Source organism: Oncorhynchus masou, chromosome 24 (assembly GCF_036934945.1).
Source record: "Oncorhynchus masou masou isolate Uvic2021 chromosome 24, UVic_Omas_1.1, whole genome shotgun sequence".
Lineage (NCBI taxonomy): Eukaryota > Metazoa > Chordata > Actinopteri > Salmoniformes > Salmonidae > Oncorhynchus > Oncorhynchus masou.
In genome coordinates this window covers 53693682-53823358 of record NC_088235.1, presented here as the reverse complement: position 1 = coordinate 53823358, position 129677 = coordinate 53693682, and the positions used below count along the sequence as shown (strand labels likewise).

Sequence of the window (129677 nt, the reverse complement as noted above, 5' to 3'; positions counted from 1 at the left end):
TCACCTGAATTCTAATCACCTGTTCACACACCTGTATGTCATTATCACACACTATTTAATTAAAAACTATCATACACGGGAGGATCTTCTACCTACAGTATTTGGCTACTATTTATACACTTTTTATAAAAATGACATCACTTTTTTTAATAAAAGGACATCAAATAGCCTAACAATAAGGGGGGGGGGGGGGAATGTTGTATTGTGGATATTTATTGCCACTATTTATTGTTGAACTCAGCGGGTTTTGTCGGGCTAATAACCTACACAAATAGGCTTCAAATTTTTTCACCATGACCTGTAAGGTCCTGTAAGGTCCAGGTTGCGAGCCCGACTGTATTGCGCTGCACAACATTTTAACTACACCAGCGACAAAGGACTGTTGATATGCAACCACTCAACTCAAACGCGGGTTCACCATGTATGAACGAAATCTCAAACGGCATTTTTGTTCAAATCTGCCAATATATTAGCTGTCCAGTATCCAGACGACCCCACAGCGTGTTATACAGTTTATCTGCCCATAAGGTCTTGAGGCCGGCAATTAAGGAGAACTGCTGTATTTTAAGCACAACTCCCTTCTGCCCAATTTCCCTGATGTTGCCACGGTAATCAAGCTGTTTTTTTTCATCCCTGTAACTGTGGCTTACTTGGAGAGATTGATTTCTAAGCTAAAACTCATACAGAACTACCATAATAAGCATTAGGCTCTCGGGCTGCGCTTTAAAATACCAGTATATGCTCCACTCTTTGCACTGGCATAGCCTGAACCACAGGCATTTGTTCACTGATAGCCCCTCATACTTTCAATCAGTTTATATTTTTGAGTAAGCTTTCATACATACAATTTGATTTCATGTGGCACAAACAAAAACACATTCTCAGTCTAAAACACAAGTCAGGACACAGCCTCTCTAATCGCATGTGATTGCAGGTCCTCTGACTTGGAAAATGTGTTGTGTTTGTATGTTGGTAGAGTTTTTCTTGTATGTATCCTCTCATGCATTTTTAGGGTCCCTAACGACTTAAAACAATTTTTTTACAATGGTAACAGTGGTAAGGCTTCACTCCGCAGGGTATTCTCTCCTGCTCATTCAGGCCACTTAACCAGGTAGAACTCTTTGAATAGTGGGAACAATGGTAGGGTTTTTCTTGTATGTGTGACCTTGTGCATTTTCATCCTCCCTAACCAGGTAAAAGTAATTCCTTACAGTGAGCAGGGGTAAGGCTTTTCTCCGGAGTGTATGCCTTTATGTATTTTCAGGCTCCCTAATGTTGTAAACCTATTTCTACACTGAGAGCAGTGGTTGGTCTTATCCCCTCCTATGTGTGTCCTGTCATGTCCATTTAGGGCTCTTAACCGGATGAAACTATTTCCATACTGGGAACATTGGAAAGGCTTTTCTCCTTTGTGTATGTCCTATCATGCTCTTTTAGGTTCCATATCTTAGTAAAACTCTTTCCACAGTGGGAGCAGTGGTGTGGTTTTGCTGGTTTGGATGTCTCTGGGTCTGGATCCTTTGAAGGACTCCTCCCACTGTCAGAGCAAGAGCCTGGTCTCTCTCCTACTGAACACAAACAGAGTATTTAGATAACCAGAGATACCTGAATAAAACCTCTGTCACACACCCTGACCTTAGTTATCGCTGTCTTCTTTATTATTTTTGGTTAGGTCAGGGTGTGAAAGGGTGGGTATGCAAGTTTTGTATTGTCTAAGGGTTTTGTAAGTCTAGGGGTTTAGTAGGTCTAGGTATTTGTATGTCTATGGTGGCCTGATTATGGTTCCCAATCAGATGCAGCTGTTTATCATTGTCTCTGATTGGGGACCACATTTAGGTAGCCATTTCCCTTGGGTATTTGTGGGTTCTTGTTCTATGTTTAGTTGTCTGCACTATCCATATTAGCATCACGTATCATTTTGTTAGTTTGTTCAGTGATTCGTGCTTTGTTAAAGAGGAATGTACGGATACCACGCTGCACCTTGGTCTCCTCCTTACAATGGTCGTGACAACCTCCACATAATAAAACCTTTTGTATGAGGTTTAATATAGAACTAGATCCCTCAATCACCTGAAGTCAGTTTTCACAACATTTAAAAAAACTTGGAGGCCGTCAAAATTATAATAAATATAGCTGCAAGCAGCAATGACCTGGGGTCCAAGCATTTTTGCCTGTTTCGCCCTCTCAAATATTATAAGTCATCATAATCACAAGCGCCATAATTGCAAGTGGCAAAGTTGGAGAAAAATAGCATGTTAAGGGGAAGAAATGTTGGGTTCTTTATAATATAAGTGTTTATGATGCATTATGATTTTTTCCTATGTTTGAGGAATGGGAAGAGTGGTTTCTGCCAGAAATAAGATTTCTAAACAACCAGTGTTATTCTTCTTCATATTGGTGAATATAAGATCACCTGAGTTAATAACGATTATATTAGTGTAATCATAATGACGTTGGTTTATTACTGTACTATACTCCCGTTACCTTGTTTATACAATTATTTTTAATTATCAGTTCTCTTGCGGTTTCTTTTGGACAGCATATTACTTGATATGATTATAAATAAATCACATCCCACTGGGCTCAGATGTCAATTCAACATCTATTCCACATTGGTTCAATGTAATTTCATTGAAATTAAAAATGTAATAGAAATTAAAAATCTATGACAATTTACTCATTCACATTTTAGTAATTAAAAGTGAAGAATGATTGAACTACAGTCAAAAGTCATTCAAAGGGTTGGTTGAAATTGTCACGGCAGATTTCCTCCTCTTCCTCTGAAGAGGAGAGGCGAGAAGGATCGGAGGACCAATAAGCAGCATGGTAGGTGTCCATGGTTTTTACTAAGAAAAACTAAACATGAACACAAATACAAAACAATAAAGTGAACTGGCAGCGAATCAGTCCCGTGGGGCACAAACACTGACACAGGAAACAATCACCCACAAAATACCCAAAGAACATGGCTGCCTAAATATGGTTCCCAATCAGAGACAACGATAAACACATGCCTCTGATTGAGAACCAATCTAGGCAAGCATAGACTTACAAACACCTAGAATGAACACAACTCCATAAATCTACAAAAAAACCTAGACAGTACAAACACCCTAGATGAGACTAAAACCATACATCACCCTGGCCTAACCAAAATAATAAAGAAAACAAAGATAGCCAATACCAGGGCGTGACAGAAATATAGAAACATGTTTATTAATGACAAATGTGAAATGTTACGGCACGTACACACACAGCCCCTATGGCAACTGACTGATTCTGAGACAATAACACAACAGGATCCAAACATTAAACCTCCATGCAAACAGAGGAAAAAATTCCATCTGAACGTTCTAGGGCTCGATTCAATCAAATTAACATTGGTCAACACCAGCATGCATAGCGGTTGTTTTGTCGCTGTCGGAACTGCGTTCAAATCTACAAGCAGATCCTTGTGTTGCCTTATCACCTACACTGCCATTGGATGCAACGCTACCACACAACTGTATATCCAATACATCCCATGCAGCCATGTCAGAAGTTTCTGCACACGAGTTACAAGTACAGACACTTGAATGCGTGACGTTCTAATGTAGGCTATAGACCTTACTCTAAATTCGACTAATAGGATTTAATCCCCTGATCCCAATTAATATAACTACTATGCAATAGCCGACACTATATTCGTTTTGATCTTTAAGGAAAACAACCCACTGGGCACAGACATAAATTCAACGTCTATTCCACGATGGTTTAACGTAATTTCATTGAATGGATGTGGAAACAACGTTGATTCAGCCAGTGCCCAGTGGGGAGGAAGGGAGAGGTTTGTGACACAAGCACAACTGCGGGTTAACGCTCGATCTGAATGAATCGAGCCCCTAATTTATTTTAGAAAGAAGATAAAAAGGGCTGGTGACACACTAACACACACTTCCACACTATTCACATACACTGCTGCTCCTCTGTTTATGATCTATCCTGATTGCTTTGAAACTTTTACCCCGACCTACATGTAGATATTACCTCAATTACCTCGTACCTCTGCACAATGACTCGGTACCAGTACTCCTTGTATACCTGGATCTCACAGCTAGCTAGCTGCAATCTATGTCACTATCGGCTTTCGTCGATTCCGGAGCAAACATCAATTATTCTGGAGCTAGTCAGCTGAAGAGTTCCATCATTCACTCCTGGGCTACAATCACCTATCCGGACCCGTTTTACTGCCTGCGCGGAGCCCCACCAGGCCTTCACAACTGGGCTGCCGACGTAATCTACCCGAAGGAGTTATCCGGCTGGCTCCTCCGTCGCGACGTTACCTGAACGCCCATCTGCGGCCCGCTAACCGTTCGCTGTTTTATCGGCTGCTATCTGAATAGACAATCGGACAATTTATTTATTTATTTTTATTATTATTATTTATTTATTTTTCTTCTTGGGCCTCTATAACTATAACTATAGTTTTTTTGTTGTTGTGTGATTTGGATTAATCCCCTCTACCACACGGAACCCCACTAATCTACTGACGGAACGCAAGAGGAGGCTAATAACAGACCTCCATCCTATGCTAGCTTGCTACCGATGGCCTGGCTTGCTGTCTAAATCACCGTGACCCCCAAACAACCTCTCTACTCACTGGACCCTTTTGATCACTTGACTAAGCATGCCTCTCCTTAATGTCAATATGCCTTGTCCATTGCTGTTCTGGTTAGTGTTTATTGGTTTATGTCACTGTAGAGCCTCTAGTCCTGCTCACTATACCTCATCCAACCTATTAGTTCCACAACCCACACATGCAATGACATCTCCTGGTTTCAATGATGTTTCTAGAGACAATATCTCTTTCTTCATCACTCAATACCTAGGTTTACCTCTACTGTATTCACATCCTACCATACCTTTGTCTGTACATTATACCTTGATGCTATTTTATCGCCCCCAGAAGCCTCCTTTTACTCTCTGTTCCAGACGTTCTAGACGACCAATTCTTATTGCTTTTAGCCGTACCCTTATTTTACTCTTCCACTGTTCCTCTGGTGATGTAGAGGTAAATCCAGGCCCTACAGTGCCTAGCTCAACTCCTATTCCCCAGGCGCTATCTTTTGACGACTTCTGTAACCGTAATAGCCTTGGTTTCATGCAGGTTAACATTAGAAGCATCCTCCCTAAGTTTGTTCTATTCACTGCTTTAGCACACTCTACCAACCCGGATGTTCTAGCTGTGTCTGAATCCTGGTTTAGGAAGACCACCAAAAATTCTGAAATTTTAATCCCAAACTACAACATTTTCAGACAAGATAGAACTGCCAAAGGGGGCGGTGTTGCAATCTACTGCAAAGATAGCCTGCAGAGTTTTAGTAAGAGTTTCTTCTTACTAAAAGCAATAGCCAAATCGGCATATTCTGGGGGAATGCGCACGGTGGAAACCTGGTCTGGACTCTCCACCGTTGTGGTACCGATGGAAACTCCTATACACCTATCTGAACACTCGTCTGACCACCCCTTAAGAGCCCCCTGTTTCCAGGAAATAAGAGGATTGTGAATAGCTAGCCAGGGAACCACCAACACCACCGGAAACCCAGGTGAATCGATAAGGTAGAAACTGATCTTCTCCCTATGATTCCCCTGCATTACCATGTTCAGCGGAATCGTGGCCTCCCTGACCAGCCCTGACCCTAACGGTCGGCTATCTAAGGAGTGCACGGGGACAGGTGGGTCTATCTGCACTAACGGAATACCCAATTTACGGGCGAGGCCGCGATCCATAAAACTCCCAGCTGCGCCTGAATCGACTAGCGCCTTATGCTGAAGAGCGGGGAAAAACGCAGGGAAAAAAATCAACAAAAACATGTGACCAACAGGGAGCTCTGAGTGAGTATGGTGCTTACTCACCTGGGGTGGCCGAGGAGTGCTCTGCCGACCAGCTCGACTCCCAGAGGAACTCCTCCAGCACCGGTCCGAAGTGTGTCCTCTCCGTCCACAATAGGAACAGGAGGAGCCTCCTCCTCTGGTCCCCCTAGATGCATCTCCTCCCAACTCCATCGGAGTGGGAGTGGGAGAGCTGGAAGGTGGAATTAACAGGACCCCTTCTGAACGCCAGCGGGCAGCTAGCAGGTTGTCCAATCGAATAGACATGTCTATTAGTTCATCCAGGGAGAGAGTGGTGTCCCTTCAAGCTAGCTCCCGGCGGACGTCCTCCCGGAGACTACACCGGTAATGGTCCATCAGGGCCCTGTCATTCCACCCAGAACCAGCAGCTAGGGTCCTGAACTCCAACGCGAAGTCCTGCGCACTCCTCATCTCCTGTCTGAGATGAAACAGTCGCTCTCCCGCCGCTTTGCCCTCTGGTGGGTGGTCGAACACAGCTCGAAAACGGCGGGTGAACTCCAGGTAGTTGTCCCGAGCCGAGTCCGGACTGTTCCAGACAGCGTTGGCCCAGTCCAGGGCCCTACCCGTTAAACAGGAGACGAGGAGGCTCACACTCTCCTCACCCGAGAGAGCCGGACGCACAGTAGCCAGGTAGAGCTCTAGCTGGAGCAAAAATCCCTGGCACCCAGCCGCCGCTCCATCGTACTTATTCGGGGGGGAGAGACGCAGTGCGCTGGACCCAGAGGACGACGTAGGTGGAGTAGGTGGTGTCGGCTGTGGGGGAGCTGGGGGAGACGTCGGTAGACCACTCCTCTCCCATCGTTCCATCCTCTCCATCATCAGGTCCATCGCTGTACCGATCCGATGGAGGACAGCTGTGTAGTGATGGACGCGCTCTTCCATAGTGGGGAGAGGGGTGGTCGCTGCTCCTGCTGATTCCATTTTGGTGGTGCGGGCTTCTGTTACGATAAACTAGGAGTGGTGGGTGGAATCAGGCGTAGAGAGCAGGGTTCAGTCGTTTGTCAATTTATTTCACCGGTGCAACAAAACTGGCCACTGGCGTGTACAAGTTCTCAGTCCAAAACAACAGGACAAAATAGTCCGGAGAATAAAGACATGAACAAAAATAACACCATCCAAATAGAGTAACAAGAAACAAGCCCGCACAAATACCCAGCAGGCCTAGTGCCCTTAAATAACCTACACACAAACCCTAACATAAAACAGGTGTACCCAATTACCCAATAATCAAAACAAACGGAAAGGGAATCGATGGCAGCTAATAGGCCGGCGACGACGACCGCCGAGCACCGCCCGAAGAGGAAGAGGCACCGTCTTCGGTGAGGTTCGTGACAGACATGATGTCAGCTGGTCCTTTTGTGGCAGGTCTCAAATGCAGTGGAAATGTTTTTTTGGGGGATTCAGTTCATTTGCATTGCAAAGTGGGACTTTGCAATTAATTGCAATTCATCTGATCACTCTTCATAACATTCTGGAGTATATGCAAATTGCCATCATACAAACTGAGGCATCAGACTTTGTGAAATGTAATATTTGTGTCATTCTCAAAACTTTTGGCCACGACTGTACACCTGTTGTATTCGGCACATGTGGGACTGTGGGTGCAGTGTCTAAGTCTTTCGAAAAATAATGTGTGCGGCGCTATAGGTTGTTTTCTTCTTCCAATGAATGAGAGGCTATACGTTATTGGCTTTTGAAACATGGACATGGAGATGGTGATTGGACATGGTTGACAGCCTAACGTGAGTAGTAAACTGAGCTACAGAGAACCCAGTTGCGGGTGGGTTACGCGCTACAAGTAAAGCTTTAAATGTACAGTACCAGTCAAAGTTTGGACACACATACTCATTCAAGGGTTTTTCATTATTTTTACTATTTTCTACATTGTAGAATAATAGTGAAGACATCAAAACTATGAAATAACACATTTGGAATCATGTAGTAACCAAAAAAAGTGTATATTTTAGATTCTTCAAAGTAGCCACATAGCCACATAGTGTAATCGCAGTGCTGTCCTGCTACAACGCAGCTGGGGAGGATGTCCCCCCATTTATCATCTACCCCAAGTGTTTCCCTGGTGGCCACTACACACTAGGAAGCCCCCCCCCCCCAAGCTTTTTCTGGATGGTGAAACAGTGACTACATTGACGGGGACCTGTTCAGGAAGTGGTTTCAGCACTTCATTCAGCATGCAGTGAGGGAGCGCCCTCTCCTTCTCCTCTTGGACACAAGAGCCACATGGACCCAGAGGTGCTCGCGGCTTCCACCACACTGCACCCATGTCCTGCAGCCCCTGGACGTGGCATACTTTGGCCCTTTAAATGCTGAGAAAATACTTATTTTCCACCATAATTTGCAAATAAATTCATTAAAAATCCTACAATGTGATTTTCTGGATTTTTTTTTCTCATTTTGTCTGTCATAGTTGAAGTTTACCTATGATTACAGGCCTCTCTCATCTTTTTAAGTGGGAGAATTTGCACAAATAGTGGCTGACTAAATACTTTTTTGCCCCACTGTATATATTCTGCTCCGGCCTCTACCATTAGCCCAAATCAAATCCCATTTTATTTACAGGTTAGTCGAGGTAATTTGTAAAGTGATAATAAACAGCGAGTAGCAGCATTGTAAAAGTCAGGATGCTCTCGATGGTGCAGCTCTATAACCTTTTGAGTATCTGGGGACCCATGCCAAATCTTTTCAGTCTCCTGAAGGGGGAAAAGGTGTTGTCGTGCTCTCTTGACAACTGTCTTGGTTTGTTTGGACCATGATTGTTCGTCATTGATTTGCACACCAAGGAAATTGAAACTCTCGATTTTCTCCACTTCAGCCCTGTCGATGTCAATGGGGGCCTGTTTGGCCCGCCCTTTCCTATAGTCCACAATCAGCTATTTTGTCCTGCTCACATTGAGGGAGAGACTATTGTCCTGGCACCACACTGCCTGGTCTCTGACCTCACTATAGGCTGTCTCATCATTGTCGGGGATCAGGCCTACCGTTGTTCTGTTGTCAGCAAACTTAATGATGGTGTTCGAGTCGAGCTTGGCCACACAGTCGTGGGTGAACTGGGGACTACGAACACACCACTGAGGGGCCCCAGTGTTGAGGATCAGCGAGGCAGATGTGTTGTTGTTTTTAGTTGGTGTGGAGCAGTAACAGAGTCAGAGGATCAGGTGCAAAAATAGGTGATATTTTTTTATTATATTTATCACTGCGCATGTGATGAGAAAACTGGATTTAGCACAAATCTGTATTATTTACAAAATATATGTGGAAGAAATTTACATGAAAACCAATAAAGGAACTTGGCCAATAACAAAATGTCTAAGGCAAAGGACTAAGGCAAAATGCCCATAAACACACATCCAATATATGGCAGAGCTATAGTAACATCCTGTTATCTAGACAAGCAGCTCTCCAAGAATGAGCACGGGCATGCTTAAAGGAGCTTCCCTAACCTGCAATAAATCATTCATACATTTAAAAGGCCAATCAAACAGTAACAAAATGGGCACCCCGACACTAATTTGGTAAACAGCTCAGCTGATGGATGGGGCTGTCACGCCCTGACCTTAGTTATCTTTGTTTTCGTTATTATTTTGGTTAGGTCAGGGTGTGACAAGGGTGATATATGTGTTTTAACCTGTCTAGGGTATTTGTATGTTTATGAAAATTCATAGACAGAGCTATGGATGCTATGACTGACCATCCATATGATAGAAATGATAGTTTTAACCATGTTTTGAAGCTATGCAGTGTTTGATAAGTGATAATGCCCGAGAAACCAGTGTTTGGAGGATACATTTGCACGGGAATCTTTCAAACACCGGCTTCGAAGGGCATTATCACTTATATGCAACAGTTACCAACTTATTCAAATAATGATTGACATATTTTACTTAAACTTTATTTTTATTAATTTATTCATACTATTTCATCCTTCCACAAGACATAGTCCTGACACAAATCTAGGGTTGCTGGAGAAGCGACCCTGTCGTTCAGTCTTTTTGTTCTGTATCTATAGACGCAACCCAGTTATTCGTTCTAATGTTCCATTGCCATTCTGTCTGGCAACATTCTTATCCCTTGCTTGCTAGCTAGCCAACTATGGCTAACTTACGGTCACCTCAAAAATTGCAGCCAGAATAACCAAAGTAGCTGCATTTGTTAGTTGTTTTCTATGTTAAATGTATTTTTGTATACATCCATAACAGTGATCTTATGATGTGCACCTTTGCCTGGTGGAGAAAATGTGCTCTCTCGTCAGGACACTGTTCAGACAAAATAATGGCAATCCAATACATTCACTTGAGCTGATTTTAATAAATGAAAACATGCATTCTCCTTGTTTATCCACCACAACTGACATAGCTATAACTACTTACTGTATGTCACATTTATGTCTGTGCTACTACCTGTGCTGCCTTGCTGCAGCCTTTTGGATATTGATGGTGCTGCCGTGTTCTCTTTGTTTTCAGCCAGGATGTTGCCCCAGTGTTTTTTGTCTGTCAGTGAGTGACGCCAGTAGCTATGGAGCAAACCTTCACACCGATGCCCACTCACTGACATAATCCCCCTCGCTTCTAAACCAGCATTGGCCAGTTTCTGGACTTCGTGGTCCTGATGATGTGATTTCTGTATGTAGTTATTCCCGCCTCCCTGCAGATCTTGGGTAGAAGTGCGAGAGTGGCGTATCTGAGAGAGAGAGAGAGAATGCGTTGTTAAATTGTTTTCCAGTAGCCTAATTACGGGTGTAACTTAGAAATAACACAAACACGCTATGAACAACATACCTTAGACTGTTCTCATTTGTTTTTACGAGGAATGAGTTGGGCTTTAGTTTAGTTTTTCTCTTTGACCCAGATATAACTGCAGGTTGAAGAACACTTTCTGGACCAGACCCCTTGGTGTAACAGGATTCAGAGCCTGGGAGTTTTGGAGCTGGACCATGTCCTTATCGTTGATAGGAGGGTGGCTGTTTGTGATATCTTTTCCTTGCCTTCTTAGCTGTTTGATGTTGCCCAGAAATACATGATTCATGTTGGTAAATTCGGTGTCCTTCATAAGGCACCAGCTGCGACCGATGGGTGGGTCATTTAGAAACCGGATGAGCCCACTATGGAATGCCAGGTAGCTACTTATGTTGTACTGCTCCCTTTTCCCATTTCGTACATTTCCATAAAACAGTCAGAGAAGGATGTTAACTCTTCTTAAGTGACAGTTTTGAAGTCAACGCACAGCCCAGTTTGTATTCTTAACTGTGTTTTTTTGTTGTCGCTGTTTTTCTCAAGGTCATTCAATACAGTATCCCCCAAACCTGTGTATATCGCCATCTCTTTTGTCCATTTATTCATAGTCATGCCGTCAAAAATATCAAAAGAAATGTTCCACTCATCCATTTGAGTTTTCGCAACAAAGTAGCGATTTAGCCAGTCAACTGAAAATAAGTTTTGTATGTTGCTATGACAAGCAGCTCAATATGCTGTAGTGTCGTTCGGACACATTCACCCTATATGGGACAGCGGAGATCACAATTCAATACTGAAACAATATTGAAAAGGTCGGAGAGAAAGACAGCAGGTTTTATACTAATCTCTGCTGGTGAAAACCAAATGCTCTTCTAAAAGAAATAGGAGATAATGTCTAGATGATTTTTATAGTGGAGATCAAGTTTATACATTTCCTGGCAGGGTTGATGAGACAGTGGATTGCGCAGTGATATGGAGCAGAGTAAATAGGCATTTCAACTTCATATATTTAGTCAGTGGTAACTTATGAAATAGACACCATTTGGAATGCGGTTTTAACCAATCAGCATTCAGGATTAGATCCACGAGTTCTATAATTACAATTACATTCTTAAAAAAACAATGGAGAAAAAAAGCTTTTGGGTTCCGATGGGGTACGACAGTTGCATTAAGCTCATGAGGTATTCACAAGTTATATTCTTCAAAAATCTGTGGGTATATATCAACCTCTTAAGGATCGGAACCTTCATCTCAATTTCTGCCTAAAATGCCATACCCAAATTCAACTGCCTGTAGATCAGGAACTGAAGAAAGGATATGCATATTCTTGATAATATTTGAAAGGAAACACTTTGAACTTTGTGGAAATGTGAAATGAATGTAGGAGAATATAACACATTAGATCTGATAAAATATAAAACATACAAAAAAACATGCGTTTTATTTGTATTTTTTGTTGTGGCATTGTCTTTGAAATCCAAAAGAAAGGCCATACATTGACCTAGAAAGCTGGGTGTAATTTAGATGTCCACAAGAGGGCAGCAGTGTGTGTCCAAAGCTCTACATAAAATTGTGTATCATGTTTCCCATGTGTCCCTCACGAGTTTGCCTAAATGTACCCAAGTGGCCAAAGTACATAACTACAGAGAACCTACAAAAAAGCTATGATATTAAAACATTTACGTTTAAACGCTCCCAGGAATGTCATACATGATGGATCATTATCTTCCCGACATAAAAGGTGCTAACCTTCACACCTCTAGATGGCCGGGTGGGGGGTGGGTGTGGAGCCAGAAACAGCAGAGGGGTCAGACTGGAGAAGCCAGTTCCTACATTTGAATGAGTGGGGGACGGAGGACTAAAATGTGGTGTCTTTGAAGTTGGCTCCCACAGGTCATCTTACTCTCTACCATTACTGAGGATTTTTTTAAATGGTTAAAACTCAAATTTACTATTAAACTTATTTAACCTTTATTTTAGAAGGGCGTGAGCAATACATCAATACATTAAATAGACAAAACATATCTATAAACATATATATATATATATACAGTTCAAGTACGAAGTTTACTTAGCCAAATACATTTAAACTCAGTTTTTCACAATTTCTGACATTTAATCCTAGTTAAAATTCCCTGTCTTAGGTCAGTTAGGATCACCAATTTATTTGAAGAATGTGTAATGTCAGAAGAATGAGGGAATTGCCCTGGCCCCGTAGACCCCGGGCCAGACCGCTGCACCTGCGGTAGATGAGCAGTTCGGGCACGAGGAGGAGCTGTGGAGAGACGTGAGAATCTAGCGTGCCTTCCATCGTCAGAAGGAACCAGAGTCCCCTGTGTTTCCATCCTGGGCACCTCGTCTAGCTCTCTACCAGGAATCTCCTACTCCGCCTGCCCTGCAAGAAACTGAGCCCCCGGTTTAAGGGGCCGTTCAATGTTCTCCGGAGGGTCAACAGCTAGGTGACATACAGGTTACAACTACCCAGTCACTATCGCGTCTCCCTTCTCAGGCTGGTGGTTCCTGGTCCCCTAGCTGATACTGTCCCCCACGACACACCCCCACCCCCCTGGACATCGAGGGGGGTCCGGCATACGCTGTCAGATCCTTCCTGGACTCCCGATGTCGTGGGGGCCGGCTCTAGTATCTGGTGGACTGGGAGGGGTATGGCCCAGAGGAGCGGTGTTGAGTTGCGGTGGTGGACATTCTGGACCCCAACATCATTTGTGATTTCCAACTTCGCCACCCGGAGCGACCCACTCCTCGTCCTTGGGGTCGTCCCTCTGGCCGGTTTCGTCCTGCAGCTGGAGCCTCGCGTCAGAGGCACATCTTCTCCTGCTCCTCCCCTCCGGTGTACGACGTCGCCAGAATACTAACCACCGATCCTGGGATTATCATTATACACACCTGGCACTCATCACTCGCACACCTGTTAATGATTATGATTCACACCTGGACTTCATTACCTTCATCATTCCCTCCCCTTCATATGTCACTCCCTTATGTTTTCTCACCAGTTAGTATTGTTCTTTTGTACCGGTGTGTAGTCTTATGTAAATGTCTCGTTACTGGTTTTGTTGTTTTATTAAACGTTTCACCTGCACCTGCTTCCTGACTCACAGCTCCATTATTGCAGTGGGATGTTCTCATCTTCATGTTAGCTCAAACCCTGATTTAATGGGAATGTTAGCTAATGTCCTGGGAATGTTCCCAGTTTGCTGGTAAATAGCCAAGGGTTTCGATTCCATCCGTATCATGAATGTTCATAGCTATAGCGCTATCGAAATGTTTGAGCCGACATATGCAGCATTTACTGCAGCCTCCACGAACATTGCCTTTAAATTTTAATCGCGCTGTAACATTGAACTTCCATGATCATCACAGAATCATTTTCATGGAAGTACTGCAGCCAAACATGATCTATTTACTGACTAACAACTGGAATACATTTCCTCAAATGTGGATGGCAGGAGGAGGCATGATCAGGCAGGAACATTGTAGCCAATGAGAGGGCAGATACAGTTCCGATATATCATATATTTTCTCAATCTAAGCATTACTAAACTTCTGTTTGATCAAATAAGCTTCAAATTAGCAATGTTTACCAAGTTCGACACTTTCATTGACCTCTATAAAAAAATCCCGACTTCCTCTGGTTCAAGAGATTGAACAAGATCTTAAGCACTTACAAAATCACAACATATTGTACAAATTGGAATTCGTAACATATTATACCAATTCAGGTTTATTATTAAGAATTTTGGGGGGCAGGATGTAACATGTTATATGAAATGGATGACGTTGTACACAATTGTGCACAATTTTGGGGGACCAGTTTTGACTCGTGAGCGCCACATTCAATACTACTGGCCAAATTATACAAAACCTTAACGCATTTTCAACGCTGTATTTTTGTGCAATAGATTTTGGGGCGGAGTCAAGCCTCTTTCATCGCCTCTTCTTCGATGGCGCAGCTCATTGTCTTCCTGCATGTGGCGTCACTCCCTTCCCTCACCCGGCAGGCGTATTCGTCGCGCTAGCTGCCGTAAGACAATGTGCACAGCTAGCTCAACAATTAATAGCTATTCCCTGAGCAAGATAATGCTATTATGTGCTCATAGATACAAGACAATAAGTCAGCCACACAAAACTAATAGAGTAAACAGATCAGAGCTCCCTGAGGAAATATCAGGCACTTCACAGTAGCTTTGTAGGCTCACTGACAATTATCTGGTGTAGGAGAGTGGAATGTTTACAGGGGTTATGAGACAGGTCAGTTTGAAATGATAGAATGCTCTGTGTAGTAGACTGTGTGGTGTAGTAGACTGACTCACAAGTGTGTTGGCTGATGTTTCGTTGGCCTTTTCACACTCATTTTGGAATCACACAAAGAAGGCATTGTTGATGCTGTCATGTTATTACCATGAACTGCAGTTTAATAAGATGAAATTGACTGTGGTCAACATTAGATAAATTGACTGTGAAAATGAACATAAGCCTGCTGCTTTCAGCAGCCTCTCTATGGAAAATGATAGTTTATTATCCACTTCCAACACTTCCTTAAAGCATTATACATACTTTTCCTTGCAATTCTTGTGAGCCATTTGCTGTCTGGAGTGAAGACCTTTAGAGTTTTCCCTTGTTGATGTAAAATGGCAACTAGATATCTGAAAATCACCACCTAACGTGACATCAAGTTTCCTTTTCCAGTGTTTGGAAACGGCATAGCTGTCACCATGGCGATAATGATTTCTCACCTAGATTCTTAGAAGTAAAGGTGCCTGGAAGAACCTTTTGGGTTGCCACACCAGCAGAAACCTTCCTGTATAAAAAAGGTATGTGACGAGAGGTGTTACATTTTGAAGCTTTTGAATATCCTGTATATTGTAGAGATAGCCTATCAGATTGGAGATGTAGCTTATTGGTGGTGTGGCTTTGAGATAGTTATTTCTGGTCACACGTTAGGTTAAATGTCATTCTTGTTCATGATGTTAAGTTTATTCACTGTGTTCCTTCAGTATTTACATATATTACATATTCTAATTTCACATGAACCATTGCCGATTACATACAGTAATAATGTGGTAACTATTCCAACTTTTGGGATTTGCATAGACTATTGAGGAATTCAAACACCCCTGTCAGTCTCATTCATGCCCCAAAGCTGTCAGTGTTCAACCTTAACATGTGATGACAATACAACAGAGCAGATTAACAGGAATGACATTTACTCTAACGGTGGCCAAATAAAGATACTGTATATATATATATATATACAGTTGAAGTCGGAAGTTTACATACACATTAGCCAAATACATTTAAACTCAGTTTTTTCACAATTCCTGACATTTAATCCTAGTAAAGAATTCCCTGTCTTAGGTCAGTTTGGATCACCACTTCATTGTAAGAATTTGACATTTCAGAATAATAGTAGAGAGAATGATTTATTTCAGCTTTTATTTCTTTCATCACATTCCCAGTGCGTCAGAAGTTTACATACACTCAATTAGTATTTGGTAGCACTGTCTTTAAATTGTTTGACTTGGGTCAAATGTTTTGGGTAGCCTTCCACAATCTTCCCACAATAAGTTGGATACATTTTGGCCCATTCCTCCTGACAGAGCTGGTGTAACTGAGTCAAGTATGTAGGCCTCCTTGCTCGCACACACTTTTTCAGTTCTTCCCACACATTTTCTGTAGGATTGAGGTCAGGGCTTTGTGATGACTACTCCAATACCTTAACTTTGTTGTCCTTAAGAACTTTTGCTAAAACTTTGAAGTATGCTTGGGGTCATTGTCCATTTGGAAGACCCATTTCCGACCAAGCTTTAACTTCCTGACTGATGTCTTGAGATGTTGCTTCAATATATCCACATCATATTCCATCCTCATGATGCCATCTATTTTGTGAAGTGCGCCAGTCCCTCCTGCAGCAAGCACCCCCACAACATGATGCTGTCACGCCCGTGCTTCACAGTTTGTTCTTCGGCTTGCAAGCCTCAACCTTTTTCCTCCAAACATAACGATGGTCATTATGGCCAAACAGTTCTATTTTTGTTTCATCAGACCAGATAACATTTCTCCAAAAACTCAGATCTTTGTCTGGCTTTTTTATGGCGATTTTGGAGCAGTGGCTTTTTCCTTACTAAGGGGCCTTTCAGGTTATGTCGATATAGGACTTGTTTTACTGTGGATATAGATACTTTTGTACCTGTTTCCTCCAGCATCTTCACAAGGACCTTTGCTGTTGTTCTGGAATTGATTTGCACTTTTCCCTCTGTATGTTCATCTCTAAAAGACAGAACGTATCTCCTTCCTGCGTGGTATGATGGTTGTGTGGTCCTATGGTGATTACACTTGCATATTATTGTTTGTACAGATGAAAGTGGTACCTTCATGCATTTAAAAATTGCTCCCAAGGATGAACCAGACTTGTGGAGGTCTACAATTTTATTTTCTGAGGTCTTTGCTGATTTCTATTGATTTTCTCATGATGTCAAGCAAAGAGGCACGAGTTTGAAGGTAGACCTTGAAATACATCCACAGGTACACCTCCAATTGACTCAAATGATGTCAATTAGCCTATCAGAAGCTTCTAAAGCCATAACATAATTTTCTGAAATTTTCCAAGCTGTTTAAAGGCACAGTCAACTTAGTGTATGTAAACGTCTGATCCACTGGTATTGTGATACAGTGAATTATAAGTGGAATAATCTGTCTGTAAACAATTGCTGGAAAAATGACTTGAGTCATGCATAAAGTAGATGTCCTAACCAACCTCTCAAAACTACAGTTTGTTAATTAATAAGACATTTGTGGAGTGGTTGAAAAACAAGTTTTTATGACTCCAACTTAAGTGTATGCAAACGTCCGACTTCAAATGTATGACTAGCAATGTTTCCTTGAGGAACTCCGCTGTTCCTCGAGTTACCACAAATTCTAAGAGCGTAGAGTGCATCTATGAGGTGATTGAGTGAGTGTGTGTCCATATCTCTTACTCATCTATCAAAAGGGTTTCTTGATGAACAGTAAACTATTTCACACCTGATGAAACTGCATCAGACATGAACCCCAGCTCCCAACCAAATCTTTCTGTTATGAATCATCCCCATGGTTACCATAATGATTCAAGGCATTGGCAGCAGGGGGTGTGGTTTAAGGTGAGTGCTTTGTGGAAAGGAAATGGGCCAGAGACCAATAATGGAAGGCTCTCCTGCTTTCCATTTACAGCCATTAACAATGCTGGCCATTCAGTCTTTAACTCAGAGACGCAGCAACATTCATTCGTCTTTGCCTGTGGTAATGAGGTCACCAAGAGTGAAAGGTTAAAAGTCACGTGCTGAAAATATAAGACCTTAAGAACAATGGAATGAAAACGAGAGGCTAATTGGCCACACATTTGCCTGGAGCAATGGAATAACTCATTCAATGGGAAACCATAGAGAATAAATATATTTTAAATAGATAAGACATGAAAAAGTATTTTATAAAATCATGTAAAGTTCAGGTGTATAACAGCACATCTGTCAGAAAAGCTACAGTGACTTGCGAAAGTATTCACACCCTTGGCATTTTACTATTTTGATGCCTTACAACCTGGAATTCAAATTTTGGGGGGGGTTGTTTGATTTACACAACATGCATACCACTTTGAAGATGGAAAATATTTTTTAATTGTGAAACAAACAAGAAATAAGACAAAAAGACAGAAAACTTGAGCATGAATAACTATTCAGCCCCCCCAAAGTCAATACTTTGTAGAGCCACCTTTTGCAGCAATTACAGCTGCATGTCTCTTGGGGCATGTTTCTATAAGCTTGGCACACCTTGCCACTGAGATTTTTGCCCATTCTTCAAGGCAAAACAGCTTCAGCTCCTTCAAGTTGGATGGGTTCCACTGATGTACAGCAATCTTTAAGTCATACCACATATTCTCAATTGGATTGAGGTTTGGGCTTTGACTAGGCCATTCCAAGACTTTTAAATGTTTACCCTTAAACCATTCAAGTGTTGCTTTAGCAGTTTGCTTAGGGTCATTGTCCTGCTGGAAGGTGAACCTCCATCCCAGTCTTAAATCTCTGGAAGACTGAAACAGGTTTCCCCTCAAGAATTTTACAGGATTTAGCGCCATCCATCATTCCTTCAATTCTGACCAGTTTCCCAGTCCTTGCCAATGAACAACATCCCCACAACTGATGCTGCCACCACCGTGCTTCACTGTGGGATGTGTTCTTGGGGTGATGAGAGGTGTTGGGTTCATACCAAAAATAGCGTTTCCGTTGATGCCCAAAAAGCTTAACTTTAGCCTAATCTGACCAGAGTAACTTCTTCCATATGTTTGGGGAGTCTCCCACATGAACACCAAACATGTTTGCTTATTTTTTCTTTAAGCAATGGCTTTTTTCTGGCCACTCTTCTGTAAAGACATGGTCTGTTGAGTGTATGGTTTAAAGTGGTCCTATGGACAGATACTCCAATCTTCGCTGTGGAGCTTTGCAGCTCCTTAAGGGTTATCTTTGGTCTCTTTGTAGCTGATTAATGCCCTCCTTGCCTGGTCTGTGCGTTTTGGTGGATGGCCCTCTCTTGACAGTTTTTTTGTGGCGCAATATTCTTTCGTTATTTAAATAATTTATTTAATGGTGCTCTGTGGGATGTTCAAAGTTTCAGGATTTTTTTTAATAACCCAACCCTGATCTGTACTTCTCAACAACTTTGTCCCTGACCTGTTTGGAGAGCTCCTTGGTCTTCATGGTGCCACTTGCTTGGTGGTGCCCCTTGCTTAGTGGTGATGCAGACTCTGGGGCCTTTCAGATCAGGTGTATATATACTGAGATCATGTGGCAGATCATGTGACACTTAGATTGCACACAGGTGGACTTTATTTAATCAATTTTGTGACTTCTGAAGGTAATTAGTTCCACCATATCTTATTTAGGGGCTTCATAGCAAAGGGGGTGAATATGCATATGCACACATCACTTTTCATTTTAAAAAAGTATTTATATTTTTGAAGCAAGTTATTTTTTCCATTTCACTTCACCAATTTAAACTATTTTGTGTATATCGATTACATTAAATCCAAATAAAAATGAATTTAAATTACAAGTTGTAATGCAACAAAATAGGAAAAACGTCAATGGGGATTTGTCATGATCGTTTAATGAATAAATGGACCAAGGCACAGCGTGCATAGAGTTCCACATGTTTAATTATTGAAACTCACCAAAACAATACAGAAACAAATGAAACGTGAAGTAATGGACTGCTCACAGGCACTACACAAAAACAAGATCCCACAAAGCACAATGGGGAAATTGCTGCCTAAATATGATCCCCAATCAGAGACAACAATAATCAGCTGTCTCTGATTGGGAACCATACCAGGCCAACATAGAAATACAAACAACCTAGATAGGAACACCCCCCTTAGTCACACCCCGACCTAACCAAAAGAGAGAATAACAAGGCTCACTATGGTCGGGGCGTGACAGGGATGAATACTGCAAGGCACTGTATAAAGAGGTAAATAGAACTGGCCTCAGTCTCAGTGCTTTGGCTGTTTGAGGTAATCATGATCTGTTGTAATCGGTCTTCTCTCTCCTGAAGGACAGTGTGTGTGTGACAGGTGAGGAGAAATTACTGCACCTGTCGGTCAATAAGGAGTGTGTTCCAGGAGCGAAGGAGCGAGGCTCTGTCCACCCAAGGTAGCACACACATCACACACCGAAGCCAACTGCACAACAGGTACCATCTCACAACCTTGACACACTAACCAGACTGGACACGTCGTGTACGCAAGTGTTGCAAAATAAATGTACACATACATGTTATTCAATCATTGCACCCACTCTACTTGCGATCGACAGTGAGCGTCTGCGTGGCCAGGTGCTAAAATAGAACTTGATTCTATTTGTTATGCTTAACGCGCTGTATGTCCTGCCTCTCAAATCTCCTCATTGGTTTTTAGGAGCATAGGAGCATATACCCGTGGTTGATTGAAGATGAACTGACATCCACACTCCAGTCTTTTGCAGTAATGCACTGTAAAGTTGGTTAACAACCACCATATTAAGTCCAAAGAAGAAAAAGAGGATGACAAGAAACTAATTTGGTTTAATGTATTATCTGTGGATTAATTGTCAGAGGACCTTGTGCATTTCAGGTAAAATAACAACCCAATTTTTATATCCCAGGACAAATTAGCTAGCAACAGCAAGTTAGCTAGCTAAATTGCCATAAATATTTAATGTTTTTAGACCTTTCCCCAAATTAATATAATTGGTTCAGAGTTTGTTTTGATATTTCAACCTGCGTGTCCTGATTGTGTCTGGTATGGGGTTACAAAATCAACATGTATGTGATGGCGCGCACAGTCGCACGCACACAAGCGGTTTGGTCAGCATGTGACACACCCCACTGGGCACAGATGTCAATTCAAAGTTGATTCAACCAGATTGTGCCCAGTGGGACAGCCCGCTCAGAATATTGATCACTTGGTTGATAAAGATGAGCAAAAGTACCCTTCATTGGCTTGTATGTCAATTGCTCTGCCTCTGACTGCAAGGCACTACAGAGGGTAGTGCGTACCGCCCAGTACATCACTGGGGCTAAGCTGCCTGCTATCCAGGACCTCCACACCAGATGGTGTCAGAGGAAGGCCCTAAAAATTGTCAAAGACCCCAGCCACCCCAATTCATAGACTGTTCTCTCTACTACCGCATGGCAAGCGGTACCGGAGTGCCAAGTCTAGGACAAAAAGGCTTCTCAACAGTTTTTACCCCCAAGCCATAAGACTCCTGAACAGGTAATCAAATGGCTACCCAGAGTCACTTTAAGCATATCTACATTTACATACTACCTCAATCAGCCTGACTAACCGGTGTCTGTATGTAGCCAAGCTACTTTTATAGTCTCACTACTGTATATAGCCTGTCTTTTTACTGTTGTTTTATTTCTTTACCTATCTATTGTTCACCTAATACCTTTTTTTGCACTATTGGTTAGAGTCTGTAAGTAAGCATTTCACTGTTATATTCAAAGCACGTGACAAACTTTGATTTGATTTGAAGTGACTGTATAACCTCAATAATTCAAATACTGAGCTATATTGTATGCTCATAAAAAGTGGGAAATTGTATCATTTTATACTAATACAAGTAATATTTTGTTTCCCAAAAAGGTAGAGGTCAAAATTATTGACACCCCTGTTTTCAATACCTTTTAATACCTCACCTTGTGAGGAAAACAGCACTGAGCCTTTACATTTTTTTTAATGAGTTGGAAAACATGTTGGGGGGGGGGGATCTTAAACCATTCCTCCATAAAGAATCCTTCCAGATCCTTGATGGGAGTGTGTAAGAGAGAGAAAGTTTAATTTAATTAATTTATTTAACATTTATTTAACAAGTCAAGTTAGTTAAGAACAAATTCTTATTTACAATGACGACCTACCACGGCCAAACCCTAACCCGCCTCCAGCACTGAAATGCAGTTCCTTAGACAGCTGCGCCACTCGGGAGCCCTGAGATAAAGAGTTGATGGACAGTATCTAAGCAAATTGATGTGTCAAAACATGCCATTTTCATCAGCAGGTTTTTCTTTATGTTTTAGATATACTGTTCAATTCAAGATACAATGCACTGAGAAGTTTAATGATCCACCAGGCATTTCTTTTCACACCAAAACCCTGACATCTCACTGAACCCAAAATGGAGTTCAATTTAGGAGTTATTTTCAAGTGGGGTAATTTCCCATGAATATGCATGATAGCATTGGCACTTCCCTAAGCATCAGGTGGAAGTTTCTCTAGTGTGAGGACTCTCCTCTCCCGCTGAATCTAGTCTTAATTGAGTCTTAATGTCAAGAGATATGGCTGTTAGTCAAGGACTGTTTCATTGTGTGCAGAGCGGAAAGGCCATGTAAGTGCTTTTGTTTTACCCTTCATTTTCGCCATGCCTCCCCTTAAATGGATTTACAGATTACCGGGGAGATGGGAGAGCAGAAAGAAATAGTTCATTATTTCCATCCACTTAGCTTTGGGGACGTGGCATGTTTCCATCAGAAATTGGTCCTGTCACTCCAATGGTATTTTAGTTCCTTTGTGGCCACTGTGGTTTTGCAGCGCTCTGTGTCTCGGCTCAGTGTCGGCCTAGTATTTGTCATGACAACCATTTATCCATTGCAAAAGCAGTGATGCTAATTAAAGCAATTACGGGGTGAAACAAAATTGTGCATGTGACTATGCCTCTGTCTGTGAGAGAAAGAAAGATTGAGTGTGGTGTGTGTAGGTGCTCGTGTGTGTGCCAATGTGTGTGCTTATGTAGCTGTGACTTATATTTCATTTCCCTGCCTACTTGTAGAGGTAGTGTAGCCTGTATGGTCAGTATAGTGCACCATAACGTAACTACATATTATATAATGAGCCTAAGCCCAACGCTCTGGCTAAATTCCCAATCTGGCATACCAACATGGCACCTAATCATCCCCAGCTTCCAATTGGCTCATTCATCCCCCTCCTCTCTCCTGTAACTACCCACCATGGCGTGGCTGTAAATTAAAATGTGTTCTCAGTCAACTTACCTGGTAAAATAAGGGCTAAATAAATACAAAATAAAATGAACAATCAAATTCAAGGCTGTATTTGTTGAAATGGATATTTTAATTGTAAAAACTCTGAACTGACTACATTCTTATTTAAACATGGTTGCACCCTGCATGTGTTCTTTCTATAGAAACCATAATTAGATTAGCTGGTACACAATTACTACTCCTCTGAACCGTGGAACGTGATGTACAGTGTAAGAGTCCTAAACAGAAGCCAGGGTGGTTTGATTTAAGTGCATTTTTCTTCTAAATCAATTAATATGTTGCATTAGCCTCATATCTCTGTCGTACAGAGAGCTTGTTGCCAGGCTGCTGCTGATAATACTGAGGTCCAGTACAGCTACTCATTAGGAGAAACATGCCCTCATCTAATGTCACATCCTGGGTGACAGCTAGGCATGCACTGACAAACAGGCACAACAACTACAATACAATACAGCGCACACATACACACACACACACACACACACACACACACACACACACACACACACACACACACACACACACACACACACACACACACACACACACACAGAACATCTAGACAATGATTAGTGTTTTTTGATCTGCCCCATAATGCATTTTACGTAATCACTACATAATTCACATAGGCTTCCAAATGAACTAAATAATACCTGCAAACTACGCTAAAACACCTCCAACAATCTAGGTGTTAAAGTGCCCTATAGAATCCTATAGAATCCTGTGCATCTTGGTACTGGACTTCCTGGCGGGCCGCCCCCAGGTGGTGAGGGTAGGTAACAACATCTCCACCCCGCTGATCCTCAACACTGGCGCCCCAAACGGTGTGTTCTTAGCCCTCTCCTGTACTCCCTTTTCACCCATAACTGCGTGGCCATGCACGCCTCCAACTCAATCAACAAGTTCGCGGACGACACTACAGTGGTAGGCTTGATAATCAACAACGACGAGACGGCCTACAGGGAGGAGGTGAGGGCCCTCGGAGTGTGGTGTCAGGAAAATAACATCACACTCAACATCAACAAAGCAAAGGAGATGATTGTGGACTTCAGGAAACAGCAGAGGGAGCACCCCCCTATCCACATCGACGGGACAGTAGTGGAGAGGGTAGTAAGTTTTAAGTTCCTCGTACACATCACAGACGAACTGAATTGGTCCACCCACACAGACAGCGTTGTGAAGAAGGCACAGCAGCGCCTCTTCAACCTGGCGTGTCACCAAAAGCACTCACAAACTTCTACAGATGCACAATCAAGAACATCCTGTCGGGCTGTATCACCGCCTGGTATGGCAACTACTCCGCCCACAACCGTAAGGCTCTCCAGATGGTAGTGAGGTCTGCACAGCACATCATCGGGGGCAAACTACCTGCCCTCCAAGGACACCGACACCATCCGATGTCACAGGAAGGCCATGAAGATCATCAAGGACAACAACCACCCGAGCCACTGCCTGTTCACCCCGCTATCATCCAGAAGGCGAGGTCAGTACAGGAGCATCAAAGTAGGGACCGAGAGACTGAAAAACAGCTTCTATCTCAAGGCCATCAGACTGTTAAACAGCCACCACTAACATTGAGTGGCTGCTGCCAACATACTGACTCAACTCCAGCCACTTTAATAATGGAAATTGATGGAAATTGATTTTAAAAATGTATCACTAGCCACTTTAAACAATGCCACTTAATATAATGTTTACATATCCTACATTACTAATCTCATATGTATATACTGTACTCTATATCTTCTACTGCATCTTGCCATCTTTATGTAATACATGTATCACTATCCACTTTAACTATGCCACCTTATGTTTATATACCCTACATTACTCATCTCATATGTATATACTGTACTCTATCTACTGCATCTTGCCTATGCCGTTCTGTACCATCACTCATTCATATATCTTTATGCACATAGTCTTTATCCCTTTACACTTGTGTGTATACGGTAGTAGTTGTGGAATTGTTAGGTTAGATTACTCGTTGGTTATTACTGCATTGTCGAAACTAGAAGCACAAGCATTTCGCTACACTCGCATTAACATCTGCTAACCATGTGTATGTGACAAATAAAATTTGATTTGATTTGTTACACTGTTACAGCACCAAGCTCTTCATGTTCCAGCTGTATGAGTAAACCTTTTGTCCCTGGGTAATCTGATGTTCATTTACAGAGTCTTTTGCATGGCGGTTTGTGGAGGAACTGGGTTTGTTAAGCCTAATGGTCCTTGTATTGATTGGCTTGTGTATCCTTCCCCATCTCAGCCAGGGAGTGAGCGATGGGATCCTTATTCAACATCTCCAGACACAACCCAGGCCTTAGTTTTATTGGCCTCCTCATGGATAATGTATGGTGTATTTGAAGTGACATTATATCCCTCTGTGTTTGTGTCCACAAGGGGAGGATGCATCTTTAAATGAAATATTGGATAGATTGTACAGTGTTTGCACAAACAGAAATTGGACTGAATGTAGCCAATACAGTTCATTGTCAGTTTCTTTTCTTTTTGCTTGTATTTCTGGACAATGCAGTGTCTATTAAATGAACTCCAAAAGTCTAAGCCTTTAGGGGGCGGGGTTCTACTACCCTAACATATTGCATTTTTTAAGATGGTCATGCCATGGATCATTGAGCTATTATTATTTGATAAAATATTACATTTGGCCTTTACTACTACTATAGACCACAGAAAAGCATTGCATAACATATTAATATTTTTTTTTTAAGAGTAAAAAAAGAAATAATAAGGAATAAGGTTTTTAATTGTCTGTCCTATATTTAAGAGAAAAAAGAAAGCTCAAAAACATGTTTTAGTTTTTTGGACACATATTTAAACCCTTTTTTTGTTGGCACAAAGCTTCCTCCATACTTCCATTCAGTCTCATCTTTCCATAGTGAGGTCTTATTAGTTAGTAGCCCAAACCGTTGGCTTTTCGGGACGTCTCCTGGTCGGACAAACAGCGCAGAAGTCTGACTTAGGCGGATGTGGTGGGTCGAGACGAAGCCCATGCAAAACAAAAAACAGATATAGCTAGCTTAAATTTACGGATTTTGATAGGGATTTTTGTGTTGTGTTATTTAGATTGACACACACGGGTGCGTCAATAGACACTTAAGGATTTAAATTGAGGAGCCAATATGAAAGGCTTAAAAATTGCAGACTGGGAGGTTGGTAAGAATCCTCTACACAGCCTGAAATGTAGCACTATAAATCACTTGAAAACCATGGCCAAAATACCTTTGTTTGATAGGTAAAATGTTTACAGCGGTGTTCAATAGCAAGAAGAACAAAAAAGTGCAAAGTAATATACACTGGGTGTACAAAACATTAGGAACACTTTTGTAATATTGAGTTGCACTCTGTTTTGCCCTCAGAACAACCTCAATTCGTCAGGGCATGCTTTACAATTTCTTGAAATCAATAAGAGATCATAGCTTTCACCTATATTCACCTGGTCAGTCTGCGTCATGGAAAGAGCAAATATTCCTAATGTTTTGTCCTAATGTTTTGTATAAAGACACTATATACACTGAGTGTACAAAACATGCTCTTTCTATGACATGACCAGACTGACTAGGTGAATCCAGGTGAAAGCTATGATCTCTTCCAATTCATTCAGTGCAGATGAAGGGGAGAAGACAAGTTAAAAAAATATTTTTAAGTCTTGAGACAATAGAGACATGGATTGTGCATGTGTGCCATTCAGAGCGTGAATGGGCAAGAAAAAATATTTAACTGCCAGGCGCACCGGTTTGAGCATGTCAAGAATTGCAACGCTGCTGTTTTTTTCATGCTCAACATTTCACTGTGTATCACGAATGGTACACTACCCAAAGTACATCCAGCCAACTTGACATACCTGGAATCAACAGGGGCCAGCATCCCTGTCGAACGCTTTCAACACCTTGTAGAGTCCATGCCCCAACGAATGAAATACGTTCTGAGGGCAAAAGGCAGTGCAACTCAATATTAGGATGGAGTTCCTAATGTTTTTCACACTCGGTGTACATTGGAGAGCTTATAGTGTTTGCTAGCATCCAGTGCTAGCCCGTGACATGGTCAGGTAGGCCCTGAGTCACAGAGAGACAGATTGACCAGCTAAGAGCCTCTTCTGTTAGTGCACCTTCTGTCTCTCATTTCCATCAGACCCACAGACAGATGGACAGAGGGTGGTGTCTGAAAGGTAAACCACAATGAGGCCATGTAGAATCTGAGAAACCCAGGGGACATCATGCCATTGAAAAAAACACAGGTGCACACACACACACACACACACACACACACACACACACACACACACACACACACACACACACACACACACACACACACACACACACACACACACACACACACAAACCTACAGTAACGTGTCGAGTAGAACACTGTTTGTAATATGTTTACTCCTTCTTGGGGGCTGCCTTATTGGCCTTGGCTGCCTTGGGCTTGGCGGCTTTGGGTTTCGCTGCCTTTTTGGGCTCCCGAGTGGCGCAGCGGTCTAAGGCACTGCATCTCATTGCAAGAGGTGTCACTGCAGTCCCTGGTTCGATCCAGGCTGCATCACATCCGGCCGTGATTGGGAGTCCCATAGGGTGACACATGATTGGCCCAGCATCGTCCGCGTTTGGCCGGCGTAAGCCGTCATTGTAAATAAGAATTTGTTCTTAACTGACTTGCCTGGTTAAATCATTATTTTTTCAATTTTTTCAACGCAAGAGCTTTCAAGGCGTGTGTGAAAAGAAAGTAGTGACAGCTCCAGGCATGACAATGGAGAAAGAAACAAACAAGCTGAAAAGGTAGTCAATAATATTGAAACCATTGAAACGGACGTTAAAGAACTTAAAAAAGAAAACATGTTTCTGAGAGAAGCCTTACTTGAAATACAGACTATGCGAGAAAATCTGGTACTTCCCGCTATTAAAATCTCTCTGGGCTAGATGGGATGCTACCGTCCCACCTGACCAACATCCAGTGAAAGTGCAGGGTACCAAATTCAAACAACAGAAATCTCATAATTAAAATTCCTCAAACATACAAGTATTATACACCATTTTAAAGATAAACTACTTGTTAATCCAACCACAGTGTCCGATTTCAAAAAGGCTTTACGGCGAAAGCATACATTGCGAATATCTGAGGACAGCGCCTCGTCACAAAAACATAGAGCCATTTTCCAGCCAAAGAGAGGAGTCGCAAAAAGCAGAAATAGAGATAAAATGAATCACTAAACTTTGATGATCTTCATCAGATGGCACACATCTCCTTAATGCAACTGCTGTGTCAGATTTCAAAAAAGCTTTACGGCAAAAGCACACCATGCGATTATCTGAGTACATCGCTCAGCCACAGATACCATAGAAACAAGCCATGCAGATACCAGCCATGTTGTGGAGTCAACAAAAGTCAGAAATAGCATTATAAATATTCACTTACATTTGATGATCTTCATGGGAATTCACTCCCAGAAATCCCAGTTCCACAATAAATGTTTGTTTTGTTCGAAAACGTTCATCTTCATGTCCAATACCTCCTTTTTGTTTGTGCGTTTAGTTCACCAATCCAAATGCACAAGGTGCGGGCACTAAGTCCAGAAGAAAAGTCAAAAAAGTTCCATTACAGTTCGTAGAAACATGTCAAACGATGTATATAATCAATCTTTAGGATGTTTTTATCATAAATCATCAATAATGTTTCAACCCGACAATTCCCTTGTTTTTAGAAAGGAAAGGGAACGGAGCTCGTGCTCACGGCCGTGCGCGTTAAACAACTCAAGCTTTCAGCCAGACCACTGGTTGAAACAGCTCTTCGTTCTCCTTTGACAGTAGAAGCCTGCAACAATGTTCTAAGGACTGTTGACATCTAATGGAAGCCTTAGGAAGTGCAATCTGACCCCATTTACACTGTATATTGGATAGGCAATCACTTGAAAACTACAAACCTCAGATTTCCCACTTCCTGGTTGGATTTTTCTCAGGTTTGAGCCTGCCATATGAGTTCTGTTATACTCACAAACATCATTCAAACTGTTTTAGAAACTTGTGTTTTCTATCCAAATCTTCTAATAATATGCATATATTAGCTTCTGGGCCTGAGTAGCAGGCAGTTTACTCTGGGCACGCTTTTCATCCGGATGTGATAAATACTGCCCCTATCCCAAAAAAGTTTTAAAGAGAATGAAGGTGAAGATCCAGAGTGTGGGGAAAGATTTTCTGGTTAACGCTCTACAGAGCGATGATACTGTTGACAGATGATACTGTTGACAAAATCAAACTCGAACGTGTACATCATTTCGGACAGAGAGGACAGCGATACGAGCACCTAATCATTGCCACATTTGCATTCTTTAAGGATAAAATAATGGTTAAAAGCCTGGGCAAAAGACTTGAAGCCACAAAAAAAGGCATGAATGATCTGTTCTCGAAGGAAATTGCAGAACAGAGCAAATTTCTGTACCCACCCCTCAAAGTGAATCGATTGAAAGTGAAACGTGTAGCTCTCATAATCGATAAACTGTACATTGATAACCAACTGTTCCGAGAAACCAAGACTACTCCATGGCTATTCTAAATGACACAAAGTTCACATAGAGAAGTCGAAAAATGGAACACCTAACACTATCTATCGTAGGGATTGTAATAAAAAAAGGAAAATAATAAAATACAACATGTGATAAAGTAATTAACTACAAATACACAATACCATTCAAGATAGGGAATGTTGTAAAATAATTTTTATTCACTTTCTATTTAGAGTATTTATAATTAGATTAAAGACAGCATTAGAAGAAAGGACAATTATTGAAATGATACATCTTCAAATGTAAGGAACTGGAACACAAAAGTACTCAAAAGCCCGAAATTAGGTATGAATCAACATGGTAGAGATTAAAAACAAAGCAAACAGACTGCATAGAAGGCACATGTGAGTATGTGGGGGTGCATATATGGGGAGAGTCTGGTTGTGGTGGAAGATGGGGTGTGTGTTTTTGTGATTGGAAAAGTGTGTTGAGTTAATTAAGAGAGTGAAAAAAGGAAAATGGTTGCAAATGCTAAAGCCCATGTGTTGTCTGCGAGCAGGAGTTGTGACAGAGAGAGTTTTCAATTTTGTGCAGATATGGGATACACATTTCAAAATAAATAACATATATAGTATATTTATTTATTGCTCTATCATGATGGAACGATGCCTATCCCTATAACGTAGACACCCACCTGAGCGACTCACTCACTAAGGAGAAGTCCTTATCTGTTTTATAGGCCCACTGCAAGTAGCTTATACGCAGCCAAGAAAGAAAGATAAATGCAGTCAGAGACCCACTAAAGCAGCACTGCCCCCTCAAGAGTCTGAGCTTGCCTGGCAGGGTTGGTACAACAAAACCAAAGCCCCCGGGTGGGTGAGCATAATATACAAGGAATTTCTCAAAGCTGGTAATGAGAACCTTGATGACCTTGTACCTAAATAGTGGGAATTCTGGTGGAGACCCTCACCCAGGTACTGGAAGTTCTGGCAACATTAGCTGCAGTAACCCATGGGGAGACTCGGTCACACTCGGTCAATCAGAGAGGGTGCAAATTATCTTGGCCCTGTTGGCCCAAAATAATCAAAAGATCTGACTGCTCAGATGCTTGGGAAAATGGTCACAACAGGGGACCAGCATGTGTGTGTTTCAGGGGAAAGGGGTGTAAAATGGCGCGGGAGGAGAAGGCTGACGTTCTACGTATCCCGAACTGATTGTGTCTTTTTGTTTGTTTATTTGCATTGTTAGTAATTTACCGTCTCTTATGACCAAAAATAACTTCTGGACATCAGGACTGCGATTACTCACCACGGACTGGCAGAATCCTTTTTGTGCTTTAACTTCTGACGAAGTCAGATAAGTTGTAGACCACACCATCTACCTAGAGAGTTTTCATCTGTATTTTTCGTAGCTGTTTACATACCACCACAGACAGAGGATGGCAGTAAGACAGCATTGAATGAGCTGTATTCCGACATAAGCAACCAAGAAAACGCTCACCCAGATGCGGCGTTCCTCGTAGCTGGGGATTTTAGCGCAGGGAAACTTAAATCCGTTTTACCAAATTTCTATCAGCATGTTAAAAGTGCAGCCAGAGGGAAAAAAAACTCTGGACCACCTTTACTCCACACACAGAGACGCATACAAAGCTCTCCCTCGCCCTCCATTTGGCAAATCTGAACATAATTATATTCTCCTGATTCCTGCTTACAAGCTAAAATTAAAGCAGGAAGCACCAGTGACTAGATCAATAAAAAAATATGTCAGATGAAGCAGATGCTAAGCGACAGGACTGTTTTGCTAGCACAGACTGGAATATGTTCCGGGATTCCTCGGATGTCATTGAGAAGTACACCATATCAGTCATTGGCTTCATCAATAAGTGCATCGATGACGTCGTTCCCAAAGTGACCGTACGTACATAACCCATGGATTACAGGCAACGTCCGCACTGAGATAAAGGGTAGAGCTACCACTTTCAAGGAGCGGGACTCTAACCCGGAAGCTTGTACGAAATCCCGCTATGCCCTCATAACAAGCTCAAACAGGTGCCATTAATACAGGTAACGAGTGGAGGACAGAGGAACCTCTTAAAGAAGAAGTTACAGGTCTGTGAGAGCCAGAAATCTTGCTTGTTTGTAGGTATTGTCGGATATTATTAATCCTAATGAGACAGTTTTTTTTCCATGGATGGTAGATTGGAGAGAATATAATACAAGTACTGGAAACAATAGAACACTATGAAACATCTGGGAAACCAAACGTTTCTGTAAACCAGGCCTGGTATTCATTGCTGACTTTGAAAAGGCTTTTTGTTAAAGTACGACTGGGTTTATATATAATATGTATAGTAACCCTATGTGTTACATAGTAGATAATGGCTACTTCTCAGAAATTATTAAACTGTCAAGAGGAGGAAAACACCAGTCTCAACGTCGACAGTGAAGAGCCGACTCCGTAACGTTGGCCTTCTATGCAGAGTTCCTCTGTCCAGTCTCTGTGTTATTTTGTCCATTTTAATATTTTCTTTTCATTGGCCAGTCTGAGATGGCTTTTTCTTTTCAACTCTGCCTAGAAGTCCAGCATCCCAGAGTCGTCTCTTCACGTTGAGACTGGTGTTTTGCGGGACCTATTTAATAAAGTTGCCAGTTGAGGACTTGTGAGGCTTCTGTTTCTCAAACTCGACACAAAATGTACTTGTCCTCTTGCTCAGTTGTGCACCAGGGCCTCCCACTCCTCTTTCTATTCTGGTTACAGCCAGTTTGCGCTGTTCTGTGAAGGGAGTAGTACAAGATCTTCAGTTTCTTGGCAATTTCTCGCATAGAAATTCATTTCTCAAAACAAGAATAGACTAACGAGTTTCAGAAGAAAGTCCTTTGTTTCAGGCCATTTTGAGCCTGTAATCAAATCCATAAAAAAGCTTTTGGCCATTTTGGGGTAATTACATAGACACCGTCTAGTATATACAGTTGAATTCGGAAGTTTACATACACCTCAGCCAAATACATTTAAACTCAGTTTTTCACAATTCATGACATTTAATCCAAGTAAGAATTCCCTGTTTTAGGTCAGTGTAACGGTTTTCTTCCTGGGAAGGAGAGAAGGACCAAAATGCAGCGTGGTTATTTATAAACATTTTTAATGAAAGATGAAAAAGTGAACACTATACAAAATAAGAAAACGTGGAAAAACCGAAACAGTCCTAGCTTGTGCAAAACACAGAGACAGGAACAATCACCCACCAGATACCTAAAGAATATGGCTGCCTAAATATGGTTCCCAATCAGAGACAATGATAAACACCTGCCTCTGATTGAGAACCACCCCAGGCAACCATAGACTTACCTAGAACACTCAACTGAACACAACCCCATAGACTACAAAACCCCTAGACAAAACAAGACACATAAATCACCCATGTCACACCCTGGCCTAACCAACATATTAAAGAAAACACAGAATACTAAGGCCAGGGCGTGACAGTCGGTTAGGATCACCACTTTATTTTAAGAATGTGAAATGTCAGAATAATAGTAGAGAAAATTATTTATTTCAGCTTTTATTTCATTCATCACATTCCCAGTGGTTCAGAAGTTTACATACAGTCAATTAGTATTTGGTATTATTGCCTATAAATTGTTTATCTTGGGTCAAATGTTTCGGGTAGCCTTCCACAAGCTTCCCACAATAAGTTGGGTGAATTTTGGCCATTTCCTCCTGACAGAGCTGGTGTAACTGAGTCATGTTTGCAGGCCTCCTTGCTCGCACATGCTTTTTCAGTTCTGCCCACAAATCGTCTATAGGATTGAGGTCAGGGCCATGTGATGGCCACTCCAATACCTTGACTTTGTTGTCCTTAAGCCATTTTGCCACAACTTTGGAAGTATGCTTGGGGTCATTGTTCATTTCGAAGACCCATTTGCGACCAAGCTTTAACTTCCTGACTGATGTCTTGAGATGTTGCTTCAATATATCCACGTAATTTTCCATCCTGAAGAAGCCATCTATTTTGTGAAGTGCACCAGTCTCTCCTGCAGCAAAGCACCCCCACAACATGATGCTGCCACCCCCGTGCTTCACGGTTGGGATGGTGTTCTTTGGCTTGCAAGCCCTCCCCCCTTTTCCTCCTAACTTAATAAACAGTTCTATTTTTGTTTCATCAGACCAGAGGACATTTCTCCAAAAAGTTAGATATTTTTTCCCATGTGCAGTTGCAAACTGTAGTCTGGCTTTTTTATGGTGGTTTTGTAGCAGTGGCTTCTTCCTTGTTGAGCGGCCTTTCAGGTTATGTCGATATAGGACTGTTTTACTGTGGATATAGATACTTTTGTACCAGTTTCCTCCAGCATCTTCACAAGGTCCTTTGATGTTGTTCTGGGATTGATTTGTACCTTTTGCACCAATAAAACATTTTCTCTAGGCGACAGAACGCGTCTCCTTCCTGAGCGGTATGATGGCTGCGTGGTCCCATGGTGTTTATACTTGCATACTATTGTTTGTACAGGTGAACATGGTACCTTCAGGCATTTGGAAATTGCTCCCAATGATGAAGCAGACTTGTGCAGGTCTACAATTTGATTTCTGAGGTCTTTGCTGATTTCTATTGATTTTCTCATGATGTCAAGCAAAGAGGCACTGAGTTTGAAGGTAGGCCTTGAAATACATCCACAGGTACACCTCCTGTTGACTCAAATGATGTCAACTAGCCTATCAGAAGCTTCTAAAGTCATGACATCATTTTCTGTAATTTTCCAAGCTGTTTAAAGGCACAGTAAAGTTAGTGTATGTAAACTTCTGACCCACTGGAATTGTGATACAGTGAATTATAAGTGAAATAATATGTCTGTAAATAATTGTTGGAAAATGACTTGTGTCATTCACAAAATAGACGTCCTAATCAAGTTGCCAAAACTTTGTTATCAACAAATTTGTGGAGTGGTTGAAAAACAAGTTTAAATGACTCCAACTTAAGTATATGTAAACTTCAGACTTTAACTGTAGGCCCTGGATGGCAAGAAGCTTGGCCCCGGTGATGTACTGGGCCGTATGCACCGTCCTCTGTAGCGCCTTATGGTTGGATGCCAAGTTGCCATACCAGGCGGTGATGCATCCGGTTAGGATGCTCTTGATGGTGCAGCTGTAGAACTTTTTGAGGATCTGGGGACCAATGTCAAATCTATTCCGTCTCCTGAAGGGGAAAAGGCCCTCTTCACAACTGTCTTGGTGTGTTTGGACCATTATAGCTTGTTGGTAATGTGGACACCAAGGAACTTGAATCTCTCAACCAGCTCCACTACAGCTTCGTCGATGTGAATGGGGTCGTGTTTGGCCCTCCCTCTCCTGTAGTCCACGGTCAGCTCCTTTGTCTTGCTCACGTTGTGGGAGAGGTTGTTGTCCAGGCGGTGTGCCACACTGCCAGGTCTCTGTCCTCCTCCCTATAGGCTGTCTCATCGTTTTCGGTGATCAGGCCTTCCACTGTTTTGTCGTCAGCAAACGTAATGATGGTGTTGGTGTCATGCTTGGCTAGGCAGTCGTGGGTGAACATGGACTACAGTAGGGGACTAATCACGCACCCCTCGGGGGTCCCCATGTTGAGGATCAGCGTGACAGATGTGTTGTTGTCTACCCATACCCCCTGGCCCGTAAGGAAGTTCAGGATCCAGTTGCAGAGGGAGCTTTTGAGGTTTTACCTCATTCTCGCTAGCTGGGTAGCTAACATTTCCTAGCTAGATAGATAGGACAGAGGTGCATTTCAAATGTTAGCTATCTAGCTAGCTACTTAGCTAGCTGAGCAGTGTGCTGAATCAATCAGCAGAACAAAGTGAAACAAATTGCATGGAGAATTTACCCTCTCCTCTGTCAACATATTTTATCATGTGAACAACTTTTATTTTGTGCAATCTCTTCTACCTGGCCTTGAAACACTTCTTATAGCCACATCCATCATGAGTCTTCATGACACCCTGTCACACGATGTCAGTGTCAACGCAACATTCTGGGCTGAGCTGCTTCAACAAACATGAAACTCACGCACCGCCTATTATGTTGTATATTTCATTTTGTTTGTTTACAGTTGGACTCGGACAGTCTGCCTGTTCTGTCAGCGGTGTTGGCAATAGGCCTAATCACGGGCTCATTTGCCAAGGAACATGTGTGGTGTTTCTTGGTCACATTTATCCTGTGTTATGTGATAAATGATGTAACGTGATTGCACAAATTTTATTTTAAATATATTTGGGTGTTTTTGCTATATTTTGCTGGAAAGTGTTGGCCCAGTAAATTTTACTCATGCCCACCCCCACACAATGTTTATTGAGCTTTGTATTGTTTTTTTTATTAAAATCAAATAGCTATTTCATATAACGGAGTAATGGATTTGATTGATGGATTCAGTCTTTTAAGGAGAAACAAAAAAGTGACAATTTGTGTTACAAAATGGTCAAATATTTGCTATTTAAGACCTGCAAAACAGTATGTACTGACCTCTGCGTTTGTCAACATTGGTTTGCAGATGCCTGGTGTGCCTAGTTTGTGACTTACAGTTTTCTTTGCCGCAGGAGGAAATAAGGATGCTTACCTTGCCTGGCTAAATAAATCATTGTCTCACCACTGTAAAAAAGCAGGTGTGTGGGAGGGAGTCTGCAGGGAGAATGGAAACACTGATTACTGGAGAAGATAATGTTATATAAAAACACATCTCATTAGTAGGATCTATGTCTTTTTCCATGAGGATACCAGGCCAGTCTCTGGGGAGGATACGACTGTATAGGTATTCCCTTGCATGCCAAACCTTTATCTGGCATGTTAGTAACTGTAATTGACACAGCTTTACTCTAAGTGATAGAAAACATGTGTAATGCTGTAATGTAAAAAAACAAAGAAATAAGAAAATGAAAGCAGTCCAAGATGACTCATGTCTGGTTTCGCTGTTTCCAGTTTCAGATACACCTTTGAGATGAGGCCACTGTACCTGAGAGAAATACTGGTACAGATATCATGGAATCCTTAAATGGAGAATGATGACACACATTTTGGCTTGCCCTTATTCAAGATTGTGTCTGTGAATTGTAATGAGAGAAGTAATAATAAGATAATGTGCTGTTTGGTATTGGTTCATTTCCAAATATCCCCAAACATACTCAGCAGATAATGCTTTCTCTTTGAGAAAATATACTTTTTCAGGGGCAGTCATAATGTGAGATGTTGCCTTTTATAAAGCAGTGTAGGATGTAATAGATCTACAGCATTTTGTGTACAACACAGCTCTGGAATAATATTACGGATATAGTGAAAAACATTGCGTTGACTGTTGTTTTGAAGCTCCTCAAATCATCTCCATTATCCTGTTGATTACAGTGCAAGGCCAAAGGAGCACCAATGTCTGATCTCCCACTGTTATAAAGAGTCACGGACCTACAAAGATCTGCTCTATTGATGGGTAGATCACAATGGTGCCAGACACGATCCTTGCAAGAACATGTAATGAAAACAACCAAATGTTCATAAATGCTTGTGTGAAAAGACAAGGTTTTATGCTACATGGTATTGTGTTATAGACTCACAGACCTGTACCCTGGTTTGCTTTGGGTCCAGACCTCCAACCAATGCCCCATTTAGAGACCTGAATGGCATGTTCTGGTTCATTTCACACAGAAGAAGATAGCCTCAGACACGTCATACAGCCATCAGAGAAAAAGGAACATATCACGTCTGAATCTGGGAGCCAAATCCCAGACACACATTCACAAATTCTCTCCACTCACATTTGCACCACAATATTTAGAAACAACTTGGGTATCAGATTGGCTCAATGTAAAACTCCCAAATTTGATTATATGTTTTCTTTGTTTCATTTTGCTTCTCAACACAGTCTTTGTTACAGTATAATAGTGTCTGTGAACCAGCTGCCCACATAGAGACTACAGCACATTAATACCACCATACAGCAGTAAAATATGTTGTCCATTCAAGTATAGGCTACAGTCTATATCGTTGTGTATGAAATAAATAATTGAGGCACCATTTTTTCTATGCCCAACGCTACAAAGTCTACAGCATATATAGCCAATGTTTATGCCTGGTGCTGTACTTGGACACGTGTATTTTTATGCACACTACACAGTCTAATAACACAAGAAATTATACACAAAGTTATTTGAGGAGCACAATATAGGGCTAGTTGCTGTAGGTGTTTCTATTCAGGACTTTCCTTGTCTGCCGCGCTAGTGTGCTTTCTGACCAGAGAAGGAATTCTCCAGGGTCCTGAAAGAGTCCTCGTGCGCTCGAAAGTGCGAACATTCCTCTCTTTCAAAACGCACCAGAGCGGAGAGAGAGAGGAGGGAGACACACCCGCCGGAGCCGATTGGTGGAAACGTCACGAATAGAGGACCCGAACAGAGGGGCTGATAAATGATAGATGAAGGAGGAGAGAGAGCTGAGGATGCAGGTTTGGTACACAATCATCCATCGAATCGTCTCGTAGCATCGCCCACGTCAAAGAGACTCTAAAACCTGAACGACGGTCCAACTTCCACTAGCCCTCCGCTGCGGAGGAGATGTATTCCCAAAAGGACTGAATCATACATCTCTTCAAAGGAGCATCCCGCACACAGAATTCACTTCGACAGGCACCTTGATACAAGCTAGAAATGATGATTGGATCTCTCACATATGGGACAGCAGTTGTATTGATATTACTAAAAGCACTGTTTCTTGCGACACATGCCACAGAGGAAGGGATCTTCACAAATCATCTCTTGGTTCAGTTGCATGAAGGTGCACATGATGAAGCGCACCAACTTGCAACAGAGCACGGGTTTCATAGTGCCCGGAAGGTAAGGCACGTTAGGCTACAATGTTGCAGAAAATGTGCATAATGTAGGCTAATGATGGGTTGTCGATTCGATATTCCCATCAAGCCAATAATTTGCATTGATGAACATGTCCAGTGTTTTTGTCACTCAACTCCAATTTTTTTTAAATGCTCATGTTTTTTTATTTTATTTATACTGCATAGAATATTTTTAAAAATCCTATTTTGGCTATGGTTTTGCAACATAAATACTTGATATGACTTCAGTTAAAACATTTAAATATGTAGCCTGTTATTTGAAGTATGCCTTTGCCTATTTGTTTTGTTTTTCAGATGACCTTCAATTAAGTTTATCTGTATAAATTATTTTGTTACATAATATCTAGGCCAATGTCGCCTCATTAAGCCTTAGGCTACATTAACATAAATATAAAGTCAGCCTTAATTTCTGCTAAATTCTAACATTTTGCCATCTATTTTTTATCCCCCAGTAATTTTGGAAATGAGAAATGTGGGGTGAATAGACTACGTGAATCAAGGCAAGCTAATAGCACAGTGTTAAAATTAAGTGCTTTGTACAACAAAACTAGTGGCAACTGAGCTGCCACAAACTTGAAGGAGACGAAACTTGAACTTGACTGGAGTATTGAAACACATCCTGAGATGTTTTGAAACATTACATGGAACATAACACCACTAAATAAAGTATTGTGCAACACCTTCCCAGGGACTGGGAGAACTAACAGAAAAGATTGATAACAATATGTTTGAGTTTCTAGTCCTGTTCCGTGCATAATTAGATACTTTCTCTTTTGGTGTTTCTCTTTCCTCTCTCTAAAGCTTCTAAACACCATTATGACATTTTGAATCATGTCCAGTGCAGAATTAGATCCCCTTTTTCTGAAATGTCTTTATGTTTAACATTGTTTTATGTATTTGATCATTTGCCATTATTTACCGTTTGGCAGGCATTGTCAAGCACAGTGTTCAAACCACCAGCAGTAACTGGAGGTTGAACTGCAAGAATTGAAGATTCTGCACGAGCCTCTTCCGGTGACAATCATGAATGAGGGAATGGATGCTGGAGCCTAGTGGTTAAAAGCATTGGGACAGGGACCGAAAGGTGACCAAAAGTCACCATTGGGCTGATGGTGAAATCCCTGAGCGGTGTCCTTCCTCTCTGGCAATTGAGTTAGGAAGGACGCCTGTATATTTGCAGCAGATGGGTGTATTTATACACCAACCAAAGTGTATTTAATAACTTCACCATGCTCAAAGGAATATTCAATGTCTGCATTTTATTTTTACCCATATATCAATAGGTGCCCTTCTTTGCGAGACATTGGAAAAACTCCTTGGTCTATGTGACTGAATCTGTGTTTGAAACTCACTGCTCAACTGAGGGACCTTACAGATAATTCAATGTGTGGAGGACAGAGATGAGGTAGTCATTACAAAATCATGGAATGAGTCCTTGCAACTTATAGTGTGACTTGTTTAGCAAATATTTACTTCTGAACTTGTTTAGGCTTGCCATAACAGGGGTTGAATACTTATTGACTCAAGACATTTCTAAAAAACTAATTCCACTTTGACATTATGGGGTATTGTGTGTAGGCCAGTGACACAAAATCGAAATGTAATACATTTTATATTCAGGCTGTAACACAACAAAATGTGGAAAAAGGCAAGAGGTGTGAATAGTTTCTGAAGGCACTGAATGCTTCATCCTCTTTATTCAAGATTAATCAACTGAATTCTCAATGTAGAAAATTGACACCATTTTATCAGAAATCAACAGATTGCTTTCTCTGCGGATGTGGCAGTTGATCACCCATCTATTTATCCAACCACGTATTAAACAGCCCTGTGAATGCAGGCCTTGTCTGAAGAGGGAAAATTATCCCCCTGACTGTACTGCCTTGTCAGAATAAGAGTGTAAGTGCAATTAGCTGGAGAGCAAGGCACAGAGGCGTAGCCTTTAAATCGAGGGTATTGTGGTGTTGAGAATTAAGATGTTCACCTCAGCATTCAAATAACGGCTACTCGTGATTTAATGTTTAATTTGACATGGATAATTAGATATTGAATGCGTTTTGTTTTGACTGAGGTTTAATGGCAGCATCTCTGAGTTGTACTGTAGACACTATCATACAGTAGGCTGCCCTCATCCATCCACTCCTTCACTGCTTCACACATACACCGCCTCTGGATTATGTCATCTCCAGCATATTTGTATCCATATCTGTGCAGTTACAATGATCTCTAATTAATGCGTAATTAATTTAGCAAGACTGGAAACACATACTGGTGCATACACTTCAAAACAAAAATACAATGCATACACGCGCACACACACACACACACACACACACACACACACACACACACACACACACACACACACACACACACACACACACACACACACACACACACACACACACACACACACACACACACCTCTGTATTAAGCCAATTCCCTAATGTATACTTTAAACAAGATGGTGCCGACAGACACGGTCGCCCTGTTTCAAGCTACTAACTTTGCAGTATGTTTTTTTTCAGTGTTATTTCTTACATTATCCGCTCAGAACGTTTCTTGTATTACAGTTTTTTCCAACTGCTTACACACGTTTTCAAAACTGCCTCCTTTTTTCAAAACTCTACACAAAATTCCCATTACTGCACACACAAAATGCAAGATTCCCACATCTCCTTCAAAATGTAACACTGCATTCAAAATGCCATAAACACATGTCAGAATAAAGCATTTGCATCAAATGGCAAACATTGCTTTCATAATAGTACATTTTTGGATATACCATGTAAACACTGTTGTTCTAAATCTTAAGCTCTTGGTCTTTCATAGGCTTATATTTACATTTCAATACAATGTTCTACAGTGAAAGTAATCTGCTGAGAGGGGTAACAAGTACACTGTAAACACCAATGCAATGTAGAAACAGAAAATATTTACTAGGCCAAACATTACTGTTGTATACAGTAGCATACAACAAAACAATAAACATATGTAAACCAAAAGTATATTCTTTAGAATACAGTAAAGAACACAATTGTGTGTGTGGGGTCCCGGGGGGACAGTCCAGGAATTGGTAGGGGGGGGGGGGCAGTCACCAGTGCTAAACTACGCTTAATCTCTTCTCTGGCCTGGGTCTGGCCATAATACTTCGTCCACATCACAAGATACGTTTTCTCTTGCCAAACATCGAGGGAAGTATCTCCTAGCATGGCGTATCCAACCTTGGACAGAGGCAACCTCTATGTCTCCACATGCGTCCTCCATTGCCTGGAGAAGCGGCTTGTGGGAATAGGGTTGGCGATCAGCGCCAGGCTGAGAAGAAGTCCTCTATGGGATTTAGAAAAGGTGAATATGGGGGTAGGTACAAAACTACAAATTGTGAATGGGTGGCAAACCAGAACAGCCCGGTGAAAACTAACATTGTCTCATAAAACCACAAATCTAGCAGGCTCCTGATCTAGATCAGGGAAAAGCGTTGTGATAAATTGCATCCAGAAAAGTGAGCATATGGCCGGTGTTGTACGGACCCAGTGTGGCATTGTGATGGAGGACCCCGTTTTGAGTGATGGCAGCACACATAATCATATTACCCCCACACTGTCCAGGGACATTGGTAATTGCCCTCTGTCCTATTACATTTCTTCCGAGGCGCCTGGTTTTGGTGAGATTGAAGCCAACCTCATCCACATAAATAAATTCATGGCGAATTACATGGGCATCCAGCTCCAATACTCTCTGTAACAGACAAAAGTATGTACAGATGAGTAAATATGGTATGTCTGAAGTACTGGAAGTAGTGTTGCATACATACCTCTACAAAGTCATGTCGCATATTCTTGACTCTGTCAGAGTTTCTCTCAAATGGCACGTTGTAAAGTTGTTTCATCGTCACTCGTGCCGTTGGAGGATGCGTTGTATGGTCGACAGGCTTACAGCATTGATGTTGTTAAATATGGTGTCATTATTCGAGATATGCTCTCTTATCTCTCGAATCCTAATTGCATTGTTGGCCTAAACCATATTTATAATTGTAGTCTCTTGTACATCTGTAAACAAGTGTCCTCGTCCTCCATGATGTCTTTGCCTTTCCACTCTGTACAGAATTCAAACACAGTATGTGTTCAGCATAGGAAATGTAAACAATGTACAAAGAAATGTAGTACAGCATGATAACCAACCTCATTCATTCAATGCAGTGCAGTAAATGGATGGCTTAGAGTTAAATGTACTATGCAGTCATATGTATTTTACAGTACATTACTGTAATGCTTAAATAGTCATTAGATAGTTGCATACCTGTTCTCATTTCTGAAGGTTCGAATTATGGACGCCACTGTAAATCGACTCAAGTTGGGCTGGACTCACAGTCCAGCATCTCTCATGGTCAAACCGTGGTTGATCACATGATCAACAAGTGTTGCCCTAATCTCATCAGAGATGGCTCTCCTTCCTTCTCTTCTTTGCCCTCGTCCTCTTCTTCCTCTTCCTCTCCCTCCTACTCCTCTTGCTCTCTGTCCATTGTTGACATCCATTGTTCAAAACAGGTAATATGACCTTTGACCTATTTATAGGCCTATACTACAGTAAAGCAGTGATTGGTTAGTCATAATTTAAGCTATTAGTGTTTGCACATGTGAGGAGTGTGTGTGTGACCTTGTGAATAAGTGTAGCATTTTGATTGGTTGTGTTTGGAAAAGGAAAGCAAGTCACTTCTTGTTAGATTTTTGTGTTTTTGGTAGAGAATTGTGTGTAGTGTTTTGAAAAAAGTGTTTTATGCAATTGACAACTGAGTCTGAGAAATAGGTTATGGTTTTTGACATTTGGTGATTTGCTGTGTAGTTTTGCACTGAGTGAGAGGTTTCAAAAATCGTGTGACATGAAAAGATTTTGTGTGTAAGCAGTTGTAAAAAACTGTAATACCTACAGCCGGAAATAACTTTCGGGTATTAGATCTGCAGTCACTCACCAGAATTTTGAGTAGAAATTTGACTTCCCTGACCTGGATCCTTTGTGTAGCTCTATTCTTTCCGGGGGCTGCAACAAAATGGTGACGTCGGAGTAGAGGTAGAAAGAGTGGGGTCCTATTCAGACTCAGGCGGCGTGCATACCATCCACCGCTTCCAAGTATATTACTCGCTAATGTTCAGTCCCTGGACAATAATGTAGGCGAGCTCAGGGCGTGGATCTCCTTACAGAGACTCGCTCAAAATGGAACCGGTCAGATGACGAGGATGCTACACTACAGGACTGTTTTGCTAGGATTCATCCGGGATTCATCCAATGGCATTGAGGAATACACCACCTCAGTCATTGGCTTCATCAATAAGTGCATCGACGACATCTTCCTTACAGTGACTGTATGTACATATCCCAACCAGAAGCCATGGATTACAGGCAACACCTGCAGCAAGCTAAAGTCTAGAGCTGCCGCTTTCAAGGAGCGGGAGACTAATCTGGACGCTTATAAGAAATACTGCTATGCCCTCAGACGAACCATCAAACAAGCAAAGCGTCAATACAGGATTAACCTCTTGGAACACTAGGGGCAGTATTTCATTTTTGGATGAAAAAACGTTCCCGTTTTAAACAAGATATTTTGTCACGAAAAGATGCTCGACTATGCATATAATTGACAGCTTTGGAAAGAAAACACTCTGACGTTTCCAAAACTGCAAAGATATTATCTGTGAGTGCCACAGAACTGATGCTACATGCGAAACCAAGATGAAACTTCAAACAGGAAATGAGCAAAATTTGAGGCGCTGTTTTCCATTGTCTCCTTATATGGCTGTGAATGCGCCCTGAATGAGCCTACACTTTCTGCCGTTTCCCCAAGGTGTCTGCAGCATTGTGACGTGTTTGTAGGCATATCATTGGAAGATTGGCCATAAGAGACTACATTTACCAGGTGTCCGCCCGGTGTCCTTTGTCGAAATTGGTGCGTAATCTCCAGCTGCAAGCATTCTTCCATGTGATTCAGAGGAGAGAGCAGACTTCCACGAACGATATATCATCGAAGAGATATGTGAAAAACACCTTGAGGATTGATTCTAAACAACGTTTATCATGTTTCAGTCGATATTATGGAGTTTATTTGTAAAAAAGTTTGGCGTTTTGATGACTGAATTTTCATTTTTTTTGGTAGCCAAACGTGACGAACAAAACGGAACGATTTCTCCTACACAAAGAATCTTTCAGGAAAAACTGAACATTTGCTATCTAACTGAGAGTCTCCTCATTGGAAACATCTGAAGTTCTTCATAGGTAAATGATTTTATTTGAATGCTTTTCTTGTTTTTGTGAAAATGTTGCCCGCTGAATGCTACGCTAAATGCTACGCTAAATGCTATGCTAAATGCTACGCTAGCTATCAATAATCTTACACAAATGCTTGTTTTGCTATAGTTGAAAAGCATATTTTGAAAATCTGAGATGACAGAGTTGTTAACAAAAGGCTAAGCTTGAGAGCTAATATATTTTTTTCATTTCATTTGTGATTTTCATGAACAGTTAACGTTGTGTTATGCTAATGAGCTTGCGGGGATAATTACACTCCTGGATACAGGTTTTTTTCGTAGCCAAACGTGAATGACAAAACGGAGCAATTTGTCCTAAACAAATCATATTTTTGGAAAAACTGAACAATTACTATCTAACTGAGAGTCTCCTCATTGAAAACATCTGAAGTTCTTCAAAGGTAAATTATTTTATTTGAATGCTTTTCTTGTTTTTGTGAAAATGTTGCCCGCTGAATGCTACGCTAAATGCTACGCCAGCTATCAATAATCTTACACAAATGCTTGTTTTGCTATGGTTGAAAAGCATATTTTGAAAATCTGAGATGACAGTGTTGTTAACAAAAGGCTAAGCTTGAGAGCTAGCATATTTATTTCATTTCATTTGCGATTTTCATGAATAGTTACGTTGCGTTATGGTAATGAGCTTGAGGCTGTATTCACGATCCCGGATCCGGGATGGCTAGAATCAACAGCAGCATTCTAGAATTCTATTGAGGTCTAAATGGTTAAAGTTCCAAACTACAGTACATGCAGCCTCGGGATATAGGCCTTTTCCTGTAGTCCACGATCAGCTCTTTTGTCTTGCTCACATTGAGGGAGAGGTTTTTGTTCTGGCACCACATAGTTCTCTGACCTCCTCCTTATAGGCCGTCTCATCGTTGTCGGTGATCAGGCCTACCACTGTTGTGTCGTCAGCAAACTTAGTGTTGGAGTCCTGTTTGGCCACGCAGTCGAGGGTGAACAAGGAATACAGGAGGGGACTTAATATACACCACTGAGGGGCACTAGTGTTAAGGATCAGCGTGGCAGACGTATTGTTGCCTACTCTTACCACCTGGGGCGGCCCGTCAGGAAGTACAGGATCCAGTTGCAGAGGGAGGTGTTTAGTCCCAGAGTCCTTAGCTTAGTGATGAGCTTCGTGGGCACTCTGGTGTTGAACGCTGAGCTGTAGTCAACAAACAGCATTCTCACATAGGTGTTCCTTTTGTCCAGGTGAGAATGGGTGGTGTGGAGCGGGTGATGTTGTAAGTAAGAAGAATATTTCTCAGGACATAGACATATCTGATTTTACCATGGTATTGTTTGAGAAGAGTGCACAGTTATGAACTTGAAATGTTATTAATATACCAATTAGTTACATTTGGGCAGCCCTGATACAACATTTTGAACAGAAATGCAATGGTTCATTGGATCAGTCTCAAATGTAGCACATTCCCATGCTGCCACCTAGGGGACAAAATCAAATTGTGCCTGAGCTGGAATAATACATTATGTCCTTTCTCTTGCATTTCAAAGATGATGGTACATCATTATTTTTTTCTTTGTATCTTTTACCAGATTTAATGTGTTATATTCTCCTACATTCATTACAAATGTCCACAAACTTCGAAGTTTTTCCTTTCAAATAATATCAAGAATATGCACATCCTTTCTTCAGGTCCTGAGCTACAGACAGTTAGATTTGGGTATGTAATTTCTGTTTTAAATTGAATGAAAGGGGCGGACCCTTAAAACTTCTTATGGTATAGGGGATGCTTGTGTCCCAGTTGGAAAAAAAACAGGGAAAATGCAGCGCCGGCAAATTCAAATAATGATATAAAATCAAACATTCATTAAATCCAGCCCAGTCATGGACCAGGATGTCTTACTCCCAGGCAGACTAAATAACTTTTTTTGCCCGCTTTGAGGACAATACAGTGCCACTGACACGGCCTGCAACGGAAACATGTGGTCTCTCCTTCACTGCAGCCGAGGTGAGTAAAACATTTAAACGTGTTAACCCTCGCAAGGCTGCAGGCCCAGACGGCATCCCCAGCCGCGCCCTCAGAGCATGCGCAGACCAGCTGGCTGGTGTGTTTACGGACATATTCAATCAATCCCTATACCAGTCTGCTGTTCCCACATGCTTCAAGAGGGCCACCATTGTTCCTGTTCCCAAGAAAGCTAAGGTAACTGAGCTAAACGACTACCGCCCGTAGCACTCACTTCCGTCATCATGAAGTGCTCTGAGAGACTAGTCAAGGACCATATCACATTCACCCTACCTGACACCCTAGACCCACTCCAATTTGCTTACCGCCCAAATAGGTCCACAGACGACGCAATCTCAACCACACTGCACACTGCCCTAACCCATCTGGACAAGAGGAATACCTATGTGAGAATGCTGTTCATCGACTACAGCTCGGCATTTAACACCATAGTACCCTCCAAGCTCGTCATCAAGCTCGAGACCCTGGGTCTCGACCCCGCCCTGTGCAACTGGGTACTGGACTTCCTGACGGGCCGCCCCCAGGTGGTGAGGGTAGGCAACAACATCTCCACCCTGCTGATCCTCAACACTGGGGCCCCACAAGGGTGCGTTCTGAGCCCTCTCCTGTACTCCCTGTTCACCCACGACTGCGCGGCAACGCACGCCTCCAACTCAATCATCAATTTTGCGGACGACACAACAGTGGTAGGCTTGATTACCAACAACGACGAGACGGCCTACAGGGAGGAGGTGAGGGCCCTCGGAGTGTGGTGTCAGGACAATAACCTCACACTCAACGTCAACAAAACTAAAGAGATGATTGTGGACTTCAGGAAACTGCAGAGGGAACACCCCCCTATCCACATCGATGGAACAGTAGTGGAGAGGGTAGTAAGTTTTAAGTTCCTCGGCATACACATCACAGACAAACTAAATTGGTCCACTCACACAGACAGCATCGTGAAGAAGGCGCAGCAGCGCCTCTTCAACCTCAGGAGGCTGAAGAAATTTGGCTTGTCACCAAAACACTCACAAACTTCTACAGATGCACAATCGAGAGCATCCTGGCGGGCTGTATCACCGCCTGGTACGGCAACTGCTCCGCCCACAACCGTAAGGCTCTCCAGAGGGTAGTGAGGTCTGCACAACGTATCACCGGGGGCAAACTACCTGCCCTCCAGGACACCTACACCACCCGATGTTACAGGAAGGCCATAAAGATCATTAAGGACAACACCCACCCGAGCCACTGCCTGTTCACCCCGCTATCATCCAGAAGGCGAGGTCAGTATAGGTGCATCAAAGCTGGGACCGAGAGACTGAAAAACAGCTTCTATCTCAAGGCCATCAGACTGTTAAACAGCAACCACTAACATTGAGTGGCTGCTGCCAACACACTGACTCAACTCCAGCCACTTCAATAATGGGAATTGATAGGAAAGGATGTAAAATATATCACTAGCCACTTTAAACAATGCTACCTAATATAATGTTTACATACCCTACATTATTCATCTCATATGTATACGTATATACTGTACTCTATCATCTACTGAATCCTTATGTAATACATGTATCACTAGCCACTTTAACTATGCCACTTTGTTTACATACTCATCTCATATGTATATACTGTACTCGATATCATCTACTGTATCTTGCCTATGCTGCTCTGCACCATCACTCATTCATATCTTTATGTACATATTCTTTATCCCCTTACACTGTGTATATGATATTAGTTTTGGAATTGTTAGTTAGATTACTTGTTGGTTATTACTGCATTGTCGGAACTGGAAGCACAAGCATTTCGCTACACTCGCATTAACATCTGTTAACCATGTGTATGTGACAAATAAAATGTGATTTGATTTGATTTGAAATCACACATGTAAGATACTCAATTAAAGCTACACTCTTTGTGAATCCAGCCAACATGTCAGATTTTAAAAAGCTTTTCGGCGGAAGCATAAGAAGCTATTATCTGATAATAGCACAACAGTAAACAAAGAGGGTAGCATATTTCAACCCTGCAGGCGCTACACAAAACGTTTAAATAAATATAAAACATGCATTACCTTTGACGAGCTTCTTTTGATGGCACTGCAATATGTCCCATAAACATCACAATTGGTCCTTTTGTTCTCTGGGTTTTCCCTGCTACATAAGTTCTGTTATACTCACAGACATGATTCAAACAGTTTTAAACACTTCAGTGTGTTTTCTATCCACATCTACTAATAATATGCATATCTTATATTCCTGGCTCGAGTAGCAGGAACTTGAAATTGGGCACACTATTTATCCAAAAGTGAAAATGCTGCCCCCTATACCTCAAGAGGTTTTAACTTAGTTTTAATAAGCATGATGACCTATTCATGTCAATAGGAATAACATTAATTTTGTCTTCAATTGTGTAGACACTCACTATCAAAAATATATTAGCACCCAACACAAGAAAAACCTTTATAATATTTCAATTGTCACAAATTTGATAAAATTACTCAGTCAAAATGTACCAAGTATAATATATTAAACTTCAAAATATTATTTAAATTAAAATATTTCAAACATATTCCAAAATGGGACCAGAGAACAATATTCAGAGTATTTCAAAACCCACACAAAGTAGGCTCTTGGATTGCCAAAAAATATTTATTCTGTAACTATTTTAAATGTAGATAACCTCTCTCAGTAAGACTTAGTACAGACTTGACATGAAAAAAATTTATGACAACTTTGACAACTATTCAGTAAATTACAAAAATGTGAGAAATTCCAACTTTACCAAGTATTAGATAACAGACACAGAGATAAGATACAAAACACAAAAACTGTTGAGACAATTTTTTAAGTACACAATTTCCCTATAAGATTGTAGGACAAATTCATATATTCACACTGTCATTTAAGTATTTGCATTTAGCCTGCAACATGTCTTGGAACTTTTGGAAGCACAGCCCCATCCTACAAAGTGGCACAGAACACGTAGAGGTTTCTAAACATCTCCCACTCTTTGCCCTGCGTCCACTCTGGATACACACCACACACCCTATCTTGTGTCCTTTAAACTTCACCAGGGAGTGGTCTGCTTTCAAATTATGAGTAACAACTCCTCCCCTGAGCTATTTGTGGACAGAAAATACACATCTCTTTTGTCTCCTGTCAAATTTGATCATTGCCTCATCCACAGAGAGGATTTGCCAAGGGTGAAATTGTTTGGGGAAGTTGTGTTGCAAAATTTGGATGAAAGACCGAAAGATTGCTTTATATAATCAGGTAAAATGTTAAGCTAACAAGGGGTAGGCCTATGCTTTTAGCTATTTTCTTTAACAAAAGCCACAATACCCTCACATACCCCCTCAATGCGAGCCCTGCATTTAACTTAACACACCAAGCTCTTCACTGACACTGACATATTTAGTGCATAAGGACTGAAGGAATTGGCTGCCAAATCTATGGATAGACTATAATGTAATGTCAAACAGGTAGGCCTGCATCTTATTTCTTGAATAGGAACAAATAGTTTCAGCACAAAGGCCTCTTGTTGTTAGTAGCCAAAAGTCATTTAAAATGAATACTTTAAATGAATCAGGCCTTCTCGAATTAGCCTACTTTCAGCAGCCATGCTCTGTCCATCTCAGCGGCTGCCACTTCAGAGTAATGTAAGTGACGTAAATGACTCAAATATGGCTTATTGTGAGGACAATAACTCTGATGGATTCATTATGGGCAACAAAACATATTGTTTTGAATAAAATCAATTATAAAGGTCGCAAGCTTACCTCCGGTCCTTCTTCCCATCTTCGCGGTCTACTTTTCAGACTAAAGAGGACATCAGTAGACCTAGTCCATGCACACAGATATCACTTCTTTTTTTTCTTTTTTTTTGCAAATAAAGAAATCATTTTTGGAAGAAGCCTTTGACTTGCCTCCTGAAGTGCCACCGTACACAGCGCAAAAGGCTTTACATCAGAAACAGCAGTGCAGGCCGGGGCTCATGAATGGGAATGCCAATCCATTGCAGTGTGTAATGCAGTGTAACCTAGTTTTATATACAGTACCAGTTAAAAGTTTGGAAACACATACTCATTCAAGGGTTTTCTTTATTTTTACTATTTTCTACATTGAAGAATGATAGTGAAGACATCAAAACTATGAAATAACACATGGAGTCATATAGTAATCAAAAACAACTCCAAATATTTGATATATAGAAGTTGCCACTCTTTGCCTTAATGACAGCTCTGTGCACTCTAGGCATTCTCTCAACCAGCTTAACCTGGAATGCTTTTCCAACAGTTCCAATGAGTTCCCACATATGCTGAGCACTTGTTGGCTGCTTTTCCTTCACTCTGCAGTCCAACTCATCCCAAACCATCTCAATTGGGTTGAGGTCGGGTGATTGTGGAAGCCAGATCATCTGATGACGCACTCCATCACTCTCCTTCTTGGTCAAATAGCCCTTACACAGCCTGTAGGTGTGTTAGGTCATTGTCCTGTTGAAAAACAAATGGCAGTCCCACTAAGCACAAACCAGATGGGATTGCATATCGCTGCAGAATGCTGTTGTAGCAATGCTGGTTAATGCCGTGAATTCTTAATAAATCACAGACAGTATTACCAGTTTCATCATAGAACTTGATTGTTTTTGCGACTGCACTTGAAGAGACCTTAATCTGATGGACTGTCGTTCCACTTTGCTTATTTGAGCTGTTCTTGGCTTGATATGGACTTGGTCTTTTACTAATTAGGGCAATCTTCTGTATACCACTCCTACCTTGTCTCAACACAACTGATTGGCTCAAATGCATTAAGAAGGAAATAATTTCTTTATTTAACTAATTATGTGACTAATCTGAAGGTAATTGGTTGCACCAGATCTTATTTAGGAATTTTAAAGCAAAGGTGGGGAATACATGTGCACGCACCACTTTTCCGTTTTGTATTTTTTTTTTATATTTTGAAACCACCAATATTTTCCTTTTCACTTCACCAATTTAAACTATTTTGTGTATGTCCATTATATGAAATCCAAATAAAAAGATATTTAAGTTACAGGTTGTAATGCAACAAAATTGAAAAAATTCAAAGGGGATCAATACTTTTTGCAAGGCACTGTATACGGCTGTACACCTTTTATTTATTAGGTTGAAAGTAAAATATAGTCATTGAACCCTGGTGACTTTAATAATGTTTACATGCAGTGTTACCCACTTTATATGTATATACTGTATTCTCGTCATGACTCATCTTATGTAACTAATGCTGTACACACCTTTGATATTGATATTTTAATTTTACTAGGCAAGTCAGTTAAGAACAAATTCTTATTTTCAATGACGGCCTAGGAACAGTGGGTTAACTGCCTGTTCAGGGGCAGAACGACAGATTTGTACCTTGTCAGCTACAGGGATTCGAACTTTCAATCTTTTGATTACTAGTCCAACGCTCTAACCACTAGGCTACCCTGCCACCCCTATACTGTCCATACTGACTTTACACACCATTATATTTATATATTCATATTTTGGTCATTGCTCATTCTGATATTTATTAATTCATCTTCATTTAAAAAAAGAACATCTGGATTATGGGTTTATTTGATTTATTATTGCTAGGCAATACTGCACTGTAGGAGCTAGAAACACAAGCATTTCAGTGTACCTGCTATAACATCTGCAAATCTGTGTACATGACCAATAAACTGTGATTTGACTTGAATCACCAGCATTTACTGTAGTTAACATCCAGTGAAAAGGGAAGCCGGGATTTGTTCTTGAACAACCTCTCATATCGGCTATTTACGGCCAGTCTTACTGTACTGTACCATTGCAGTGAAGTCTGCTAATCAGACATTACCATAGCTCCATAAGCATACTGATTCCCATAGATCAGACTGGCCCATAAGAATGTGTTTAATTAAAAACAGTGACCTGGCACGCCAGCCTTTATTACAGCATATGGAGGTATTTAATTTGAAATGGGAGCCTTAGGCATGGCTCATACCATGCATCTAGGTTCTTCCCTCAATGATTTATTCTAGTTGATTCCAGCAGTGCACTCGACTGTCTTAAAATAGACCCTGTGCAGTGAAAATGTATTGATGCTGACCTTGTAGCTCTCCCTCTCTCTCTCTCTTTCATCTGCTCTCTATTCATCCTGTCACTCACACCATTACTTTCCATGTTTATATATTTCTGTCTATTGCTTCATTTTTACTTTCTCACCTGTGTACTTCTCTCTCTATCACTCTCTCTGCCTCTGTCAACCCCTCTTTCTCATTCCCCCATTTTTCTTTCCATCCTGTCATCTTTTTACCTTCCTTCTCCCTCCACCAACTTCTCACTCAATCCCTCCCTCTCTCTTTCTCACATTCTCTCACACCATTTTCTTTCTCTTTCCCAGCTTCCCTTTGGAGAGGGTCTTTTTCACTTCTACCCCCAGGACACCCATCAGAGGAGAAGCAAACGCAGCCTTCGCCACAGACAGCACCTGGAGAAGGACCACAGGGTAAGTAAAACACAGACATGCATGTTTGCACACACACACACACATACACATTGGTTCCCATGGATATGTGCCCAGATCCCCCGCCAATGCAAAACAATGGTTAAAATTTGAGGCGAGCTCCTCAACATTTACATTTACATTTAAGTCATTTAGCAGACGCTCTTATCCAGAGCGACTTACAAATTGGTGAATTCACCTTCTGACATCCAGTGGAACAGCCACTTTACAATACTCAACGGACAAACTAGCCAAGAACAAGTGTTTTTACCAAAGGTATCGTCTTGTCTTGGCACACAATAGTATTTTTTAAATCACTCATTCTTCTGCGGTATGAATATAATGATTAGGAGAGGCTTAGGCTGTAATACACTTATCAGGTTTGAAGGTAAGACCCAGGTGCAGACAGTGTCGAAGTAACAAAAGTTTGTTAAATCAAACATGGGCAGGCAAAGGTACAGGACGGCATGCAGGCTCAGAGTCAGGTCAGGAAGAAGTCAGTAATACAGAGTCGTGCGGCAAAGGTACAGGACGGCAGGCAGGCTCAGGGTCAGGACAGGCAGAAATGTCAAAACCGGGCAAACTAGAAAACCAGGAACTATAGACAACAGGCGCAAGGGGAAAACCGCTGGTAGGTTTGATAAACAAAACGTACTGGCAACAGACAAACAGAGATAGCAGCTATAAATACACATGGGATAAATGGGGAAGATGGGCGACACCTGGAGGGGAGTGGAGATAAGCACAAAGAAAGGTGAAACAGATCAGGGCATGACACTTGTGTGTATAGTGCTGAAGTCAGTTTGATTTCTTACAGTAGCATAGTCACTTCGCATCAGCGTGTTATTCCATTCAACCCATGTCACAATGAAAGTACTAATTCAGGTCTTAAAACCTCTTGAAAGTTATTGCAAAATGTAGATTTCCGCCTAAACAGATATAACCCAAATAATTTATTTTCATGAGATGTCCATAAACAATAACTAGTAATCAAGAGCATTGGATTATAAGGTTTTATCTTCAAAAATATGTTTGAGATAATTGGCTTTAATATTCCGAACCCTCATTGGTTTGGATGGTGTAAGTAATTTTTGTATTTTTTATTTTGAACTTAACAATATTATTTGGGGTATTTAGAGTACTATATAGGTAGAGGACATTGAACAGAACAAGGCCGTGTCAACATCTACATTTGGACAAAACTGTAGATTTTATAGTCTCAAGATCTGATAATGCTGCATAGTTCTAGAATGGTCTGGAACTCACCTTTCTGGTAAAAAATTTATACATTGTTGAGGTGTAATCACTTTCGAGGACATAAGCTCTAGTACCTACCGTATTACAAACTTTATGAAAAAGCATGGTGGGTGAATAGGGCTTGAAATTATGGAAATTAAATATAGTAGTAACAATTCAATTATATAGGATTTTCTATAATATTTCACTTTTCTTATAACTGTAAAATAAATCTCATCATATTTAGTGACAGTACACATTTTCCCCCATTTCATATAAAGTGCCTTCAGAAGGATTTACACCCATTTACTTTTCCCACATTTTGTTGTGTTACAGCCTGAATTTGAAATGGATTAAATTGTAATTTTGTGCCACTGATCTACACACAATACCCCATAATGACTGTTGTGTCTTTGGCTATGCCGGATTAAGTGATATGACATGCTATTCTATAAAATAAATTCTCCGTAATTAATATTACCTGATTGAGCTAATCATGTAAATGTAATTAACTAGAGAGTCGGGGCACCACAAAATAATATTTTTAGAGCAGTTATCTTCCGAATAAACTCTTAAAGATCTAGTAATATTTGACATCAATAGCAGTCAATATTAATCGTCACTTTAATTCAGTCTCATCTGAAAATTGAATTACAGAATTACACATACACATAATTAATCATAACTCGATTACAAATGACGTCATAAAGGAAAACGTCCCTAGTGGGCGGAACAGAAAAGGGGCTGGGTTTGAGTGAAAGAGCGGGAAGAGTCGGCAAGGCTTTATATAGGAAGGGAGAGGACGGCGTGTTTGAAAAGTTTTATAGCCCATGTCCCTTCACAGGGGCGGGCCACTCATTGAGCATAGCCCTAACCTTACGAAAACCCTAATCTCACATTTTAGAAGCTAAAATCACATTTAATCCCGTCATGAATAATTTCATATTCAAACATTTAAATTGAACAACAATTCCATTTGAATCTGACAACTCTGATGTGTAGACTTTCCACTGTAGAGTTCATGTCATCTTATCATTGATGAGAATGTCTCAGATGACAACCGAACTGACATCATATTCATTGAGTACCACCGCATATGTTCAATTGGTCGGATTACCAGAATATAGTTCATTTCCCCCCACCTTCTGATGTTCCCAGAATCTCTATGTTAACCAAGGGTTTTGCAAATGTAACATCAGTAGGGTAGAGAGAGGAAAACGGGTGGAAGAGGTATTCATGACTGTCATAAACCTACCCCCAGGCCAACGTCATGACAATGACCATTTGATCCCTTTTTTTAAAACATTTTTAAAATTAATATATCATGAAAAGTTGAAATGTCTTGAGTCAATAAGTATTCAACCCCTTTGTTATGGCACGACTAAATAACGTCAAGAGTAAATATGTGCTTAAGAAATCACATAATAAGTTGGACCAAATCTGTGTTCAATAATAGTGTCTAACATGCTTTTTTAATTTTTTGAAAGACTACCCCATCTCTGTTCACGACACATACAATTATTTGTAAGGTCCCTCAAATCGATTCAACCACAAAGACCAGGGAGGTTTTTCAATGCCTCGCAAAGAAAGGCACCTATTGGTAGATGAGAGAAGCTCCATATCCCTGTGAGCATGGTGAAGTTATTTATTAGGCTTTGGATGGTGTATCAGTACACTCACTAAAATGATACATGCCCGCTTCCTAACTCAGTTTCCAGAGAGGAAGGAAACTGCTCATGGATTTAATCATGAGGCCAATGGTGATTTTAAAACAGTTACAAGGTTTAATGGTTGTGAAATGAGATAACTGAAAACATTGTAGGTACCCCACAATAATAAACTAAATGACAGAGTGAAGAGAAGGAAGCTATATTCCAAAACATGCATCCTGTTTGCAACAAGGCACTTACAGTGCCTTGCGAAAGTATTCGGCCCCCTTGAACTTTGCGACCTTTTGCCACATTTCAGGCTTCAAACATAAAGATATAAAACTGTATTTTTGTGTGAAGAATCAACAACAAGTGGGACACAATCATGAAGTGGAACGACATTTATTGGATATTTCAAACTTTTTTAACAAATCAAAAACTGAAAAATTGGGCGTGCAAAATTATTCAGCCCCTTTCCTTTCAGTGCAGCAAACTCTCTCCAGAAGTTCAGTGAGGATCTCTGAATGATCCAATGTTGACCTAAATGACTAATGATGATAAATACAATCCACCCGTGTGTAATCAAGTCTCCGTATAAATGCACCTGCACTGTGATAGTCTCAGAGGTCCGTTAAAAGCGCAGAGAGCATCATGAAGAACAAGGAACACACCAGGCAGGTCCGAGATACTGTAGTGAAGAAGTTTAAAGCCGGATTTGGATACAAAAAGATTTAAACATCCCAAGCTTTAAACATCCCAAGGAGCACTGTGCAAGCGATAATATTGAAATGGAAGGAGTATCAGACCACTGCAAATCTACCAAGACCTGGCCGTCCCTCTAAACTTTCAGCTCATACAAGGAGAAGACTGATCAGAGATGCAGCCAAGAGGCCCATTATCACTCTGGATGAACTGCAGAGATCTACAGCTGAGGTGGGAGACTCTGTCCATAGGACAACAATCAGTCCTATATTGCACAAATCTGGCCTTTATGGAAGAGTGGCAAGAACAAAGCCATTTCTTAAAGATATCCATAAAAAGTGTTGTTTAAAGTTTGCCACAAGCCACCTGGGAGACACACCAAACATGTGGAAGAAGGTGCTCTGGTCAGATGAAACCAAAATTGAACTTTTTGGCAACAATGCAAAACGTTATGTTTGGCGTAAAAGCAACACAGCTCATCACCCTTAACCCACCATACCCACTGTCAAACATGGTGGTGGCAGCATCATGGTTTGGGCCTGCGTTTCTTCAGCAGGGACAGGGAAGATGGTTAAAATTGATGGGAAGATGGATGGAGCCAAATACAGGACCATTCTGGAAGAAAACCTGATGGAGTCTGCAAAAGACCTGAGACTGGGACGGAGATTTGTCTTCCAACAAGACAATGATCCAAAGCATAAAGCAAAATCTACAATGGAATGGTTCAAAAATAAACATATCCAGGTGTTAGAATGGCCAAGACAAAGTCCAGACCTGAATCCAATCGAGAATCTGTGAAAAGAACTGAAAACTGCTGTTCACAAATGCTCTCCATCCAACCTCACTGAGCTCGAGCTGTTTTGCAAGGAGGAATGGGAAAAAAATTTCAGTCTCTCGATGTGCAAAACTGATAGAGACATACCCCAAGCGACTTACAGCTGTAATCGCAGCAAAAGGTGGCGCTACAAAGTATTAACTTAAGGGAGCTGAATAATTTTGCACGCCCAATTTTTCAGTTTTTGATTTGTTAAAAAAGTTTGAAATATCCAATAAATGTCATTCCACTTTCCTGATTGTGTCCCACTTGTTGTTGATTCTTCACAAAAAATACAGTTTTATATCTTTATGTTTGAATCCTGAAATGGGGCAAAAGGTTGCAAAGTTCAAGGGGGCCGAATACTTTCGCAAGGCACTGTATGTTGTTTTTTCACTGTAAAACATTTTAAAAAATCGGTCACGATGGGTAGATTATTAATTTACTTGCAGACAAGATTTGCTTAGAACATTATTTTATAGTGTGAAGAATACAATTGAAAATAGAAAGGATCTTTTCTCCAAACAATTTGAGGTAGTTAATTTACAGTTCTTTAGGTAACTAGTTGTGATAAAAATGTTGGTCTATATGTTTTGATTTTTAATACACTCTTAAGGCTGCATGAAGCGGCTCTAATGATTATTTGAAATAAGTTGCATGAAAGGCGTGAGCTCTGCTCTATTTTGTGTGCAGGCTGTACACACTTCATCAGTCTCTAATTCACAATTTGACAAGCACTTGATAATGCCTCAGATTTCCCAGCTGCATCCCCTTTGTGTGGCCGTAATGCCCCCTAAAAAATTCCATGCCTTTTGCGGTCAGCGACCATTGTGCCCTTGGGCTGAAAATAATAATTATAATTCCCTTTTCCCGGCTGCTTGCTGAAGCACCTCTCACTCACATGGCTCTTCGTCACGTGTTCGGGTCTTTCTCACAGGCTTCAAGTGAAGACAGTCCAAATGGATTTTTTGTCAGCCAAGTAGGCCTACCAAACCGCAAAAGCACTAGCCTATGTCAATCTACTATCCCCCATAGTACAAAAGTTGACCTATTCTGTGTGAGAAATAAATATTCCAAACATAGTTTGGGATAGTTGTGGAATGCGATCGATCCCAAATTAATACAACCACTAGCATTAAAAAAAAACTGTTTTAAGTAATGAGCCTGAGGAAAAAAAATAGAATGTTTAGCTTAAAATGATGATAAACTATTAGGATATTACTTCAAATCATAAGTGCAGCAATGCACAACCAGCAGTAGGCTATAAGCATGAATGTTCCATTGGCAGGAAAACACCATTCTAAAAAGTGACCACAAATATGATTATGCATGTATTGCTTTTATTATAAAGTTGCATGTTATTGGTGAAAATGTTCTTCCCCAAACTTGAAACGTATTGCTGCATATGTATGTTGGCCACTTTTGTGGCAATCTTAACATATATAGGTCTAAGGGCTTGGCTAACTGTTCCAAATGTCCAAACTGATTTTGGTAAAAGGGCTTCCATGTAACCTGCGCCATCAATTTGGAATGCCTTACAAAATACTTTAAAACCTGAAACACTTGTCCCTATTGATGAAGGATTTTGAGGCTGATTCTCTGACCTGTCAATGTTTTTAATTGGCTGTTTATTGATTTTGTTATACTTTTGTGAATTCAATCTTTTTTTACTAGATTACCTGTAGTTTTCATATTGTCTGTCTGGTCTTTGTGTAATGACTTGGTGCTGTCTATCTTGGCCCGGATGCTCTTGAAAAAGAGATTTCAAATCTCAATGAGCCCTTCCTGGTTAAATAAAGGTTAAATAAAAGAGAAACAAAACCTGATTTGAAAAAGTCGCAAAAAAAAGTATACGCTGTTTGCCGTAAAATGGGCATTATTCACAAGTGATAATATATCATTCACAAGAGATAGGCTAATATTGTCACCCATCACACTATTCTTATTTGAATCTTGTTTGTACATATACTAAATAATATATGTGTGAAACTAGTTTTGATTTAGAATGAACCATTATCATGCACCTGTCACAAAACAGTGGCAGCAGAAAAAAACTTTTAATAGAGGCCATCACACTGTTTTCTCACGCAATTGCATAACCTATAGAAATGTTGAGCAACATAAGCTCATGGGCTCTCATGAAGGGCTTGATTCAATTTTCGCTAATATTTGCATTGTTGTCAGAGTGATTAGAGGGACAATAGAGTGCAGGGTTACAGGCAGTTAGCAAGTTTGGTAGGCTACTACTGACCAACAGCATCAGAATTTTAACCATCTTCCCTGTCCCTGCTGAAGAAACGCAGGCCCAAACCATGATGCTGCCACCACCATGTTTGACAGTGGGTATGGTGGGTTAAGGGTGATGAGCTGTGTTGCTTTTACGCCAAACATAACGTTTTGCATTGTTGCCAAAAAGTTCAATTTTGGTTTCATCTGACCAGAGCACCTTCTTCCACATGTTTGGTGTGTCTCCCAGGTGGCTTGTGGCAAACTTTAAACAACACTTTTTATGGATATCTTTAAGAAATGTCTCTCTTCTTGCCACTCTTCCATAAAGGCCAGATTTGTGCAATATACGACTGATTGTTGTCCTATGGACAGAGTCTCCCACCTCAGCTGTAGATCTCTGCAGTTCATCCAGAGTGATCATGGGCCTCTTGGCTGCATCTCTGATCAGTCTTCTCCTTGTATGAGCTGAAAGTTTAGAGGGACGGCCAGGTCTTGGTAGATTTGCAGTGGTCTGATACTCCTTCCATTTCAATATTATCGCTTGCACAGTGCTTCTTGGGATGTTTAAAGCTTGGGAAATCTTTTTGTATCCAAATCCGGCTTTAAACTTCTTCACAACAGTATCTCGGACCTGCCTGGCGTGTTCCTTGTTCTTCATGATGCTCTCTGCGCTTTTAACGGACCTCTGAGACTATCACAGTGCAGGTGCATTTATACGGAGACTTGATTACACACAGGTGGATTGTATTTATCATCATTAGTCATTTAGGTCAACATTGGATCATTCAGAGATCCTCACTGAACTTCTGGAGAGAGTTTGCTGCACTGAAAGTAAAGGGGCTGAATAATTTTGCACGCCCAATTTTTCAGTTTTTGATATGTTAAAAAGGTTTGAAATATCCAATAAATGTCGTTCCACTTCATGATTGTGTCCCACTTGTTGTTGATTCTTCACAAAAAAATACAGTTTTATATCTTTATGTTTGAAGCCTGAAATGTGGCAAAAGGTCGCAAAGTTCAAGGGGGCCGAATACTTTCGCAAAGCACTGTATATTTATGTTAGATGACCAGCAAATACAAAACACACAGAGCGGTATTTCACAGTCACAAAAGCATAAATATAGACAAAATGAATCACTATCCTTTGATTATCTCCATCAGATAACACTCATAGGACATCATGTTATACATGTATTGTGTGTTTTGTTCAATAATGTGCTTATATATATATATATATATATATATATATATATATATATATATATATATATATATTAAAAAAATCTCAGTTTACATTGGCGCGTTACGTGCAGTAATGTTTTGATTCCAAAACATCCGGTGATTTTGCAGAAATACTCACAATATACATTGAAAAAAGATGCAAGTGTTATTCACAGAATTAAAGATAAATGTATCCTCTATGCAACCGCTGTGTCATATTTGTTTTTAATTACAGAAAAAGAATAATCTGAGAACGGCGCTCAGAACCCAAAGAAATAGCCGCCATTTTGGCGACAACAGAAGCTACAAAAACGCTATAAATATTCACTTACCTTTGAATATCTTCATCAGAAGTTAGTTCCAGGAATCCCAGTTCGACAACAAATTACTGATTTGTTCCATAAAGTTCCAAGCACATAATTTAGCCACTTGTTGTTAGCTTGATCAGCCCAGCATTCAAGCCTCAAAAAGCACGAGCAATTCTTCCAGACAAAAACTCAAAAAGTTCCGTTACAGGTCGTAGAAACAAGTCAAATGATGTATGCATTTAGGATGTTTTAAACATTAATCAGCAATGAGGTTCCAACCGGAGAATTTCATTGTCTGAAGAAACGCATAGGAACGGTAGGACACTCTCTCGTGACCGCGCGTAATGAGACCGAGGCTTTCTACCAGACCACCCACACAAAGAGCTATTATGAGCCCCTCCTTCATAGTAGAATCATACAACCAGAATCTAAAGACAGTGACATCTTGTGGAAGCCCTAGGAAGTGCATGCTCATCCATATCTAACATGGACATTCAATGGCACTCTTTTCTCACTTCCTGTTTGGATTATTTCTCAGGATTTTGTCTGCCATATGAGTTCTGTTTTACTCACAGACATAATTCAAACAGTTTTAGAAACTTCAGAGTGTTTTCTAACCACCAGTAATAATACTATGCATATATTCCCACCTGGGAAAGAGTAGGAGGCCGTTTACTCTGGGCACGCCTTTCATCCAAAAGTGAAAATACTGCCCCCTAGCCTCAACAGGTTTTAACTAGTGTAGCCCACAGCCATATGGCATAGCCAGATCAGGGCCTAAAATAAGGACAAATCAGAGTATGCTATTTTGTTCTTCTGAAATACACTACATTATCTTTCATATTATGACCTGTCTAAAATAAATAATGGATTTATTGTGATGCCTGTAATAAATGGATTTATAAGACTTTTTAAAATGTAAATGTTCCAAAGAATTTTGAAAATAGAAATGGGCAAATATTGTATAATCCAGGTGTGCAAAGCTCTTAGAGACTTACCCAAAAAGACTCACAGCTGTAATCAATGCCAAATGTGTTTCTAACATGCATTATCTCAGGGGGTGAATAGTTATCTAATCAAGATATATTAATGTTATATTTCTCATAAGAAAATTGACATTAGAGTATTTTGTGTAGATCGTTGACCAAAGATGACATTAAATCCATTTTAATCCCACTTTGTAACACAACTACATTTGGAGGGGGTCAAGGGGCGAATACTTTCTGAAGGCACTGTAATTGACAACGGAGCATTATCTGCCAAGCCTCCTCAGAGCAATGCAAAGACAGACACCATTTGAATGTCTGCAGAGTTGTTACAACTTCGTCTTCACACACAACGTGATTACATCCCTCTGTGAAAGTGGTTGTTTTTCAATTCTATGAAATTATTTAGTATTTTTTCATGTTGAGAGCTCTAAATCCAGCTGAGAATATCACAGCAAAATGATATTATGATTGCTAGACTGTCCCCTTTCTTGTGCTATCTCGCAGATTGGGCTCCGTCGATCCAAGGGAGAGCAAATCAATTCTTTGTATGGATAGGACAGAAAATGTGACACGTCACTCCATATGCAAGTGTCACACCATATGCAAGTGTTGGGTGTGAAACCTGACAGTTCAAGTCAGCTCCACTGACAGATTGGTAACTGGAGAGCAGACCGATGGGGTTTTCTGGCACTGTAAGGCACTGGACTCTGTGAGGTTCACAGAGCGCGTTGTACACAAAAATGTCAGTCGGATCTGGTCCAGAAGTCCCCAATATATGGGATTTAACATCAAAGAGGTTTAACGTTAAATATTTCACTATCTAGCCAAGTTTATTCACATAGATATACCGTAAAGGTGAAAAAGGCATCGACAGCCTCTGGTTACAGGCTTGAAAAGAATGCCTACATCAAATAGGCACCTAAAATAGGTTACACCAAGCATATAGAAATGGCCTCAAAACTGCTGCAGATTTTATTCAGCGGTTGAAAAGAAGAGCACAATATCAGTACTTCTTCATGAACGGGTTGCTTTAATCAGGAATATGGAATGCAATTTCTGTGTTTAAGGGTGAAAGCAATTTGGTTGAAGATGCAATAGGCAGGCCTAACCACAATCATTATGATATATTATACACCGAGCAAGGCTATACAGAAAGGGTGCTCAAACTTTTGGGCTGGGTGGGCCAAAATATAATCTAAGTGGTGGGCCACGAGTCAAACAAATAGACATGATTGATTTAGTTTTTCTTTTGGGGGGGGGGGGCAGGCCATTAGACAACTATACAGAAATCCCTCAAATTGCTGAAATAAGTCAATCAAATCAATAATGAGGGAATAGTCAGATTAACTGATAACTAAAATAGCAGTGCAGATGACACTATTTTGCTAAGTGCAGAGATGACTAATGCATCTGTATGGGACTTTTACTAATGCTACAGACTTTGTGGCACAGCAGAATGTATGAAGATATGAATGTGAGCCAATTCAGATCACTAATCCGGCAAATGGATGTAAACAGCAGTAACACGAGCAGATCTACATCTGGGATGCTCTGTTTTAATCAGCTGTCTGCTTTACATGATCCTATGTGGTCCTGCAGTTATGGGTTTTAGATTGTTTTTGGTTCTGAAGTGTTGGGAAAGGTTAGCTGCAAATTGTTGCTGCCTCCATCTCCTTTGAAGTATTACTAGCTGGTTATTCTGTTGTCTTTCATATGTTTCTCCAAGCACAATGGGTTGTATGACCCTTTCGATTGATTTGAAAGCAACTGTCCTTTTTGCCACTCTTGTGTTATGAAATTAGATTTTTTTTCCAGGTCATTGTCATTAATCTGAATTAGAAAACAAATACCCAGGTTGTTGTAATTTTGCTGCATTCATGAGCCTCTGAAAATGTATTTAAACAGAGTAATCCTGATCGTCCAGCAAGCCAGCCCCCCAAAATATTTTTAAGTGGCTTGTTGACTTAAGTAGAGTATTGATTAGGAGTTTCTGGATTAGATGTTTTTCCATCTCTCCAATAGAAAAGGTTGGGGGTTGGCTAATGTGATTCTAGATCTGGTTAAGTGCAACTTTCCCCTCAAGTTAACTACAGGTCTGTGACACATCTGCTTGTGTCTTCATTTTTACATGATCCCTCTTCCCTGTCCTTTGATATCATGACATTTGTTCCACTGGGTGAATATGACCTTTCAATTATAATCCATTGGCCTACATTTCTGACCAAGAATGTAAAAGAATGTAAAAGGTACACTATCTTTGTACTTTATACCATCTTTGATATCACAAGACATTTAAAAAAATATACAGACAGAGACAGAGTAACATGTTTGAAGGGAATGAACCCATCTAAATGTGCTGTATCTTGGTGCTCTGAAATAGAGATGATTTAGAGAGAGAAAAAGGGAGGGAGGGAGCGAGCGATAGAGAAATAAAGGAGTACAGCACAGCCATTTGAAATTATGTCTGGGTTGTTGGCATTTCTAGCATGCAGCTGGAACAGGGAGCAGGCGGAGAGTGGGTGGGGAGCAGAGAGGGTGGCGGGGCGCTGGCTCCGTCTGATGATGCGAGGGCCGTCTCGAGGGAAACACCAGTGATGTAATGGAAAGAACCACTGATGGATTGATGGAAGGATGGACGAAGATGGAGGGAGATAGGCAAATTGAAGGAGAAAGGGAGAGAGATGAAGGAAGATGGGTGGTTACTTTAAAGTCTACACGAGTCTATTTTCCATCTATGTTGTTGGACAGTTTACTGTAGCTAAAGGAAACGGTATACAGTATACAAAACATACAATGCGTCTGACTGAGTCTGCAATCCTTTTGTGACAAAATGCTTAACTTTTTTTTCTGTAACATAGGATTGTCATGGGTTCATACTGAGTGCCACGTATATCTGTTGCAGGTACTTAGGCAATAAAAAATACATTTGTTTTTTATGGGCTTGGTCCCTTTTAAAGACAACAGTAAACTCAACAACAACAAAAAACTCCTCTCACAGTCAACTGCATTTATTTTCAGCAAACTTAACATGTGTAAATAGTTGTTTAAAAAAAACAAGATTCAACAACTGAGACATAAACTAAACAAGTTCCACAGACATGTGACTAACAGAAATGGAATAATGTATCCCTGAACAAAGGGGGGGGGGGGGTCAAAATAAAAAGTAACAGTCAGTATCTGGTGTGGCCACCAGCTGCATTAAGTATTGCAGTGCATCTCCTCCTCGTGGACGGCGCCAGATTTGCCAGTTCTTGATGTGAGATGTTACCCCACTCTTCCACCAAAGCACCTGCAAGTTCCCAGACATATCTGGGGGGAATGGTCCTAGCCCTCACGTTCCGATCCAACAGGTCCCAGACGTGCTCAATGGAATTGAGATTGGGGCTCTTCATTGTCCATGGCAGAACACTGTTCCTGTCTTGCAGGAAATCACGCACAGAATGAGCAGTATGGCTGGTGGCATGATCATGCCATAGGGTCATGTCAGGATGAGCCTGCAGGAAGGGTACCACATGAGGGATGAGGATTTCTTCCCTGTAACGCACAGCGTTGAGATGACAACAAGCTCAGTTCGATGATGCTCTGACACACCGCCCCAGACCATGACGACCCTCCACCTCCAAATCGATCCCGTTCCAGAGTACAGGCCTCGGTGTAACGCTCATTCCTTCAACGATAAACGCAAATCCAACCATCACCCCTGGTGAGACAAAACCGTGACTCGTCAGTGAAGAGCACTTTTTGCCAGTCCTGTCTGGTCAAGTGATGGTGGGTTTGTGCCCATAGGCAACGTTGTTTCCAGTGATGTCTGGTGAGGACCTGCCTTACAACAGGCCTACAATCCCTCAGTCCAGCCTCTCTCAGCTTATTGCGGACAGTCTGAGCACTGATGGAGGGATTGTGCGTTCCTGGTGTAACTCGGGCAGTTGGTGTTGCCATCCTGTACCTGTCCCGCAGGTGTGATGTTCGTATGTACCGATCCTGTGCGGGTGTTGTTACATGTGGTCTCCCACTGCGAGGATGATCAGCTGTCCGTCCTGTCTCCCCTGTAGTGCTGCCTTAGGCGTCTCACAGTACTGACATTGCAATTTATTGCCCTGGCCACATCTGCAGTCCTCATGCCTCCTTGCAGCATGCCTAAGGCACGTTCATGCAGATGAGCAGGGACCCTGGACATCTTTCTTTTGGTGTTTTTCAGAGTCAGTAGAAAGGCCTCTTTAGTGTCTTAAGTAATCATAACTGTGACCTTAATTGCATACCGTCTGTAAGCTGTTAGTGTGTTAATGACTGTTCCACAGGTGCATGTTCATTAATTGTTTATGGTTCATTGAACAAGCATGGGAAACAGTGTTTAAACCCATTACAATGAAGATCTGTGAAGTTATTTGGATTTTTGCGAATCATCTTTGACAGACAGGGTCCTGAAAAAGGGGCATTTCTATTTTTGCTGAGTTTGTGTCTTCTAGTCTTGTAAAGAGCAGGCTTAATGGCTGAACACTTATCTATGGTGGTAAAAAACATCGGACGATGACTAGTCTGCTCACTCTCCACCATGTGTGTTTGCCCATTTAATTAAAACCTCTTGGAGATCGGGCTACTTTTTTCAACATTCTGTTAAAAATCGCGCAACATTTCAACGTCCTGCTACTCATGCCAGGAATATAGTATATGCATATGATTAGTATGTGTGCATAGAAAACACTCTGAAGTTTCTAGAACTGGTTCAATGGTGTCTGTGACTATAACAGAACGAGTTCCGTGGTCAAAATCGCAAGAAACCCGTTTATTAACGTTTACTAATACCTAAACTTGGATTACAGAAGTAGGTTGAAGTGTTTTGTCAAAGTTTATAGGCAACTTTATGAATTTTATAAAATGACGTCGCGTTCGGAAACGTGACTTTTTCCATGGATTTCTCGATGTTCATAAATGGACATTTTGGGTATATATGGACCGATTTAATCGAAAAAACGACCCAATTGTGATGTTTATGGGACATATAGGAGTGCCAACAAAGAAGCTCGTCAAAGGTAATGAATGTTTTATATTTTATTTCTGCGTTTTGGGTAGCGCCGGCTACGCTAATTTCTTTGTTTTCGTCCCCTTTGTTTGTGTGTTTCTGGGGGCTGCATGCTATCAGATAATAGGTTCTCATGCTTTCGCCGAAAAGCATTTTACAAATCTGACATGTTGGCTATATTCACAACGAGTGTGGCTTTAATTGAGTACCTTGCATGTGAGTTTTAATGAAAGTTTGAGTTGTATCGAGTACAATTAGTTGGCGCTCTGGAATTTCCGCTGATTTGGTTCCTGTACAGGTACAGCATCCGTAAGAAGTTTTAAACACTGGGGGGACTTTCTCTCATTCCATATCTGACTATTTTCAACAAGCACGCATTTGAAAAGAAAAATACTGACAGTGGGTTTATTCAATATTCGTAACTTAAAATCATAGTAATAGGTAACCTAGAAATGGTTGAATCACTGTTGGGCAATATTTTGCCAATAGCTGTAAGTTGTTATATTTTAAGTCAAGTCTTTAAAGGGAATTGAAATATTTTGAATTCATTAGTAGTGTTGTGATGAAAATGTAACCTGAGATTATGCAAAATCATGTTAATTCAATCTCCGGATAAGCTGTTAGCAGGAGAGAGATACGTTTTTAGAGCTTGTCTTAAGACAGCACTGTGTACTGTACCAGTCATTCTGAGCAAGGAGTTCTAAACCTTCCAACTAAATTACAGTGTCCTTGAGTAGCTGGTGACAAGTAGGGCAAGGTCCTTTTCTCTCTCTAATAACTTCCAGATAGGGCTGGAGAGAGAATAAAGCATTACTATACAGGCACTTGATTTGGCTCTGATCGATCTTCATTGCTATACCTTTCTTTAACTTCCTCAGTGTCGTTGAGAAGGGCAGATGATTCAAGGCTTTTATCTGTTAGATGAGGTCCAATAAAATATTCAGCCAGGTTGCAAGTTCATGTAGCAGTATTGGTTATATTTTCAGACTTCATCCATTTTATTGACTTGAACTGTTCTGATGATGATATTGTGCATTTTTCTGTACAGTAAATGATAGACAAAAGCGTGCGGATTTTAATACATTTGCAGATGTGGAGATACCTCTGCTTTTAATGCTTGACAGTTCAATTGTTTCCTAATGGGATTTTTGGTCTAAATGCTGAATAGGCTTAAATTACATTGCATCCAGGAAAACACACTGCCTCTTCACTAGATCATTAATGTCTACCTTTCATGTTGAATACTGTTTGTTTCCACAGTCAGTTTATCTTGATTAGATCAGACTATATAACCCAGATATTAACAAACCTCTCCTTCAGAAACACCATTGTAAATCTTTATGATATCATGAAAAAAACACCCTCTGATGTTGATCCTGTTTTTGCATAAAGGGTCCATGTTGCAGCCATGAATAAGCTCTTTAGTAAAAATCATAATTCTCTTTAATCCACCCCAAAGTGTCTTTGATGATGGGAATAAACACTAGGACTTTGTCAGGCCAATTGGGATGTTATTTTGTTTGCAAGGACACCATCTGAAACAGTCTCTATGTGTGTGTGTTGTGGTACTGTAGGGACCCACGGCCCCAGGTGTAGGCCCTGTGTGATTTAGATGATTCAGACTAGGACAAATAGAATTAGCCTGTTTAATGTGACGTCCTCCTCCCTACACCAGAGACACAGCTGGACGTGGGAGGGCATTAGGGATGTACTTTTAAACCCACGTGTCATTCCAATGTACTTTGATTTAAAAGATACAACGTTACGCCAATTAATAACGTTCCCTTTGAATGTGTTCATCTCTATCGAATTAGCATAAATTCTCTCCAATGTACACTGTCTACAGTTATAAACACTTTACCTAGAAAGTAATTTGTATAAGTGAGTTTTATTGTAAAGTTACAATATACATACTGACGTACATCCTTATTATACACTCTGACTATATTGATTCTGATGACTCTCAATATTAAGGGCTCATGGTGTGATATTCGCATTTCCTTCCTCAGGTAAAGAATGTGTTGGCCCAAGAGGGTTTCGGCCGACAGAAGAGAGGGTACAGAAGCATCGATGAAATTTATATCAAAATGACCGACCCCCTATTCAGCAAACAGTGGTATCTGGTGAGTAGTCATCATTCATCATTTCATATCAGCCTCAATTGTGTTCTTACCCACTGATCACTGATCCCAGACATATTCACTGCTGCTCCCCCTATGGAGATGTCTTTTCATTAGGCCAGTCAATATTGCCCATGCCATCTCATCTCCCCGTTCATGTCAGCCCACTCCCCCAATGTTTACCCTGAACTGGCAAGTATGACTTTCCTGTCTTCCGGAGCCAATGTGCCTTCCTTCATTCCACTTGTCAGATGAAACACTCCCCAGTAGGTTCCCAGCAAAGAACCATATCCATGACATTTGCTTTTCCCCCTCCATCTCATCCTCCACTCCTCATCTCTTCCTCCCTCTTCCTTCCCCTTATCTTCCTCCGTGTTGAGTAGTTTTATAATGACTCCTCGGCTGGGTGTCCTGCATCATGGCCTGTCCCCATATTGTTTGTGTGACAAATTAGATCAACACTGGCCAGGCTGATGGGACCCCCGGACTCGACCTGAATGTGGCTGAGGCTTGGGGACTGGGTTACACTGGGAGAGGCATCACCATAGCTATCATGGACGATGGTAGGTACCGGTGTAGGCTTTACAGTTGAAGTTGTATCACTATCTCAGTAGAGATCATCACTGGCAGTGTAGTTCTGGGCTGGAGTTAAATTCTTTACACCAGGGGTGTCAAACTCATTTTGCCCGGGGGCCACATTCGGTCTTCACCGAGTGCCGGATGGTTGAAAATTCAGTTATATTTCCTTACTGTCAAAATGTGCAATTAATAAAAGTCTTTGATGGTTTTTTGAATTTTTGATTAGCCCTCACTGTTGAGCTTTCTTTTCAGTGATTGCTAGCAAGCTGAACAGAGTGAAGAGAATGTATAATGTAAAGCAACTATAATTTCTACACAGTTTCGATTTGGTTTCAGTAATTAAATATAGATTGAGTTATTTTTTTATTTTGTCAATTCACCCACAGGCCATGGGCTGTATGTTTGATACCCCTGCTTTACACCCTTTAGCTCTTCAAGACCAGAGTTGGTAGCCATCGGTAACCATCGGTGGCTACTACATTGTATTTTGATTAGAAATAGCTTGAAAGGTCATATTCATCCACTTGTTATTGTGGTTAATTATAGTTCATTGTGACAAGGTATCTACATGTGGTTAATTAACTAATTACAGTGCCTTGCAAAAGTATTCATCCCCCTTGGTGTTTTTCCTATTTTGTTGCATTACAACCTGTCAATCTAAGTGTCACATGATCTCAGTATATATACACCTGTTCTGAAAAGCCCCCGAGTCTGCAACACCACTAAGCAAGGGGCACCACTAAGCAAGCGGCACCATGAAAAACAAGGAGCTCTCCAAACAAGTCTGGGACAAAGTTGTGGAGAAGTACAGATCAGGGTTGGGTTATAAAAAAATATCCAAAACTTTGAACATCCCACAGAGCACCATTAAATCCATTATTAAAAAATTGAAAGAATATGGCACCATAACAAACCTGCCAAGATAGAGCCGCCCAACAAAACTCACGGACCAGGCAAGGAGGGCATTAATCAGAGAGGCAACAAAGAGTCCAAAGATAACCCTGAAGGATCTGTAAAGCTCCACAGCGGAGATTGGAGTATCTGTCCATAGGACCACTTTACGCTGTACATGCCACACAGCTAGGCTTTACAGAAGAGTGGCCAAAAAAAGCCATTGCTTAATTAAAGAAAAAAGTTTTGCCTTGAAGAATTGGCAAAAATCCCAGTGGATAGATGTGCCAAGCTTATAGAGACATACTCCAAGACTTTGGGGGCTGAATAGTTATGCACGCTGAAGTTCTGTTTTTTTGTCTTTTATCTTGTTTTAGGCATGTGGTGATAAGTGACAGGCATGTTGTGTAAATCAAATGATACAATCCCCCCCAAAAATATATTTTAATTCCAGGTTGTAAGGCAATAAAATAGGAAAAATGCCAAGGGGGTGAATACCTTCGCAAGCCACTGTAACTTTTAAGTAAATGACATGTACAGCGTACATGTACAGACCAGCTCCCAATTTAAATGTAATAAGTACAATGTAAAATCAAAGTCACCATTTTCTGTTTCAGATTTTCTTATAAAAGTCCAAATCTCCCCTCAAGACCTGTATTCTTTTGAAGAAAAAAATTGGAGCATTACCTCATAAATTTCTGTTGAAATTATGTTACAGGGATCGATTATCTCCACCCAGATCTTGCATCAAACTACGTAAGTACTTGATGATTTCACAATATTCTCCAATAATTCCCTGTATTGCTGTTCTGAAATAAAATCTCGCTTTGAAGTGCCGTTTTTGGCTGGTCTGTTGTTGAGTGCCAATGACGGTGCCAGTGGCAGGTGTATTCCAAGTTTCCTTCATGGTTGGCAAGTCTCCTTGTGTCCTTTGAGGACAGGGAGACGGGCAGCCAGCCAACCAAGCTGTTTAATGTTAATGCGCTCAGCACTGTGGCAGGCGGGATGGCAAGCCGATCTGTCACTAGCACAGATAATGCCAGGGTAGCTAGTGCCGCATAATGTGGGGCTCCAACTTCAGAATACTGATAATAACACCTCAAAGAACTGTCAGTGTCGCTGGCCAGAAAGAGGGAAAAGAGGAAGGAGTAGAAGTAAGGAACTACATCTTTAAAGTGTATCTTAAATAACTCTCACCACGCTCACCTCCCCCCAGAAATGTCACTTGTCTTTTCCTAGTAGCTGTCATGATCATCATATGGAGGGGACCAAAGCGCAGCGTGGTGTGAATCCATTCTTTTATTGAATGACAAAGAACACTTAAACAAAACAAACGTGCCGTAATGATAACGAGTGCTGACACAGGCAACTACACATAGACAATAACCCACGAAATACCCAAAGAAGATGGCTGCCTAAATATGGTTCCCAATCAGAGACAACGATAAACATCTGCCTCTAATTGAGAACCAATCTAGGCAACCATAGGCCAACATAAACACCTAGATGAAAACAACCTCATAAATCTACAAAAATCCCTACACAGTACAAACACCCTAGAATAAGACAACACACATATCACCCACGTCACACCCTGACCTAAACAAAATAATAAAGAAAACAAAGAATACTAAGGTCAGGGCGTGACAGTAGCACTGACTTTGCTTATAAAAACCTTGTTGAGGGAAAATATAATTGATACGAGTGTGATATGTTGGTGTCTCTCCTAACTATTTTAAAGATGAATGCACTAATTGTAAATAACAATGGATAAGAGCATCGGCTAAATTACTAAAATGTAAATGTAAAAATGGAACTCACATTACAAAACATATTATTTAACACTGACTATTAACATTGCAGTACTAATGAACATCTCCGGGCTATGTACTCAACAAGCTCAGTGTGCAGTGTTAAATGGCCAAATTCTGAAATCCTGAAATGGCTGTTTTGCTTTGACTGATAGTGAGAGCTGTGATTCTTATCGTGTCAGATCTGAGCCAATGACAGAGGCTTTATAGCAGTCCATTGCTGATACAGGGAAACAGTTTCTTGTAAAACAGCACCATCCAATAATGTGTTCTCTTATAGAAACACAGTAATGAACAGCACTGAAAGGTTTGCTGCATAAGTGTAGTTGGACACACACACACACACACACACAAACACACACACACACACACACACACACACACACACACACACACACACACACACACACACACACACACACACACACACACACACACACACACACACACACACACACACACACACACACACACACACAGCCTTTCCTCCATACCATTTTATCTTTCTTTTCATATTGGAAAGATTTAGAGCTTCCGAAATGAGAAGGTGAGAGATGAGACTGCAAAAGAGAGGGAGGGAGGGAGGGAGAGAGAGGAAGGGAGAGAGATGAATGAATGTCAACCATTTTCTTTCACTCTGAGGATATTGGAAAAGCTTCAAACTGTCATAAACTTTGTGGTTCATGCATGATTCCTGTGTGTGTGTGCGCGCGCGCGTGTGTGTGTGTGTTTATTTCTTGCCTGAACGGGGATGAGTCTAAGCCGAAAAATAGCCGTGAGCTTGGCAGTCGGGTTGATGCTGGAGGAACATGCTCTACTCGGCTGATGGATCATGATGTGTAAGGATCTAAAACTAACTTAGCACAACACACTTCCTGTGTGTGTGTGTGTGTGTGTGGTGTATTTGTGTGATGTATATGCGCGCGCGTGTGTGTGTATGTGTTTGTATAGATCACTGTTTCCTGATCTTTTCATGCCTATCCTCTGCAGCAATAATTCCCCCAACTATCAGTAAAACTATAACGTATTGAATATGCCATTCATTATTCAATTGAGATTGAAATACATTTGTGTGTGTGTGCGTGTGTGTGTAAGAGGCTGATAAACTAATTTAGTGCATCTTCACTCTCTCCCAGGGCCGAAGTTGTTTTGATATAATTTCTACCTATTTCCTCGAAGCCTACAAACACTGCAATCAGTCAGTATTGAGTGGTCTTCATTGGTATGCGCAAGAGCGCACATTTATGTATGTGTGTGTGTGTTGTGTGCGTGTAGGGATGCCACATTCTATAACACCTTGTATGAAATTGTACTGTAAAATGTTGAAAATTATGATAATGCCCTTTTAGTGTAAAAGATGTTTGAAAAGACCGCCTGATATTTCAGCCCGTTTTGGTGGGATGGAGTTTTGGCCTGCCTGGTGAATTTGTTAAAACCTCTCTGGGCTATTGTATTTTGATGTCCGGATGAAAAGCGTGCCCAAAGTAAACTGCCTGTTACTCAGGCCCAGAAGCTAGGATATACATATAATTTGTATATTTGGATAGGAAACACTCTACAGTTTCTAAAACTGTTAAAATAATGTATGTGAGTATAACAGAACTGATAGGGCATGTGAAACCCCAAGGATAAACCATCCAAAAAATAAAACAATTCAGCCTACCACTATTTCCAATGGCTGTCATGTTATTATGAGGTGAAAACCTCACAGATTGCAGTTCTAGTGCTTCCACTAGATGTCAACAGTCTTTAGAAAGAGTCTCAGGCTTGTTTTTGGAAGAATTAGCTAGAATTGAGATTAATTTTGTATGCATTTTGAAGGAGGGAAACCAGTGGATTATTGATTAAAGCGCGTCAGCTAAACTGAGTTTTGGGGGATATAAAGAAGGACATTATTGAACAATAAGACCATTTGAAGAAAAAGATCTTCGTAGGTAAGGTGTTTATTTTATTGCTAATTCTGACTTTCGTGGCGCACCTGCCTGGTTGAAAAAATGTTTTTGATGCTTTTGTGTGCGGGGCGCTGTCCTCAGATAATCGCATGGTGTGTTTTCGCCGTAAAGCCTTTTTGAAATCTGACAGCGGCTGGATTAACAAGAACTTAAGTTTATTTTGATGTTTTACACTTGTGATTTTCATGAAAGTTAAATATGACTATATCTGTAATTTGAATTTTGCGATCTGCAATTTCACCGGATGTTGTAAAATCTATCCCGTTAACGGGATTTGATCCATAAGAGACTTTAATAGACCAATAAGAAAGAGAGTTCCAAATCTTTCTGCCTATAACAGCTATTTTTATATTTTCTCCTTCCCACTCAGACCACTCTCAGTCCTAGCAAGATTCTTGCTTGAGAAGTTTCTCTTTGCTAAGAATCACATTTTGTTTCCTTTTGACCATTTTAATTGAAAACAGTCACGGTAAGGTACTGAATTGTTACTCAGAAATGTGATATTAAGATAAACAAATGGCTACATTGGAGCTTTTAAAATTCGCTGCCTATTGAATGACAGTTAAATCTAAATCCAGTCAATGTAATTTCATGCCAGGTTCTTGCTCTGGATGGTGATACACTCGGTAAATAGGTAAGATTAGTAAATCTACCACCGTGGCAGTGCAGTTATTATAATATGAAAGGTGAATGGAGGGTGTTTACCATGCTAAGTTTTGAAGCTCGTTCACGAGCGCACAAATATAGTATGGCTCTGATTTATCAATGAAAACATGTATATGTTAAGTGCAACAGTTTGATAAACACAATAATTGGTTGGCAACGCAAATTCTAGAATCTCCACGTATGCCAGAATTAAGGAAGAAGGTTGATACAGTGTATTCGGAAAGTATTCAGACCTCTTGACTTTTTCCACATTTTGTTACATTACAGCCTTATTCTAAAATTGATTAAATCGTTTTTTCCCCCCACATCAGTCTACACATATTGCCCAATAATAAAAAAAATAAAAAAATAAAAAACAGATTTTTACACATATTTGCGAATTTGTTAAAAATAATAACTGAAATATCACATTTACATACATTTTCAGACCCTTTACTCAGTACTTTGTTGAAGCACCTTTGGCAGCGATTAAGGTAACGAGATTCTCCCATTCTTCTCTGCAGTTCTTCCCAAGCTCTGTCAGATTGGATGGGGAGCATCGTTACACAGCTATTCTCAGGTCTCTCCAGAGATATTCGATCAGGTTTCCACTCTGGCTGGGCCAGAGCTTTGTCTTGGCTGTGTTTTTAGGATCTCTCTGTACTTTGCTCCATTCATTTTTCTGTCAGTCCTGACTAGTGTCCCAGTCCCTGCTGCTGAAAAACATCCACACAGCATGATGCTGCCACCACTATGCTTCACCATAGGGATGGTGCCAGGTTTCCTCCAGACGTGTTGTTTGGCATTCCAGCCAAAGAGTTCAATCTTGGTTTCATCAGACCAAAACATCTTGTTTCTCATGGTCTGAGAGTCCTTTAGGTGCCTTTTGGCAAACTCCAAGCGGGCTGTCATTTGCCTTTTATGGAAGAGTGGCTTCCGTCTCACAACTCTACCATAAAAGCCTGATTGGTGGGGTGCTGTAGAGATGTTTGACCTTCTGAAAGGTTCTACCATCTCCACAAAGGAACTCTGGAGCTCTGTCAGAGTGACCATTGGGTTCTTGGTCACCTCCCTGACTAAGGCCCTTCTCCCCGGATTGCTCAGTGAGGAAGGGCGTCCAGCTCTAAGTAGAGTCTTAGTGGTTCCAAACTTCTTCCGTTTAAGAATGGTGGAGGCCAATGTGTTCTTGCGGATTTTTAATGCTGCAAAAAAATGTTGGTACCCTTCCCCAGATCTGTGCCTCGACACAATCCTGTCTCGAAGCTCTACAGACAATTCCTTCAACCTCATGGCTTGATTTTTGCTCTGGCATGCACTGTCAACTGTGGGACTTTATATAGAAAGGTGTGTGCCTTTCCAAATCATATCCAATCAGTTGAATTCACCTGAGAAAAATGGCAAAGGATCTGAATACATATGTAAATAATGTATTTCTGTTTTTTATTTTGTAATGCATTTTCAAAAATATCCTAAAAACTCTTCGCTTTGTTATTATATGCTATTGTGTGTAGATTGATGAGGAGAAATATTTATTCAATCAATTTTAGAATAAGGCTGTAACTTAAGAAAATGTGGAAAAGGTCAAGGGGTCTGAATACTTTACGAATGTACTCTACAGTATATGAGACCTCAGGGAACTTTGACAATGACACTCCATATTCAGAAGCTTCTGACCGTACAGCTCCTTTAGATTATTGTACTTTTTTTGTTCATAATGAGAATATAATACGTGGTACTCTGAGAGATGCATGAGAGCATTTCTAGTATATAGGTCATTTGAGGATGTGGTAGCCTACTATTTCAATACGGCAAGGGATTGAAGATCTAAGCAGTGCTGACATATCTCTTAGTCTCCAAAGTTGAGCTTGGAGACTTGTTCATCCCAATCTAACTTTTCGAACATTAAACCCTGTTTAAACCCTTTCATATGTTTTACAGCTCAGTAAGTATGATATTAAGTGTGAACAAAGGATGAGCCCAAACCATATCATGTTTGCCCTAACACCAGTTCCTTAAAACCAGTACCTAACGGCAGTATATAACACCAGCGCCCTACACCAGTACCTTCTTGTCCTATCATCGAGCCTCAGCCTCAACCCTCTCTGTATACAGAGGTATCAACCCCTCCAAACAATCTTACTCATACTACAGGCACAGTGCTGGAAGTCATTCTCTTCACCTTCTTACCTGCTCCACACGTCTGTAACCGAGGACACAACTCTTTAAAAACTCCCTGAGTCACGAACACCACCCATACAGATGACAAGCTACAAATCGAGAAATGAGGGGGAATGGTAATTAGAAAAGACAGGGTTTTGATTGGGACTGAGCTAAAGGAGAAAGGAAGATGAGAGCGAGGAGTGGAGAGTTATAAAGAGAGAGAGAGAGAGGAAAGAGAAAAACAGACTGTCAGAGAGAGAAAAAGGGGAAAGTGACAAGAGACTTGTTGAAGGTGGCTGTTTGAAAATGTTTGGGTTAGAAGAGTGGTATAAGAGGATGAGGAACAGGAAAGAAAGTGTGGCTTTCAGACAACAAGAGAGTTTGAGGGATACATTATTTGAAGATTGTTTCAAAATAGCAATCTCAAAGAGAAGCAGGTGCGATAGAAAAAGACGGAAAGGTGTAAAGAGAAAAATAGTTTTCAAGTCAAGAACAGATAGAGATTCCTGTAGTGGTTGGTGGATTTATAGATTTGTGGGTGTGTGCATGCCTTCGTGAGTGTGTGTGTGTGATTCTTTTGCAGAGCAGGCATTTGCTGATTATGTAGGCTGGATTGATGACTCTCCGACAGATGTGTGTATGTAATGCATCTGTTTTCTCCTGCTATTCCGCTGTTATTTCCACTCCTATTACTTTTGGACATGTGGAATTAAATCAACCTTTTAAGGTCCCACACAGTCATCTTATTTCCCACGTAAAAATAGTCTTTGCATTACCAAAATATAATCCATAATATTTGTACTCTATTAAAATGCTCAGAAATGACGAAATGTTAGCTTTTCTCTCATCTCTAACTATCAGGAAGTTTGAGAAAACAGGCTGAGTGAGCGGGGAGCTTGGGGATGGAAGAACAAAAACCATATAGTGACTATCAGGTGTGTTACAGAAAATATACCATTCACAACTCAATGCAGCCACAGTTGCATTATCTAAATGTTGGCTACCATATATGGAAAACAGAAAGGAAAATGCTGCCCATTGCTGCTCATGCTACAGGCATCCATTGGGTGCCACAAGGTTCAATTCTCGGGCCGACTCTTTTCTCTGTATATATCAATGATGTTGCTCTTGCTGCGGGCGATTCCCTGATCCACCTCTACGCAGACGACACCAATCTGTATACTTCCGGCCCTTCCTTGGACACTGTGCTATCTAACCTCCAAACGACCTTCAACGCCATACAACACTCATTCCGTGGCCTCCAACTGCTCTTAAACGCTAGTAAAACCAAATGCATGCTTTTCAACCGTTCTCTGCCTGCACCCGCACGCCCGACTAGCATCACCACCCTGGATGGTTCCGACCTAGAATATGTGGACATCTTTAAGTACCTAGGTGTCTGGCTAGACTGTAAACTCTCCTTCCAGACTTATATCAAACATCTCCAATCTAAAATCAAATCTAAAGTCGGCTTTCTATTCCGCAACAAAGCCTCCTTCACTCACGCCGCCAAACTTACCCTAGTAAAACTGACTATCCTACCGATCCTCGACTTCGGCGATGTCATCTACAAAATAGCTTCCAATACTCTACTCAGCAAATTGGATGCAGTTTATCACAGTGCCATCCGTTTTGTTACTAAAGCACTGGCTCCAGGTCATCTACAAGTCCATGCTAGGTAAGGTTCTGCCTTATCTCAATTCACTGGTCTCATGACGGCAACACCCACCCGTAGCACACGCTCCAGCAGGTGTATCTCACTGATCATCCCTAAAGCCAACACCTCATTTGGCTGCCTTTCGTTCCAGTTCTCTGCTGCCTGTGACTGTAACGAATTGCAAAAATCACTGAAATTGGAGACTTTTATCTCCCTCACCAACTTCAAACATCTGCTATCTGAGCAGCTAACCTATCGCTGCAGCTGTACATAGTCTATCGGTAAATAGCCCACCCTATTTACCTACCTCATCCCCATACTGTTTATATTTATTTACTTTTCTGCTCTTTTGCGCACCAGTATCTCTACCTGTACATGACCATCTGATCATGTATCACTCCAGTGTTAATCTGCAAAATTGTAATTATTCGCCTACCTCCTCATGCCTTTTGCACACAATGTATATAGACTCTCTTTTTTTCTTTTTTTTTCTACTGTGTTATTGACTTGTTAATTGTTTACTCCATGTGTAACTCTGTGTTGTCTGTTCACACTGCTATGCTTTATCTTGGCCAGGTCGCAGTTGTAAATGAGAACTTGTTCTCAACTAGCCTACCGGGATAAATATAGGTGAAATAAAAATAAAATAAAAATGAAGACCTAAGGGTCAAAATGTTGTTATAAATGAAATCCCCTGGGAGCATGAGCAGCAGTGTGCAGCGTTTTCCTTTCTATTCTCCATGAGTTTGCCTACAACTCCAGCACCTGCGGAAATTACCTGGATGTGTATATGTTCTTCAGCTTTTGTCTACCATATATGGCAATGGCTATTTGCATATAGGCCTACTGCAACTCTGAGTACGGACCTGTGTAGAGTACGGACCTGAGTCGTACCTTTTAATGCAATAGAATCTTCTCCAATGAGTTCTGCCTACAAGGAAACCTCTTGCACAGGTAGTTTTGCATACTAAGTATTGTATAGTTAGTTTTGTTTCGGTATGTTCCATTAACTAGCCTAATATTGCATTGATTCGAGCACAATTCCCACAGTAGAGCAAAACTTTGATAGTCTTATCTGAAGGGGAAAACTAGAAATCTGAGTGAAGTTCAATCTGCATGGGCTGATATTTCTTCTGTGCGGCATTCCAAGGGGAGATGGGCACCCGCGCATGCGCACAGCTTAGAGAGAACATAGATTCAGAGAGACAGCTACAACAAAAACATCAGTTCAGTCGTTAGTAAAGCAGACACATCACAGCAGTCTAGGTTGGGTCTGGACAAGACAAGACTAGATTAGAGAAGGTCATTGCACCTTTAAGGGATGGTCGGTACTTTTGTGTTAACGCTACTCGTTTCCCCCTCAATCTTCCTCCTATTGTGTCTTGTACTCTGCCTGATTTGAATGGTTTGTGTCCTGTCCTTTCAGAATGCAGAGGCCAGCTTTGACTTCAGCAGCAATGACCCATACCCATATCCCCGCTACACGAATGACTGGTTTAACAGGTAAAGACTAGCTGGCCAGCCCGTGTCCCTCCAAGGTTAACTGCCCAAAAGCAGTCATCAGCAGCATTGCATTTCTTGTGCCTGTTCAACAGTGCATGCCTAGCTGTCACTCAGGTTGTGACATTAGACATCTCAGTGTTGCCGCTGCTGAGTTGGTGCAGCTCAGGACTAGTTGGCTAATTAGCTTGTTGTTTATAAATAGCAGACTGTCTGTGGCAAAGCTTGCTGCAATTACCCTGTGCGAAGCCCACACAGGAATACTCACACAGACATACATACATGTAGACACATTATCAGACAGTTATTGTCATGCAAAATGGTAATTAACCGTTAATTATTAATATAAACATGTTTGGCATTTTCAGGCTTTCACACATACAAGCTGCATACAAGCAGCTGATGCACGCCTTTGGAACATCTACAATTAAAAAGTCTAATAAATGAATTAATATACACCATCACAATGAATCCATTGTCTATTTTAGTCAGGTCTAAAGAAACATTATGATTTGAAGAAAATGTATTTCAGAAGAACAGAATATTAGTTGGCTAATCTGTTATCTGGCTATGCTCTATGCCATAGGCTGTAGACGTGTTCATTTAGCTGACAAGATCATTTCTGTGACATTATTTTATATTTAATGATTTTATAGTAAGAAGAATATAATTGAACAATAGGTGGTCAAAGACATGATACACTGACGAGTAACCAATTCCCACTATGTTTTCCAACTTTATCCCCATTCCCCAATCTACCTGTGTGTTTCTGTATGTAGTCATGGAACAAGGTGTGCTGGTGAGGTGTCTGCAGCAGCCAACAACAACATCTGCGGAGTGGGAGTGGCCTACAACTCTAAGGTGGCAGGTATGTAGACTGCTCTAATACTGTGGTAAATAACAGCCGGCTTTGAAGTAAAAGTAATAGTGATCACAGTAATAAAAGTGGCAGTGAGAATAACAGTATTAGTAGTGCTGTGGTAGTGATAATAACAATACTAATGGCAGCTATACTCAAATAATAATTACTTCTCTCATTATTACCTACAATTGTGAAATGCATCTTATATTTATTAAGTATGCCGCACAGAATAATAATGGACACAGAAATGTTCCGGGTAGCCTCAGAGAATAACATCGATCTACACGCTGACTCGGTGAGTGAGTTTATAAGGAAGTGCATTGAAAATGTTGTACACACTGTGAATATTAAAACCTACCCTAACCAAAAATAATGGGTGTATTACAGCCTTCGTACAAAAGTAAAAGCGCAAACTACCGCATTTAACCATGGAAAGAGGACTGGGAATATTGCCGAATATAAACAGTATAGGTATTCCCTCCGCAAGGCAATCAAACAAGCGAAATGTCGGTATAGGGACAAAGTGGAGTCGCAATTCAACGGCTCAGTCACAAGAAGTATGTGGCAGGATTTACAGGCAATTACGGACTACAAAAAGGAGAATGTGGAAGTTTTAAGTTCCTCAGGGTACACTTCACAGACAAACTGAAATGGTCCACCCACACAGACAGTGTGGTGAAGAAGGCGCAACAGATGGTGAGGTCCGTACAGGTGCATAAAAGCTGGAACCGGGAGACTGAATAACAGCTTCTATCTCAAGGCCATCAGACTGCTAAACAGCAATACATTTGCATTGTCACCTAAAAACCTGACAAACTCTTACAGGTGCACAATTGAGAGCATTCTGTCAGGCTGTATCACCGCCTGGTACGTCAACTGCACCGCTCTCAACCGCGAGGCTCTCAAGAGGGTGGTGTGGTTTGCGCAACGCTTCACTAGGGGCACACAACCTGCCCTCCAGGACACCTACAGCACCTGATGCCACAGGAAGGCCAAAAAGATCATCAAGGACAAACCCCACCAGAGCCACTGCCTGTTCACCCCGCTACCATCCAGAAGGCGAGGTCCATATAGGGGGATCTAAGCTGGGACCGAAAGACTGAAAAACAGCTTATATTTCAAGGCCATCAGACTTCTAAACAGCAATCACTAACTCAGAGAGGCTGCTGCCTACATAGAGACTCACTATTCACTTTAAACAATACCACTTTAATAATTTTTAAATATCTTACTTACTCATCTCGTATGTATATGCTGTATCTTATACCATGTATTGCACCTTGCCTATGCCGCTCGGCTACTGCTCATCCATATAATTACATGTACATATTCTTATTCCATCCCTTTACTTAAATTTGTGTGTATTAGGTGGTTGTTGGTGTCACGCCCTGACCATAAAGAGCTGTTTATTCTCTACGTTGGATGGGGCGTGATAGTGACTAGGGTGGGTCATCTAGGTGATTAATGGTTTATGTTGGCCTGGTATGGTTCCCAATCAGAGACAGCTGATTATCGTTGTCTCTGATTGGGGATCATATTTAAGTAGCCATTTCCCCATTGTGATTTGTGGGATGTTGTCTACAGTAAGTTACATTTGTGCACACCAGTAGGCTCAGGTTTCATTTGGTATTTTGTTGTTTTTGTTCGGTGTTCATTTATTAAAGGAAAATGTACGCCTATCACGCTGCACCTAGGTCCACTCATTACGACGATTGTGACAGTTGGGGAATTGTTAAATTACTTGTTAGATATTATTGCACTGTCGGAACTAGAAGCACAAGCATTTCGCTACACTCGCCTTTGACATCTGCTAACCATGTGCATGTGACCAATAACATTTGATTTGATTCTACACAGACACTCCCCAGTATTGATCAGCTTGTGAACTCACAGCCAAATTATATCTTTGGTTTTATACAATTACTGTAAATGTGAGAATGCAGTTGCAGAAGCAAAATTACAACACTCGATATAGACAATTCCATTCTTACATTTCTCATTGAATTCTCCCTTTGATTTGGCTATGGAAGCAGCAATATAGAGGGCAAGAAAATAACTATTGTTGATTTGATTTATCCACTTGTCCAGAAACCTGACATCAGTTCAGTATGTCTGTGGCGGATGAAGCAGAATTAGTTGGGTAACATAGATAAATAAGATGTTTTATTGACATAATATGCTTATGTGAGATACTTGTCATTAGAATGTATCCCTTTGGACTGTAGTGTTGGCAGTTGCACTTTTCCCTTCTCAGCTAGGGCTTAGTCACTTGGGGCCCAGAGAGGGGAGAGGTCAGGCTTGTCCTTTACATGTCCCTGGTGCTATTTATTTTTATTTTTATTTTTTTCACCTTTATTTAACCAGGTAGGCAAGTTGAGAACAAGTTCTCATTTACAATTGCGACCTGGCCAGGATAAAGCAAAGCAGTTCGACACATACAACGACACAGAGTTACACATGGAGTAAAACAAACATACAGTCAATAATACAGTATAAACAAGTCTATATACGATGTGAGCAAATGAGGTGAGATAAGGGAGGTAAAGGCAAAAAAAGGCCATGGTGGCAAAGTAAATACAATAAAGCAAGTAAAACACTGGAATGGTAGATTTGCAATGGAAGAATGTGCAAAGTAGAAATAAAAAAAATAATGGGGCGCAAAGGAGCAAAATAAATAAATTAATTAAATACAGTAGGGAAAGAGGTAGTTTTTTGGGCTAAAATATAGGTGGACTATGTACAGGTGCAAGTAATCTGTGAGCTGCTCTGACAGTTGGTGCTTATAGCTAGTGAGGGAGATAAGTGTTTCCAGTTTCAGTGCTTTTTGTAGTTCGTTCCAGTCATTGGCAGCAGAGAACTGGAAGGAGAGGCGGCCAAAGAAAGAATTGGTTTTGGGGGTGACTAGAGAGATATACCTGCTGGAGCGTGTGCTCCAGGTGGGAGATGCTATGGTGACCAGCGAGCTGAGATAAGGGTGGACTTTACCTAGCAGGGTCTTGTAAATGACATGGAGCCAGTGGGTTTGGCAACGAGTATGAAGCGAGGGCCAGCCAACGAGAGCGTACAGGTCGCAATGGTGGGTAGTAGTGCTATGCAGAATATCAGAAAGGGAAGAGGACAGGATGGAACATTATCTTCATATGTGAATGTATCTGTTAAACCATGTGAAGGGATCACGTGATTAAGGGGGAACCAATTACTTGGCTCTAACAATGTCTGTGCGCAAGTCACTCCCCTCAGTGAGCTTGTCCAGGAGTGGGGTCAAGAGGGGTTTACTTGAGATGGGAGTATATAGAGTTGACAATTGAGTTATACCTTGGATGAGGTAATGTTTTGGTACTATGAAGTACAAGGAACGAGATTAGAACCTCATTTTAGAGACCAAACTGAGCGATAATTTATAGCGAATGCAATCTGGCTAAGGGATGCTCCTTTCTCAAGTAAAAGGCCCTTTGTGAAGAGTTCCTAAGATCTGTGGTTCGTCATGTAAGTTGAGAGGGGTATATATCTTTGCTATAAAAGATCTCAGTTGCCATTATGTTGGGACTCTCAACAATTCATTACAGATAGTGAATTGTTGAAAGTCACAGGGCTATGGTAAAGCTCATATTATTACAGATGAAGTTTAAGTATAACTCTGACTGGTGTGTAGTTTGTAACTCTCCTCATTTGGTAATTGCCACGACATGTCTCACTTTGTTTTGGGTGGAATTCAAATTTCCAATTGAGAGACTTCTTCAACAGTATGTTGTTAATAACCTCGAACTCATCAATTTCCATAGAGGTTGAAAGAAGTAAAGAAGCACCATAATGAAGGCTTTGATGTTGAGATTTCATTATGTTTACATAACTTTTTCTCCAAATAGGTGCATCAACGGTGGCTGAATATGTTTCATATATACAGTTTGTGTAAAGACTGGCCTAACATAAAGAGATGTAGGTTAAACTGTAGCACCAACACAAATTACCTAATTGCTAACTGGTATATTTTGTTATAAAGTACTTTCTCCAGTTTTTAAAGCAATAGTCAAGCCATACAAAATATATTTGGTCAACTGTGACTTAGCATTTTAATAATGTGTAACCAATGGCTTGACCGATTCATATGATAGACAATGTGTATCTTACACTACATGTCCCTCCCCACCCATCCTCTCCTCCTCCCCCAGGTATCCGTATGCTGGACCAACCCTTCATGACAGACATCATCGAGGCATCATCCATCAGCCATATGCCCCAGGTCATTGACATCTACAGTGCTAGTTGGGGTCCCACCGATGACGGCAAGACAGTAGATGGACCCAGAGAGCTCACTTTGCAAGCCATGGCTGATGGAGTCAACAAGGTACACACACACACACACACACACACACAAACACACACTGGGCTGACTGGAAATAGCAGGCTTATAGAGTACCTGTACTTGTCTTACTAGGGTAACGGTGTTCTTTGCAGAGGCATACGTTATATTAGACTCAAGACACAGAATAGGACAAAGAACAGCCACTAGACACACACAGTTAGTTAGCATACTGCCAGTGGCAATTAGCTGCTTGATGATTCACAATACCATGCAGGGGGGTGGTCTGATCTGCTCTGACCCTATCTCATCCAGTGTTGTTGAGGAGGTGCAAATTGTGCTCTAAGCATGGCTAAGATAAACACAACTAATCAAGCAGTATTCCACTCAGCCTTTCTCATGCTAATGATCACGTATGTAAACCATTACGTAGGCTAGGCACAATGCACGTTGTACAACAACAAAAATAGTACTTTCTTTTCCACCGACCTAAAATGAGAATAATTCAACTAGATTTTTTTCCATTAAACAGCCATTCATGTTTTTTGTTATTCTCTTCAACAGCTGGGGAACACTTGTCACCCCCGCCCCGGTACAATCACTTCACTCTAAACAAGACACTTACTTTGCATCTTGAGCGAGGTGGCTTCGTTTTGCATATTGACATGGATAATGGAAATAAATCACATGGATGGAACATTCTGGAAGCGGTACTAGATACATAAGAGTGCTTAATTTTGGGAGCGCTGGAGACAATAGCCGTGCACATATGTAATCTCACTATATTTCAAATTTTGCAATTCGTAACATTTGTTACATACAGTTGAAGTTGGAAGATTACATACACCTTAGCCAAAATACATTGAAACCAAGTTTTTTTTTTTTTTTTTACAATTCCTGACATTTAATCCCAGTAAAAATGCCCTGTTTTAGGTCAGTTAGGATCAGCACTTTATTTTAAGAATGTGAAGTATCAGAATAATAGTAGAGAGAATGAGTTATTTCAGCTTTTATTTCATTAATCACATTCCCAGTGGGTCAGAAGTTTACATACACTCAATTAGTATGGGTCAAACGTTTCAGGTGACCTTCCACAAGCTTCCCACAATAAATTGGGTGAATTTTGGCCCTTTCCCCCTGACAGAGCTGTTGTAACTGAGTCAGGTTTGTAGGCAGAGTTTGCTCGCACAAGTTTTTTCAGTTCTGTCCACAAATGTTCTATAGGATTGAGGTCAGGGCTTTGTGATGGCCACTACAAAACCAATACCTTGACTTTGTTGTCTTTAAGCCATTTTGCCACAACTTTGGAAGTATGCTTGGGGTCATTGTCCATTTGGAAGGCCCATTTACGACCAAGCTTTAACTTCCTCTATTGAGATGTTGCTTCAGTATATCCACATTATTTTCAACCCTCATGATGCCATCTATTTTGTGAAGTGCACCAGTCCCTAATGCAGCAAAGCTTCCCCACAACATGATGCTTCCACCCCTGTGCTTCACGGTTGGGATGGTCTTCTTCGGTTTGCAAGCTCCCCCTTTTTGCTCCAAACATAACGATGGTCATTATGGCCAAACTGTTCTGTTTTTGATTCATGAGACCAGAGGACATTTCTCCAAAACGTATGATCTTTGTCACCACCGTAGTCTAGCTTTTTTATGGCAGTTTTGGAGCAGTGGCTTCTTCCTTGCTGAGCGGCCTTTCAGGTTATGTCAATATAGGACTCATTTTTACTGTGGATATAGATACCTTTGTACCTGTTTCTTCAAGCATCTTCACGGTTCTTTGCTATTGTTCTGGGAGACAGAACGCGTCTCCTTCCTGATCGTTTTGACAGCTGCGTGGTCCCATGGTGTTTATACTTGCATACTATTGTTTGTACAGATGAACGTGGTACCTTCAGGCATTTTGAAATTGCTGGCAATGATGAAGCAGGCTTGTGGAGGTCTACAATTTGTTTTCTGAGGTCTTGGTTGATTTATTTTGATTTTCCCAGGATTTCAAGCAAAGAGTCACTGAGTTTGAAGGTAGGCCTTGAAATAGTTTTATTAATCTGTATTTTACCTTGTAACTGATTGCTTATAGAAAGAGAGAAGTAATAACACATTTTTTACGATGACTGTCTACTGGAGAACAGTGTGATGACTGCCTTGTTCATGGGCAGAACAACATATTTTTACCTTGTCAGCTCAGTGATTTGAGTTACTGGCCCAACGCTCTAACCACTAGTCTACCTACCGCCCCAGCACTACTACCAATGTACTGCTTTCACTACAGATGTTGGATCTTAATTTGAGCTAGTTTGCTACATTAGGAAAATAAACCTGCAGCAACTGGAAATGTGAATTGTTATCTGGATTATAATTAATTATTTCTTTGTAGGTGTTGATACATTTTTCGTAAATAAAAATCAAGTCTGAAATGTATAAGTGGAAATTAAACTTTAGAAGCCTTTTTAAACCTCATATACACTATACATTTTATATTTCCTACATCTGTACCACTTCCACTGCTTCTACCCCTATAACACATCCTGAAGCCAGTTGATGTGTTGTCTTGTAGGGCCGAGGAGGGAAAGGCAGTATCTACGTATGGGCCTCTGGAGACGGTGGTAGCTATGATGACTGTAACTGCGATGGTTACGCCTCCAGCATGTGGACCATCTCCATCAACTCAGCCATCAACGACGGCCGCACGGCCCTGTATGACGAGAGCTGCTCCTCCACCCTCGCATCCACCTTCAGTAACGGACGCAAGAGGAACCCTGAGGCTGGCGTGGTGAGTGTGTGAGAAAGGGTGTGAAAAAAAGAGAGAGAGGGAGTGGTTGACCAAGTTCATCTCATTGCTATCCTCAGGCTGAGTACTTTGAGTACACTGAGTGCATATATCTGCCATCAGAGTAGAGGACTGGGACAATGACATAGCAGAGAGAGATGGACTATAACCTTCTGCTTGGTTGTTATATCTGCATTTATCTGGATTTATATTATCTCCACGTGCAGAGTTATCACAAGACAATGTATGAATCATCTGTGCCATAGGGGGCGGAAGGGAGGGAGAGAGGGATGAGATAGGCCCTAAATTGACACATCACTATGGCAAACTATTTGACCTTGGTTACTGATCAAAACCTTGACAAAGTACAAGCTCAGTGAGCACATCCTTGCCATTGAGAAGGGTAGACACAGGAAAAACTGGCTCCCTGTTGAGGAAAGGCTGTGCAACCACAGCACCACAGCAGAACCCAAGACAGAGCTGCATTTCCTGACACAATTTAAAAAATATAAAGAGAGTGTAATTTACACAAATTTGAAAGACTTACTAAAGGATTCAAAGACCTCTCTGATGAGAATAGTTTACGCGTCCTGTTGAGGGAGGACGCAGAGAGCTGTTGGTTGGCAAAGCACTACATTGCTACCTGCCATAAAATGAGGGACAGTGTCTGACAGACCAACCAACCTGCACATGTCCTCTATGTTATTGTTACTGCTCAATGTATGGTTATTTTGACCCTTGATTATTGTTGTTACTCATTGTCAATGGGACAATCTTGATTATTACGATTTTAATTATGTTAATATTGTAAATGTTTCACTTAATCTCCAAAGTACGCTTTGGCAATACAGTGGCTTGAGAAAGTATTCACCCCCCTTGAAATTTTTCCTATTTTGTTGCCTTACAAACTGGAATTAAAATGTTTTTGGGGGTGTTTGTATCAGTTGGTTTACGCAACATGCCTACCACTTTGAAGATGCAAAATATTATTTATTGTGAAACAAACAAGAAATAAGACAACAAAACAGAAAACCTGAGCGTGCATAACTATTCACTTCCCCCAAGGTCAACACTTTGTAGAGCTACCTTTTGCAGCAATTTCAGCTGCAAGTCTCTTGGGGTGTCTCTATAAGCTTGTCAAATCTAGCCACAGGGATATTTGCCCATTCTTCAAGGCAAAACTGCTCCAGTTCCTTCAAGTTAGATGGGTTCCGCTGGTGTACAGCAATCTTTAAGCCATACTACAGATTCTCAATTGGATTGAGGTCTGGTCTTTGACTAGGCCATTCCAAGACATTTAAATGTTTCCCCTTAAACCACTTGTGTTGCTTTAGCATTATGCTTAGGGTCATTGTCCTGCTGGAAGGTGAACCTCCAACCCCAGTCTCAAATCTCTGGAACACTGAAACAGGTTTCCCTCAAGAGGCTTCCTGTATTTAGCGTCATCCATCATTCCTTCAAATCTGACCAGTTTCCCAGTCCCTGCCAATGAAAAACATCCCCACAGCATGATGCTGCCACCACCCTGATGATGTTCTCTTATTACAGACATAGTGTTTTCCTTGATGGCCAAAATGCTCAATATTTGTCTCATCTGACCAGAGTAGCTTCTTGTTTTGGGAGTCTTCCACATGCCTTTTGGTGAACACCAAACGTGTTTGCAAATTTTTTTCTTTAAGCAATGGCTTTTTTCTGGCCATTCTTCCGTAAATCCCAGCTCTATGGCGTGTACGGCTTAAAGTGGTCATATGGAGCTTTGCAGCTCCTTCAGGGTTATCTTTGGTCTCTTTGTTGCCTCTCTGATTAATTCCCTCCTTGCCTGGTCCGTGAGTTTTGGTGGCCGGTGCTCAGTGGGATTTTCAAAGTTTCAGATATTTTTTTATAACCCAATCCTGATCTGTACTTCTCCACAACTTTGTCCCTGACCTGTTTGGAGAGCTCCTTGGTCTTCATGGTGCCACTTGCTTGGTGTTTATACACGTGTCATCAATGGGTGTGGCTGAAATCGTTGAATCCACTAATTTGAAGGAGTGTCTACATGCTTTTGTATATATAGTGTATATGAGAACCGTATTTGACAGCACTGTTTGTGTTTTGACTTGCACCAGAAAGCCATGACGGTTGAGAGAGCCAAGGATTCCCTCATGGGCTTCTTCCTCTCTTACTAATTGGATAAGATCTCTGATTATCTGGAATTAAACTACACATCTGAATCAAATGTTTACTGAATAATTTGCATTCTTGAAGTATATTCTTCTCCACCTTCCTCTCCTCTCCTCGAATGTTGTTAGCTCACTAATATGACTACAGTCTTCGTCTTCCATCATTGTGTTATGGTAGGCCACCACGGACCTGTATGGAAACTGCACCCTGCGCCACTCTGGAACATCAGCAGCAGCTCCTGAAGCAGCCGGAGTGTTTGCCTTGGCGTTAGAGGCCAAGTATGCATGCACGCACACACACACACACACACACACACACATATACACACACACCACGCCCATGGACTAATGCTGCCACTTAAATATTTATACAGTCATTACCGGTCAGTGTCTGAAAAACTTACACAGAATATGGCTTTTGCTGTTCTCACTATATTAACATGGATGAGATGTTTTGAATAAAGCAGCTCCACAGTGACTGAAACCATGAATGTCTCATTACAAACTACCTATTCCTTTCTCTGTCTTTCTCTCCCAGAGTTAAATTCAAGTTCAAATTTCTATCTCTCTCACTTTCTCCCTCTCCTCATCAGGGCCTTTCTTCTTCTTATCTCCCTCAATTGCTCTCCTCCTCTTCAGACCACTTCATATCTTCTCTCTTCATTGAATCACTTATTTACCAAACCTGCAATTAGGCCCACAGACTTACGCCATGTAAAAGAGTGTTGTCTCGCCCAGTTTTTACTCTGTGTTCGTGCCAGAGATACAAATAATGTTTGGCCTGCCTGGTGTTCTTTATACCTCATTACATGGCAGAAAATTAAAACATTTTATATTGAAGACTGCGCTCAAAGCGCACATTCATATTTTATTAATTCCCGAAAGGCACATATACATGAAACAGAGCGACTCAGCACAAGCTGGTGATGTAAGATGCTGGAGTGTTCTCCCAGCAATTCCATCCGGGACGCGTAAGTCACGTTGTTGACAAGTAAACCAGAGGAATACCTCAGCCCAGCTCTATGGTGATAAAATCCAGAATAATAATGCATAGTTTTGTTTTGGGGATCTATTATGTTCAACAAAGATTAGCACTATGTCAATAGCGATAATTTGAAATTTCAAACATCATGAATTCATAGCCGATGTGAAAACTTTTAATTTCGTCCTTATGGTCGCAAACATTTTAAACTTATACTAGGGAAGGCAATTGGCACATTTGATCTGAACAATATAATACAATATATTTGACTTGATAGTTACTGTAGACACTGTGGGAGCATGTAGGGTGGAGTCCTGCCACTGACCATAGCTAGGCCAGGCTCCAGGATACAGTGTCTCCAGGATACAGGGATAAGGTCCTAAAACAATATAAATGTAGAATGTTCAGAATATACTATCTTAAGTACATGAAGCAACAGAATTTTTAGAAAGGTTTCACCTACTCTCCCAATAAGTTTAGTCTTTTTTACATACACTCTTAAAAATAAAGGTTTTAAGTTAGAACCATATGAGTTTTCTGGCTCCACAAAGAACCTTATGTGGGCCAGATCTTCCAAGAACATTTCTTCAATAAAGCAAACCTTAATAAAGCAAATCGGAGGAAAACGCTACCGAATTTTTATCAACACATCGTCTGCGCTACTCACTCATCAAGAATTCTTGACCTTTGCTACTTTCCCTTCTGGGAAGGCTACAAGGCCCTTCCCCACCCTCCCTTCGGCAAATAAGATCAAGCCTCCATTCTGCTCCTCCCTTCCAATAGGCAGGAACTTAAACAGGTAGTACTCGTGGTAAGGCCTTTTCATCTGAATCTACGCTTCAAGATCGTTTTGTTCATGCGTACTGGAATATTTGTTACATCTGAGAATAACATTGACGTCGTATACACTGACTCTGTGATTGAATTCATCAGGAAATGTAGAGACAATGGTGTACTCACTGTGACAATTAGAACTCACCCAAACCAGAAAATGTGGCTCGATAGCAGCATTTGTGCAAACCCCCGAACTTAACCATGGCAAGGTGACTGGGAACATGGACAAGCACAAACAATCCAGCTATGCCCTACATAAGGCAATCATACAGGCTAAACATCAATGTAGAGCTGCAATCCAGAGGTTCAGACATGAGACATATGTGGCAGGGAATCCAGACAATCATGGATTATAAAGGGAAAACAAGCTGAATAGCGGACACCAATGCCTTGCTCCCGGACAAGCTAAACACCTTCTTCACCCGCTTCAAGGAAAACACAGTGCTGCCTAGGCGGGCAAATGGCGTTCACAAGAACTATGAGCTCTCATTCTCCATGGTCAAAGTGAGTAAGAAATTTAAGTGTGTTAACCCTCACAAAGCTGCCGGCCCAGACGGCATCCGAAGCTGTATCCTCAGAGCATGTGCAGAGTGTGTACTGACATTTTCAATCTCTACCTATCCCAATCTGTTGTCCCCACTTGCTTCAAGATGTCCACCATTATTCAGGTACCCAATAAAGTAAAGGTAACTAAACTAAATGTGCTCAGCCACCTCCTGTACTCCCTGTTCGCATAACAGTTGTAGGCCTGATTACCAACAACGATGAGACAGCCTACAGGGAGGAGGTGAGGGCCCTAGCGGAGTGGTGCCAAGAAAATAATCTCTTCTCAATGTCAACAAAATGAAGGAGGTGAATATGAACTTCAATAGACAGCAGATGGAGCACACTCCCATCCAAATTGATGGGAGACTGAAAAGCTTCAAGTTCCTCGGCATGCACATCACTGACAAATTGAAATGGTCCATCCAAGTGTGGTGAAGAAAGGGCATCAGCGCCTCATCAACCTCAGGAGGTTGAAGGAATTCAGCTTGGTCTCTAAGACCCTCATGAACTTCTACAGATGCAACATTGAGAGCATCCTGCTGGGCTGCATCACTGCCTGGTACGGCAACTGCACCATCCGAAATCGCAGGGCCCTCCAGTGGGTGGTGTGTTCAGCCCAACACATTACTGGGTGCAGACTGTCTTACCTCCACTACATCAACCGCTGTCACAGGAAGGCCAAGAAGATCATCAAGGACCTCTGCCACTTGAGACACGTTCTGTTCACCCCGCTACCATCTAGAAGGCAAAGAGAGTACAGGTGCATCAATGCTGGGACAGAGAGACTGAAAAACAACGTCTATCTCCAGGCCATCAGACTGTTAAATAATCATCACTAGTCTCCACCCAGTAGACTGCCCTGAACATTAGTCACTGTTACTAGCCGGCTACCACCTGGTACTCAACCCTGCATGTTAGAGACTGCTGCCCTATGTACATAGTCATTGAACACTGTTCACTATAATTATGTTTACATACTGTTTTACCCACTTGTTAGAGGAATTCTAAATTCCTATATGTTTTGTAGCCAAAACCAAATTCACACTCTATTTCATAATAAGTTGTAAGTTTATCATTTTTGCATGAAATAGATCGAGACCAGTCTTAAAAACAAGTTCAGCATTTATTATTGATGAGTACTGACCCAAAATACAAAGAACATTACATTTTGAAGAGAAGATAAAAATGATGTCATCAGTTCTCACACTCTCTCCGATCCACACAATAGCTCAGTGTCTTCAGGTCTGGAGATTGTCTCCTACTCCCCTCATAAAGCAAACATTCCAATCTGTCTAAAAGACATTTTCTCCTCCATTAATGGAACATCAAAGAACATTCTTATCTGTCTAAAGAAATATGCCCTCATTCTCCCTTAAACCTGCAAGGTACAGACAATTAATTTGTTTTACCTACATTTTCGGTCCTAGTTTAACCAAAAATCCATACATTTCATACCATAACATAATAGTATTAAAACTTAATGGTTCTAATAAAAATGTATACATAATTAATCATTTCAACTATAATTTCCTCCAACACCACTTCATACAGTGCCGTCGGAAACTATTAGGACCCCTTGCCATTACCCCCTTAATGACAAAGCAAAAACAGGTTTTTAGAGAAAAAAATAGTCTGAAATTGTCCATTTAAATACAGTGGGGCAAAAAAAGTATTTAGTCAGCCACCAATTGTGCAAGTTCTTCCACTTAAAAAGATGTGCGGTTTTGTCACACAACACAATGCCACAGATGTCTCAATATTTGAGGGAGTGTGCAATTGACATGCTGACTGCAGGAATGTCCACCAGAGCTGTTGTGGTAGAATTGAATGTTTCTCTACCATAAGACGCCTCCAACATTTTTTAAAGGAATTTGTCAGTACGTCCAACCGGACTCACAATCGCATACCACGCATAATTACGACCAGCCCGGCTTCTTCACCTGTGGGATCGTTTGAGACCAGCCACCCTGACAGCTGATGAAACTTTGGGTTTGCACAACCAAAGAATTTCTGCACTAACTGTCAGAAACCGTCTCAGGGAAGCTCATCTGCTTGCTCATCGTCTTTACCAGAGTCTTGACCTGACTGCAGTTCGGCGTCGAAACCGACTTCAGTGGAAAAATGCTCACCTTCGATGGCCTCTGGCACGCTGGAGAAGTGTGCTCTTCCTAGATGAATCCTGGTTTCAACTGTACCGGGCAGATGGCAGAAAGCGTGTATAGCGTCGTGAGTGGTTTGCTGATGTCAATGTTGTGAACAGAGTGCCCCTCTGTGGCGGTAAGGTTATGGTATGGGCAGGCATAAACTATGGACAATGAACACAATTGCATTTTTTTAATGGCAATTTGAATGCACAGAGATTCCGTGATGAGATACTGAGGCCCATTGTTGTGACATTTATCTGCAACTATCAGCTCATGTTTCAACCTTATAATGCATAGCCCATTGTCACAAGGATCTGTACACAATTGCTGGAAGCTGAAAATGTTCCAGATCTTCCGTGGCCTGCATACTCACCAGGCATGTTTGGGATGCTCTGGATCAACGTGCACAACAGCAAGTTCCAGTTTCCGCCAATGTACAGCAATTTCGCACAGCCATTGTGGAGGAGTGGGAAAACATTCCAAAGGACACAATCAACAGCCTGATCAACTCTGCAAAGGAGATGTACCAAGCTGCATGAGGCTAATGGTGGTCGCACCAGATACTGACTGGTTTTCTGAGCCACACCCCTACGTTTTTCTAAGGTATCTATGACCACCAGATCCATATGTGTATTCCCAGTCATGTGAAATCCATAGAATAGAGCCTAATTTATTTGACTGATTTCCTTATATGAACTGTAACTCAGTAAAATCATTGAACTTGTTGCATGTTTTGTTTATATTTGTGACTCCCCTCCTCGATGCGTTCTTATGTAGCAAAAAAAAAGTTGACAAGAGCTAGAAATTGGTATATCATAAACTGCAGTTTAGGAAAAATGGGAAAGTAATTGTGTTTTGAGAAAATTGCCCCTTGAATGTTTTGGTACACCTACTGGAGAGCTCCTCTTTGTCTACACCCTTTCAGCGTCGTTCTTATCTTCTTGATACTACCCATCCCGTATCCGGGATCGTGAATACAGCCTCAGGCTCATTACCATAACGCAACGTTAACGATTTCTGAAAATTGCAAATGAAATGAAACTAATATGCCTGCTCTCAAGCTTAGCCTTTTCTTAACAACACTGTCATCTCAGATTTTCAAAATATGCTTTTGAACCATAGCAAATCAAGCATTTGTGTAAGAGTATTGCAAGCTAGCTTAGCATTTTGCGTAGCATTTAGCACGCAACATTTTCACAAAAACCAGATAACCAAATAAATAAAATCATTTACCTTTGAAGAACTTCAGATGTTTTCAATGAGGAGACTCTCAGTTACATAGCAAATGCTCAGTTTTTCCTGAAAGAATCTTTGTGTAGGAGAAATCGCTCCGTTTTGTACATCACAGTTGGCTACCAAAACGAACCGAAAATTCAGTCACCAAAACGTCAAACTTTTTCCAAATTAACTCCATAATATCGACCGAAACATGGCAAACGTTGTTTAGAATCAATCCTCAAGGTGTTTTTTCACATATCTCTTCATTGATATGCCGTTCGTGGAAGCCTGCTTTCGTCTCAGAATCCCATGGAAAAATACCAGCAGCTGAAAATGACGCACCAATTTCGACGGAGGACACCGGGCGGACACCTGGCAAATGTAGTCTCTTATGGTCAATCTTCCAATGATATGCCTACAAATACGTCACAATGCTGCAGACACCTTGGGGAAACGATAGATAGGGCAGGCTCATTCCTGTCGCATTCACAGCCATATAAGGAGACAATGAAAAACAGAGCCTCAAAAATCCTGCTCATGTCCTGGTTGCAGTTTCATCTTGGTTTTGCCTGTAGCTCCTGTTCTGGGGCACTCACAGACAATATCTTTGCAGTTCTGGAAACTTCAGAGTGTTTTCTTTCCAAAGCTATCAATTATATGTATAGTCGAGCATCTTTTTGTGACAAAATATCTTGTTTAAAACGGGAACGTTTTTCATCCAAAAATGAAATACTGCCCCCAGAGTTTCAAGAGGTTATCTTGTTAAACATTAGCCCCATCCATCTCTTTAAAGATTCGCATGTGAGGCCTTGTGCTAATCAGATTGTAGAGTGTAGTAAACAACCAAAACATTCCAAGACTAAACGTGGTAAAAGTAGTAGCCTATAATAAGGAAATACTCCAGGTGAAAATACACCCAGATCTAGTCCTTGGCTTATATCCTAGTCTGACTTTGGTGCAGGTCATGTTTTCTTCACATTACCGTCTCTGGTAAACACACACTGCAGTGCATTTGGAAAGTATTCAGACCCCTTTCCTTTTTCCATATTTTGTTACATTACAGCCTTTTTCTAAAATGTATTAAATATTTTGTTTTACCTCATCAATCTATGCACAGTACTCCATAATGACAAAGCAAAAACTGGATTTTAGAAGGTATTACATGGAAGACCAATAATTGTCCGTAATCACCGCCAGGCACACCTGGCTAACTTGATGGGTCATGTAAACATCTGAGACATGCAGCAAGCTAGTTTAACAATTAACCATAATCCCAACCCATAAGGTCACGTTATCTAGTGAGCCAGCCAGCTTTAGCTAGCTAACAGTATGCTTTAACTTGAAGTATTTTGTTTAGACATGTAGCTAGATAAGCAATGAACCATAATCCCAACCTATAGAGTATAGCAATACAGACCGATTATTATAGCTAGCAAAAGCTAACCAACTAGACTCAATGTTAGTTTGCTAACCAACATTAGGCTATAACTAGCAATGCTAATGGCTCTGAGATATGAATAATATTACTACACAGATCATACATGTAATGTTAGCTAGAGAGCGAGTCAGCTAACGTTAGCTAGCTATCTAACAGTACGCTTTAACTTGCAAAGAAAATGACTTTCTGACAAAATTAGAAACTTATACAATTTGAACTCTTCATGGAAGACTGCAAACCCTTTCATTAAATAAGACGCACTGTCTAATTTCTGTTTTGTTTGTACAGATTGCTAGGCCCATAGTGTCAAGTCACTAGGCTTCCATTAAAGAAAAGGCTTCCATTAAAGAAAACCCTCTGTGTTCTGTTAGACAAGTAACTCTTTATCCACATTATAGCAGGGGGTTTAAAGCCAAAACGCATATGTTTTCCAGCACCAGACTATGATCGATAATGTCAAAAGCTGCACTGAAGTCTAACAAGACAGCCCCCACTATCATTTTATCTTCAATTTCTCTCAGCCAATCATCAGTCATTTGTGTAAGTGCTGTGTTTGTTGAGTGTCCTTCCCTATAAGATGCAGACATTTTGTTCTCAATTTGTTTACTGTGAAATAGCATTGTATCTGGTCAAACACTATTTTGTCGAGAAGCGAACTAAGGGTTGGTAACAGGCTGATTGGTCAGCTATTTGAGCCAGTAAAAGAGGGGGCTTAACTATTCTTGGTTAGCGGAATGACTTTAGCTTCCCTCCAGGCCTGAGGGCAATCATTTAATCCTCGTAAAAATTCCATGTCTAAGGTCAGTTAGGATCACAACTTTATTTTAAGAATGTGAAATAATAGATAGAGAGAATAGTAGAGAGAATTATATATTTAAGCTTTTATTTCATCACATTCCCAGTGGGTCAGAAGTTTACATACACTATATTAGTATTTTGTAGCATTGCCTTTAAATTGTTTAACTTGGGTCAAATGTTAAAGGTAGTCTTCCACAAGTTTCCCACAATAAGTTGGGTGAATTTCGACCCATTCCTCCTGACAGAGCTGGTGTAACTGAGTCAGGTTTGTAGGCCCTCTTGCTCGCACACACTTTTTCAGTTCTGCCCACACATTTTCTATACAATTGAGGTCAGGGCCATGTGATGGTCACTCCAATACCAATACCTTGACTTTGTTGTCCTTAAGCCATTTTGCCACAACTTTGGAAGTATGCTTGGGGTCATTGTCCATTTGGACGACCCATTTGCAGCCAAGCTTGAAATTCCTGACTGATGTCTTGAGATGTTGCTTCAATATATCCACATAATTTTCATCCTTCATGATGCCATCTATTTTGTGAAGTGCACCAGTCTTTCCTACAGCAAAGCACCCCCACAACATGATCCTGCCACCCCCGTGCTTCACGGCTGGGACGGCATTCTTCGGCTTGCAAGCTTCCCCCTCCCCAATAAATTTGTGGAGTGGTTGAAAACAAGTTTTAATGATTCCAACCTAAGTGTATGTAAACTTCCGACTTCAACAAGATTTAACGTTTCTTCAAATGCAGTCGATGAAACCGGCTCTCATGAGGACCGCCACAGGAAAGGAAGACCCAGAGTTACTTCTGGTGCGGAGGATAAGTTCATTAGCTCATTAACTGCACTGCAGATTGCAGCCCAAATAAATGCTTCACAGAGTTCAAGTAACAGACACATCTCAACATCAACTGTTCAGAATGGACTGCGTGAATCAGGCCTTCACGGTTGATTTGCTGTGAAGAAACACCAATAATAAAAGAGACTTGCTTGGGCCAAGAAACACAATTAATGGACATTAGCCTGGGGAAATGTGTCCTTTGGTCTGACAAGTCCAAATTTGAGATTTTTGGTTCCAACCACTGTGTCTTTGTGAGACACATGGTAGGTGAACGGATGATCTCTGCATGTGTGGTTCCCACCGTGAAGCATAGAGGAGGAGGTGTGAGGTTTGTCCTGGTGCTTTGCTGGTTACACTGTCTGTGTTTTATTTAGAATTCATGACACACTTAACCAGCATGGCTTCCACAGCATTCTGCAGTGATACACCATCCCATCTGGTTTTCACTTAGTGGGACTATCATTTGTTTTTTCAAAAAGACAATGACCCAAAACACACTTCAAGGCTGTGTAAGGGCTATTTGACCAAGAAGTAGAGGGATGGAGTGCGGCATCAGATGACCTGGCCTCCACAATCCCATGACCTCAACTCAATTGAGATAGTTTGGAAAGAGTTGTACCACAGAGTAAAGGAAAAGCAGCCAACTGTGCTCAGACTATGTGGAAACTCCTTCAAGACTGTTGGAAATGTATTCCAGGTGAAACTGGTTGAAAGAATGCCAAGAGTGTGCAAAGCTGTCATCAAGGAAAAGAGTGGTTACTTTGAAGAATCTATAATCTAACATTTATTTTGATTTGTTTAACACTTTTTTGGTTACTACATGATTCCATATGCGTTATTTCATAGTTTCGATGTTTTCACAACTTCTACAATGTAGAAAACAGTACAAATAAAGAAAAAACCCTGATGTGTCCCTGAACAAAGCGGAGGTCAAAATCAAAAGTAACAGTCAATATCTGGTGTCTAGTATGGCTGGTGGCATTGTCATGCAAGGATGAGCCTGCAGGAAGGGTATCACATGAGAGAGGAGGATGTCTTCCTTGTAACACACATCGTTGAGATTGCCTGCAATGACAACAAGCTCAGTCCGATGATGCTGTGACACACCGCCCCAGACCACGATGGACTCACCTACCGTCTGTAAGCTGTTAGAGTCTTAATGATCGTTCCACAGGTGCATGTTCATTAATTGTTTATGGTTCATTGAAAAAGCATGGGAAACCCTTTTCAATGAAGATCTGTGAAGATATTTGGATTCTTACAAATTATCTTTGAAAGACAGGGACGTTTCCTTTTTTGCCCGAGTTTATATTTTGCCGTTTTGTCTTTTATTTAATTGTTGACACCATATTTATATTGGAGAAGGCGAATAGCGACACATTTTAAATTGATCATGTTGTGATATGTAAGTTGTTTTGTTGGTTGTGAGCAAACTTTAACAATATGGAATATATTTGTTGTCTTAAAGGGAAGGTGTTACAGGCTTTGTTTTTTCCATTTATATTTTGAGGTTTGATGTTAGTACATAAGCATTTGGTGCTCAACAACTGCTGTCAACTCATTAGTCAGTATGTGTTACACTAGTGCTGGCTTGTCCATCTCGTTAGTCCGAAGGGGTTTCACCTGTGCTGGCCCAAGATATATTTAAGGGTGGCTGGCCCTGTGCTCCAATTATCTAAAGAGACATGGAACATCTTTAGTTGGCTATCCCTTTTAATTTAATTTTTTGTTTGTTATCTGATCTTTCCTATTTTCACCACTTTCTGGTTTGCTTCCTGTCTTTAATTTATTTTTATTGTTTTATTTTGTTTGAGTCTCGGGTAGATTTAGCGGGTGGGTGTCTTTGGTGTCTCATGGTGGGTGTCTTTTAGGTCCCAGTTGTTGTTTCTAGTCAACTTTCAGAGGACACCCCCATGAGTGTCTTTCAGAACCCCTCTTAAAACCCCACCTGTTTCCGTTGTTGTTAATGACTCTTTGTTAGTTCCCTCTTCTGTTTGAGCAACATTTTTGGGTTCCTTGCTGGGGAATGTAACAATACCATTTAGGATTAACTAGTTGTTACGGATCCCTTTTTGGCCCGACAGTCTAGGGGGGGGGGGGGGTAACATAACTCATGCAAATTATAATAGTGACAAAGCAAAAGTGTGAACGAAATAACCAGGACAACTGAAATCTACCGTCAAACTCAAGGTTTATTTGAAAACACACGGTAATGGGGGGGGGGGGGGGGCAGGAAAAGGGGCTGAGCTGGACCCAAGGAAAGAAACAATAAGTATTCAAAACCCCCCTAAGCTAGACTAGCCTACTTTAACAACAGCTAACTAACTAACCAAAAATACAGTGGGTGGTCCACCCAGTTCTAACTAGTGTATTTAACAAAGTCTACCTACGGGTAGTGTATGCCCATGGGTGACTTGTCTTGGTTCCCCCTTTTCCCACCAGCAATCAAACACCATAACCAAAACAATACTCACAGGTGATGACAAAGTGCTATGGAGGTGCTCAAACAAGAGAGGTTAATACACAACGAGAGAGCGAAACACAGAAACCTACAGACATGGCATTTACAGAGAGATTGAGCTCTAGAGCAAACAACTGACAGGGTTATTAAACTAAGGGAAAGGAACTGTGATAGGGTAGGAAAACAGGAGGAGGTGTGTCTTCTGATTGATGATTGATTGTTGACTGATTGGGGAGTGATGATTTTCACCTGTGGGGGGAGAAGGAGAGAAAAGAAACACACACACAGAATACTTGTATCCGTAACACTAGTTGTTATCCACTGCTAGCTAATAATAAATATAATATCCAGTGTTTAATTATTAACATTAAATTAGCTACTACAGATTAAGAAATTAGCGAGCTAGTTATGAACATTTTTGCTAATAATAGGTTGTAAATTAGTCTTAAAATCGAAACCTCTAGTGTGTTGACAGAGGATGCTAGCAGCTAACTTACCAGCCACCAAGCTAGAGACAGTACCCGAGTTCAAAAGTTAGTTAACTAACTAGCTAGCGTACTAATCCAAAAAAGCAATCTAAAGCAATTGCATTGGACATTCTGTCATGTCGATGTTAGCTAGCTAGCTGGTAGCTAATGTTTGCTAGCTGGCGAAGTTATCTAGTCAGCAAACGTGATCTACTTAGCTATCTAACTACATCATAACAAAGATCGTCTTGCGCTAAATCATCTAGCAGAATTTCTTTATTCAAAAATACGTTTTAGGTGTTACCTAATGTTAGCTAGCAAGCTAACATTTCCTAGCAAGCTATGTAGGACAGAGGTGCTAGCAAATATTAACTCGCTAGCTAGCTACTTAGCTAGCTGAGCAGCGTGCTTAATCATCCAGCATAAATTCTGTATCCATTCTTCACAACACTATAAGGGTACAAGGCGAGACCCAGTTGCAATCACGGGAGGCAGATGGTTTGAGTCTGATATTTATTATAATCCAAGGGGAATGCAAGAGAATGGTCATGGACAGACAAAATTAGGTCAGAGTCCAGAAGGTACAGAGTGGCAGGCAGAATGGTCAGGCAGACGGGTTCAGAGTCCAGACAGGCAAGGGTCACAACCGGGAGGACTAGCAAAACAGATAGAAGGAAAAAGCATGCTGATTGACTTGACAAACTGGCAACAGACAAGCAGGGAACACAGAAATAAGTACCCAGGGACTAATGAGAAACACAGGTGACAGTTGGATGTGGGTGGAGACAGTCACAAAGATAGGTGAAACAGATCAGGGCGTGACAGACACACTGTCACATGATGTCAATGTCAACACAAAATTCTGGGCATATTCCAGGTCGTCTTCACTTCAAACAAGTTTCATAGATGGGCAGATCTCACAAAGTAGGGGGAATTTCTCAGAAGCCAACACCAATAATACGGCTTAAGATATTCAGATGAGGCCTTCCTAGAATAAATAAGTGTACCAATGCATCATCAAGGTTTCAAAAGTCGGCAAGACACGTCATGGGAACTGTTTCTGTTCTTGGGACAGAGGAACAATGCATCACACCCAAAAGTGATAAAATAACTATTGTTTAACTGTGCAACAATTTAAAACAATGTTGCACAATGATACATAAAGGTTCAATAGTATACACATTTGTAAGTGCATGTATAAATGGTGCATAGCTGGACATAAATAGTGGCTCACTATTTGGAAAGCACTGACTGGCTATCGCACCATTTTGACCAGTTTGTTATAACCCATTTATTAAAGGTTTATAATGCATTTACAAATTATTAAATAACCATCAATAACGTAATTACAAACCCTTTATAAACCCTTTACAAATGGTATCTTGTTGTAAAGTTTTACCAACACTTTCTTAACTGGTTTGATTATTAAACACATATATGCACCAAAACATATTACAAATTAAATGTAGTATTAAATATGATATGGAAAAACATACACAATAATATATGAAGAAATCAATAACTTTATTGAAATAATTTAATAATAATACATCTTGTTTTGCAAACCTGAAAACAATGTGCATCAAACTTTGGAATCACAAAATATGATAAGAATAAGGCAAATAATAACAATAATTTACTTTTACAACTTCAATTGCTTCTGTACATACTAGGCCTATAGCATAATACACAAGGCATATAGCCTCATACCTTCCACTAGGCCTAAAGCCTAATATATGAAGAGTCAGAATGGGAACAAATTAAAAGCATGCATGGGAGGTGAAATGACCAGTGACAATCTGAGCTATTTGGGTGAAGACTAGGATTCCCTTTACTAGTGCCTATGTCCACAATGAGTAACACTCACTGGAGCACCATAACCTAAAACAATTTTGGTTCCCTACGATGCATAACTGCTTTCCCTTGCATTATGGTGCAACATAAACAAACCACGTCATATTCTCCTTTCTATATTTTAATCTAGGCTGTGAGGGTGTGATTGTCCCTCAGCCCTGTCTGCAGACTCAGCAGCATGTTGTCCAGTCTCATGCAGCCCTGTCTGCAGACTCAGCAGCATGTTGTCCAGTCTCATGCAGCCCTGTCTGCAGACTCAGCAGCATGTTGTCCAGTCTCTCCAGTCCTGTCTGCACTCAGCAGCATGTTGTCCAGTCTCTCCAGCCCTGTCTGCAGCCTCAGCAGCATGTTGTCCAGTCTCATGCAGCCCTGTCTGCAGACTCAGCAGCATGTTGTCCAGTCTCTCCATCCCTGTCTGCACTCAGCAGCATGTTGTCCAGTCTCTCCAGCCCTGTCTGCAGACTCAGCAGCATGTTGTCCAGTCTCTCCAGCCCTGTCTGCAGACTCAGCAGCATGTTGTCCAGTCTCTCCAGCCCTGTCTGCACTCAGCAGCATGTTGTCCAGTCTCTCCAGCCCTGTCTGCAGACTCAGCAGCATGCTGTCCAGTCTCATGCAGCCCTGTCTGCAGACTCAGCAGCATGTTGTCCAGTCTCTCCAGCCCTGTCTGCAGACTCAGCAGCATGTAGTCCAGTCTCTCCAGCCCTGTCTGCAGTCTCAGCAGCATGTTGTCCAGTCTCTCCAGCCGTCTGCAGCCTCAGCAGCATGTTGTCCAGTCTCTCCAGTCCCGTCTGCAGACTCAGCAGCATATAGTCCAGTCTCTCCAGCCCTGTCTGCAGTCTCAGCAGCATGTTGTCCAGTCTCTCCAGCCCTGTCTGCAGCCTCAGCAGCATGTTGTCCAGTCTCTCCATCCCTGTCTGCAGCCTCAGCAGCATGTTGTCCAGTCTCTCCAGCTGTCTGCAGCCTCAGCAGCATGTTGTCCAGTCTCTCCAGCCCCGTCTGCAGACTCAGCAGCATGTTGTCCAGTCTCTCCAGCCCGGTCTGCAGACTCAGCAGCATGTTGTCCAGTCTCTGCAGCCCTGTCTGCAGCCTCAGCAGCATGTTGTCCAGTCTCTCGAGCCGTCTGCAGCCTCAGCAGCATGTTGTCCAGTCTCTCCAGCCCCGTCTGCAGACTCAGCAGCATGTTGTCCAGTCTCTCCAGCCCTGTCTGCAGACTCAGCAGCATGTTGTCCAGTCTCTCCAGCCCTGTCTGCAGTCTCAGCAGCATGTTGTCCAGTCTCTCCAGCCCTGTCTGCAGACTCAGCAGCATGTTGTCCAGTCTCTCCAGCCCTGTCTGTCCTTGGCAGTACAGGAACAGCTTCTATTGTGGCGGCAGGTAGCCTAGTGGTTAGAGTTGGGACAGTAACCAAAAGATTGCTTGATCGAATCCCTGAGCTGACAAGGTAAACATCTGCTGTTCTGCCCCTGAACAAGGCAGTTAATCCATTGTTCCTAAGAATTTGTTCTTAACTGACTTGCCTTGTTAAATAAACAAATATTGACTGCCTGGTGCACAGGTGACATATCTACAGTGTAGTCCCCAAGAAGGTCTGAGAGCGGACAGTCCACCAGTGTCAGAGAGGAGAGAGAAATAATTGCATACAGTGTGTGTACATGTAGCCTAATAGTACATAACAAAAATACAACATTGACAGTTGTAAACTAAACCAGGATGATTTAGTTACAATGCTGACTACCAGCCCGAGCTTTCAAAAGTCATAACTATTGGCTAGCTACCTAGCTATCATCATACGGGTTAGGGTTAGGCTTAGGCGCCATTCATTATTGCAATCAACAGCCAACAGGCTTATGATTTTTAGGAATCATATCACAGATAACGACACAATTAGATATCTAGCTCAATATTTATTTATATATCTAACTGATGACACCAGGCAGGCTAAAACTCCATCCCACACAAAACATGGTGAAATTTCAGGCAGTCTTTTCAAACAGCTCTTACACTCAAATTACATGATCATCATTTTCACAATTTCACTGTATTATCCCAATCTCATAGTGTGGTAATATACAGTTGAAGTCGGAAGTTTGCATACACCTTAGCCAAATACATTCAAACTCTGTCTTTCACAATTCCTGACATTTAATCCCAGTAACAATTCCCTGTTTTAGGACAGTTAGGATCACCACTTTTTTATGAATGTGAAATGGCAGAATAATAGTAGAGAGGATGATTTATTTTAGCTTTTATTTCTTCCATCACATTCCCAGTGGGTCAGATGTTTACATACACTCAATTAGTATATGTCTTTAAATTGTTTAACTTGGGTCAAACTTTTCGGATTGCCTTCCACAAGCTTCCCACAATAATTTGGGTGGATTTTGGCCCATTCCTCCTGACAGAGCTGGTGTAACTGAGTCAGGTTTGTAGGCCTCCTTGCTCACACACGCTTTTTAAGTTCTGCCCACAAATTTTCTATAGGATTGAGTTCAGGGCTTTGTGATGGCCACTCCAATACCTTGACTTTGTTGTCCTTAAGCCAATTTGCCACAACTTTGGAAGTATGCTTGGGGTCACTGTCCATTTAGAAGACCCATTTGCGACCAAGCTTTAACTTCCTGACTGATGTCTTGAGCTGTTTCTTCAATATATCCACATAATCTTCCTCCCTTGTGATGCCATCTATTTTGTGAATAGCACCAGTCCCTCCTGCAGCAAAGCACCCCCACCGCATGATGCTGCCACCCCCGTGCTTCACGGTTGAGATGGTGTGGTTCAGCTTGCAAGCATCCCCCTTTTCCCCCCCAAACATAACAATGGTCATTATGGCCAAACAGTTCTATTTTTGTTTCATCAGACCAGAGGACATTTCTCCAAAAAGTACGATCTTTGTCCCCATGTGCAAACTGTAGTCTGGCTTTTTTATGGAGGTTTTGCTGAGCAGCCTTTCAGGTTATGTCAATATAGAACCCACCCATTTTGCCAAAACAATAGTTTGTTAACAAGAAATGTGTGGAGTGGTTGAAAAATTAGTTATCATGACTCCAACCTAAGTGAATGTAAACTCCCGACTTCATTTGTATATGAAACACAGGAAATCTAGTTTTTGATTGCCTTCGGCCTTTAACTGTCTGATCTATCATCTGTTTACACCTGATACACACATCTCCCGAGTGCGCTCCCGAGTGGTGCAGTGCTCTAAGGCACTGCATTTCAGTGCTAGAGGTATTATTACAGACCTTGGTTCAATTCCAGGCTGTATTACAACCGGCCATGATTGGGAGTCCCATAGGACGGCGCACAATTGGCCCAGTGTCGTCCGGGTTAGGGTATGGCCGGGCTAGGCCGTCATTGTAAATAAGAATTTATTCTTAACTGACTGCCTAGTTAAGTAAAGGTTCAATCAAATAAATAAAAATCTAACTCTGTCTTGTCTCTCCCCCTCACCCCTGCATCCCCGCTGCAGTCCCAACCTGACATGGAGGGACATGCAGCACTTGTCCGTGCTGACCTCCAAGAGAAACCAGCTACATGACGAGGTGCACCAGTGGCGGAGGAACGGCGTGGGCCTAGAATTCAACCACTTGTTTGGTTACGGTGTGTTGGACGCTGGCGGCATGGTCAAGATGGCCAAGGAGTGGAAGACTGTCCCCGAGCGTTTTCACTGCGTGGCTGGATCATTGCAGGATGTCCAGTAAGTGACCGGGCACTGTACAGACAATACATTACCGACCTGGCTGAAAATAGAAGTAGTACATTTACATTTACATTTAAGTAGTACTAAGTAGTACTAAGATGTACAGTCGTCGCCAAAAGTTTAGAGAATGACACACATTAATTTTCACAAGGTCTGCTGCCTCAGTGTCTTTAGATGAGTGTCAAAGGCTTTTATTGACATTTACATGAAGTTGATGCAAAGAGAAAATATTTGCAGTGTTGACCCTTCTTTTTCAAGACCTCTACAATCTGCCCTGGTATGCTGTCAATTAACTTCTGGGCCACATCCTGACTGATGGCAGCCCATTATTGCATAATCAATGCTTGGAGTTTGTCAGAATTTGTGGGGTTTTGTTTTTCCACCCACCTCTTGTGGATTGACCACAATATCTCAATGGGATTAAGGTCTGGGGAGTTTCCTGTCCATGGACCCAAAATATCGATGTTTTGTTCCCCGAGCCACTTAGTTATCACAGTTACCTTATGGCAAGGTGCTCCATCATGCTGGAAAAGGCACTGTTCGTCACCAAACTGTTCCTGGATGGTTGGGAGAAGTTGCTCTCGGAGGATGTGTTGGTACCATTCTTTATTCATGGCTGTGTTCTTAGGCAAAATTGTGAGTGAGCCCACTTCCTTGGCTGAGAAGCAACCCCGCACATGAATGGTCTCAGGATGCTTTATTGTTGGCATGACACAGGACTGATGGTAGCGCTCACCTTGTCTTCTCCTGACAAGCTTTTTTCCGGATGTCCCAAACAATCAGAACGGGGATTCATCAGAGAAAATCACTTTACCCCAGTCCTCAGAAGTCCAATCCCTATACCTTTTGCAGAATATCCATCTGTCCCTGATATTTATAGTGGCCTCTTTGCTGCCCTTCTTGACACCAGGCCATCCTCCAAAAGTCTTCGCCTCACTGTGCATACAGGTGCACCCACACCTGCCTGCTGCCATTCCTGAGCAAGCTCTGTACTGGTGGTGCCCCGATCCCGCAGCTGAATCAAATTTAGGAGACGGTCCTGGCACTTGCTGGACTTTCTTGGGCGCCCTGAAGCCTTCTTCACAACAATTGAACCGTTCTCCTTGAAGTTCTTGATGATCCGATAAATGTTTGATTTAGGTGCACTGGCAGCAATATCCTTGCCTGTGAAGCACTTTTTGTGCAAAGCAATAATGATGACACATGTTTCCTTGCAGGAAACCATGGTTGACAGAGGAAGAACAACGATTACAAACACCACCCTCCTTTTGAAGCTTCCAGTCTGTTATTCGAACTCAATCAGCATGACAGAGTGATCTCCAGCCTTGTTCTCGTCAACACTCAACAATCACTGACATGATGTCAGCTGATCCTTTTGTGGCAGGGCTGAAATGCAGTGAAAATGTTTTTGGCAGATTCAGTTCATTTGCATGGCAAAGAGGGACTTTGCAATTAATTGCAATTCATCTGATCACTCTTCATAACATTCTGGAGTATATGCAAATTGATCATACAAAATGAGGCAGCAGACTTTGTGAAAATTAAAATTTATGTCATTCTCAAAACTTTTGGCAACGACCGCAGGTTTGTTTGTATTTAGCTACAGTTGAAGTCAGAAGATTAAATACACCTAAGCAAAATACATTTAAACTCCGTTTTTCACAATTCCTGACATTTAATTCTTGTACATTTTTTTTGTCTTAAGTCAGTTAGGATCACAACTTTATTTTAAGAATGTGATATATCAGAATAATAGTAGAGTGATTTATTTCAGGTTTTATTTCTTTAACCACATTCCCAGTGGGTCAGAAGTTTCAAAACACTCAATTAGTATTTGGTGGCATTGCTTTTAAATTGTTTAACTTGAGTCAAACATTTCAGGTAGCCTTCCACAAGCTTCCCACAATAAGTGGGGGAATTTTGGCCCATTCCTCCTGACAGAGCTGGTGTAACTGAGTCAGGTTTGTAGGCCTCCTTGCTCACAAATGCTTTTTCAGTTCTCCCCACACATTTTCTATAGGATTGAGGTCCGGGCTTTGTGATGGCCACTCCAATACCTTGACTTTGTTTTAAGCCATTTTGCCACAACTTTGGAAGTATGCTTGGGGTCATTGTCTATTTGGAAGACCCATTTGCGACCAAGCTTTAACTTCCTGACTGATGTCTTGAGATGTTTCTTCAATATATCCACGTAATTTTCGTCCCTCATGAAGCACCCCCACAACATGATGCTGCCACCCCCGTGCTTCATGGGTGGAATTGTGTTCTTCGGCTTGCAAGCCTCCCCCTTTTTCCTCCAAACACAACGATGGTAATTATGGCCAAACAGTTTTATTTTTGTTTCATCAGACTAGAGGACATTTCTCCAAAAAGTACGATCTTGGTCGCCATGTGTAGTTGCAAACCGTAGTCTGGCTTTTTTTATGGCGGTTTTGGAGCAGTGGCTTCTTCCTTGCTGAGCGGCCTTTCAGTTTATGTCGATATGGGACTCGCTTTTCTGTGGATATATATACTTTTGTACCTGTTTCCTCCAGCATCTTCACAAGGTCCTTTGCTGTTGTTCTCGGATTGATTTGCACTTTTCACACCAAAATACGATCATCTCTTGGAGACATAATGCGTTTCCTTCCTGAGTGGTATGATGGCTGCGTGGTTCCATAGTGTTTATACTTGCGTAATACTGTTTGTACAGATGAACGTGGTACCTTCAGGCGTTTGGAAATTGCAAGAATGGACCAGACTTGTGGAGGTCTACAATTTATTTTCTGAGGTCTTGTCTGATTTCTATTGATTTTCCCATGATGTCAGGCAAAGAGGCACTGAGTTTAAAGGTAAGCCTTGACATATATCCACAGGTACACCTCCAATTGACTCAAATGATATCAATTAGCCTATCAGAAGCTTCTCAAGCCATGACATCATTTTCTGGAATTTTCCAAGCTGTTTAAAGGCACTGTCAACTTATTGTATGTAAACTTCTGACCCACTGGAAATGTGATACAGTAAATTATAAGTGAAATAATCTGTTTGTAAACAATTGTTGGAAAAATTACTTGTGTCATGCACAATGTAGATGTCCTAACTTACTTGCCAAAACTATAGTTTGTTATCAAGAAATGTGTGGATTAGTTGAAAAATGCGTTTTGATATTTCCAACCTAAGCGTATGTTAACTTCGGACTTCAACTGTATGTCTGGTCCATTGCCTGACTGTGTGGTTACTCTGCAGTTTGACCCATAAAACATAATAAAATGTTGCTCGTCCAGGACTGGAGTCTACGCAGATAGTCAATCAGACCTACAGTAGGCCTTTATGCAAATAAGTTATTTGCCACATGGGCCTGACATAATTCACTTTGAACTCGACTGTGTGTTTCCAGGCAGTAGCAACAGTACGACTTTAGATCATTAGTAAGCATCCTTCTGCAGCCACCTGCCACTGCATGCTTGTCCCAACCCATGTTTTGACAACTGAATGGGAACTTACCTACCTGCCCGCTCATTTTGCCAATGCCAAATAAAATTGATTGACAACTAGGGGTATGTTCATAAATTGCCTCAAGTGGGTGGTTTATAAACTCAGAGCATTGTCAGATTGTCTGTTCATAAATTCTGAGCTTTTCGGTCTCCGAGGGTTCAGAGCATACACTGCGCTAATGATACAGGAACGCACAGGCCAAGGAGTAGGGTTGATCTGCACATTCCTCACAATGGCAGTTAAGCAACCAAGCTGACTGGCTAAAATTGGCTAGCTGCTTCCAGACACAAATGAGAGAACACCTAGTAGAGCTGGTTAGCTTGTTTACATTAGCCAGAGCCTTAATGACTAACTGTGCTGCTGGCAACCATTGAATTACTTTTTTGCAGAGGTTTACTGGCACCGGTCATATTCAGCGGGTGTTGCGCATTCATAAATCCATAATTTATTCTGTGCTCTGGCTCACTCAGACAAGAGCTCTGAAATCGGAGTAGATAGCCAGAGTGAATTTACAAATGCAAGAGATATGCTGAACTAGATCAAAGTCGTTCAAGTTCCTCATAGCTAGCTAGCAAAGTGATTTAAATTTCTCACTAGATAACGAAATGACACCTGCATCTCTATCTGTAGCCACCGAAAAACGATATGAGGGGAAAAAGTCGGTGGCTCACCCACTCCTCCAATGACATGATATCCTTCCAGCAGCTCTCTAAATAACTAGCTAATGTTAAGCTCTATGTTTTTAGCTTGCTACAGTAAATACATAGCTACATAAATAGATACACTAGCAAATGACTGACTTGTGATCATTGCCCTTGCTAGTTTGATTGTATTGACATTCCCAGAGTTAGTTACATTTGTCTGTTTTTCCCAAAATATTGAGTAGTGGACACGGAAGTAGTGCATCCTGAATGGGTGGAGGCAGCAAAATAATTTACCAGGCCAACTGTGATTTACAACCTGATAGCAATATTTTTTGGACTACCAAGAAATGTATTGGTGAATTAAGTATATCTTCTGCTAACAATATCTTACTGTCCATCATGGACTTTTGAGTCAAACGGAGCCTATTTTTTTAAACCTCTTATGAAGTTGGTTTTGTCGCATAAATTGGGAATTTGATACACTAAATCAAATCAACCTACAAAGAATCCTAGAGAAGAACCAGGCTCTGAGGGGTGGCCAGTCCTCTTCTGACTGTGCCGGGTGGAGATTATAAGAGTACATGGCCATTAAGGCCAGATTGTTCTTCAAGATGTTCAAACGTTCATAGATGACCAGCAGGGTCAAATAATAATCACAGTGGTTGTAGAGGGTGTACCATGTCAGTACCTCAGGTGAAAATGTCAGTTGGCTTTTCACAGCCGAGCATGCGGTAGAGAGAGCGAGAGAGAGAACGCGAGAGAGAGAGAGAGGGGGAGAGAGTCGAAAATGGCAGGTTCGGGACAAGGTAGCACGTCCGGTGAACAGGTCAGGGTTCCATAGCCGCAGGCAGAACAGTTGAAACTGGAGGGGGACCATACTTAAATTCACACAGGACACCAGAAAGAATAGGATAATGACACCAAATATAACAGACTGACCCTAGTCCCCCAGCCATAGACTATTGCAGCATAGATACTGGAGGCTGAGACAGGGGGGTGTCTCGGGGGACACTGTGGCCCCGTCTGACATTACCCATTGACACTTTGCCAAAGCACAGCCCCCACACCACTAGAGGGATATCAACAGACCACCAACTTACTACCCTGAGACAAGGCCGAGTATAGCCCATGAAGATCTCCTCCACTGCACGTAGACACCTGCTCGTCGAACATCTCATTCCAAAATCATGGGCATTAATATGGAGTTGGTCCCCCCTTTGCAGCTATAACAGCCTCTACTCTTCTGGGAAGGCTTTCCGTTAGATGTTGGAACATTTCTGTGGGGACTTGCTTCACATTCAGCCACAAGAGCATTAGTGAGGTCGGGCACTGATGAGGGGCAATTAGGCCTGGCTCACAGTCAGCTTTCCAATTCATCCCAAAGGTGCTCGATGGGGTTGAGGTCAGGGCTCTGTGCAGGTCAGGCAAGTTATTCCACACAATTCTCGCCAAACCATTTTTGTATGGACCTCGCTTTGTGCACTGGGCAATTGTCATACTGAAACGGGAAAGTACCTTCCCCAAACTGTTGCCACAATGTTGGAAGCACAGAATTGTCTTGAATGTCATTGCATGCTGTAGCGTTAATATTTCCCTCCACCAAACTTTAGAGTTGGTACTATGCTTTGGGACAGGTAAAATTCTCCTGGAGTGTGCCAAACCCAGATTCGTCCATCGGACTGTTACATGGTAAAGAGTGATTCATCACTCCAGAGAAAATAAAAATGTGAGAAATTATGCCACCCCACATCAAGAAACTGTTTCAAAGGAGAGACATCCATGAAATTAACACCGTGATCATTATATTCATCACGGCACACTGTCGGAAAAGGTTTTTACAACGGAAAAATATATTTATTTTGCAGTAAAAAGTTAATACAATTGCATATTTTATGATGATGAAATGCTTTATTTTTATTTATCAAGTGAATCTCATCCTCCAATAGTGAATGCCAGCTAAGATAGGGGTAGGTAACGTTCTAATCTAAGCCTAACCAAAAGCCCACTCTTCGGTTTCCTAGAATAATTTCATGACAAACCAAGCATGGTTTCTATAGTTGTTGGGTTTCCGTGGGGGAGCAGGATTTGAGGCAGCACTAGTGCTCAGTCTGCTGGGTCCATGCTAAGTAGGTCAGGTAATAGAAGGAGCTGTGAGTGCGGAGGTCTAGACAGACTGGGCTATGATAAATACTCTGCACCCGCAAGCTGAATCTCAGATTTAATTAGATACAGGGGACACCTGTGGTCTCAAGGAGCTAACCAGAATACTGATTATGTTATTATTTCTCTCTCTCTGTCCTTCTGTTTCTTTCTCTCTCTCAAATCTCTCTCTTCCTTAATACATTTTTGTATTCCCATTTCTCTATATCTTTCTGTCATGTTTTCCTTTTTCCATCTCCCTGTATTTTTGTCATTCTCTGACCCTTCCTTTCCCACCTTTCATCTTCTGTCTCCCTTTCAAGTCTTCTCCATCCATCTGTCCATCTCTCTCCCCCTGTTGTCCCTTTTCATTATCCTCCCTTTATCACCTTTTTTTCCTTTGTCTCACTTGACTCTTCTTTTGCCTTCATCTTCCTAATCCCCCCCCCCCTCCCATCTTTCCCTTCAGTAAGATCCAATCGGGTGGCAAGCTGATCCTGACCATCTCCACTGACTCCTGCCAGGGGAAGGACAACTTTGTCCGCTACCTGGAGCACGTTCAGGCTGTGGTCACAGTCAATGGTAGTCGCCGTGGCGACCTCAACATCAACATGACTTCCCCCATGGGCACCAAGTCCATCCTGCTGAGCTGCCGGCCCCGGGACGACGACGCCAAGGTGGGCTTTGACAAGTGGCCCTTTATGACCACACACACCTGGGGAGAGGACCCCCGCGGGACCTGGGTCCTGGAGGTGGGCTTTCAGGGAGACGAGCCCCAGAGAGGGGCCCTGAAGGAGTGGACCCTCATGCTCCATGGAACACAAAGTGCCCCTTACATAGACCAGATAGTGCGCGACTACCAGTCCAAACTAGCCATGTCAAAAAAGGAGGAGCTGGAGGAAGAGCTGGACGAGGCAGTGGAGAGGAGTCTGAAAAGTCTGCTGAGTAAAAACTAGCTGACGTAGCTAACTAAACACCACCTGGTCAGGTCTGCATGCCGGGCCGGTCTCGCTCTCTACTTCTATCCTATCTTTCTCTCACTTCTCTCTTTCTTTCTCGCACTTTCCACTTCTCTCACTTTCTCTGCCCCTTCTCGCTTTATCTTGCCCTCTCTCACACTCACACCTCTCTCCCGACTCCCTTTCTCTCCTCTCTCATTTTCTTTCTTTCCTCCGCTCCCACCCTTTTCTCTGCTTTTTGTTTTTCTGTGTTTATATTAGCCATCTACTTCCAATGAATGTTTCTTGTAATCCGATGATGATGATAAAAGTGTAACCGTAAAATAATCTGTTCTATAGAGAAAACAAAAAGATCCTATCTGGCTTTCGGTCTGTTTTTTTTACACATGACAAAAATGTATATAAACATAATGCATCCCACTATATGGTGTTCTTGCTTTCCCCCACACCTCCACCTCTGGTGAACCAACTGTTGTACAGTTTGTGACTGTAAATTATTTTCTGTGTCATTCAACTTAAAGTTTAATATCTTGCAAACAGAGGAGTGATACTTCTTTCCGTTTGTATTCTTGTGACAAGCAACTGTTTCTATATAAACAAGACAAGGATTGTGTGATTTATTTTGCAGCCTGTGGTCCTCAAAGCGTATTGCAGAATAACCTTTGTCGTATACTATAATAAATCTGTTCAGCTGTTTGTTAAAGCACTTCAGTGATTTGCACCACTCTGCAATGCACAGGCAAGGTAGCAGAAATGTCTTGTCGTTTGAATGAGGAAGAGAAAGATAGGAACTGGAAGACAGGTGGCTCTGTATTCCAATTTCACTTTCTAAGGTAAGTCATTTGGCCTTACAATGCTCAATGCCAGACAATTGAAGCCTATGCTGTAATGGGAAGCACTTATCTGTTCACTTAAGAGCACAAAGCACAGGGACATTTACATCACACACGGTGTGAGATCAGGACCGGGAATACAGTATAAAACAGCATCTTCTTCTGTCACTCTCTGTCTCTCTTACTTTTGTTATTCTGTCACACACACGTTTTCTGGCTCTCTCTTTCTCTCTCTCTTGTCTGTCCCTCTAAGGGAAAGTGGATTGTGCAGAGTTCAGAGGTCGCCGTCTGCTCCTCAAGTTCATCTCAATGAAAAATGGATGACTCTCCTTCAGTAACTGCACCTATCACTCCGTGCTGAGAGACACCCAATGTTTACTAAACACTGCACTAGCTCAGTCTAGTTTCCTCACCATGACGCAATTAATATACCTCCAGTATGCAAGTCAAACAGGGTGATCAGTTAAAAACTAGGCATCCATCACCTCTACCATCATTATAAAGTAAGTCAATAATGCTTTAACTGCATACGAAAAGTAAAAATCTGAAATATCCGCTGTTATTATTCAAAGAATATAATATGAATCATTTAATATCTTTTCTGGCACATTTCAATGGATTGAAATGAGATGATATGAAGGATTGGGGCATTCATTTGTAATGGAACAAAGCTATGAGTGTGTCATAAGAGTGGTGCTAATGTCCAAACACAAAGACAGTAGAGCTTTGCGCTTTTAAAGCTTGATTCTTTTTTATTATTAAAGCAATTTTATACACAGAAAGTCTGTGTTGAGGGCAGTTGATGGCATCCAATTGAACAAATGAGCTCTTGGGTTTGGGGGCAGCTTTGGTTTGGAAGGGTGGCAAACATCCATGAGGGCAGTAGCATGTCATCAATTTATAAAAATGTTAGAGGTTTTTTCACACATCAAGCCATGTTTACTCTACTTTGGGGGTTGAGATGACAAGGGGGCTTGTAGTTTTGATGTTCGTACTTCATGTTTTCAGACATTAAATGTGTAAGGTTACGGCGTAGGTAGAAAACAACAATAGCAGCATTATGGAACCAGCTAACACTTGCTGAACGCAAAGCCAGAAAGCGTGAGCGAATAGAGGAGCAGTATCAGGAAGAACTGTCTCTTTAAGGTTGGTTTCATATAGGGTGGGAACAATGTCTTTAGAATGTGTCTTAAGCAGAGTCACATAATGGCTCAGTGTTTGTTCTTGCTGGCCTAAGGTGAGGCAAAACTTGTGAGATATTTTGGCAAAGGTCGACCTTATCTCAGACTCAGTTCTTCTTTTTGCTGGTCTTCTCGATCATGGTCTCCACCACCATGGCTGTCTCCTCATAGCCCTTGGTCTTGCGGTCGTTGGAGAACCTTTCCACTGACTCCACCATCTCCACCTTCTCGTAGCTCATGGAGTCAGGGGGCATGCTGCTAGTGCCGCGGGGGGAGGGCATGGGAGGAGGGCCCCTGCGGTGACTGTCGTCTTTACCCCCCTTGGGTCCGGAGGGATTGCTGGGACCTTTGGGGGCAGGGTTGGGCTGTGGGGGGGGAGTAGGGTTCTTCGGCCTAGGCTCGGGGTCTCCGCCCCTAGATTTCCCCTTCCCACCACCTTTTCCTCCCTTATCGTCTCCTTTTCCCCCCTCTCCGTCAGAGGGCTGGGTGGGGGTAAGGGGACCAGGGGGTGGCATGGGCTGAGGATGAGGGGGGTTGGGGGAGGGGGTGTAAGGCCCAAAGGGGTCATAAGGAGAGACCATGCCGTTGCGGATGGTGACGAAGACGTGTCCAGCGGAGGGGCTGGAGGTGTAGAAGTGAGGGTGGGGGTAGCTGCCGTCGCCTGTCACCAGCACATAGCGCCCCTTGGTGTAAAAGTCAGCAATTGGCTCTGGCTTCTTGTACTTCCTCATTCGGTCTCTGACAATGTTACAAAGCGTGTCGAAGGCTTTGCTGATCTGAGCCCCGTCTGGCACATCCTGGGGCGTGTACAGGGACCTCTGCTCCTCCCTCTTCACCTCGCCTTCCTCCCCTGCCACCCCTCGCTTCTCGTCCTCCATGTGTTCAGCTCCACCGACTCTCTCCTCCTGGCCACTGTCCATCACATCTTTGGGGCTGATCTCCTTCTTCTTCAGGACCTTCTTGGTCAGGTTCTTCTGGCGAGGCTTGATACTGGTGATGTCCTGGATGGCTTGCGTGATGTCTGGAGACAACAAAACAACACAATACACTCACATTCTAAATACATTATCCAAGGAGGATAGTACCCCTACGGGACCATGAACATCCTTATCTGCCATGAATAGACCTCAGGAGGATCCATTGTGCTTTCTGTTCTATGGTCTTTGTATCTGAGTGGGTAGGATACACATCACTGTGTGGCTGTATACATTAGGGTTCCAGCTAGTGTGGTTATAGCCTATGATGACGACGGGGTGTTATGTGTCTGCTCTGTATGTATGGAGACTATCTGTGTGAAGAGGCTGTGGAATGAGAGATGGCATGTCCTCACCTCTGCCCCTGCTCGACACAGTGGGTGTGTGGGTGTAGCGGTAATTGGTGGTGAACAAGGTAATGGGAGTCCCAATTATTGCTGAATTCAACCTGTGGAAGAGAATGATGAAGAAATGTTAGTTACCACCACAGCAAGTGATAGTGTATTTTTATGTGTTAGTAATAAACATTATACAAATGTTTTATTGAACCTTTTATTTAACTAGGCAAGTCAGTTAAGAACAAATTCTTATTTACAATGGCGGCCTACCCCGGCCAAAACCTAACCCGCACGCCGCTGGGCCAATTGCGCGCCGCCCTATGGGACTCCCAATCGAACCATGGTCTGTAGTGAATCCTCCAGCACTGATATGCTGTGCCTTAGACCGCTGCGCCGCTCGGGAGCCCAAATTGAAAGCTGACTGCGACACAGGTCTGATTGCCCAACATCAGTGCCTGACCTCACTAATGCTCTTGTGGCTGAATGGAAGCAACTCCCCGCAGCAATGTTCCAACATCTAGTGGAAAGCCTTCACAGAAGAGTGGAGGTTTGTTATAGGGGGAGCAACTAAATATTAATGCCCATGATTTTGGAATGAGATGTTCGACAAGCAGGTGTCCATATACTTTGGTCATGTACATCAGTTTATCTGTATTCCCAGTGGTGAAATCTATAGATTAGGGCCTGAATTTATTTTGATTGACCAATTTCCTTATATGATCTGTAACTCAGTAAAATCTTTGAAATTGTTGAATGTCACATTCTTATTTTTTGTTCAGTGTAATTTGAAAAAAGCCATTCATTATCTTAGAATACACATTACTACTATTATTTTTATTATTATTATGGGGTGACAGGTAGCCTAGTGGTTAGAGCGTTGGACTAGAAACCAGAAGGTAGTAACCAGAAGCTCGAATCTCCGAGCTAACAAGGTAAAAATCTGTTGTTCTGCCCCTGAACAAGGCAGTTAACCCACTGTTCCTCAGCTGTCATTGTAAATAAGAATTTGTTCTTAACTGACTTGCCTAGTTAAATAAAAATTGTAATAAAAAAATGTATCCCAAATGGTTGAAGTCAGGGCTCTGTGCAGACCAGTTAAGTTCTTCCAAACCAATCTCGACAAACCATTTCTGTATGAACTTCGCTTTGTGCACGGGGCATTGTCATGCTGAACCAGGAAAGGGCCTTCCCCAAACTGTTGCACAAAGTTGAAAGCACAGAATCATCAAGATTGTCATTGTATGCTGTAGTGTTAAGATTTCCCTTCAATGGAAGTAAGGGCCCGGCCCCAAATCATTAAAAACAGCCCCAGACCATTATTCCTCTTCCACCAAACTTTACAGTTTGCATTATGCATTGGGGCAGGTAGAGTTCTCCTGGCATCTGCCAAACCCAGATTCATCAGTCGGACTGCCAGATGGTGAAGCATGATTCATCACTTCAGAGAATACGTTTCCAGTGCTTCAGAGTCCAATGGCAGCGAGCTTTACACAACTCTAGCCGACACTTGGCATTGCGCATAGGGATCTTAGGCTTGTGTGCGGCTGCTCGGCCATGCAAACCCATTTCATGAGGCTCTTGACAAACAGTTATTTTGCTGACGTTGCTTCCAGAGCCAGATTCAAACTCAGTAATGAGTGTTGCAACCGAGGACAGACGACTTTTACGCGCTACCCGCTTCAGCACTCGGCGGTCCCGTTCTGTGAGCTTGTGTGGCCTACCTTTTCGCAGCTGAGCCACTGTTGCTCCTAGACGTTTCCACTTCACAATAACAGCATTTACAGTTGACTGGTGCAGCTCTAGCAGGGCAGAAATTTGACGAACTGACTTGTTGGAAAGGTGGCATCCTATGACGGTGCCACGTTGAACGTCTGTGCTCTTCAGTAAGGCCATTCTACTGCCAATGTTTGTCTATGGAGATTGCATGGCTGTGTGCTCGATTTTCTACACCTATCAGCAACGGGTGTGGCTGAAATAACTGAATCCATATACTTTTGCATATGTAGTGTATGCATCTGTTGGTCACAAGTACCCTAAAAAAAGGTAGGGGCGTTGATCATGCAACGCAACACATCTCCTTCACATAGAGTTGATCAGGCTGTTAATTGTGGCCTGTTGAATGTTGTCGAACTCATATTCAATCGCTGTGCGAACTTGCTAGATATTGGTGGGAACTGGAACATGCTGTCGTATACATCGATCCAGAGCATCCCAAACATACTCAATGGGTGACATGTCTGCTGAGTATGCAGGCCATGGAAGAAATGTGACATTTTCACCTTCCAGGAATTGTGTACAGATCCTTGCAACATGGGGCCATGCATTACCATGCTGAAACATGAGGTGATGATGGCGAATGAATGGCACGACAATGGGCATCAGGATCTCATCATTGTATCTCTGTGCATTCAAATTGCCATAGATAAAATGCAATTGTGTTCACTTATGAGTGCCAAACCATAATCCCACCACCAACATTAACATCAGCAAACCACTCGCTCACACGACGTTATACATGCTGTCTGTCATCTGCCTGGTACAGTTGAAACCGGGATTCGTCCATGAAAAGCACACTTCACCAGCGTGCCAGAGGCCATCAAAGGTGAGCATTTGCTCACTGAAGTCAGTTACGACGCAAAACTGCAGTCAGGTCAAGACCCTGGTGAGGACTACAATGCAGATGTGCTTCCCTGAGAAGGTTTCTGACAGTTTGTGCAGAAATGATTTAGCTGTGTAAAACCACAGTTTCAGCTGTCTGGGTGGCTAGTCTCAGACGATCCCACAGGTGGAGAAACCATATGTGAAGGTCCTGGGCTGGCGTTGTTACATATGGTCTGTGGTGGTGAGCCCTGTTGGACGTACTGCCAAATTCTCTAAAACGAAGTTGGAGGCGGCTACTGGTAGAGAAATTAACATTTCATTCTTTGGCAACCGCTCTGGTGGACATTCCTGCAATCAGCATGCCAAAACTTGACACATCTGTGGCATTGTGTTGTGTGACAAAACTGCACATTTTAGAGTGGCCTTTTATTGTCCCCAGCACAAGATGCACCTGTGTAATTATCATGCTGTTTAATCAGCTTCTTGATATGCCACACCTGTCAGGTGGATGGATTAGTTTTGCAAAGGATAAATTATAATTGACAGGGATGTAAACACATTTGTGCGCAAAATCTGAGAGAAATACGCTTTGTGCATATGGAACATTTCTAGGATCTTCTAGGATTATTTCAGCTCATGAAATATGGGACCAACACACAACATGTTGCGTTTATATTTTTGTGCAGTATACTTTTCGATTTTTGCATTGAGAGACTGAAAAGAAAGCATGTTAATACAGTAAACAAAAGAAAGATTAGGCAATATTAAAGGGAATTAAATAGTACATAAAAAATAAAATACACTGAAGAGATATTCAACCATTATCAAACAAATCTGAGGTCGAAAAACACACAAATATAATATCCCAAATTGCCGCCATGTGTCTGATCTGATACAGTATAGTCTACTACTGGTTTTCCAAGAGCCAATACGTTGAAGTGCTGCCTATATCCAGTAGCAGCAGGACACTGGTCACTGTGTGTTGTGGTTAGAAAATTACCTGTTGTCCTCGTTCTCAATGATCCTCTTGTACCTCTCCAGCTCATTCTCCAGCGAGGTCTGGTACATGGCCAGGTGGCGGCACTCATTTGTGTATTTGTCCAGGGATCTCTCGGCTTCCTCGATGTCCTTCCTCAGAGACTCAATCTGCTCATTGTACAGCTGGATCTCATCGTCATAGCCCTCCTGGGTGCTCATGATGGAACTCTCCAACACTGACGTCTGACACAGACAGGCAGACGGATGGACGGAAAGATACTGTAAACTGCTTCTTTAAAATAAAACTGAAAGCATTTCATATTTCCATTAAGAGTTATGTAATGACAACCAAACGTTAAGGGATAGTTCACCCAAATTACAAAATGTCATATTGGTTTCCTTACCCTCTAAAGCATCTATGTTCAAGGTATGACAGCACTCCATGCATTGGTTTAGTTTCTCTGGCACTGTTTCCAAATGCTAACGTTTTAGCATTTGTGGCACAAATCCCAATCAAGTAATGTCCAGATCATCCGAAAGTCTCTACAATTGATTGTGAAGGTCACCAAAGTCACTTAAATATCATTAGTTTGATGAACAGCATTTGGTAAAAGTGCCATCCACTACCAGGGAAACTAAACCAAAGCATGGATTGATGTCATACCTTGTATATCAGAAACCAAAACGCCATTTTGTAAGTTGTGTGAACAAATATTTCTTGCCTAACTCAGATTATGTATTTGTGTGGTACTTTGAAGCTCAGTTGGGATAGTATGGACTTGTATTGCCAAGGTAGTGTGTTCGATTCCTGGGACCATCCATATGTAAAAATGTCTGCTAAATGGCATTTATTTATGCAATCTTTGTCATTCTTGGATCTGAATATGACTGAACTTCAGTTGATGGATTACTGTGGTCACTGAGCTACCTCATGTGCCAGGTGTCTGGCTATACAAAGACTGAATAAATCAGAACTTTTGTCAAGAGAAACTCATGACTACTGTACTCTTTGAGGATGTTGTGGTGACAGCTATAGTACTGCAAAGCGGTTCAAACCCACATATTGAATATTTCATGGTAACCTGTCTCGGATTGAAAATGGAATTGAGTCTTTAGAGGAATATATGGAGAAATACATTCGGTAAAAAATTCAGATTTCTTGCAACAATTATATTCAAACATTGTAAAATAAAACGTATTTCAGTCATATTGTCATACACCATTTGAAAACCTTTTTTCCTAGGGAACACAGACAGCTATGAGGTACAAGCTACAGAAAATGAACAAAGTGAAAAGCATAATTTGAGAGTAAAGCTGAGGTAGAAAAAAATATGTAGGGACAAAATTAAACTAATTTGAAGGGATGTTCATCTAAAATATTATTCAATTGATTCACAACTTTCGAGAAAATAAACATGGACTTTGATGTTTGTCTTATTTTTTTACTAATATTAGTTTTCTAAGAAATACACCTGTATTTTCCTACTTCTCTGTAGCTTTTATCGCCTTTACTCACTAATCTGAAGGTGATGACTGGCACCTACTGGCACCCCTTTGCAACTACAACCAATTTACAGTATGTACTGTACTCCATGGGTACATCTCAACTTTCTACCTCAAGTAAAGCGGCTACCTCATCTCCCTTCCTCACTAATATGCATAGGGGGGGGGGTAGGGCTTAGGGGTTGATTTGGAGTGGGACAATTTCAAACAATTGAGCTTGAGATGCTTCCTAAATTGTCATAGTGACAGAGACAGGGACCTACCTCGTACTGCAGATGCTGCTTCTGTGCTTGGAGCTGACAGAGGGCGCTCTTATACTCCTCCAGCTGACTCTGCAGGGCTGGAACTCTCCTCTGGGCTAGCTGCTTCTCCTGCTCCTTCACACAGAGGGAGGACATACCAGTTATAATACACACTGATCACACAGAGGCAAGGCAGGCCAGTTATATTACAACAAGATAGGCATTCAAAACGTCAAGTGCTTTACTTGCAACTTCAAAGACAGACAAGCAAACAGCTTACAGACTAACTGACTGCATCAGCATACTTTCTGCTGAGAGACAACGTGAGCTGGGATTACCTGTCATAACACACAGAAGCTTATTATAAAAAGGCAGTCACACTTCACAGAAAGGATAGTACACCATCAACACATTTTCCAGTCACGGACACACGGTTATCCACAAAGTTCTGCACACATAGCTGATTTCAAGGCCCTATTGTTATCTGGTCTGACACCTCTGGTCTGACTCAGCTGGTTCCCCTGGAAACAGACAAATGCATGTGATAGGGGGAGACCTTACCTCAGAGGTGCCCACAGCCATATTTGGCACCAGGTGTATCGTCTGGTTGATCTGGTGCAGGATATTCACGTAGGTCTGGATCTCTGACAGGTTCTACGGGGGGAGGAGACATTTCCCAAGAAATGATTAGACTCTGGACTCCACATGCACAGCGCACACAACTTTGATGAAAATAAAGAGAAATGTCATATTATTAAATACACCCACCCTATAAGGTTGCAATATTAGAGTACAGTACACAATATCTTTGTACTCTAATCACCCACCCTATTATTTGACAGAATTGGTCAAATTAAGATCCTACATTTGTAAGTTGTAATACGGGATGCTATGCACACTGTATCTGTATCATATGCAATAAATCTGATGTAAACGTATAAATGTACAGTATAAAGGCAGAATGAGTTTGCAATAGATTGCAGGTGATTTGTACAGTGCATTCGGAAAGTATTCAGACCCCTTGACTTTTTCTACATTTTATTATGTTACAGCATTATTCTAAATGAATTAAATTTCATCCTGTTTCCATTGATCATCTTTGAGATGTTCCTGCAACTTGATTGGAGTCCAGCTGTGGTCAATTCAATTGATTGGGCATGATTTGGAAAGGCACACACCTGTCTATATAAGGTCCTACAGTTCACAGTGCATGTCAGGGCCAAAACCAAGCCATGAGACCTAAGGAATTGTCCGTAGAACTCCAAGAGGATTGTGTCGAGGCACATATCTGGGGAAGGGTACCAAAACAGTTCTGCAGCATTGAAGGTCCCCAAGAACACAGTGGCCTCCATTATCATTCTCAAATGGAAGAAGTCTCTTCCTAGAGCTGACAACCTGACCAAACTGAACAATCGTGGGAGAAGGACCTTGATCAGAGAGATGACCAATAACCTGATGTTCACTCTGACAGGGCTCCAGAGTTCTTCTGTGGAGATGGGAGAACCTTCCAGAAGGACAACCATCTCTGCAGCACTCCACCAATCAGGCCTTTATGGTAGAGTGGCCAGAAGAAAGCCACTTCTCCGTAAAAAGCAAATGACAGCCAGCTTGTAGTTTGCCAAAAGGCACCTAAAGATTCTCAGACCATGAGAAACAATATTCCCTGGTCTGATGAAACCACGAATAAACTCTTTGGCCTGAATGCCAAGCGTCACATCTGGAGTGAAGGTTCCCCTTTCAACAGGACAACAATGCTAAGCAGACAGCCAAGACCACCCAGGAGTGGCTTCGGGACAAGTCTTTAAATGTCCTTGAGTGGCCAAGCCAGAGCCCAAACTTGAACTTGATCGAACATCACTGGAAAGACCTGAAAATAGCTGTGCAGCGACGCTCCCCATCTAACCTAATAGCACTTGAGAGGATCTGCAGAGAAGAATGGGAGAAACTCCCCAAATACAGGTGTGTTAAGCGTCATACCCAAGAAGACTCAAGCCTGTAATCGCTGCCAAAGGTGCTTCAACAAAGTACTGCGTAAAGGGTCTGAATACTTATGTAAATGTGATTTAGCATTTTCTTATTTTTATATATTTTTTCAAAAAAATGGTTTTTGCTTTGTCATTATGGGGTATTGGGTGCAGATTGATTAGGGATTTTTTTTATATCAATTTTAGAATAAGGCTGTAACATAACAAAATGTGGAAAAAGTCAAGTGGTCTGAATACTTTCCGAATGCACTGTATGCTGTACACCTCTTACCTTTCTGTGTCTGTCTTTGGTGGAGTTGATGTCATCCTGAAGAAACTGAGTCTGGATCTGAAACTCCAGGTTCCTGAGCAGGTTATGGTCAGCCTCCTAGGAAAGGAGAAGAAATGGGAAAAGGATGAGTGGTGAGGAGAGAAGAAGAGAAAAAAACAAGAGAAGGGAAGAGAAGACTGAAGAAAAGGAGAGAAGAAAGAGAAGTCAATAGGTCCATATATCGACTCCAATTCTCATAAAGCATCAAACAGTATGACAATGCTGATATTGTTGAACTGAACACCACACAAAGCCTTTTTCTTCACTAGTACATTCCTCCATTAAATCCAAAGCCTCTAAGATCAATAGAAGCTATTGTAATTCGGTTCCATCACCACACTGTATTGTCCTGATCTCATAAGCTTTGTCTCTCAGACCACAAAGTCCTACCAGGGTTGCAGTTACACAATTTAATTATGATTCTGACACCATGGACAAAGCTTGTAGATTATTAAATTGACAAATTGTATAATACATACTTTTTTGTGCCAAATTGCAAAGCCCCTTTCATGCACAGGGTTAGGCAGAAAACGTTACTCACAAGTTGAGTTCACAACCTGTTTTTTTATGAATATGCCGCTAATAATGCAGCATGACAGTTTAGCACACTATGAGAGATTTCCCAGAAACAGATTAGGTTTACTGTAGTCCTGGGCTAAAAAGCAAACTCAATGGAGAATGTCCATCAAAAAACATTGTTTTTTGTGGTCCAGGACTAGGCTTAATCTGTGTCTGGGAAACCACCCCTGTTTGTGTATTTTAACTAAAAGAAAGAATCAGTAAAAACAAACAAAAAACAGGGTTAATTGTCATGGGACTCACACACATACCCTGTTGAGTTGTTCCAATGTACCCCGCAGCTGTTCTTGATACTCACACTCATTTCTGTATCTATGGAGGACAAAACATAAATCACAAAACATAAATTCAGGAATTCCACAATGATGTGTTGCCTATCTTTTATTGATCTGTAATTTGAACACGCTTGTGTGTTGGGCACATTGATTTTCATCTATAGGGCTTTTCTGACTTTACAATGTCTGTATTGATTAACTAGTCATTGCCCTTAATCAACCTGGCTCTCCTTGAGAGCACTTGAAATGGCTGTTGCTTCCCTTTTTTCAGAACACAACCACCTGTGCAGCATTCATCTAAATCCTGTCTTGGTGTTAGAATTTAGAAATCCATGACACTTACCATGGCTAATTTCCAAGGCAATAGACACCTTTATTGAAGACAGACTTTTAGCAGTTGGACAATTTATCACAGAGATAAGATCAGGTTATCTGGAAGCCTTCACCAACACAACAACAGTTTGCGGCTGCACCTGGTCTACATAAGGGCTCACCACTGCACTGTGTATGAACAGAGTGGCCCATACAAACTTTCCTTCTCTCTGATCCACACGTCAGTTTAAAAAAAACCCCACATAGCCCTACTGACGCACACACAAACTAACACTTTCAAAAGCAAGCACATCACTTACTTGTTGGTGAACTCGTCCAGCATGCGGCATGCGTCCTTCAGCTGGCGCTCAAGTTTGGCACGGTCGGCAGAGAGCTCGCAGATGCGCCTCCGGTTCAGGCCAATCTGTTCAGTAAAGGCCTCCTCAAGCCCACTGGCCTCTTCCATCCGCTGCAGCGTCTCTAGCTGCTTGCGGAACACGGAATTGCGCTGCTCCAGCACGCGTGCCCGATTAATATAGCGGGCGAAGCGGCTGTTGAGCTCCTGCAGGCTCTCCCAGCCCTGGATGGCTGAGGTGCCTGCCGATGCATCAGGGCCGTAGGGCTCTTCGAAGACATCAGAACGCTCATACTTCTCCTTGCGCACCTCACGCAGGTAACTGGTCTTGTACATGGTGGTTGTTGTCGCTATCCCGCTGCCTCGGTTGATGTTATCCCCGGAGTGCGTTCTTCCCTGCGGCACCTTTAGTGTGTGAAAACTCAGGTGCTCACCCTCGGCTGTCTCATTCTAGACTAAAGGCTGCCTAACCTTGGGCGCCTGCGAAATAGACCCCCAAAAATCTCACGCTGGCCTGTTCCCACGCAAGCCTCACGCGTGGGACCTTCCAGAGTTTGTTAGACTTTGTGGCTGACATTACAAACGCTCTGCCAATGATGACCAAGCAAAAAAATAAAAACAAACAAAAGGCAGGCGAGGGAGAATAATGCTGTGTCAAATATACCATTATAAGGAGACCCTTTGTTTCCAATCAACCGTTTTTCTAGGTCTTTGTTTGAGGGAATTTTCGAACATGGCCTTGATTTACCACATGACAAAGTGGAAATAGCATGCTGTGCAGTTTGTTACAGTCCATATACAGTTACTAATGTGCCAAATGTAGGCAAGTAAACGCCAGAGAATAGTGTGTTCTCCTTATTGCAGCCTACATAGGAAAGACCATGTATGGTTAAAACAGGATATAGTTTCAGTGATGGCTGGCCCATTAGGTCACAATTGGTCAACAACAAAAAAGTGTAAAACTTGTGGAAATATACAGTACCAGTCAAAACTTTAGACACACCTACTCATTCAAGGGTTTTTATTTATTTGGACTATTTTCTACATTTTAGAATTATAGTAAAGACATCAAAACTATGAAATAACACACATGGAATCATGTAGTAACCAAAAAAAGTGTTAAACAAATCAAAATATATTTTGATTCTTCAAAGTAGCATCCCTTTGCCTTAATGACAGTGTTGCACACTCTTGGCATTCTCTCAACCAGCTTCACCTGTAATGATTTTCCAACAGTCTTGAAGGAGTTCTCACATAGTCTGAGCACTTTTTGGCTGCTTTTCTTTCACTCTGCAGTCCAACTCATCCCAAACCATGTCAATTGGGTTGAGGTCGGGTGATTGTGGAGGCCAGGTCATCTGATGCAGCACTCCATCACTCTCTTTTTTGGTCAAATAGCCCTTACACAGCCTGGAGGTGTGTTGGGTCATTGTCCTGTTGAAAAACAAATTATAGTCCCACTACGCGCAAACCAGATGGGATGGCGTATCGCTGCAGAATGCTGTGGTAGCCATGATGGTAAAGTGTGCCTTGAATTCTAAATAAATCACTGACAGTGTCACCAGAAAAGCACCCCCACACCATCACACCTCCTCTGCCATGCTTCGTGGTGGGAACCACACATGCCGAGATCATCCATTCACAAACTCTGAGTCTCAACAAAGACACGGCGGTTGAAACCAAAATTCTCCAATTTGGACTCATCAGACCAAAGGACAGATTTCCCCGGGCTAATGTCCATTAATTGTGTTTC

General features: G+C 41.6%; 2 protein-coding genes across 2 annotated transcripts; one reads left to right on the top strand and one right to left on the bottom strand.

Annotated features, from left to right (window-relative positions):
• The first annotated feature begins 38114 nt into the window (after nt 1-38114).
• LOC135512328 (neuroendocrine convertase 2-like) lies at nt 38115-116161 on the top strand. The gene is made up of 12 exons (XM_064934249.1): nt 38115-38582; nt 53283-53387; nt 69562-69675; nt 70127-70235; nt 71861-71898; nt 80794-80870; nt 81647-81735; nt 85899-86074; nt 88590-88805; nt 91143-91243; nt 108009-108236; nt 114969-116161. Exons 1-12 carry the CDS (start codon nt 38397-38399, stop codon nt 115453-115455), a joined length of 1926 nt encoding a protein of 641 aa, XP_064790321.1. The 5' UTR covers nt 38115-38396; the 3' UTR covers nt 115456-116161.
• Nucleotides 116162-117035: 874 nt separating this feature from the next.
• Nucleotides 117036-128383, bottom strand: LOC135511635 (filensin-like). Its single transcript, XM_064933121.1, has 8 exons — nt 127890-128383; nt 127234-127294; nt 126365-126460; nt 124670-124762; nt 124130-124243; nt 122386-122606; nt 118803-118894; nt 117036-118493 (listed from the first exon to the last, which is right to left on the bottom strand). The coding sequence occupies exons 1-8, from the start codon at nt 128258-128260 to the stop codon at nt 117580-117582; spliced, it is 1962 nt and encodes a 653-aa protein (XP_064789193.1). The 5' UTR covers nt 128261-128383; the 3' UTR covers nt 117036-117579.
• Between the last annotated feature and the right edge of the window lie 1294 nt (nt 128384-129677).

Excerpts from the sequence above, each read along its gene's own strand:
- LOC135512328 (XM_064934249.1), top strand. The coding sequence starts at position 38,397 with ATGATGATTGGATCTCTCACATATGGGACAGCAGTTGTATTGATATTA. Across the intron at positions 38,583-53,282 it reads GGTTTCATAGTGCCCGGAAG|CTTCCCTTTGGAGAGGGTCT; the intron begins GTAAGGCACGTT and ends TCTCTTTCCCAG. Across the intron at positions 70,236-71,860 it reads CATAGCTATCATGGACGATG|GGATCGATTATCTCCACCCA; the intron begins GTAGGTACCGGT and ends ATTATGTTACAG.
- LOC135511635 (XM_064933121.1), bottom strand. The coding sequence starts at position 128,260 with ATGTACAAGACCAGTTACCTGCGTGAGGTGCGCAAGGAGAAGTATGAG. Across the intron at positions 126,461-127,233 it reads CATTGGAACAACTCAACAGG|GAGGCTGACCATAACCTGCT; the intron begins GTATGTGTGTGA and ends CTCCTTTCCTAG. Across the intron at positions 124,244-124,669 it reads TGGCTGTGGGCACCTCTGAG|GAGCAGGAGAAGCAGCTAGC; the intron begins GTAAGGTCTCCC and ends CTCTGTGTGAAG.